General features: G+C 24.7%; 3 protein-coding genes across 21 annotated transcripts; 2 read left to right on the top strand and 1 right to left on the bottom strand.

The window, feature by feature from the left end:
- Positions 1 to 9,106: 9,106 nt before the first annotated feature.
- Positions 9,107 to 76,961, bottom strand: LOC127277566 (patronin). 15 transcript variants are annotated; one of them, XM_051298792.1, is made up of 27 exons: positions 76,495 to 76,961; positions 75,310 to 75,688; positions 52,735 to 52,830; positions 50,963 to 51,178; positions 49,462 to 49,940; positions 48,883 to 48,998; positions 46,974 to 47,084; positions 44,996 to 45,077; positions 44,430 to 44,649; positions 43,028 to 43,664; positions 42,282 to 42,448; positions 40,948 to 41,121; positions 39,433 to 39,566; positions 35,107 to 35,260; positions 34,520 to 34,751; positions 33,325 to 33,569; positions 31,370 to 31,535; positions 27,086 to 27,720; positions 20,600 to 20,836; positions 19,889 to 20,066; positions 19,269 to 19,388; positions 18,448 to 18,543; positions 17,348 to 17,446; positions 13,523 to 13,714; positions 12,811 to 13,093; positions 11,763 to 11,914; positions 9,107 to 10,527 (listed from the first exon to the last, which is right to left on the bottom strand). In XM_051298792.1, exons 2-26 carry the CDS (start codon positions 75,496 to 75,498, stop codon positions 11,770 to 11,772), a joined length of 5,403 nt encoding a protein of 1,800 aa, XP_051154749.1. In that variant the 5' UTR covers positions 75,499 to 75,688; positions 76,495 to 76,961; the 3' UTR covers positions 9,107 to 10,527; positions 11,763 to 11,769. The 15 variants fall into 15 exon arrangements, with proteins under 15 accessions (XP_051154749.1, XP_051154751.1, XP_051154746.1 ...); XM_051298794.1 differs by having other exon boundaries at positions 9,107 to 9,830; XM_051298789.1 differs by having other exon boundaries at positions 9,107 to 11,914.
- An 842-nt stretch (positions 76,962 to 77,803) lies between these two features.
- Positions 77,804 to 86,045, top strand: LOC127277569 (uncharacterized). Of its 3 annotated transcripts, XM_051298810.1 has the most exons (5): positions 77,804 to 77,971; positions 79,724 to 81,211; positions 82,792 to 82,872; positions 84,751 to 85,236; positions 85,347 to 85,409. In XM_051298810.1, exons 1-4 carry the CDS (start codon positions 77,870 to 77,872, stop codon positions 85,213 to 85,215), a joined length of 2,136 nt encoding a protein of 711 aa, XP_051154767.1. In that variant the 5' UTR covers positions 77,804 to 77,869; the 3' UTR covers positions 85,216 to 85,236; positions 85,347 to 85,409. The 3 variants fall into 3 exon arrangements, with proteins under 3 accessions (XP_051154767.1, XP_051154769.1, XP_051154768.1); XM_051298812.1 differs by lacking the exon at positions 84,751 to 85,236 and having other exon boundaries at positions 85,347 to 86,045; XM_051298811.1 differs by lacking the exon at positions 82,792 to 82,872.
- Positions 86,046 to 87,471: 1,426 nt separating this feature from the next.
- Positions 87,472 to 104,310, top strand: LOC127277570 (uncharacterized). 3 transcript variants are annotated; one of them, XM_051298814.1, is made up of 5 exons: positions 87,472 to 87,594; positions 98,397 to 98,551; positions 98,739 to 98,902; positions 100,539 to 100,707; positions 102,383 to 104,310. In XM_051298814.1, the coding sequence occupies exons 1-5, from the start codon at positions 87,496 to 87,498 to the stop codon at positions 102,570 to 102,572; spliced, it is 777 nt and encodes a 258-aa protein (XP_051154771.1). In that variant the 5' UTR covers positions 87,472 to 87,495; the 3' UTR covers positions 102,573 to 104,310. The 3 variants fall into 3 exon arrangements, with proteins under 3 accessions (XP_051154771.1, XP_051154770.1, XP_051154772.1); XM_051298813.1 differs by having other exon boundaries at positions 87,478 to 87,606; XM_051298815.1 differs by having other exon boundaries at positions 87,501 to 88,065.
- Positions 104,311 to 104,553: the final 243 nt, after the last annotated feature.

Below are 104,553 nucleotides of genomic sequence, written 5' to 3'. Positions count from 1 at the left end.
TACCTATTACCACCAAAAAGTCATCCGACCCAAAAATCTAAAATCACAAAAAAGTTCCCAAAAAAATTCAATTTTTCTTAGGCACAAGATTTTATTGCAATTTCTTGCACAAAATACACCTAAAGGTGTAGAAAAAAATTGACAGCCAAATACGAGTAGAGGAAGACACCTATTACCACCAAAAAGTCATCCGACCCAAAAATCCAAAATCACAAAAAAGTTCCCAAAAAAATTCAATTTTTCTTAGGCACAAGATTTTATTGCAATTTCTTGCACAAAATACACCTAAAAGAGTAGAAAAAAATTGACAGCCAAATCCAAGTAGAGGAAGACACCTATTACCACCAAAAAGTCATCCGACCCAAAAATCCAAAATCACAAAAAAGTTCCCAAAAAAATTCAATTTTTCTTAGGCACAAGATTTTATTGCAATTTCTTGCACAAAATACACCTAAAAGTGTAGAAAAAAATTGACAGCCAAATCCGAGTAGAGGAAGACACCTATTACCACCAAAAAGTCATCCGACCCAAAAATCCAAAATCACAAAAAAGTTCCCAAAAAAATTCAATTTTTCTTAGGCAGACGATTTTAATGCATATTCTTGCACAAAATACTCCTAAAAGTGTAGAAAAAAATTGACAGCCAAATCCGAGTAGAGGAAGACACCTATTACCACCAAAAAGTCATCCGACCCAAAAATCCAAAATCACAAAAAAGTTCCCAAAAAAATTCAATTTTTCTTAGGCAGACGATTATAATGTATATTCTTGCACAAAATACTCCTAAAAGTGTAGAAAAAAATTGACAGCCAAATCCAAGTAGAGGAAGACACCTATTACCACCAAAAAGTCATCCGACCCAAAAATCCAAAATCACAAAAAAGTTCCCAAAAAAATTCAATTTTTCTTAGGCAGACGATTTTAATGCATATTCTTGCACAAAATACTCCTAAAAGTGTAGAAAAAAATTGACATCCAAATCCGAGTAGAGGAAGACACCTATTACCACCAAAAAGTCATCCGACCCAAAAATCCAAAATCACAAAAAAGTTCCCAAAAAAATTCAATTTTTCTTAGGCACAAGATTTTATTGCAATTTCTTGCACAAAATACACCTAAAAGTGTAGAAAAAAATTGACAGCCAAATCCAAGTAGAGGAAGACACCTATTACCACCAAAAAGTCATCCGACCCAAAAATCCAAAATCACAAAAAAGTTCCCAAAAAAATTCAATTTTTCTTAGGCAGACGATTTTAATGCATATTCTTGCACAAAATACTCCTAAAAGTGTAGAAAAAAATTGACAGCCAAATCCGAGTAGAGGAAGACACCTATTACCACCAAAAAGTCATCCGACCCAAAAATCCAAAATCACAAAAAAGTTCCCAAAAAAATTCAATTTTTCTTAGGCACAAGATTTTATTGCAATTTCTTGCACAAAATACACCTAAAAGTGTAGAAAAAAATTGACAGCCAAATCCGAGTAGAGGAAGACACCTATTACCACCAAAAAGTCATCCGACCCAAAAATCCAAAATCACAAAAAAGTTCCCAAAAAAATTCAATTTTTCTTAGGCACAAGATTTTATTGCAATTTCTTGCACAAAATACACCTAAAAGTGTAGAAAAAAATTGACAGCCAAATCCGAGTAGAGGAAGACACCTATTACCACCAAAAAGTCATCCGACCCAAAAATCCAAAATCACAAAAAAGTTCCCAAAAAAATTCAATTTTTCTTAGGCACAAGATTTTATTGCAATTTCTTGCACAAAATACACCTAAAAGTGTAGAAAAAAATTGACAGCCAAATCCGAGTAGAGGAAGACACCTATTACCACCAAAAAGTCATCCGACCCAAAAATCCAAAATCACAAAAAAGTTCCCAAAAAAATTCAATTTTTCTTAGGCACAAGATTTTATTGCAATTTCTTGCACAAAATACACCTAAAAAAGTAGAAAAAAATTGACAGCCAAATACGAGTAGAGGAAGACACCTATTACCACCAAAAAGTCATCCGACCCAAAAATCCAAAAACACAAAAAAGTTCCCAAAAAAATTCAATTTTTCATAGGCACAAGATTTTATTGCAATTTCTTGCACAAAATACACCTAAAAGTGTAGAAGAAAATTGACAGCCAAATCCGAGTAGAGGAAGACACCTATTACCACCAAAAAGTCATCCGACCCAAAAATCCAAAATCACAAAAAAGTTCCCAAAAAAATTCAATTTTTCTTAGGCAGACGATTTTATTGCAATTTCTTGCACAAAATACACCTAAAAGTGTAGAAAAAAATTGACAGCCAAATACGAGTAGAGGAAGACACCTATTACCACCAAAAAGTCATCCGACCCAAAAATCCAAAATCACAAAAAAGTTCCCAAAAAAATTCAATTTTTCTTAGGCACAAGATTTTATTGCAATTTCTTGCACAAAATACACCTAAAAGTGTAGAAAAAAATTGACAGCCAAATACGAGTAGAGGAAGATACCTATTACCACCAAAAAGTCATCCGATCCAAAATCACAAAAAAGTTCCCAAAAAAATTCAATTTTTCTTAGGCAGACGATTTTATTGCAATTTCTTGCACAAAATACACCTAAAAGTGCAGAAAAAAATTGACAGCCAAATCCGAGTAGAGGAAGACACCTATTACCACCAAAAAGTCATCCGACCCAAAAATCCAAAATCACAAAAAAGTTCCCAAAAAAATTCAATTTTTCTTAGGCAGACGATTTTAATGCATATTCTTGCACAAAATACTCCTAAAAGTGTAGAAAAAAATTGACAGCCAAATCCGAGTAGAGGAAGACACCTATTACCACCAAAAAGTCATCCGACCCAAAAATCCAAAATCACAAAAAAGTTCCCAAAAAAATTCAATTTTTCTTAGGCAGACGATTTTATTGCAATTTCTTGCACAAAATACACCTAAAAGTGTAGAAAAAAATTGACAGCCAAATACGAGTAGAGGAAGACACCTATTACCACCAAAAAGTCATCCGACCCAAAAATCCAAAATCACAAAAAAGTTCCCAAAAAAATTCAATTTTTCTTAGGCACAAGATTTTATTGCAATTTCTTGCACAAAATACACCTAAAAGTGTAGAAAAAAATTGACAGCCAAATACGAGTAGAGGAAGATACCTATTACCACCAAAAAGTCATCCGATCCAAAATCACAAAAAAGTTCCCAAAAAAATTCAATTTTTCTTAGGCAGACGATTTTATTGCAATTTCTTGCACAAAATACACCTAAAAGTGCAGAAAAAAATTGACAGCCAAATCCGAGTAGAGGAAGACACCTATTACCACCAAAAAGTCATCCGACCCAAAAATCCAAAATCACAAAAAAGTTCCCAAAAAAATTCAATTTTTCTTAGGCACAAGATTTTATTGCAATTTCTTGCACAAAATACACCTAAAAGTGTAGAAAAAAATTGACAGCCAAATCCAAGTAGAGGAAGACACCTATTACCACCAAAAAGTCATCCGACCCAAAAATCCAAAATCACAAAAAAGTTCCCAAAAAAATTCAATTTTTCTTAGGCACAAGATTTTATTGCAATTTCTTGCACAAAATACACCTAAAAGTGTAGAAAAAAATTGACAGCCAAATCCAAGTAGAGGAAGACACCTATTACCACCAAAAAGTCATCCGACCCAAAAATCCAAAATCACAAAAAAGTTCCCAAAAAAATTCAATTTTTCTTAGGCACAAGATTTTATTGCAATTTCTTGCACAAAATACACCTAAAAGTGTAGAAAAAAATTGACAGCCAAATCCAAGTAGAGGAAGACACCTATTACCACCAAAAAGTCATCCGACCCAAAAATCCAAAATCATAAAAAAGTTCCCAAAAAAATTCAATTTTTCTTAGGCACAAGATTTTATTGCAATTTCTTGCACAAAATACACCTAAAAGTGTAGAAAAAAATTGACAGCCAAATCCAAGTAGAGGAAGACACCTATTACCACCAAAAAGTCATCCGACCCAAAAATCCAAAATCACAAAAAAGTTCCCAAAAAAATTCAATTTTTCTTAGGCACAAGATTTTATTGCAATTTCTTGCACAAAATACACCTAAAAGTGTAGAAAAAAATTGACAGCCAAATCCGAGTAGAGGAAGACACCTATTACCACCAAAAAGTCATCCGACCCAAAAATCCAAAATCACAAAAAAGTTCCCAAAAAAATTCAATTTTTCTTAGGCAGACGATTTTAATGCATATTCTTGCACAAAATACTCTTAAAAGTGTAGAAAAAAATTGACAGCCAAATCCGAGTAGAGGAAAACACCTATTACCACCAAAAAGTCATCCGACCCAAAAATCCAAAATCACAAAAAAGTTCCCAAAAAAATTCAATTTTTCTTAGGCACAAGATTTTATTGCAATTTCTTGCACAAAATACACCTAAAAGTGTAGAAAAAAATTGACAGCCAAATCCGAGTAGAGGAAGACACCTATTACCACCAAAAAGTCATCCGACCCAAAAATCCAAAATCACAAAAAAGTTCCCAAAAAAATTCAATTTTTCTTAGGCAGACGATTTTAATGCATATTCTTGCACAAAATACTCCTAAAAGTGTAGAAAAAAATTGACAGCCAAATCCGAGTAGAGGAAAATACCTATTACCACCAAAAAGTCATCCGACCCAAAAATCTAAAATCACAAAAAAGTTCCCAAAAAAATTCAATTTTTCTTAGGCACAAGATTTTATTGCAATTTCTTGCACAAAATACACCTAAAGGTGTAGAAAAAAATTGACAGCCAAATACGAGTAGAGGAAGACACCTATTACCACCAAAAAGTCATCCGACCCAAAAATCCAAAATCACAAAAAAGTTCCCAAAAAAATTCAATTTTTCTTAGGCACAAGATTTTATTGCAATTTCTTGCACAAAATACACCTAAAAGAGTAGAAAAAAATTGACAGCCAAATCCAAGTAGAGGAAGACACCTATTACCACCAAAAAGTCATCCGACCCAAAAATCCAAAATCACAAAAAAGTTCCCAAAAAAATTCAATTTTTCTTAGGCACAAGATTTTATTGCAATTTCTTGCACAAAATACACCTAAAAGTGTAGAAAAAAATTGACAGCCAAATCCGAGTAGAGGAAGACACCTATTACCACCAAAAAGTCATCCGACCCAAAAATCCAAAATCACAAAAAAGTTCCCAAAAAAATTCAATTTTTCTTAGGCAGACGATTTTAATGCATATTCTTGCACAAAATACTCCTAAAAGTGTAGAAAAAAATTGACAGCCAAATCCGAGTAGAGGAAGACACCTATTACCACCAAAAAGTCATCCGACCCAAAAATCCAAAATCACAAAAAAGTTCCCAAAAAAATTCAATTTTTCTTAGGCAGACGATTATAATGTATATTCTTGCACAAAATACTCCTAAAAGTGTAGAAAAAAATTGACAGCCAAATCCAAGTAGAGGAAGACACCTATTACCACCAAAAAGTCATCCGACCCAAAAATCCAAAATCACAAAAAAGTTCCCAAAAAAATTCAATTTTTCTTAGGCAGACGATTTTAATGCATATTCTTGCACAAAATACTCCTAAAAGTGTAGAAAAAAATTGACATCCAAATCCGAGTAGAGGAAGACACCTATTACCACCAAAAAGTCATCCGACCCAAAAATCCAAAATCACAAAAAAGTTCCCAAAAAAATTCAATTTTTCTTAGGCACAAGATTTTATTGCAATTTCTTGCACAAAATACACCTAAAAGTGTAGAAAAAAATTGACAGCCAAATCCAAGTAGAGGAAGACACCTATTACCACCAAAAAGTCATCCGACCCAAAAATCCAAAATCACAAAAAAGTTCCCAAAAAAATTCAATTTTTCTTAGGCAGACGATTTTAATGCATATTCTTGCACAAAATACTCCTAAAAGTGTAGAAAAAAATTGACAGCCAAATCCGAGTAGAGGAAGACACCTATTACCACCAAAAAGTCATCCGACCCAAAAATCCAAAATCACAAAAAAGTTCCCAAAAAAATTCAATTTTTCTTAGGCACAAGATTTTATTGCAATTTCTTGCACAAAATACACCTAAAAGTGTAGAAAAAAATTGACAGCCAAATCCGAGTAGAGGAAGACACCTATTACCACCAAAAAGTCATCCGACCCAAAAATCCAAAATCACAAAAAAGTTCCCAAAAAAATTCAATTTTTCTTAGGCACAAGATTTTATTGCAATTTCTTGCACAAAATACACCTAAAAGTGTAGAAAAAAATTGACAGCCAAATCCGAGTAGAGGAAGACACCTATTACCACCAAAAAGTCATCCGACCCAAAAATCCAAAATCACAAAAAAGTTCCCAAAAAAATTCAATTTTTCTTAGGCACAAGATTTTATTGCAATTTCTTGCACAAAATACACCTAAAAGTGTAGAAAAAAATTGACAGCCAAATCCGAGTAGAGGAAGACACCTATTACCACCAAAAAGTCATCCGACCCAAAAATCCAAAATCACAAAAAAGTTCCCAAAAAAATTCAATTTTTCTTAGGCACAAGATTTTATTGCAATTTCTTGCACAAAATACACCTAAAAAAGTAGAAAAAAATTGACAGCCAAATACGAGTAGAGGAAGACACCTATTACCACCAAAAAGTCATCCGACCCAAAAATCCAAAAACACAAAAAAGTTCCCAAAAAAATTCAATTTTTCATAGGCACAAGATTTTATTGCAATTTCTTGCACAAAATACACCTAAAAGTGTAGAAGAAAATTGACAGCCAAATCCGAGTAGAGGAAGACACCTATTACCACCAAAAAGTCATCCGACCCAAAAATCCAAAATCACAAAAAAGTTCCCAAAAAAATTCAATTTTTCTTAGGCAGACGATTTTATTGCAATTTCTTGCACAAAATACACCTAAAAGTGTAGAAAAAAATTGACAGCCAAATACGAGTAGAGGAAGATACCTATTACCACCAAAAAGTCATCCGATCCAAAATCACAAAAAAGTTCCCAAAAAAATTCAATTTTTCTTAGGCAGACGATTTTATTGCAATTTCTTGCACAAAATACACCTAAAAGTGCAGAAAAAAATTGACAGCCAAATCCGAGTAGAGGAAGACACCTATTACCACCAAAAAGTCATCCGACCCAAAAATCCAAAATCACAAAAAAGTTCCCAAAAAAATTCAATTTTTCTTAGGCAGACGATTTTAATGCATATTCTTGCACAAAATACTCCTAAAAGTGTAGAAAAAAATTGACAGCCAAATCCGAGTAGAGGAAGACACCTATTACCACCAAAAAGTCATCCGACCCAAAAATCCAAAATCACAAAAAAGTTCCCAAAAAAATTCAATTTTTCTTAGGCAGACGATTTTATTGCAATTTCTTGCACAAAATACACCTAAAAGTGTAGAAAAAAATTGACAGCCAAATACGAGTAGAGGAAGACACCTATTACCACCAAAAAGTCATCCGACCCAAAAATCCAAAATCACAAAAAAGTTCCCAAAAAAATTCAATTTTTCTTAGGCACAAGATTTTATTGCAATTTCTTGCACAAAATACACCTAAAAGTGTAGAAAAAAATTGACAGCCAAATACGAGTAGAGGAAGATACCTATTACCACCAAAAAGTCATCCGATCCAAAATCACAAAAAAGTTCCCAAAAAAATTCAATTTTTCTTAGGCAGACGATTTTATTGCAATTTCTTGCACAAAATACACCTAAAAGTGCAGAAAAAAATTGACAGCCAAATCCGAGTAGAGGAAGACACCTATTACCACCAAAAAGTCATCCGACCCAAAAATCCAAAATCACAAAAAAGTTCCCAAAAAAATTCAATTTTTCTTAGGCACAAGATTTTATTGCAATTTCTTGCACAAAATGCACCTAAAAGTGTAGAAAAAAATTGACAGCCAAATCCGAGTAGAGGAAGACACCTATTACCACCAAAAAGTCATCCGACCCAAAAATCCAAAATCACAAAAAAGTTCCCAAAAAAATTCAATTTTTCTTAGGCACAAGATTTTATTGCAATTTCTTGCACAAAATACACCTAAAAGTGTAGAAGAAAATTGACAGCCAAATCCGAGTAGAGGAAGACACCTATTACCAGCAAAAAGTCATCCGACCCAAAAATCAGTGTAGATTTTGTGGACGGACATGAGTGAAACCATAAGAGTTCCTTTTTGGTTTCCTGGTGAACTGAACCTTTATAACAAAAAAAAATAATTACAACGTTATTTATAAAATATGAAAATATTATTAAAATTTGAAAAAAACTGCGTTATCATAGTAATGACGTAACTTATCATCAATCGGTTAAGTAGATTCCTCTGATTACACAGTGAATTACCAACTGATATTAAATCACTTACCGTTCAAGTAACGAACTACAAATAATAATTATAAATAGTAAATAACAAACAAAAAATAATTATATTATAAAATATAATTATATTGTTTATAAAATATTATTAAAAAATTTTTTTCTTTGAAAGTAGATATTATACAAAATATGTTTGTACCATTATTTGTTTTTGAAGTGCAAATTTGAAGAAAAAAATTTCAAAAATTGAAAAAGAAAATTTTTTTTAGTATTTTTTATGTTTTTTTTATAGGTTGAAACTAAAAAAAAGAATTGCCAAAAAAATTAAGGGGTAAAATATAACAAGGAAAACGGAAAATAAATTTTTTTTTTTGTCATTTTCATAATATAATTTATAATTTTTTATTATTAAAATTTATATATATATATAATTAATTGGCTTCAAAATGATCTTTGTCTATTAGAATTATTGAGAAAAATGCAAAAGAAAAAAAAATAATTATATTTCCAAAAATTTTTCTATATATCAGGTTTTTTTTTAGTAAAATTTATATAGAAATAAATTGTCACCCAAACAAAAAAAACGAACAAAAAAATATATCACCAGAATTTAATAAATACATTGCCAAATTGATTGTTTATCATTCTTTGTATATATGTAATATGTATATATTTATATTTATATATATATAATATAAAAACATAATATTTACAGACATGAAATTGAAATTGGAAATCTCTTTTTTCTTTTAACGTCAAAAACGAAATACGTAAAGAGTATAATATTTTTTTTTGTTTTATTATTATTATTATTATCGAAAAGCGCAATTTACTGCAACATACAACGAACTGCGCACTAGACTCGTGCTTTATTTATTTATTTATTAATTTATTATTATTTGAATTTTTTTTTAATTTGCAAATTTTATTTGCCATTTTATCATTCTCTCGACGCCTTGCGTTTTTTTCTCACTCACTCTCACTCTAATTTTATTATATTTTCACAAATTCGAGCGCTAATGTTTTTTTTTTTTTTTTCTTTAAAAATATAAATATCAAGCACAAGCTACAATTTTTTTTTTATTTAAATTCCATTCCATGTAAATTTCGTTATTTTTTTTTACTAATTTTTAAATTCCATTCAACAAGAAAAAAATATTGATTAAAAAAAAATTACTTAACATTAGTGACTAAATTATTATTATTATTAATATTTTATTAAATCAGCGTTAAATCATTTGCACTGATTTTGTATTTTTTTTTTTTAAATTTAATCTCAAAAAAATAATCCACTTTCACATTTTTATTAATTACTTTCATAAAAAATAAAAGAACAAAATTTTGTTTCTCTTTCTTTTTTATGGCGGAAAAAATTTTTTATATCGTTTTTCGTTTCGATATAATTGTCATGCCTTAACTCTCTTTTTTATAAATTGGAAAATCTCATTCATTCGAGAAAAAAAGGAATAATTTTTTTAATAATTGATCCAAATACACGTTGGCTAAAAATTAAAAATTTTTTTTATCTATTGATTTGAAAGTCGATATGTCGTTTAATATTTTTTTTTAACGTTTTTCAAGAGATTCGATTTTTTTTTTTTTTTGAGAAAAAAAATAACGCTACAATTATTTTTTTTAATGCAATCTTTTTAAAAAACTTTTGACAATTTTCTCTTTCAAAAATATGTTTTTTTTTAGTATTATTATTAAATATTTACAGGTTTAATATAGGAAAATTGTAATTTTCTTTTAAAGATTTTTTTTTTCTCCACCTCACAACTTTGAATATGAATAATTTTTATCGATATAAATAAAATTGAAAAATTCAAATTGTTTTCTAAATTTGACAAGTGAACAATTACAAAACATGTTGATAAATTTTGTTTTCGAAAAAAAATTTTTTTTCCAATTTATGTTGTGTCGGTAAAGTAGAATTCTGTAGAAAAATTTTAATTAAAATTAAAACGAAATTTAAAACTTAATAAACCAAACTAATAATAAATAATAATTATAATAATGATAATAATAATAATAATATTAATAGTAATAATAGTAATAATATTAATAATAGTAATAATAATAGTAATAATAATCGAGTCTCTCGAAAACGCTCTTCTTTGTCGATAATTGCCAAAGTCGAGGTTAAAATTTGACTTATGGCACAGTTTTTTTTCGTACTTTCAAAATTGAAAAAAATACCTAAAAAAATAAATTAGTCAAAAAATTTCGAATAATTTGTTTCTAAAAAATAAATTATTTTCAAATATTTGCCTAAAAATAACATTAAAAAAAAAGACACGCACACATCTTTCATGCATCTTAAATAATTTTTCTATCATTCTAAAGAGAAACAAAGTTTCGAGAAATTTTTTCCTTCTTTTTTGTTACTTCGATAAAAATTACAACGACGATAAAATTGAATAATAATCTCCGTATTATAATTTTTGTTTTTTTTGCCATTGAAAAAAAAAATTGTAAACTATCGGTAAATCGTCGATAAAGTAGACACACACACACAGATGGCGCCACTAAAGATTTTTTTTTTTATCGCCATCTACTTTACCGACGCAACATAGATTGGAAACACATGTTTGAAAAAATTTCGCCAAATATTAACTGAATTTTTATCATAAAATTAAAACAAAACAATATTTGACAATTACAGAAAAAATGCTCTAAAAATAAAAAAAAATTAATTTAAATTGAAAATTATGCCAATTACAATTTAGAATCAAAAAAAAAAAATTTCTCTTTTCAAGGCAAAAAAAATGTTTTTCATTTTTAAAAAAAATTAAATTTTTCTCGAAAAAAAAAACAAAATTCGTTCCTTTGGACCGAGCGAGAGAAATTAAATGCGAACGTTACTTGGAATTTTTTTTTTTCGTTCACAAATCGAAAAAATTTAGAGGCGTGGGGGGTTAAAAAAAATATTAAATATGATACATTTTTGTCAGTCGTACGGTTGTTCGCTGAGCGTCTTTAGTCCGATTTTTTTTTTTTTTTTTGCTGTGAAAACACCGATTGTTAAACGGTGCTGACGTCAGTAATTAATAATTATAATAATAGTAATAATGATAATAATAAAAATAATAATGATAGTAATGATAATAATTATTATTAAGACAATAAAAATGAAAAGATTAAAAAAAAAAGTAGTTAAAGAGAATTGAAAACGTAACAAAATTGAGGTAACGATAGCTTAAAATTAAAGCGCCTTTTTTTTGTTCTGAAAAGTGAAAGTCAACACCGTTCGGTTTTTCTTTTTTTTTATATATAAAAAACTGACTAATAAACGGCGCTAATATAGATTTTTTTTTAATTTTAATATGGGCCTGTATTAAAATAGTAACTATGAACAACAGAGGGCACAGTAGCGTATTTTTTTTCTCTTTTGTTTTTGTTTTTTTTTTTTCGTTAATAATAATGACAATTACCTAAAAACTATATGACGAGGGCCATGTCTTTTTTATTTGGCAGATTCACTTTCTTCCCTTGCCAAAGGCTGTTGTGTATCGTGAAGGCGTCTATGGTTACAGTCAAATGTTTCGTGTGAACTTGCGAGAAACATTTTCCCCCAGAATTGTATCTAAAATTTATTATTTTTATTTAAAAAATTACAATTAAAATGATATTAATATTAAGATTTCAATTATAGTACGATATTAATTCATAAAATAGACAATGCTGATTTAAAAAATTGTCACTGCGCAGAAATTGAAGCAACAGAAAACTAATGCGCAGTTGAAAATAAGTTTCCTCACATCACGACTTTGACTGTCGATAATATTCATCTAAATTAATAAAATCGAAAAATTCAAATTGTTTCACAAATTTGAGAAGTGAACAATTGTAAAACAAATGTGAAAAAATAAATAAAGTGTATTTATTTGAATTTAGCAAAAAAAAAAAATTTTAAGGTTAGAAAGAAATTTACACAATTAACAAAGTGTGACATTATTCTTTTTAGTCGTGAGTTGCCTTAGAAAACTGCGCAATGATTAATTGCTCAAAAAATTACTGCGCAACTACTTTAATATTCCTCACTTCAGAATTTTGGTTGTAAATAATTTTTATTGAAATTAATAAAATCGAAAAATTCAAATTGTTCCACCATTCCTAGGTGTGAACAATTCTAAAATAGATTAGAAAAAAAATTTTTATTTAAATTTACAAAATAATTTTAAGGTTAGGTAAGAATTTAAATACAATTAATTACGATATAATTAAATTTTCTAGTCGTAAATTGCTTTAGAAATAAACTGCGCAATGATTAACTGCCAAAAAAAAACTTCTGCGCAGCTACTTTAATATTCATTCACTTCACGACTTTAACCTCAAATAACTTCCTCAAAACACCATTAAATTCAAAAACAAAATTATTTTCGCTAATTTAGCAAGTGAACAATTATAAAAATAATATTCAAAAATAAAAACCATTTTTCTTTTTTGAAATACATAATTTTTTTTTTTTGGAGGACTTACTTGAAAAATTTGTCGAACATTTTATCGATGACCTGTTTTGGTCCAGTGCCATAAAGTTTCGTGATATCATCACGATCAGGGCAGTACGAATAGAGTGCACGAAATTGACATCCCGCATCACGAAACAAAATGAGAAAATGTTTACTCTCTGAACGTGCAATTTCATCAAGGACACGTCTTTTGGCGTCACGATTCACTATGCCAGGAAAAACACAATACTCGACTGCATTCAACATTATATTGCGATTCGACTTTGTCGCCGGTTGTTTATAAAGACGCGGTCCTGTTAAGTGAAGAAACAAAAAAAAAATTTTTTATTTCATATTTTATATCGATTATGTACCAATTTATATCGATTATTTTTCGATACTTTACAATCGTTTTATATCGATTTTATTTTGATACTTTATTATCGATTAGTATCGATTTATATCGATCATGTATCGATTTATATCGATCATGTATCGATTTATATCGATTATGTATCAATTTATATCGATTATAAATCGATTTATATCGATTATAAATCGATACTTAACAAAAGTTTTATATCGATTATGTATCGATACTCTACAATCGATTATGTATCGATTATAAATCGATACTTATAATCGATTATAAATCGTTACTTTACAATCAAATTATATCGAAAATATCGATAAATTTAGATCGATTTATCGATGATTATTTATCGAAAAAAAAAGTTATTTACCATTGTAATCCATCATGGAACTGGGAGTACTACTAATATCACTACTGCCATCGTCGAAGACTCTTCGTTTAGTCATGAGACCAGGCGGAAGTGAACCAGGACCGGAAGGCGATGGCAAATGCCTCATGCTACCCATCCCTGGACTTGGTGCTCTTCTAGGTGGCGTTGCTCTACCCAAACCACTGTCCGTATCTGCAGATTGACAAATCGCTTCTTTTAAAATCGCAACTACTTTATAATTGTAAATTATTTTCTTTTTATTTTTTATTTTTTTTTAATTTAATTAAATATTTAAGCTTGTTATATACATAATCCGTAATCCATTAACCAATTACCACATATTTTTTCTCAAGTACATTACATTGTAATTATTATTCAATATTACATATAATTTTTAAAAATAAATATCGATATTTTTCGATTAAACAATTTTTTGTCCAGTAATATCGATTAATTTTTTTTATCGATAAAATCTTTATTATTTCTTGATAAAATCGATAAATCGATTTTGAAAATCGATTCATTATTAATTTTCTCATAATTCGATTAAATATCGATACTTTTTTTTTTTTTATTTTTAAGTCAATATACAGTTTTCCTCCAAAAGCACCATTTATAATATATAGAATATAAAAGTAAATTAATTTCAGGTTAAAATTTGGCGGAATAAAAATAAAAAAAAAAAAAATTAAGAAAAACTTATAAATCTGGCAAATAATTTTTAGGACTAAATTATTTAAAGCGGGTAATAATAATTTATTTTAGAATAAATAAGGAAAATAAAGGGGTTTAAAAATTTTTCTTTTAAATAAATACACAGAATAGTAAATTATAAAAATTAAGTGAAAAAAAAAAATTATTTGTTAATTTAATAATAATGATTGTGTGTTAATTTTAATTCGAGTTATGAAAAAGAGAGATAATCTATAATATGTATTTAGTAAAATTTTTTGCTAAAATGTTCTTTTCTATAAACTAGATAATTTTTTTTAATTAAAAAAATAATAAAATTATTTCTAAAATTAATTTCGACAAAAAAAATAAAAACTAATTAAACATAATGAAAAATTGTATTAAAAAAAATGAAAAATTAGAAAAAAATAGTAGAAAAAAATAATTAATTCAGCAAAAAAAAAACTGTTTTTTTTAAATTGTTCTTTAAATAAAACACAAACACGAATTACATACAAAAAAGCCGTATATACAAAAATTTTCATTCTCAATTTTTAAATTGTTTCGAATAAAAAAAAATTTTATTTTTAACTTTTGGATTGAGGTCAAAAATAATTTATAAAAAATATTTATCAAAAAAAAAAAAAAAAAAAATGCAACCATTATTGGATATTGTAATAATAATAAAAATATTATTATTATTACTATAAAAAAATTATAATTATTATAATTAATTATTAATTTTAATTAATATAATAATTATAATTTTTTATAGTAATAATAATATTTTATTATTAATATTATTAATAATTAACAATTAAAATGCTGAATAATCGACAAATATTCTGTAAGATAACCAGGACCCATAGCTATAGTGCTGTACAATGATAAGCTAAACAAGCATTAAAAAAAAATTTATAATTGTTTATTTTATATGCGAATGTATATATGAATGTTTTTTTTTTTTATTATTATTACTTCAAAGTCTCAAAGTAGTTTACTTTTTCTATATAAAATTTTGAGAATTAAAATTATTGGAAAAAAAAGTAAAATTATAAAATTGACAATATTTGGATTTATAGGTTATGTAAAATATAATATATAATAATAATTATTATTTTTACAATTATAAGTATTGGAATTAATAAAATAAATAATTATTATATAAGAAATGTTATATTTTTTGTAATTTTATTGTTAAAACGTGTTAAAATATAACATAACCTTAAAATAGACGATTTTAACTTTTTATTCAATTACTAAACAAATTAATTCGTTACAGTAAGAAAAAAAGAAAAAAAAATCAAAATATTCGAAATTAATTATTTAAATATTGCATTTATTAATTTTTATATTAATTATATTTGTAAAAAAAAAAATAAATTCTTCAGTAGTATAGTGATGAGTATCCATAGAGATAATATAAATAGAGTGGAGATGGTCTGTATAGAGGCGTCCGTTTGATAGAAAGAGAACGCGATTTTAGCACCAGTAGGTGTCTCTCTTGCGCTGGTGCTTATTGAAGGACAGATACTGGTGTTAAATCTTTCTTCTCTTTCCAACCCATTCTGTTTATGTCAGGACACTTCCCTCTTACGCAGCCGCCTATACCTTGTCTACTCTATTTATATTATCTCTATGTGAGTATCTCCGTATCTCATTTCTCACAATCAGCTGTTAGTCAGCAGTGCTATTGCGCATGCTTCACAAAAATTGCCTGATTGGCTGAAAAAATGCGCGCGCGTTTATTTAAAGACAAAAATAAATTTTTTTCAATAAATCTAATTTATTTTCTACATTAAATAATACTATAAAAATAATAATAATATTTATATATATATGTATAATATTATAAATAATAAATATTCATAATTATACATATTTTATAATTATTTATTATTTATAATTATAATTTATATTATTATTAGTATTGTATTTCATTATTTTTATAATTAATATAAAAAATTAATATTAATATATTGTAATTTATAATAATAAAAATAATTATTATTATTATAATTGAAATTGTCAGTTAAAAATCATAAAATGAGACTTTGAATAAAAATAATTTTGTTATATTTTTGTTTTTTAATGTTGTAAAAGATTAAAGGTGTTCTTGTTGTTATATATATTAGGACTGCCACCTGTTCTGCGACCTGCACCATGCGACTACGTGTATACGCTAATTTTAATGTCTAGAAGACAAAATAAAAATAAATTTACTCGACATTTTGGCTTTTTGTTATATATAAAAAAAGGCAAATTTCCAAATTTCTTTTGCAAACTTCGATATAATAGAAATTTTTTTTTTTTTTTTTATAATAGAAACATGTAAAATAATGCATTTTTCTAAAACTATTTTTAAAAATTCAAAAAAGAAGACAACTAAAAAATTTTCTCACTTCACGACTTTGACTTTGAATAATTTTCACATAAATCAATGAAATTCAATAATTCAAATTGTTCCGTAATTCTGAGAAGTGAACCATTGTGAAATCGTTCAGAAAAAAATAAATTGACTAAATAATGTTTGAATTTACAAAGTAATTTTAAGGTTAGGAGACAATTTTAAATAATTTATTACAGTAGAATTAAATTTTTCAATCGTAAGTTGCTTTAGTGATAAACTGCGCAAATATTAACTGCCAAAAAAAACTACTGCGCAGCTACTTTAATATTCATCACTTCACGACTTTGACTGTCAATAATTTTCACATAAATCAATGAAATTAAAAAATTCAAATTGTTCCCTAATTCCGAGAAGTGAACTATTGTGAAATCGTTCAGAAAAAAATAAATCGACTAAATAATATTTGAATTTGCAAAGTAATTTTAAGGTTAGAATTCCAATTTCACTTTATTGGCAATTGAAAATCATTTTTTTTTAGACGAAGTTGCAAAAGAGGAAATTTACTTTTTTTTAAAACCGAAAAAAATGGAATGTTGCAAATATTGGAGACATCAAAAATCCAGAACCACGAGAAATATATATAAATATATAAATTATACATAATGTGTAGAATCAAATATTTATGTATATTGTATATATATGTATATAATACTAATAATAATGATGATAATAATAATAATAATAGAAAAAGAAGAAGAAATAGTAGGGGATAAACGTATTCCAAGCCACAGGGTGCTTCTTACCGCACAAATTCATCAAGGAATTCGACTTTCTCCCCTTAAAGTTTTGGTAAGTCGGGTATTTAGGCCTGCCTCTAACCTGTTGCTGAGGCTCCTGCGTATCTGCAATAATGCAACGTTTGCGTTGTTACACTCGCACGCCATTAATTATCGAATTTTATTTTTTTTCTCTCCCTCTCTCTCTCTTTTTCTCTGTATTTTTTTTTTTTTTTTTTTTTAATAACAATTTTTCCCTTTTTCTAATTAAATTATTAATATAGAAGAAAATATATAGAAAATTCATTAGTTTGACCGAAATTGCAAAATGTCCGAACATAACCTAAAAAAAGAAATTTTGGCGCAATTTTCAAAAAGGAAAAATTCTAATTGGTCGAATTTTTATATGAAAATTGCCTTCTAAATTTCTTTTTTGTAGGTTATGTTTTGTTCGGACATTTTGATAATGAAAAATTTGACGCGTTTTTTTGTAATTTTTGAAAATAATGGAAAAAATTCCATTGGGTACGAGTCTAACTACGAGGCAAATTCGCCGGTAACAAGAAAGCTTAACTTGTGTGCGAAAAATAAATTAGAAAAATAAATATTGGATGCTTAAATGTTTCGTTCCAAGGGAAATGTGTTTTTTCTATTTTACTATAAAAAAAAAAAAAAAAAAAAATTGTATTGGAATAAAGTTTTATTTGAAAAGAAAGCTAAAAAATCAAAAAGAAAAAACAAATAAAAAAAAAGAAAAAACTAATATGGAAAATGACAAAAAAAGAAAAATAGAAAAAATTAAATAAATTTCAAAAACGGTGATATTTTCGAAAATTGAAACACAAACAACAAACACTGGAAGAGGGACAAAAAAAAAAATTTTCAAAAATATGGAATTTTTTTTTTTCATTTAGCCAGGTGAGTCACATAAAGTGACAAATCATCTCATTGAAAAATTCTGCAACGTGTTTCTACGTGCGTTGATATATTAAATATAAATAGTCCAGCTAAAAAATAACGTCGAATAGCAAAATGCGGCATTCGATTTGCAGAAGTAAAACAAAAAACTAAGATTTTTTGGATTAATAAAAGAATGGAAATTTTTTGAATTTGAAAAAAAAACTCACCTCGTGACGTTTTATAGGAACCGCGACGTCCCAATTGATTGGTACTTCGACTTGGCGATGATCCTCGACCGTCGTCAGGCGAATCTACGGAAGATACTAAAAATAGGATAATTATTTAATAATATATTCTGTTAGTAGCTTTTTTCATATTTTCAAAATTTTTTTTATATTAATAATTAATTTTTATTGTCTTTTTAATATTTATAATTTTTTATTGTATTTAAATACTTTTTTTTAAATTTTTTAAATATTTTTCTTTAATTTTTTGTATACTTTTTTTTATTTATTTTTTTATTTCTTCAGATTTTTTATAACTTTCATAAAAACGATTACTATTTATTCAAAATATTAATATGTAATTATTAATTTTATTAAACTATTTTCTAGTATTTATTTATTTATTAATTTTTTTTTGTTATTTTTGTAAAACAAAAACAAATATTAGTCATGCATAAAAAATATATAATCACAACTACTTTCTAGAGCCAGTGCTTTTTGTGTGAAAATAATAAAAAAAAAAAATTTATTTTCTTAATTTAATAATTATTTAATAGGATGAGAAAAATTAATTAAATTTTTTTTTTTTTTTTAATTCAAACTGATAAGAGATGTTTTTTTAAAGTTTGAGAAAAAAAAATTAATATAAATAAAAAAGAAAGAAAATAATACAACATAATTTTTAGATTCTTATTATAAATGATAAAAGTATTTTTTAAGAAAAAAAAAATGAAAAAACAGGAAAAAAAGAAAGAAAAATATAATAAATTGTAATTAAAACTAAAGTAGAAAAAGAAAATAAAAAAAGTGTGTGTAGTGCATACCCCTGAGACTGCCTCCACGATAAAGTGGACCAGATCGTCGATCGTCGAGATGAGCGGCTGTGAGACTGTCCTGCGAGCCTCGATAATAATCCCGTCTCATTGTTGGGGATATCAGCGACGCTAAATTTAGTGTTTTAGTGCAAAATAAAAAAATAAATCAAAAACAGCTTTTAATTTTCGTCAAAATATCTTTTTTTTTGGTACTCATTGCTTTTTTTCTTTTATCTATTTTTCTTTCAAGAAATAAATATTTTAAAAAATATTATTATTATTTATTTATTTATTTATTCATAATAGTAGATTTTAATATAAATTAAATAAATAATTCAATCGTTATTTTTAATTAAATTTTCCAATAAATCTGCGCAAATTTTTATCAAAAAAAAAGAAACGACGAAAATTAAGAACTTTCGAAAGTGTCGTGTAATAAAGCGACGATTATTCTACTTTTTTTTTAAATAAAAAAATCTACACATAAATATATAATAAAAAAAAATCTTTTTAACATGCGAATAAAGGAAAGAATAAGATTTACAACAAAAAGAATTATTAAAAAAAAAAGAAAAAAATAATATATATATATAATAATTCTCAAAATGGTAAAAAGAGGAAAAATTTACCGGTACTGAGATTCGAGGAAGATCCCTTTTTCCCTCGACTTGGTGTAAGTGCACCAGAATCCAATTCAGCGCCAGCGTCAACGTGAATTGTTTTTGGACGTGGACGACTTGTTGTCACTTTATTCCTTAATTTTGTTGGTTTTATTGCATTCAATATTTCTTTATCAATGACTTTACCCTGAGACAGAAAAAAAGAGAGAAAAAAAATAGAAAAAAGATTAATACAATTAACAATATTCAATTTTTTTTTTTATTTTTTAATACAGAAAAACAAAAATAGAAAAAAGGAAAATAAAAAAATAGAAACCAAATAAAATAAAAAATAGAAAACAAAAAAAAATAAAATAAAAAGAAAGAAAATAGAAAAGGAAAAAATGAAAAAAAAAAAAAAAAAAAAAAAAAAAAAAAAAAAAAAATAAATAAAATAAGAAAAAGAAAAGAATTAAAAAAAATTAAATTAAAATAAAAAAAACCAAAAAAATAAAAAGAAAGAGAATAAAAAAATGAAAAAAAGAAAATATAAAATAAGAAATAAAAAGAAAGAAAACAAAAAAAATATAGAAAATAAGATAAATCGAAGAAAATAAAAATAAAATAAAAAAAGGAAATTAAAAAAAAATAAAATAACAAAATAAAAATGAAGAAAAAAAATTTTCCCATTTTTTTGATAGAAAATTACAACAAAAAATTATGAATAAAAAAAATACTTACTTCTCTCTCTGCCTCATCAATAGCTTTTTTCAATTTATATTGTTCCAAAATTGCCGCTCTTCTTTGTCTTTCTTCTTCTTTTTTCCTTGCTCTCTCTTCTTCTTTGAAATTTTCCTGTTCACGTCGCGCCTGTGCTTCAGCTTCTTTTCGCTCCTTCAATTCCTCTTGCTGTTGTCTTCGTTGCAACGAGAGAAGCATTATTTTCTCCTTTTTCCTCTCCATTTCGTCGAGGGAATTCTATAAAAGGAAAAAAAAAACAAAAAAAAATTTTTTTCGAGTTAAGCAACCCCAAGGCACATTACTATGGTATGGTGGCCCAAGTGGCGTTCATAATTTTTTTTTCTCAATTTTTTCTACCTTTCTAGCCTTAAATATACTCAAGCAATGTATAATTTTTTTTTTAAAAACAAATTTGTATTTTTTTTTTTTTGGACGCATAACTATTAATTAATAATTAATTCATTATTAAAAATAATTATTGAGAATTTTCATTTTTAGGAATTTTATTTGTCAATTATTATTTTTGAGCCAAATTTTTATTTGTTCGAATTACTATTTTTGCAGAATTTTCCCCAAAAACAATTTTCCATATTAGAGAATTTTTTACATACATATAACCGAAAATTAACTTCATAAAATTTTCAAATTTGTTCGAATTTTTATTTGTCCAAATTTTTATTTACTCGAATTTTCATTTATTATAATAGGCGCATTTTAATGAATTTTTATTGGCTAGAATTTCATTGCAATAGAATTTTGTTGAGATTAAGGTGGATCGAGTAAAATAACACAGTTGATTTGAGAACAAGATTTAATATTTATTATAAGTTAAAAATGAATATAAGACAAGAGCGAACTAATGGCGTCGAAACGAAAATTACTTGTATTGTGTTGTTGTGTGAAAGTGTACACTATATAGGTGGCGTTCAAAAAATAGTCACGTGTCCTTTTAATCGTACAAGGCGCGAAATATAAAATATTCGTTCTTCAACACTCCCCCTCGATTAAGGGACACTTTTAATCATTACACTGTAAATTTCACTAGACCGAGGCGGTCGATACACTTCATATGTTTCTGCTTCTGTAGACCTTTCGTCAAAACGTCGGCAGCCATGTCCTCCGTTGGTAGATACTCGATTGTAATTTCTCCTCTTCTTAGAATCTCGCGTATATAATGGTGGCGAACGTCAATGTGCTTACTCCTATTATGGAATATCGGGTTTTCAGCTAATTTACGGGCACCATTGTTGTCACAGAAAATTATTATTTTTTTCGTCTTTGCGAATCCTAGTTCATCAAGGAAACGTTTCAAATGTGTTGCTTCTTTTCCGGCTTCGGCTAAGGCCATATACTCGGCCTCAGTCGATGAGAGGGCCACAGTCCTCTGCTTCCTGGATTCCCATGAGACACTGGATCCTCCGAGAATGAACGAAAAACCGGTATAGGACTTTCTGTCATTTGGGCAATTTGCCCAATCGGCGTCTACAAATCCTTTCAGTGATTCTCCGGATCGATGAAAATGTAGACCCACATTTTTTGTTCCTTGCAGATAACGGAGTACGCGTTTTGCGGCCACCCAATGGCTCACATCGTGGCAATTATTGAATTGGCTAAGGTAACTGGTCGCATGTGCGATGTCGGGACGAGTACACATAGCCAGATACATCAATGCTCCCATAAGTTCACGATACGGGTGTGAGCTTTCTTCATGATCAGGATCCTTCGATTTTTCCAGTTTTACTCCAGGGTCCAGTGGTGTTGATACCGGTTTGGAGTCCGACATCCCAAAACGAGTGAGGACATCATTGATGTATCCAGTTTGGCTGATCTGAATTCCATCTTCTTTCATAATGAACTCCATTCCCAGGCAGTGTTTAACCGTTCCAAGGTCCTTAACATCAAAGATCTTCGATAGATAATTTCCGAATCTTGTGATATTGTTTTTGTTCCGAGAGGCGACGAGGAAATCGTCGACATAAATTGAAATTATCAGCAAATCTTTTCCTTTTCCTTCGTAGTACACACACGGATCGTGAGAAGATCTTTTTGCACCGAATTTTATTAATTCTTTGTCGATTCTAACGTTCCAACAACGTCCAGCTTGTCGTAGACCGTAGAGTGCCCTTTTCAGCAAGCACACTTTGTCCCCTGATTGAAGATCGATCAGCATTTTCTTTGCTTTCCTTCCGATATCAGAGTCGAGACTTTCGGTGGCGGTGATTTCTTCCAGAGCTTGAATGGTGTACTTTGGTACTTCCATGAGTACCTCCTCGTCAAGGGTACCATTTAAATAAGCAGTTGTGATGTCGAATTGTTTAATCGTCATGCCATGTTCCGCTGCTATTGCCGTTATGCATCTGATGGAGCTGAGTCGTGCCACGGGGGAAAATGTTTCGTCGAAGTCTATTCCGGGTCTTTGAGCAAATCCTCTTGCTACAACCCTTGCCTTCCTTCGATCCAAACTTCCATCTTCTTTATATTTATTCCTTAATATCATTCGACTACCTATTACAGCTTTATCACTCGGTCTGTCGATGATAATCCAGGTGTCGTTCTTGACAATAGATTTGATTTCCGATGTTATTGCGTTGCTCCAATCTTCAGCGTCTGGTCCTCGAATAGCCTGTTCCAGCGGTATTTCGGCGAGAGACACAATCTCCTCAATTGAATTTGAACAATTTAGCATGTTGTACTTCTTTCTGGGTCTCCCCCTCTGACCAGTTTTGACCTTCTGAGGTCTACCAGGGCCTCTGCGCTGATTGTCATTGTGAGCACCCTCGCCTTCGTTCTGTTCACTCTCTTCTTGATCGTTTGACTCGTCGCTCAACTCTTCTTCCACGTCATACCGATCGTCGTCCGATTCGACCATAGCTTCGTTTTCCTCTCGACGTTCGTGATCATTCTTATTTCTAGGTGATAAAATCAGTTCGAGTTTTGCACTATTGTCGTTGTTAAATTCGTTTCGATCTTCTGGTTCCGGCGATTTCTTTGGTAGTCCGATGAACTTCACATCCCTGGTGATATCAATTCGATGTTCACTGGGTATCCATACCCGATAGCCTTTGGATTCATCGGAATAACCGACAAATATTCCGTTTTTTGAGCGTGAGTCCAGTTTACCTTTTGTCGGCAATCTATTCAAGGTGAAAACTTCCGATCCAAATACTTGAAATTCGCTTACGTCCGGAGCTTTTCCCATCCATTTTTCGAAAGCGGTCATACCACCGAGACTTCTGGAGGGACAACGGTTTCGAATATAATTCGAAGTATTAACAGCTTCGCCCCAAAACGCTGGGGGAAGAGATGATTGCTTGAGGAGACATCTCGTCATATCCATCAGAATCCGGTTTCGCCTCTCCGCAACTCCATTCTGTTGAGGTGTATAGGTGACGGTTAACCTTCTACCGATGCCATTTTCTTTCAGGTACTCGTCGAATGCAGAGTTTATGTACTCTGTTCCATTGTCTGACTGAACAAATTGTATCCTGCATCCGTGTTTATTTTCAGCTGCGGCCTTGAAGTCCTTGAAAGCGGAAAGTACTTCGTCCTTTCTTTTCAAGAGACGTATCACGCACCAACGAGAGTAATCGTCGATAAACGTCGCGATATACCTGGCTTTGCCAACTGATTCCACGCGTATCGGGCCACATACGTCGGTGTGGATGATTTCCAGTAATTTCGAACTTCTCTCTGATGACTTTGGAAAAGGCGCTCGTGTCATTTTTTCACTGAGACATATTCTGCAGTTGAAACTATTTCGTGTATTTCCGAGATTCATACCACGCACATTTCCTTTCCGGTCACTGTCGATGAGATCGCGAACGTTCAAGTGTCCCATTTTCACATGCCACTCTTCCATTGCATTGTCCTTAACGTTTTCGTCGATCACAACATTTGAATTAAGTTCATTGTTCACTTCACGTATGTAGTATAAGCCTTCCTTTCGATCAGCAGCGAGTATTGTGTCGCCTTTTTCATTGATTATTTTAGCCTCTTGTTTGTCGAAAATCACTACACAATTTCTATCTGTGAGCTTTCCTACGGATAACAAGTTTGTGCGCAATTGAGGAACACGTAGCACGTTACTGACACTTATGTTTTTCACATGACCGTTGACGTCTGTACTAATAGCCACAGATCCTTTTCCTTCAATTGGAGTAGTGGATTTTTCACTGGCTAATTTGACACTGCCGGCACAAGGTTGAAGTTCGGTTATAAAATTCGCATCACTGTTTCCCATGTGCGTCGTGCAGCCACTATCAAGACACCATAATTCACTGCTTCGCGATTTGTCCGTCTCGTACGTTTCCGAACAATTCATGTTTTCTGCACTAACTAATAAACATTCGTCATACACTGTGTTTGCGTTGCTTTTATTTCCTTTCGATTCATTACAGTCAATCGCTTTATGACCGAGCTTACGACACCGGTGACATCTAAATTTAAAGGGTTCACTTTTTTGTTCACTGTCACGTTTTTTATTATCGTCTTTTCGAATTGTATTACGAGATTTAAAGAACTTCCTTTTCGCGAACATCGCGTCAGAGACATTGTATTGAACTCCGTTCTTTCTCGCTTCATATTCCTCTACTATTTTCACGCGTAATGTTTCGGGGCTCGGCAACTCGTCACGCGACTCGATCGCGCAGCGAAAATTTTCAAATTTAACGGGCAAACTATAAAGTAACATTACGGTCAGGAGATCTTTGTTTATATCTATATCCATTTCGCTTAGCTTGTCAATGATATCGAAGAATTTTTGCAAATGATCGTGCACGTCACCGTCGTCTGTCATTTTCAATAATGTAAGCATCTTAAGCAACGTCGCTTTTCGTGCTGGCCCGGTCGACTGGTAAATTGACTTTAACTTTTGCCACACTTCCTGCGAGGTGTTGCAACCTTTTATTTGCTTCAATTCCGACGGTTTGATTGCTAAGATGATGTCCGATCTTGCTTTTCTATCTTCATTATCCCAAGCTCCTGCTGCTGCCACGGATTCCGCGTTCCCGTCAACGATTGTGGGTCTGACTTTTTCCCCACTCACGTAACCCCAGGAATCGTTTTTTATTAAGATCGCTTCCATTTGAATTTTCCACGTGTCATAATTATTTTTACACAAAACTTCGATTCGAACACTTTGTGATGCCATTTTCAATCGCGAGATTCCACGTTTCGAGAAATGACGCCGACTTCAACACAACAGACGCGTCACACGAACTCCGCGTATAAGTTTTACTTTTCCTGCGATTTTACTATTTCCCGTCCTGGGCCCATAACCTGTTGAGATTAAGGTGGATCGAGTAAAATAACACAGTTGATTTGAGAACAAGATTTAATATTTATTATAAGTTAAAAATGAATATAAGACAAGAGCGAACTAATGGCGTCGAAACGAAAATTACTTGTATTGTGTTGTTGTGTGAAAGTGTACACTATATAGGTGGCGTTCAAAAAATAGTCACGTGTCCTTTTAATCGTACAAGGCGCGAAATATAAAATATTCGTTCTTCAACAAATTTTCATTTTTATTCATTTAAATGAATTTTTCATTTCTTCGAATTATTATTTTGATATAATTTTCCATTAAATTTCCGATTTTTCTGCTGAATTTTTTAATCGCAAAATTCATTTAACAGAAATTTTTAATTAATTTAGAATTTTTCATTTGTCCGAAATTTTTGCAAATGATCGAAATAAATCGATTTTGCCGCGATTTTTTAAATTATCAACCAATCAAAAATTATCCAATAAAATTGTGATTTGTTGATAATTTAAAAAATCGCGGCAAAATCGATTTGTTTCGGTCATTTGCAAAAATTTCGGACAAATGAAAAATTCTAAATTAATTAGAAATTTCTGTTAAATTATTTTTGCGATTAAAAAATTCGAACAAATTTGAAAATTCTGTGAATTGAATTTTCGGTTATATGAAAAATTCTCTAATATAGAAAAAATCGTTTTAGGTGAAAATTTTGCAAAAAAATACTAATTCAAACAAATTAAAATTCTGTCAAGTAAATTTTCGATTATATGAAAAATTCTGTAATATGGAAAAAAAATCGTTTTGAGGAAAATTTTACAAAAAAAATACTAATTCGAACAAATAAAAATTTGTCTCAAAAATAATTATGACCAATTGTAATTTCAAAAAATTAAAATTCCAACTAATGAATTTTTAGAACATTGGTCCCATTTCTTTTTTTTCCTAAAAAATAAGTTTTTTTTCAACAAAATAAATTTTTTTCAATAAAATAAATATTTTTTTAAATAAAATATCTAAATCTTTTTTTTCAATAAAATAAATCTTTTTTTTTGAATAAAATAAATTCTTTTCAATAAACAAACCTTTTTCTTGAATAAAATATACTTTTTTTTTGTTGAAAAAAAGCCTTTTTTTGGAATAAAAAAATAAAAAATCGCATTTATTTTATTTCATGAAAAAAAAAGAAAAAAAGGGTGAAAAATTAAAAAACTAGAATCACTTACAGGATCGGGATTCGCCAATTGATTTCCAATAACCAAACCAACACCACTTGTCGTTGTTGTTTGTGATTGTTGTCTTGGATCAGATTGTAATTCACGATTTCTCATTTCCCTCTGCCTTTGCTCCTTATCAATTTCCCTTTGTAATTCACGATCTCTCATTTCTTGTCTCACATATTCACGTTCAGCGGCCAATCGTTGTTTTTCTTTTTCAGTTTCACGTAAATTATCCTGCTGTTGTCGTTGACGTTCAATTGCTGGCGATTCAGAACGCATAATTGTTGTTGTGGAAAAATCATGATTATCAGTTGATTCAATATAAGCAGATATGCTACGTTCTTTTTTTGGTGATGCCTTTTTTTGACGTAATGTTGGTTTTGGCTTTTTTGGCGCATCATTGTCAAATGAAATATAAAAACCTTTCTCAGCACTATTATCAACAATATTAATTCCACTTGTATTTAATTCATTAATATCAGGCGACAATGTCGATGGCGATGGTGTTGTTTCACGTAACGATGAATGTGGCTGAAATGAATTTCTCGATATTGACGGCCTTGTTGGCGATGGTATCCTGTATGTTCGACTACCGGATGTTATGTGTTTTCTTATATCCTGCGAGAGGTCCTCATCATTTCCTAAAATTTGTTTTCATTTCACAATTATTTTTATTTTTTATTTACAATCTTCTTTTTTTTATTTACATTTTTAAATTTTATTTCTAATTTATTTATTTTTATTATTTATCTAATTTGTTCTATTTTTTATATTTTATAAATTAATTTACAATATAAAAATAGAATCACCAAAAAAGTAAGTTTCATGGTAAGCGTTACAATTTTAACAATCGTTCAGGTTAAGCAACCCAAAGGCACGTTACTAAATTGGATGGTGGCCCAAGTGGCGTCTCTAATTTTTTTTTTATTTTTTCCCCTTATTTTCTCATCTACAATTATTATTCCACAAAAATCGAATTTTTTCCCCCAAATTCACTATTTTTCGAATTTTATTTATTTTTTTTTGTTTTGTTTTATTCTACTTTTATTTTCCTTTATTATTTTATTACTTTTATTAATTAATATAAAAAAAAAGTTCTTCTTTTTAAAATTTCACATTCGCGACACTTTCAAAAATGTTCATCTTTATGAAAACCATAGAGCGTGTGTCCTTTTAGTCTCAATGCATAAACCACATCCATTGCAGTGACTGTCGATCTTTTAGCGTGCTCCGTATATGTAATAGCGTCACGTATTACATTTTCGAGAAATAATTTAAGACAACCGCGTGATAATTCATAAATTGGTTGTGAAATTCGTTTAACACCACCTCGTCGTGCTAAACGACGAATATCATTTTTTGTAATACCACGAATATTTTCTCGTAAAACACGTCGTATACGTTTTTGACCATGTCTACCGGTGCCTTTTTTATCTCCATTTGTGCGCGCAGACATTTTTCACAAAAATTTATTTCCTACTATTTTCACTGATAAAAAATTATTTTCCGTTGTAAATTTTAGTTTTTTTTTTTTACTATTTTTACTAATAAAATTATTTTCCGTTGTAAATTTTAGTTTTTTTTTTTTTTTTACTATTTTCACTGATAAAATTATTCTCTGTGAAAAATTTTATTTTTTTCTACTGTATTTTCACTAATAAAATTATTCTCCGCGTTGTAAATTTCGGTCTTGGTTTTTACTAATTTTACTCCCTGTACGTCGTAAATTTTGTTATTTTTACTTTTATTTTCAAAAATTGGAAAAAAAATTAAAAAGTAACGAAGACTTTTTTTTTTAGCAATTTTCTTTTTTATGAATTCACAATTTTTTTTCTGTGTAAAAAATAAAGTAAAAATTTTTTATTTATTTAATTTATTCTTTATTCAGAGAAGAAATTTTTTTTTTCTTTTATTTCTTTTCTTTTTTTTTTCTTATTCTTTAATTTCTGTTTTGTATTCGAAATAACTGTTTACGTGGTTGAAAGTTGAAACTGAACTGACGACTGATTCATTGTAAAAAATCTCGAAAGTAGTCATAATACACACACACAGAGAGAGAGAGATATGAATATATACTAAACGTAATCTGCGCGCGCAAAGTCTGCGCTTTTTTCTATTGGTGTTTAAGTACTTTAGTCAAAAAAGAAAGAGACGTTCAACGAATTAATTAAGACAAATCTAACTTTTTTCTTAGTCTTTAATATATCGAAAAGTTCAACATTTTCAAATTTTTCTCTCCATAAATAAAAATCTAAAAAGAACATTGTAAATTTTTATCATAATATTTTAGATAAAACAAAGAAACGACACACTTTTTGAAAAAAATTTGCAATAAAAAAAAAAATTTTACCGTCAAAAGCCTTGAAAGTTTTTTCCATGAATATTAAGAAAAAAAAAAAAAGAAAGGCGTTTCTAAAAACTCTAACAAAATTAAACAAAGACCATGAAGAGGTTGCATTTTAAATAGTTTTTATGACACGTTCTCCATAATATTTGTATTTTATGGCACGCACAATATTCATGGTTTGACATTTATGGGATTCCATGAGATTTATTTAAAATAATTTTATTGTAATACAAATGTATTTGAGGAGATTATTTTTTCGTTTAATAATTCTATTTTCATTTTTTTATCTTCTAAAAATTAGTTAGAATTTTAATTTAATTTATTTATTATTTTATGAAATTTAATTTGTTAAATAATTATTTTTGAGATGAATTTTAATTTGTTCAAATTAGTATTTTTTTGCAAAATTTTCACCTAAAACGATTTTTTCTATATTAGAGAATTTTTTTATATAAACGAAAATTCAATTCACAGAATTTTCAAATTTGTTCGAATTTTTATTTTGCAGAATTTTTATTTACTCGAATTTTATATTTTAAATAAATTAATTAATTTAATTTTAAAGAATTTTTATTGGCTAAAATTTCATTGAAATAGAATTTTCATTTTTATTCTTTTAAATGAATTTTTTCATTTATTCGAATTATTATTTTCATATAATTTTTCATAAAAAACCGATTTTTCTGCTGAATTTTTTAATCAATCGCAAAAATAATTTAACAGAAATTTCTAATTAATTTAAAATTTTTCATTTGTCCGAAATTTGCAAATGACCGAAACAATCGATTTTGGCGCGATTTGTTTCGGTGATTTGCAAAAATTTCGGACAAATGAAAAATTTTAAATTAATTAGAAATTTCTGTTAAATTATTTTTGCGATTAAAAAATTCAGCAGAAAAATCGGTTTTTTTGTGGAAAATTATATGAAAATAATAATTCGATTAAATGAAAAAATTCATTTGAAAGAATAAAAATAAAAATGAAAATTCGATTGCAATGAAATTCTAGCCAATAAAAATTCATTAAAATGCGCCTATTATAATAAATGAAAATTCGAGTAAATAAAAATTTGGACAAATAAAAATTCGAACAAATTTGAACATTTTGTAAAGGTAATTTTCGGTGATATGTAAAAAAAAAAAAATTCTGTAATATGGAAAATTGTTTTGGGGAAAATTCTGCAAAAATATTAATTCGAATAAATAAAAATTCAGCTCAAAAATAATTATTGACAAATGAAATACTATAAAATAATAAATATTATTATTCTCTATTTTTATAAATAAATAAAATGAAAATTCTAACTGATTTTTAGAATATGTACAATAATGCGTACCGATAATATTAATTTACAATGCGGTTTTCATTTATCAACAGAAAATAATGAGAATATTGCAGTTTTGTTTCAAAATTAAGAAATCTTTTTTTTTTTATGTATCGTTTCCGTTTCTCTTTTTTGTCAATGTATGTTTAGCTGATAATTTTGAAACTACGATATATTATCTATTTTTTCAGAAATCACAAATTATAGCTAATAATACAGTACAACCTCGCAAACTGCCCTTTTTTTCCGAGAATCTCCCTCGTTAACTCTCAATTCTCCCTTCACTCTCTAACCCTTCGCACTTCAGCAACGTACATTTTTCAATTAGAAAATTAAAAATTGATTTTTTGTTTCTTTCTTTTTAGGATTCCGTTCACGCAGTAAACCGAAAAAAAAAATTATTATTATTATTTATTACTATTATCTATTGTTATTATTTTTTGTGGTTTTTTTTTTTTTTTGAAATTATTTTTAATTTAATTTTTTTTTTTTAATTTAATTTAAAACACTTATTACAGGGAAATTTTAAATTCTTTTTTTGAATTTAAATAAAAACGAAAGTGTAAATTTTCAACAAAAAAAATATTTTTTTAAAATTAATATTATTTTCTTCACTTACCGATGAAGGAAATATTTTGTGGTTCCATATCGTCAACTGGCGGTGCAGGAACGGAACTATGAACCGTGGGACTTTCGCATGTAATTGGTACATGATGATGATGATGATGAACTGTGGGCCTTTTTATTTCAGGACTATCGCTCATCAATTGACTTATTCGATGAACCTAAAAGAAAAACAAAAAAATATATAACAAATAGAAATTTGTTTATTTTATTTTTTGCAATAGAAACAATAATTCGATTTCATTATTTTGAAAATTGTTCATTTTGCAAATTTTTTTTTTTTGCATTTTGATTACTTTTTTAATTCAATTATTTTAAATTAAATTTTTTTCCTTCCTATTTAATTATTTCATTAATTTATTAAATAAATTAGAAATTAGCAAATTAATGAAAAATAATAATTTTTTTTTATCAATTTCGAGAATTTATCTTTTATATTATTTTATTAAAAAATTTTATTGTATTTTTTTTTATTTCATTTTAGTAATTGAGAATTAGATTTTGTTGACTTAATTTATTATTATATTATTTTGCTTCTAACACCTTTTTTTTTATTTAATTTATCTGTGATTCATTGTGTCATTTTTTTCATTTTATTATTTGATTAATTTGTATTTCTTAATTTTTATTTTTAAATTCCGTTCAATATTAATATTTGTTTCAAACGAAATAGCACATTGTAAAATTGTAAAATTAAAAAAAGTGTATATATATATATATACAATAAGGAAATAAATTTTTATCTTATATTTTATCTAATAAAAGAATTAAAATAGAAAAATAGAATAATAAAAAGAAAAAAACAAACCTGTAAAGTGTGATAACGAAGAACACTACTCGAATTTGTATTAGAATAAAATAAATACATATTTTAGCCCTTAAACTTCTTAAATAAATAAATAAATAAATATTTTTTAAATCAAAAAAAAAAATATCAAAAAATGACAAATAGATAATAAATTTTAATAATGATTATATCGAGAGACAAGACAATTCGTCACTGATCCAATACAGTATGTACACATGTATATTATTTGATCTCAGGTGTTAAGAAACTAGTGTGGGAAGTCAACAGCCATCTTGGGAGACTTTAAAAAAAAAAAAAAAGAAAAAAGATTGTCTATAACCATGAGTTACATCATCCAACTGGTTTTTCATTCTCACACAACCACAAAAAAAAAAAAACAAAAAAAAAAAATTTACCACTCTCATTGTCAATAAAATATTTCAAATAAAATAATACACAATTTCATTCAAAATATTTTTTTTTTCAATTGAAATTTGGAAAAAAGTTTAAATTATTTATTTTATTATAACTTATATTTTTCTTTCATTATTACTATTAATTATTATTATTATTATTTTATTTTTTTTTTTTATTTTCTTCCGCCCATTTTATTATTATATTAAAATATTATAACAATTATTATTATTTATTTATTTTTGTTACCCTAACATTATTATTATTATTATTATTATTATTATTATTATTATTATTATTATTATTTTTAATTTTTATTGTTATTATTGCTATTATTATTATTTTATTATTGTATTTTATTTTTTTCCGCCCATTTTAATATTATATTAAAATATTGTAACAATTATTATTATTACTTATTTATTTTTGTTACCCTAAAATTTTTATTATTATTATTATTATTCTCGAACGCGTATAGAATAAATTTATGCGATTTGTTTTTTTTTTCTTTTTTTTTCTAATATTTAAATAATATTTTTACTGTTTTATTATAATTTCTAAAATTTAATTACCATTTAAAATAGAAACATTTCTTTGATTAAATTTTTTTTTTTTCAATTTTATATTTAAAATATTTCGTTTAAATTTCAGACAATAATTAAATTTTACAGATTTTTAAATTAATTTTTAAAAAAAGTGAAATGAAATTTTTGAAAAGTAAATATAATCAAAAAATATAGAATACTCACAGCGTTTCGATGCTGGGGACTAGCAGAAGGTGGTGGCGTTTGATTAAAAACCGACGACGATGACGACGACGTTGGATAAACGGAAGTTGGATGACTTATTTGATTATTACAAAGACTATGATCACCGCCATTTAAATAACGTTGCTCCTGGCTAGTGTCGTGAAGGACAAATCCTTTTTGTTGAGGTAGATGGTGCACACCCCACGATCTTGTATCTTGATAAAGGCGTGGATCTTGTTGATAAACTGACCAAAAAAAAAAAAAAAAGGAAAAAAACAAATACTAATTAGAAACAATTTGTCCGAAAGCTTACCATTTTTTTTTCCTTTACCTCACTTTAATAATTATTATTTTATTTATTACTAAATAAATTTATAATTTATTCTAAAATAATTAGGAATAAATTATTTTATCTTCTAAAAATAATTAGTTAGAATTTTCATTTTATGAAATTTCATTTGACAATAATTATTTTTTAGTTGAATTTTTATTTTTTCGAATTAGAATTTTTGCAAAATTTTCACCTAAAACGAATTTTTGTATTTTACAGAATTTTTCATATAACCGAAAATTCCCTTCACAGAATTTTTATTTACTCGCATTTTCATTTATTTAACATAATAGGCGCATTTTAATGAATTTTTATTGGCTAAAATTTCATTGCATATAGAATTTTCATTTTTATTCTTTTAAATTTAATTATTTAATTATTTAATTATTTAATTATTTTCATATAATTTTCCACTAAAAACCAATTTTTCTGCTGAATTTTTAATCCCAAAATTCATTTATTAAGAGAAATTTCTAATTAATTTAAAATTTTTCATTTGTCCGAAATTTTTGCAAATGACCGAAACAATCGATTTTGGCGCGATTTTTTAAATTATCAACAAATCACAATTTTATTAGATAATTTTTGATTGGTTGATAATTTAAAAAATCGCGCCAATATCGATTTGTTTCAGTCATTTGCAAAAATTTCGGACAAATGAAAAATTCTAAATTAATTAGAAATTTCTGTTAAATGAATTTTGCGATTAAAAATTCAGCAGAAAAATCGATTTTTATGGAAAATTATATTAAATAATAATTCGGATAAATTGAAAAAATTCATTTGAAGGAATAAAATAAAAATTCGTCATTAAGAAAGAAAAGAAAGAAAAAAATGGAAAATAAATAAATTTTTTTTTCATACCGATTGACTGTGGATTAAAACGAGGATCAACTGGCGATTGAAAACTAACGGCGGCCATTTCATTGGCGAGACTTTGAGCCGGCAATGGCGAACCCCATGTTCTTCTTGGCAGTTGTTGTTGTTGTTGTTGTTGTTGTGGCAGCGGCGGAGGCTGATCGTGAAGATAAAATTGCGATTGTTGAGGATCTTGAATTCTCGCTGTCATTGAATTTGGTGACGGGACATTGAAACTCTGTTGGACAAAAATAAAATAAATAAATGTCACCATTTTTTTTTTTTTCACCAATTGTTTACTTTTTCGAAAAATTTTATTTTATTCAATAGAAAAAAAAAATTATTAAAGAGAAATAATAAAAGAAAGAAATTAAATAGAGAAAATTTAGAAAAGAAAATAAACGGAAGAAAATGCAAAAATAAAAAAGAGAAAAATCCGAAAATACAAAAATAAAATAGAGAAAAATCCGAAAATAAAAAAAAAGAAGAAAAAAATTAGGAAAATGAAAAAGAAACGAAAAAAGGGAAATTGAAAAAAAGAAGAAACAAAAATAAAATAAATGTAAAAAGACGAAAAGGAAAAATAGAAGAACCTGTAAATGCTGTTGACTGAAACTTTGCAATTGTTGAAGTTGTTGTTGCATTTGTTGCTGATGTTGCGTCATTAAATGCTGCTGTTGAATTTGATTCTGTTGATTCGCAAGACGTTGAATATCCGAATGAATTTCACTTAGACTAGTGTTCATTCTAAAAGGGAATAAAAAATAATTATTTTTATTTTTTTTTTTAAATACAAAATAAAAATCAATGTTCAAAAAAAATATTTTTAGTTTTTTTTTTCATTAGCCAAAAAGAAATAAAATACTTAACATTAGAAAAAAAAATACATTCAGTATTGAAATTAAATATAAAATTCAAAAGAAAATAGACAATTTTTTTTTTCATTGTAGAGAAGAGAAAAATATTTAAATTAAATTAAAAAATTTAAACTATAAATATAGAAAATAAATTATTTTTTTTAGAGAAGAAAAAAATATATTTACAATTAAATTAAAATTATCGAAATTAAAAATTTAAACTAAATAAATTATTTTGTTAGTTAATTAAGGGGAGGGACCGCTGAAATTTTAACACATCAAAATTAAAGCTGTTTAAGGGTGGTCAATTTTTTTTCTGACAATATTAATTATTTAAATGTATAATATATCATGAAAAATTGAAAAACTATAAATTTGTTAATAATTTTTAAAATCAAATTCAAAATTCTCGAAAATTTAAAATTTAAACTTCTCTCACAATTTTAATTATTTTTGACTGCCTATTTTTTTATACGCTTGTTTCATGATTCTAAACAATCAAGCGTATGGATTTTGAAAAATTTCAATTTTTTCAAAAAATGAAAATTTTGAAAAATAAAAATATTTGTAAAATTGTTAAAAATTACCTTTTGTAATTACCTCTCAGTAGAATAAGATTTTTGGTTGAAAAAAATTATTACCCCTAAACAAGATCAATTTTGATTGCTTTCAATTTTAGTGGTAATTTTGAAAAAAATTCAACTACTTCCACAATTTTCATTATTTTTTATTGTCGAATTTTTTTTACGCTGTTTTCACGATTTTAAACAATCAATCGTATGGAATTTAAAAAAATTTAATTTTTCCAAAAAATAAATTTTCTAAAATGGCTAAAAAATTTTTTTTTTAAATTTTAATAATTAACTATAATAATCTTGGTATTCATTCATTCATTCCTTCATTCATTCATTCCGTCCGGACCCCTGCTGGGTTTTCGGTGATAGAGAAAAGAACAAGTTATGGAGAGATTTTGCTAATGAGGGTTCACTTGACCTGCAATCTTTTAAAGAGGATTAATTAATAACTCTGAGGACCCAGGTAATAATTTCTTTCTGTCTTTATCACGTAAAAAAACTATAAAGAAAGTCTAAAACTAAATAGGTAACGCATACCTTTCTTTCTTACACCAAGGAATATAACATAAGTACTTCTTCGTTTAACATTGCGTTTCTCTATCTAGACAATTCAAAATGGCATAAGAATATCTTCGTCTAAAATCTTAATCTTCTTCCTTTTTGTTTTGAAAATAAAAATAAATATATATATCTATATATATATATGTGCATACCTGTATTAGAGTCCCTGAAAATTTTAATAAAAAAATTTAAAAATTATTACCTAAGTTCTCAGAGTTAATCCTTATCAACAAAGGTTCTATTATCTAAGGGTATTGTTCCATGTAATAAATGGGAGAAAAGAAATTATTACTTGGGTCCTCAGAGTTAATTCTCATTGATTATTTAACAAAGGTTCTATTGTCCAAGGGTTGCTTTTTTGTGGTAATTAATCCGGGGTTTTAATACAAGTGTATATATATGTATATATGGTATCTGTAATGAACTACTGATTAATCATATAAGAGTGTCCTTTTGCACTTATTGGCTGATCAGTAGTTACTCATTCATAGTTCTCTAATTCTATTGGATATTGGTAGTTGTATTGGATAAAAGGCAAAATTTGTTATATTGAATTAAAGGCAAAATTGGTTATATTTAATAAATGGCAAAATTTGTTATATTGGAGAGAGTGAGCGAGAGGATTAAAGATATTTAGATTTTCATGAATCAAAAATAAAATTAAACGAAGTATACTATGGCCAACATAAAAGAGTATGTTATTTTGAGTGATGAAGATTTAAAAATTGTTAAAAATAGAAATAAATTGTTAAATGACATGCATATGTACAAATTTGAAGATTTATTAAGAAAAGATTCCAATTCTTTTTTCAATATGCAAAGTACTTATACTTTTATAGCCTTAATGAGGGGTGTTTAAATGTGCATCAAATGAAATATTTAATTAGATTGTTCCCTTTTAAACCAACAGTAGTTTTTGTAGTTGTTGATCAACAACCTTTTGGTAGTGTTGAGTGTGGAGTATATGCAATAGCATTTGCAACATCTATATTTTTTAACGTAATGTCAAACAGCGTAAATTATGAAACTGATAATAACAGAATGAGAAACCATTTAAAGTCAATGTTTGAAAATAATCGCTTAAATCATTTTCCGTCAATAAGAACGTCTCACAATAGGAATTCGATAATAGAGAATGATTGGAACCGTCTTTTCATAAATCGAGCTCAGGAACTTAAAAATAATATTTTGAACCCTTGTTCTGTTTTAATACTTTTCCCAGCAATAATATTAACAGAGTTCTATTAACACAATATTTAGAAATTAAACATTCTCTAAATGACACTAGTGAAGAGAAAATAATTCGTACAACTAATAATAATATGAACAAAATTTCACCACTTGAATATTCAGAAATGAAGTATTTTCTGAGTGAAGAAATTGATAAAAAAATAATTCTAGGAATTAAAGAAAAGGGAAGGCAACGCGCGAAGTTACATATGAACAGAAAATAATTAGACAAGAGAATGGTAGATTGAGAAAACGTAATCGTAATGAAACAGAAACAGAAATACAAAAGAAAGAACGCAAAAAAAATTTGACTTGCAAAAAAAGAAATTATCTATAGAAACTAAAGATGAAAGGAAAATACACAAGGATAAAAATTTGGCATGTAGGGAAAGAAAAATATCAATGGAAACTCAAGATGAAAAGAAAGTGCGTCAAGAAAATAATTTGTCATGTAAGAAGAACAAATTTTCTACGGAAACGGAAGATGAAAAGAAAGTGCGTCAAGAAAAGAATTTGGCATGTGAAAACGATAACCGAAATAAAAAAGTGTAAGAGATGCAATAATGTCTTAAACTTTTCAATAAAAGTAAGGTTCCACAGAATTATTTAGGTTTGATGAATGTAGAATGTAAGTTTTGTTATGTGTTACATTTTCTGTGTGAGAGACCGTCACATAGATTATTTAGTAGTTGCTGTCATAAGGGAAAAGTAAAGTTAAGCGCCCAAGTAGCACGGAATATTGGTTGATTGTAACATTGATATCAAGTGGGAATATTCCCGTGACATTCAGGCGATATCATAATGTCTTTACGGGGACATTCCTCGGTGATATTCACGTGTGATTCGTATGATATTGAGGGAATATTCCCGTGAAATTTGTGTGATATTGAGTGAATTATTCCTCTGATATTGAGGGAATATTCCAGTGATATTAATAAGATAATTTATAAAATTCTAACAAAATTTCAAATTTTTTTTATTGATTTATTTGTTTAATTAAATATTCAAAATAAACAACATTTTAGAATTTTCTAAATTACAGGAATATTGTCTCAATATCACAGGGATATTCCCTTAATATCCCAGGAATATTTTCTTAATATTGCGTGAATTTCACGGGAATATTCCCTCAGTACCATACAAATATCACGCGAATTTCACAAGAATATCACCGTAGAATGTCCCCATGAAGCGGACATTATGATATCGCCTGAATGTCACAACAATATTCCCGCTTGATATCACCTTGACATTCAAGCAATATTCCGTGCTCCTTGGGTGGTAGATTTAATATGAAGAAATTTTTTGTAAATTTCTAATATTAAATTTTTTGAAAAAAAAGAAGTGAATAAAGATATGGTTAATGCACACGAGCAACGTAGTCGGCCGCTTGCGGACGACAAAGTTGCTAGTTTATAATAATTTTGGATCCTAAATTATGCCAGAAAAAAAATTGACACTCTTTAACAATAATAACTTCAGTAGGCTGAAATTTCACCGGTCCCTCCCCTTAAAATTATGTAAATTAAAAATTTTTAATTTAAACTAAATAGAAAATCAATTATTTTGTTTTAAGGAAGGAATTTTTTTTTTTAAATTAAATTAAAATTAGACAGAAAATTAATTTTAATTTTTTTTTCTTTGAGAGAAAAATTTGTAGATTTTTCTTTTTGTTATTAAAAAATTCATTACTTACTGTGTAATGGATTGATGATATTGTTCGAGATCCATATTTTCAATATCGGGCGTACGTCGCGTTTCCACAAAAGGTGCACTTCCATCTTGTTCAAGCCATTTGTGTTCCACATCTCTGACATCTTCGCTAATTTCCTGTGGTTAAAAAATATAATGATTATTTTCATTTCAGAGATTCCTTAAAAAAAAAATAATAAAAAACAGTTTTTTTACTATTCCATTTTTTTATTTTATCTTTCATTGGAAATATTTCAATTAAAAAAAAAAATAATTACAAATTAAAAATATCAAAATTACAAACCGAATTATATCGAGAATTGTCTACATAAGAAAGAAGACGAGGGAGAACGATAGAAAAAAAGTAAAAAAAAAAGATCCGATGGAAATAATATTTATCCGTCTGTTTGATCAATAAGAACATTATTATACAACCGTTTTATACATATATATATATATATATATAAAATTATGTTAAGAAGTGAAAAGAATTTTTCACTCACAATTAGAAAAATCGGGAAAAAAATAAAAATTAAAAAACACGCACCGAAATTTGGAAAAAAAATTTTTTTACCATAAAATGTAAAAGAAAAAAGAAATAATAAATCGGAAACGAAAAGTTACAAAAAAAAATAAATTAATTAATAAAAAAACACGAAATTTGAAAATTGGGGTAAAAATTTAGAAATAAATTTTATTTTTACCAAAAATTTTTTTTACAAACGAATCTGAAAATGAAGTAACGAATTAATTTAAAAAAAATAAATAAATAAAAACGAAAGTGAAAAAAAATGTTCGTAATTAAAAAATACAAATTTTGATAAACAAAAAAAAAAATAAAAACAAAATAAAGCAAATACCAAATTTAAAATCTGCAATTATAAAACTATTTTCAAATTCTCTGAATTAGGTATTAATGAAAAAAAAGAAAAAGAAAGAAACCATAAAAATTTGAAAAATTTGAAAAAAAAATTATACATATTTACAAAAATTGCAAAGAGCAAAAAACCAATAAACATTGAAAATATAAAAAAAAAAGTTAATAAACATCAAGAAAAAAATTTATTTACTAACCTTAAAAGAAATACAAAAAAAGTACAAAAATACAAAAAAAAAAATACAAAAAAGTACAAAAATACAAAAAAAGTACAAAAAATACAAAAATCCAAAAAACCATTCTAGAACCAATCACCGACAGGTGAAAATTTTCATGAAAAAAAAAACCATTGTAGAACCAATCACCAAAAAAGGAGAGGGAAAAAAAAATTTTCCAAAAAAAAAAAATAAAAACAAAGAAGGGAAAAAATACTAATAAAAAAAAATTAAAATTAAAACAAGCCATTCAAAAAGCCACATTTATTTTTTTCTATTATCTAAGTGTCAAATTTGGGGATAGGAAGAAGAGAAAAAAAAGAAAACAAAAAAATTTTCCACAAAACAAAATTTTTTTTTCTCCTGTTTTTTTTTTGGTTCATTTTAGGATTTATTTATTTACTTTTTTTTTTTTTTTCTATTTTACCTTAAGTGAGAAGGGACGTTGTGGTTTATCTTGTGAAATTTGTTGGGAAATCGAACAACTCTCAGCGTTAATTGGCGAATCACCGATGGATCCGGAATTAATGGGATTGGGAGGACCCACATCCACAGGACTATCACCTCCAGATGTTGATGAAGCGGGTGATTTTACTTTTCCCTGCAACCACATACCCAAAAAAAAAAAAAGAAAAAAAAAACCGACGTGCCAAATTTTTGTTATGCGTGTTTCATTCAACAATCCGTCACCAAAAATTAATTTTTTTCCAAAAGAACAAAATTTATTTTTCCTTTATTAAAAAAAAAAAATATAGAAAAGGGTTAATTTTTTTTTCTGAAGCAAATATTGAAAATTATAAATTTCATTTATAAATAAATAAATTGATAAATACAAATAAAATTAATTAATAAATATATAAATAAATTTATAAATAAACTAATTAACATAGAAATAAATTAATTAATAAATACATAAATTAATTAATTAATAAAGCAAATGAAAAAAAGAGTGAAATTAAAAAATGGCAAATTAGAGAAGTGCAAACAAAAATTTTTTAACAAAAACATTTTCCCAAAATATTAATAATAAGTGAATTTTTGTTAATTTTTTTCTATTTACACATTTTTTCCAAGAATTAGTGAAAATTATTTCACAAATTTTTTTTTGTGCAAAAAAAAGTTTTTTTTTTTTTTTAAAGATAATTGATAATAGAAGTAAAAGAAATAAAGAAACAAACAAATAGAAGAATAAAAGGAAAAAAAAAGAATAAAAAAGCGTTTTCCAAAAAAAGGAGTTTTTTTTTTGCAAATTTGGTAAACATGCAAGTAAATACTTGAAATTTGCAGCTTCTAATTAAAAAAAAAAAAAAAAGAAAAACATGCAACTTTCTATTTAAAATTCTAGTAAAAATAATTATTTCTTTTTTTAACGCATCTATACACTGAGAGACCTTTTGCACCGTAACAGACTTTCGATAGATGGCTGCGGAGCATTCTAGCGGTCAGCTATGAAACTACGTTTTTGGTCTGCAGCCGTACAATTTTTGGAGCGTAGCTGTCCAAAAAATTGACGACCGCAAGGTTCATTTTTATTTTTGGGCAGTCACGATACAAAATTTAGAATGCAGCGCACCAAAACCTATAGTGGCGCTGCAGTCACACACGTAGTTCTGATGCGGTGCAAAAGGTCTCTCAGTGTAGGAAATAAAAAACTGATTGGTGAACAGTAAAAAAAAAATTACATTTTAAAAAAGAGAAGAAAAAAAACAAAAAGAGCCAAAAAAAAACGAAAAAAGCAAAAAATGTTCAAAAAGGAAATACCTTTGTAACGGCTTGAAGAAAAGCGGCTTTTCCAACTTTTTGCCTCTGTTTCGACATGACAATTTCCATTCGTCGTTTTTCATTTTCAATGTGTCGCCTTTTCTCTTCTAATTTCAGTCTAATGTTATTTAATTGTGACGCCATCACTGTATTATTACTCGAATCATCTAAAAGCAAATTTTTATCAATTTCTTATTTTTTATTATGAAAATAAAATAAAAAAAACATAATAATACCGAAATAAAATAAAAAAATACTAAAATAAAAAAATAAAACAAAATACATTGGTGAATAAATAAATAAAATAGGAAATTGAAATTACAGAAAGAAAATAAAAATAAAAATAAAATAAAAGAACTTCGTTACATAAATTAATAATTAAAAATAGAAAATAGAAATTATGGAAATAAAATTTGAAAAATACAGAAATAAAATTAAAAAAAAAATACCAAAATAAATATAAAAACAAAATACTTTTTTGAAAAAATAAAGAAATAACTAAAATAGAAAATAGAAATTACAGAAATAATTTTTAAAAAAAATACCAAAATAAATAAAAACAAAATACTTTTTTGAATAAATAAAGAAATAACTAAAATATAAAATAGAAATTAAAGAAATAATTTTTAAAAAATACTAAATTAAAATAAATGTAAAAATACTTTGATAAATAAATTAAACAAAAATCAATGTTAATAAAGCAAAAAAAAAAAATCAAAACAGCAAAAAAAAAAAAAACCACTCACCGACAGAATGACTTTCGCTCTGTTGATTTTGTTGATTACTTTGCTGCTGCCACGTCGTTGTATTTGGCAATGTTGCAAATGTTGTTTTCTTTTCACCAAAACCATTTCCATTTGTTTGTCCATGTTTTTTATTCGCCAAATTTGATTTAACAATTGCCTCATCGCGCTCTTGTTCCGTGTATGTAAAATTAATACCCTTCTCTGAAGTTTGTCGATTTAAATTAGCAAAACTCGCAAGTTTTGTCATTGAATCCAATGTTGTTGCTCCTGATGTTGTTGTTGTTGTTATTGTTGTTGCTGCTCCCGTTACCGGTGACGTTGACATTTTATTAATCAATTCAGAATCATTTTTTTCACTACTACTACTATTTGAATGTAATAGTTGATTATTTTTTAATGCAAAATTATCGAGACTTGAATTCGATGGATGTCGTCGTAGACGCGATGATGATATTTGTTGTTGTTGTTGTTCATCATTACTGTAACCATTGTCGGATAAAATTAATTGCACGCCACTCGCGTAAACATCTTGAACGCTTGAACGCGCCGGTAATGTTGGTTCGGCGACAATTCTTTTTCCCATTGTTACAACGCCCATTTCTTTATCTGGATTTCTGCCAAAATTGTGAATATTGTCCTGCAATTAAAAAAGAAGAAATAGAAAAAAAAATTGACAGAAAAATTTAGAAAAGCAGAAAAATAAACAAAAAAAAAAACAAAGTAAAGAAAACGAAATTGCAAAAAAAAACAAATATTCTTAATAGAAATATTTCTTGTTTGGTAATTGAATTTTAAATCATTAAATTTTTAAATCTCAGAAATATTTATTATTCTATTTTTAATTAAATTGATATTTAATTAACAGGACTTTGATCGACTTTACGGCACAAAAAAAAGTCGTTTTAGTAAATTTATATTCCCCAAAAAAAAGGTGAAAGATTCTAAAAATAATTAGTTAGAAATTATTTTATGGAATTTCATTTGTCAATAATTATTTTTGAGCTGAATTTTTATTTCTTCGAATTAGTATTTTTGTAGAATTTTTCCTAAAACGATTTTTTATATTAAAGAATTTTTCATATAATCGAAAATTCCCTTCAAAGAATTTTTAATTTTGTTCGAATAAAAATTCTTTAAAATCACCTAAATTATATTAAATGAAAATTCGAGTAAATAAAAATTCTATGATGATTATAGAAAAAATTTTGTAATATAAAAAAATTCGTTTTTATGAAAATTCGGCTCTAAAATAATTATTGACAAAAATAAAATTCAAAAAATTCGAAAATTCTAATTTGTGCTAAATAAATAATTAATTTTAATTTCTGTTTAATTAAATTTAAATAATTAAATTATTGGATTTTTAATTAAATTAGAAATTGTTTTTTTTTTGCTTTAATACCTGTGATCCGCCAAAATTTTCTATGGTAAGCTGAGAATCATCGGAAACACTATTTCTTCGTGAGCGTCTACCACCGTAGGAAGTTCGTCGTTGATCTTCCCAATTACTAGGCCGTCCGGCGGCTTCTGCTCTTGCATTTATACTTTTTTCATCAGCAACAACTGAACTCAATGTTGGCACGCCCTTCATTCGATGAACAACAAAATTCTCCTCAGTTCTTCTACGCAAAAAAAAAAAAGGAAAGAAAATTAATATCGCCTTTTTAAATTGAAAAAAAAAATTTTTTTTAAATAAATAATATTTTTAAATACAAAACAATTTTTCAAAAAAAAAAAAAAAAAAACAGTAAAAAGAAAAAAATGTTAATACTAAAAATTAAATTAACTAAAAATTATACAGTAATTAAATAATAATAATTAAATTAATAATTGTAAATAGTTAAAATGACTACAAAATATTTAGTAATTAAATAATAATGAAATTAATAATTAATAATTATAAATAGTTAAATTAGATAAAAAATTATCACATAAATTTATTATTGGTAAATTAATAAATAAACGAACCTGTCTTGGAAAGAATGACTCTCAGCGGTTTGTTGCAATGATTGTGATTTTTTCACTGTCATTGCTGTCATTGGTTTTGGAACTAAAATTAACAAGATCAAAAAATTAATTAAACAAAAATTTTCATAAAAACTATATTAAACTACACACTACAAAAAAAATTCTATTAGTACTTCACAAAAAGGAAAAAAAAACAGTGCTGGTCTCAAAACTACAAAATAAAATTACTATTATTGTTAATAATAATAATAATAATAATATTCGCAATTAATTTGTCAATAATTACTTAATTAACTTCAAAAATTAATTATTGGTATTTTATAATTAATTAATTAATATAGTACCTAAATAATATTTATAAGTATAATTGTTAATAATTAATAAATTAGTTTTGTAATAAAAAAAAATTAAATATTAATTTATAATTACTTAACAATAATAATAATAATTAATTAATCAATCAGTGGTAATTAATAATTTACATTCTAATTTCTAATTAATTAAAATAAATTTCCACAATAATATAAAAAGGGGGTTTTTGTGCTGGGGGCGAAGGAAGGAGATATTTTCGAGAAAAAAAGGGAGTAAATAAATTATTAACAATGGATTAAATAATAATAATAATAATAACAAAACAATTACAACAAATTATTGAATTTGTCATAAAAATATAGAATAAAAAATTTGCAAATAAAAAAGAAATCAACAAAAAATGGAGTGTACCTTTTCTACCTATTATATATATTTATATACAATATGGAATGCAAAAAAAAAAGAGAGAGAGAGAGAGAGTCCATTTTTGAATTTTTTTCTGCTTTTTTGGACTCGGGTCAAGCACTTTTTTTTTAACTAAAAAAAAATCAATAAATAAAAACGGAAAAAATAAATAAATAAGGACAAAAAAAAGACAAAAATAAAACAAAATTGGGACAAAAAAAAGACAAAAATAAAACAAAATTGGGACAAAAAAAAGACAAAAATAAAACACAATTGGGACAAAAAAAGACAAAAAAAAACAAAAATACAAAAAAAGTAGGGACAAAAAAACAAAAAAAAAAAAAAATTATAAAAAAAATACAGAAACGTGCAAAACAAAGAACCAAAAAAGTGCAAAACGTGACAAAAAGAAAATACAAAAAACCTAAGAAAAACCAAAAAAAAAATAAAATAAATAAAAGAGCTCAAAGCTAGTAACAAAAGCGAGGCTTTTTTTCTTACTTTTAACGTGGTAGCAAAGAAAAAAAATTTGTTTTGTTTTTTTTTCTTTCAAATATATTTAACATGCAATCCGTTCCACAAAAATCACTTCCAATTCCACAAATTCTAATTTTCGAAAATTCTATTTTTTGATTTTGTACCTAATTTCCATTCAATTTTTTTTTCATCTTGTTTTTGCTTAAAATTCGCTTTAATTTATGAAATTTAATTTTGTTCCATTCTTCGATTTCGGTGTGAAGAAAAAAAATTCCTTTATTAAAAAAAGAAAAAAAAACAACAAAAATTTTCCCTTCGTTAATGAAAAGAAAAAAAAATATTCCATTTATTATTTTGTGAAACAAAATTTCTAATTTTAAATATTTACTAAATAAAAATTCAATATAAAAAATTTGACTATTTTTTATTTTTATTGAAAATAAATAAAAAATTCGACAAAATTAAAATTCTGTTATGCAAAAAAAATTAGTAAAAATTAAAAAAAAAAAAATGTCTTTTAATTCGAATATTCGTGTAAACAATAATTATTTCGAATAAAATTCTTTGGAAAAATTCCAATTAATATGTTCCGAGAAAAAAAAATATAGAAATTTCGAAAACTGGAAAAGTGAAAAATGGAACAATTTTAATTTCGATATTTTTGTTTATTTCGAGAGAGAAAAAAAAAATTTTTTCTATCTCTCTCGTTGAGTTCGACGAAGAGAAAAAGAATCACTTTTTGTTTTTTTTTTGTTTTTTTTTTTCATTCGAAAGGTGTGGATACCTGTGAAACCTGGCGCGGATACGGAGAGGTTGCTTCTCAGATCCGGAATTGGAGTGACAGACTGCGGTAGACTTCGTTTATGAGCTACGCCGTGAATATTGCGCGGACAAGCTGCACACAACCCGAGAGAAGAGAGAAAAATAGAAATAGAAAGAGAGAGAGAGAGATAGACAGAGAGAGATAGAGAGAGATAGAAAGAGGCCAAAGGAACAAAAATCAGAAATTATTTTTTTTGGTTTATTATAAAAAAAAAATAAATAAATAAACAGCTCGAAATTGAACTGTGTTTAGAATATCAGGAAAAATTGACGAAAAAAGATTTCTTTTTTTGCAAAGAGGGTTATTTTTTTTTAAATATCAACCTAACGATATAATAATGAATTATATATTTTTTTTTTTAAAAAAAAAGTGCAACGCTAAATATAAATCCTCGAATTTTCTATTTATTTCCATATCATTATTATTTTTTTTTCTAAACTATTTTTTTTATCATTTCAAGGAAGAAAAAAAAATTGTACCAAAAACTATATTTAATTCAACGAAATAAATTTTCGTTAATTTCGTTAATTACTAAATTTGATAATTTCAAAATTCACTGTAATTTTTGTATTCGAAATGAAATTCGTGAAATCTATTATTTTCTCTAATAGTGACAAAAAAAAATTTATTTTCAATTTTTCCCTCTATGAAAATTTCAATTTTTTTTCCTTTTTATCTTAAAATAAGTTTATAATTTTTTTTTTTTTTTTATTTTCTAACGAAATTCCCTTTTTATTTTACAAATCAAAAATCGGTTTATGTAAAAACTTGTTTTTTTTTTTTGTTTTTGTTTCGAATTTCGTTTTGATTTCTAATTTAATTTTTTCACGATTGATTTTTAATCGAGGATCGATATTCGTTTGTGAATATAAATATATATATATATAAAATAAACGATTGACAATTTTGTGCGTTATTTGCAAAAAAAAGCATGATGCCATTTTAAAAGCAGAGACAATCATAATTATACGAGAGAAAAAAAAGGGAGACAAAAAATTGGGTAAAATAGGAGGAAAAAGACGAGAAATAAGGGGAAAAAAGAAGAGAAATACGAAAAAATAAGGGGAAAAAAGAAAAGAAATACGTAAAAAAATAAGGAGAGAAATAGAAAAAAATTGATTGTTCTGCTATTAAAACGGAATTTCATGAATGAAATTATATAAAGAAAAAAGAAATAAATTACAAAAGAACGGGTGAATTTGATTTTTTTTTTTTTTAAAGAGAAATTTTGAAGAAAAAAAAAATACAAGAAACATGCGGCAACCTTCACCAAATTAGATTCTGCCACCATATTTGCTGTTATTTTTCCTTCTACTCTCTAATTATTATTTTTTTTTTTTAAACCTTTTTTTCTTCTTCTTTGAATGAAAAAGAAAAAAGGATTAAAAATCTTAAAAAGTAATTTCCAAAAATTTACAGTAAGTTATATAATATATATGTTTTAAAATGTAAATTAATTACATTTTAGTAAAATTCCACGACTATTAAAAACTTGAAAAAAAATTATTAAATTAGGTCCAAAATTATTTAGAAAATTAATTTTTATTTAATATTAAATTTATAATTACCTTCAAATAATAAAAAAAAATTAGAAAAATTTATTTATGAACGTGAAAAAAAGTATTAAAAAATTCAAATTTTTAAATTAAAACCAAAAAAAAAATGTTTGAAATTTTTATTTTTGTTTAATAATATTTCAACAAAAATTTTATTGGAAAATTTTCAAAAATAGTTTTTTGTTTTACTTACAAATAGTCGTGAAATTTTTGATAATTACACATTTTTCTTATCTTTTTTTGTGACTTTTTTTTACTTAATTTTTATTTATTTAAATTTATTTATTTTTTTTTTGAAAAAAAACTGTACTTACCATCTAAAAATTGATGAGCTCTTTCTTTTCCAGGATATCGTACACATTCGGCTGAATTAAGTTCCAATGCGTTATACATATCCGCGAGAAAAACGACAAGATTTTGTTTCATTGACCTAAGGAAAATAAATATAATTAAAAAAAAATAAATGAAACGGTAAAAGTAGAAAAGTAAACATTTTAAAGTAGAAAATAAAATAATAATAAATGTAGAAAATGAAAAAATAATAAATGTAGAAAATAAAAAAATAATAAATGTAGAAAATAAAATATTAGTAAAAGTAGAAAATAAAAATTTAGCAAAAGTAGAAAACAAAAGTAGAAATAGTAGAGAATAAAAAAATTTGAAGTAGAAAAAAAGGAAATGTAGAAAAAAGAAATTACTTAATGTAGAAAACAAAAAAGTAGAAATAGTAGAAAATAAAATAATAATAAATGTAGAAAATGAAGAAAATAATAAATGTAGAAAATAAAAAAATAATAAATGTAGAAAACAAAAAAAGTAGAAAATTAACAAAAAAAAAATCAAATAGAAAAAATTTAAAAGAAAATAAAAAAAATTTTGTTTTCTACACTCACCCACGCATATAGGTGACGTCCTCTGGTTGCATGTGAAAAATAGGATACGGCAAACATCGCGAACAAAAATTATGCACCAATGATAAATTATGTAGTGCATCAGCGACTGATGGCCTTTTTGAAACACGTATTTGCATCCAATTTAATTCATTGGGACAATAAAGTGCAACAACAGCGGCAAGACCAACCCCATCGCAAAGCGATTGAAAATCTTTAGCCGTTGGCAATTCGGGTAATCTTGTTTTATCACCTGCACCTGCACCTGTACCACCACTGCCACCATCTTCAAATTGTATTTTACTTATTAATGCTTGCGATGCATGACTTATCCAAAGTAATAGTCCTTTTTCATGATCAATTGGTAAATCAACATTTGCCATTGGATCAAATCGTCTTATCGCTGATACAACTTGATCGGCCATCACCACTTCCTTAGCGTAAAGGATCATTAATCCTTCTATCACAGCCATGTGCGCCGACTGGAAAAAAAAATTAATGCAAATAATTAAAATCGCCAAAAAAATTTTTTTTTTTAAATTTTTCAATTAATTTTTTAATACAAAAAAATTAAATTTTAATGAACAATAGAAATTATAATTTTATATATATTATAATTTTAAATCGATTGTATAATCGATGTAAATCGATTGTAAAGAATCTCTATATAAAAGATATCGATATATATCGATTATGAAAAAATCGATAAACATTCGATTTATATCGAATTTGTACCGATATTATAATCGATTTATATCGATATATCGATTATATTTCGATACTTTATTATCGATTAGTATCGATTTACAATCGATAGTTAAAAATCGTTTTATATCGATTATATTTCGATAATTTATTATCGATTAATAACGATTATAAATCGATACTTAACAATCGTTTTATATTAATTATGTATCGATTATGTATCGATTTATATCGATTATAAATTGATACTTTACAATCGATTTATTTCCAGTGTGTATCGATACTTTATAATTAATTTATAAACGATATAAATCGATTGTAAAGTATCGATACATAATCGATTGTAAAGCATCGATTTATAATCGATGTAAATCGATACATAATCGATTTATAATCCATATAAATCGATACATAATCGATATAAAACGATTTTTAAGTATCGATTATAAGTCGATACTAATCGATAATAAAGTATCAATATATATCGATATAAATCGATTAGAATATCGATACAAATTCGACAAAAATTCGATATAAATCGATTATATATATAGTATCGATACAAATGCGATATAAATCGATTATGCATAGTATCGATACAAATTCGATATAAATCGATTATATAGTTTAAAAATTGAAATTTATTTTTTTTTAATAATAAAATAAAAATGCAGCATATTAAAAAAAAATTATTTTTAAATAATAAGTTTGCTAAATAAATTTTTTTTTAAATAATTTTTTTTTTTTTTTGTTTTTAATAAAAATAAAAGAAGAGAATTTTTTGTTTTGCTTTTCTTACCATTTTCAGCGGCGAATTTTGTATGAGGATCGTCTCAGTGATTTGGGAATTGTTCGGCTCTGACACGAAAACACCTTTTCGAGCCAGAGCCTGAAGAATGCCCGAATGATTTTGATTATTGTAATTTGGATCCGAATAAATGCTGGCCAATGCCATGCAATAAAGTTCAGCATTGGAAAGTGCTTGAACAATTTGCGGTTTTAGGTGTTCCTGATCCTGAGGGGGAAAAAAAGAATGAATAAAGCGAAAATTAATTAACGTTATTAAAAAAAAATTTTTTTGTTTTAATAACAATTTTTAATTTTTTTTTTTTCAAGTTACAGTAATTATTTTTTAATGTAATAATAATAAAATAGAATATTTAATAATTAAATTAAATTCAACATAATAATAACAATAGTAATAATAAAAATAATAATCATAATAATAATATTAATAATATTAATAATAATAATAATAATAATAAAAATACCAATAACAATAATAATAAAAAATTAATTAATTATTAAAAAATAAAATATTTTTTTTCATTAAAAAAAATTTATATAAAGTTTATTTATTTATTTATTATTAAATAAATGAAATAAAAAATTGAAAATATTATAATAAATACAAAAAAAAAATAATGCAGTAAAAAAAAATTTTGAATGAAAATAAAAAAAAATTGTCAGCATTTTCGGTTGATAGAAATTTTTTTCTAAAATGTAAAAAATTTAAGTTAAGCCAAAAATAAAGAAGAAAAAAAAAAAAAATTGAAAGTCCAAAAGTTGAGTGAAAGACACACGTGAGTTAAATTCCCAATGTATTTAATAGGTAGTTTATAGCCATCTTCGTGACTTTCACGATCCCAGTTTCTTGTCGAATGGGAAACAAGGACGCGACCCACTGTGTACATATATATATATATATAAATACATACAAGAGATTTAATATATTTTATATATAAAATATCCAACTTGGGAAGTTTAAGAACCTTTTATCTCGATGCAACGAGCTATTAATTTCCTAACTGCTTTTTTTTATATACACACATATATAATATTAAATAGATATATGTATAGATATAGATATATATTTTACTTTTCGTCATCCAAAATCAATAAACAAAAATATTACATATACAAAAAAAATTCAACTTAATAATTTTTGTTACTTTAATTTAAAAAAAATGTATTTAAAAAAATTAATAAATAATTTAATAAAAAAACAAATTTAAAAAAAATTAAATGCAATACAATTTTTTTAAAAAATATTTTGAATTATAAAACTTTTTTAATTAATTATTTTATGATAATTATTATTCTAAATTATTATTTTATAATAATTATTATTCTACATTATTATTTTATAATAATTATTATTCTATAATTTATTATTTTATAATAATTAACAAATTATCTAATAAAATTATTAATTTATAATAAAAATTAAAAAATCTAATAATAAATAAAATAATATATTTAAATTTTTTAAAAAAATTAACTAATTAATTATTTAGTTAACTAAATAATATAAACAATTTTTTTTAAAAATTATAATTGTGACTAATTCGAAAATATTATAATTAATTTTATAATAATAATAATAATAATAATAATAATAATAATAATAATAAAAATAATAATAAAATAATACTAATAATAATAATAATGACCATTTTATTAAAAAAGGCAAAACGTCACAGTAGAATTTTTCGTGCCTTTTTTACAAACAAATAATTTTTCATATACAAAAATTGTAAAAAAAAAAAAAAAAAAAATTCGCATATTTACCTCATGATCCCGATAATATGGCTCTCTGAGTTTAATTGGGACATTATTGCTGTACGCTTTCGATAAGAGCCATTTTACGGAGGCACGTTGTTTGGCCTGTAACAAAAAAAATTCATTGAAAAATATTAATTTTCCATTATTTCCATAATCTATTTATTAAATAGTTAATTAATTTAATTAATTAATAAATTTATTTATTTAAAAATTTTTTAATTTAACTTTTTCATTTTTTTTACGTTTTTATAAATAATTTTCAAATTTTTTTTTTAAATTCTCGCCATAATCAAATTTTTATATTTTTTGGCGGGAAATTTAAAACAGATTTAAATAAAAGACAAATTAAATTATTTTTTCAATATTATTGCTTTTCTGGAAAAAAAATTGTTTCGAATTTTAATTAAACAATTTTGATTAAATGAAACAAGGATATTAATTCAGAAAACAAAATTATTTAATTTCAAAAAAAAAATTTTTTTGTTTAAATAAACAAAATTTAGAAAAAAAAATTTTATTTTTAGTTAATCATAGTATAAACGAGAAAATATTCCATGAACTACGAGAGGAATGCAATTTTTTTTTTCAAGTTCATGAACTTGATTTGCAAGTAACGAGTTGTTTTTTCGTGGTGTTTTTTTTTATCTTTTCTCTCTCTCTCTCTCTCTCTCTCTCTCTCTCTCTTCGTTCTTGGAAAACAAGAGATAAACACCGGTTATTATTTTTTAATTTTTTCTTTTTGCAAATCTAGGTAGGCGTTTTCTTTTACAGACAAGTTTTGTGTATCGTACAAGATTTATAACTTATAAATTCCTTAAGTATTTTCCTTTGTAATTAAACGCGTAAATATTTTAATTTTTGAATTTCCCGCCATTAAAAATTGAAATTACAGCGCGGGAAATTAAAAAAAAATGTTTAAAAACTTAAATTTCCCGCTACAATTTTTTTTATTATAGCGGGTAAATTGAAAATAAAAAAAATTTAAATTTCCCGCCAAACTTTTTTTTTTTTGAGGTTATAGCGGGAAATTTGAATCAAAAAATTATAAAATTCCCAATTCTGAATAATTTAATAATAAAAAAAAATAATTCTAATAATTTTTTTGTTATTTTAATTTTTTTTTTTTTGTAATACACGCAGGTAATGAATCTCATATACAATTTAACTAATTGCAAGAGAAACAATTTTGTATATGACACTGAGTCTTTTTATAGACAGAAGAACTCGATTACGTTACACGCAGCATTTCTTATATATATATACATTGTCGTTTCAATGTACAGTCAGTGAAAAAAATTTGTTCTCTTTCAATTAATTAGGCAATTAATTAATAAACAAAAAATTAATTTTTTTTATTTATCAATAAATAACTTTTATTATTAATATTTCCTAAGGAAAATTCAAAAAAATATAAATAAAAAATTAATTAAAAATTAATAATTTAAACAAATTATAAAAAAAAATTTAATTATTAATAAAAAAAAATATATTAACACTACAAAAAATTAATGTAAATAAAAAATAAATATAATTCAAAAATATAAAATAAAAAAATTTCTCAACAACAAAATTTCCGTTATTTATATATAAAAGGAAATTTTAAAATTAATGAAAATTCAAATAGCGCAACTGTAATTAAAAAAAAAAAAGAAAAACAGTTATTTTTTAAGAAAATTTGGAATTAGAAATTATGAGATTAAAAAATTTTTTTTTTTTTTTAATCTTTTACCTTAATTTTGTAAGGATACTAGATCTTTTAATTCGAAGCCATAAATATTAATTTTTAGAAGGTCGTAAATCTACTCCTCCTTCTCTATATAAAACAAATCACGATTATCGAGTATTTTGATCCATAAAATCATTGCCACTATAATTTTCTTCTATTATAAAACAAATAAATACCTAAATATTTTTAAAATTAAAAATTTTTTTCAAAATTTTTGTTTATGAGATTTTTTTTCTAAAATAAAATTTATTGTTATTAAAAAAAAAAAATTTTTTTGCCAAATAAAAAAATAAGACAAAATTAATTATAATACATAATAATAATAATAATAATAATAATAATAATAATAATAATAATAATAATAATAAGAAAATAAATAAAAAATTATTTATGTATATAAATAAATAATAATAATAATAAAATAGTAACAATAAAATAATAATAATAATAAAAATACAAAGTTAAAAAATAAAGTAAAAATTAAAAAGAAAATTAAATACAAAAATTTGCAAACTTTTGTTGAAAGAAAAAGTTGTCATTACGAAAAAAAAAAAAAAATATATATATATATATATAATATGTATACAATATTAAAAGAAAATTTTGTATTGTATGTTAATTATCGAGCATAAATAGAGCGAATCAATTGTTCTATACTTTTCACGGCTCATGAGACAAAATCATCCAACTTGAAAAATTTAATTAATAATTTTTTAAAGGACAATTGTTTATAGTTAAAAAAAATAATTTCAAAAGTTTATTTTTCAACAAAGTCCAACTAAAAAAAAAGAGGAATTTTTTTCATTTTCATAATTTTTTTTATTTTTATTATATTTAATAATTTTAATTATTACTATTTTTATTGTTATTTATATAATAATTTATAGAATAATAATAATAATAATATTTTTTTATTTTTTCCCCATTGTGTATTTATTATTATTAATATTATATTTTTTGGTAATAATTATTATTGTTTGTTATTATTTATTTATTTTAGAATTATTTATTATTATTGTAATTAAATGTAGAAAAAAAAATTAATAACAAAAAAAGTGAATTTAAAAATTTACAAAACGAAAATTTACAATTTAGAAAAAACTGATGATAATAATAATAGTAATATCTAATAATTTGTCTCAGCAATTGTATAAAAATAGTAATAAAACTGTGTTTTAAGTGACGTAAACTTTTCGCAATTACGAATTTTTTTTTTTTTTTTTTTTTTTTGACTTTAAAGGAGTCCCTTAATTGAAAAAGCAAGTGCAATAAAATGGAATGCAGAAAATTGTTATACGAGTCCAAAACAAGAAATTATCTCTTCAAAAAGAGAGAAAAAAAAGATATTTTTTAAAAAATAAAATTTTACTGGAAAAATTCAAACAAAAAAAAATATATATATATTCAAAATGCAATGAAAAAATTAATAACAAATTAAAAAAAAATAATTTGAATTTCAAAAAAAAATAATAATAATAATAAAAATTAATTAATAAGTAAAAATTATTTATTTTTAATTTATTAATAATTAATTATCGTTACAAATTAATTATTTTGTAACTAATTAATTACTAAAAATAATTATTAATAAATAAAAAATAAGAAAAATAATAAAAAATAAATAAAAATAATTAAAATAACAATAAATAAATAAAAAAAAAATTAGTAAAAAAAAAAATAAGAATAAGTGAATAATAAGAAAATGAATAAAAGAACAAAAAAAAAATAAAATTCATATATAAAATAAATAATTACCAAATTTAAATTTAGTAAAAAAAAAAAATTGCAAAAAAATTTTTTTTTTTGAAATTTGCAAAATAATTTTTATCAAACAATAAAAAACAAATATTTTAAATTCTCTATTATATTATTTCGAGTCACATTGAGGAATTATATTTATCATCAGACAGTGAAAATGAAGTCATTCATTAAACTTTATAAGACTTAATTACTATAAAGAAATAACGATAATCCAATATTGTTAATGAAGAGATTGAGGTTCATTTCTCTTGTATTTGTGTGTGTCTGTGTTTTTTTTTTTTTTTTTTTTCTTCTTCTTTCTCTCCCTTTCTCTTTGTGTGTTTAATAATCGACCAACCAACCTAGCGACCTACACTCACATGTATTGCATTCTGGATTGAACTGAAATGCAAGGTTTCACCTAGAAAACTGCATTTCACGACTGTTTAGGCGTTCTCGACTCCTCCCCTATTCTGCTCCATTTTGTTTTGCAAAAAAAAAAAAAAATGGAGAAAAAAAACTTTTTTTCCTCTGTTTACTCTAAATTGCAAATAATTAGAAAATAATTTTTTTTTTATAATTCGAAAAACAGCAATTGGGGTAATATGACACTCCCTCACAAAAACGGGGTAAAATGACACAAAAGGTAAAATCAAAGAAATAAACTGGCTAATAAAATTATTATTTACATTTTTTACAAAAAAAACCATTTAATATTACACTTAAGGGGAGCGATAATAAATAGTTGGGGTAAAATGGCACACATTATTTTTGTATCAATTGGAAATAGAAAAATAATTTTTTAATTTCCATTTTTTGAAAATTTTATTCAATTTAAATAACAAAGTGGGGGTAATATGACACACAAAATATGGGGTAATATGACACACAAAAATTGGGGTAATATGATATACAAAATATGGGGTAAAATGACCCGAAAATCGAATTTTAATGGATAATAAATTTTAATTTTATCCATAAATTTTAATTACATTTTTTTTTATAAACGGGGAAATAGTGCAAAAACAAGGGGCAAAATGACATTTTTAATAATGGGGTAAAATGGTCATTTTTTAACATTCGCTATTGGAAAATATTTTTTTAGTTTATTTTATTGTACACTTTGATATGAATAACAGCGAGTGGGGTAATATGACACCCCCCCCACAAAAAACGGGGTAAAATGACACAAATGTAAAATTAAATTTGAAATATACGGGATAATAAATATGCAATTTCAATTATATATTTTTTTTTACAAAAACCGTGTAAACCCTAAAGGGGTGAAAAAACATCAATAGTTGGGGTAAAATGGCACTCATTTTTATTAACAAAATAATAAAAAATAGTGAAAAAAATTGAAAGATAACTTTTTTAAATTTCCACTTTTTTTAACACTTTGATTCGATTTAAATAACAGCAAGTGGGGTAATATGTCCACTCCACCAAAAACAAAACGGGGTAAAATGACACAAAAATTGAATTTTAATAAAGAAAAAATTCTAATTTTTAACATAAAATTTTAATTTACATTTTTTTTCAAAGACAGGGAAATAGTAAAAAAGAACGGGATAAAAATGACATTAATACTGGAGTGAAATGGGACAAATATGGGGTAATATGACACCAAAAACGGGGTAAAATGTAACAAAACTTTGGTGTAAAATAGAAGGAAAATTTCTTAAAAATAAACAGAAAAAATTGTATTAACATTTTCATTAGTTTAAATAAATTGTGAAATACGGGGTAATACGACATCAAACGGGGTAAAAGTGTCCTTTTAAAAAAATGGTAAAAAAATAATTACACAAGCACTCTAAACGTGTTTATATATTTTATTTTCTAATTGACAGAATCAGCATAGAAGAAATTGAATTTTTAATTTCTGACTTTGTGTAATATTTTATAAAAAAAAAAATTTTTTGCATTAATTTTTTATTTTTCATTTATTCATTTTATTATTGCCTGGGGGCCATAACAAATTTTTGCGTTGGCGTAACTCACGGCTGACTAGAACTGCCTACATTAATTCGAATGCAGTTTGCCCACGCTTTAAAAAAGTTTTGCAAAATATATAAATATATTCGTAATATTATATTTTTCCAATTTCACTTTATCAAAGTCAATATATATATATTCATAATATTTAAATTTTTCTATAAATAACAATCAACCAGGAAATTTGGAATATTATCCAAATTTTTATTAAGCCTAATTTTCATTTAACTGAATTCTAACAAAAAAAATTATTCAGCTAAATTTTTATTAAGCCCAATTATTGTGTCTAATATTAAATTATATTTTCTATTAGAAATCATTATTATTTAGCCGAATGTATATTAAGCCAAATATTTATTAAGCCAAATTATTAAGCATAACTTTCAGTTATAATTTCTGTTAGCAATAATTATTTAACTAAATATTTATTAGACCAAATTATTAAGCCAATAATATTTAATTATATTTTCTATTCAAAATAATTATTTAGCCAAATCTTTATTAAGCCAATTTATTAAGCCTAATATTAATTTTCTATTTTCTCAAGTCGAAGTAATTTATGATTATGACAATTTTTTTTATTGAGCCTAATTGTTATTTATCAAACTTTTCATTAGGCAGAATTCGTATTAAGCCAAATATTGTATTTAGCCGAAAATTTGGCTTAATATAAAAAATTAATATAAATTTTTTTTAAAATGAAATTTTTGCTAAATATTTTTAAAAAATCAATTTTTTCGAGAAAAAAATTTCAATAATTGGCTAAATGAAATTTAATTTTTCTAAGTAAAGAATATTGATTTTTTTCAGTAATGAAATTATATCATAATACATTTTTATGATGCAATAAGAATTTCTCTAATAAAAGTCTCTCTCTCTCTCTTTCTCTCTCCCGTTTTTTCCTCTTTCTATCTCTCTCTATACGGTAACAGTTGCTAAGATTCTTGGCATAATCCAAGAATCACATTCAAGAATTTATTTCTCGAGTGCGTTGACCGTATTTCTTAGATACTTTCATAATTTCAAGTTCTTCATCACCTGATGTCTTATACACAAATATGGTGTTATTATTCATTTTCTTTTTCTTTGAACATTAATTTTTATTCACTTTTTTGAAAAAACAAAAAAATTTTTTTCATAATAAATTTTTAAAAAAACCATCGAATTTTTTGTATTTAGCCAAATTTTCATTAGACAAAATTTTTATTTAACAAAAACTTTCCATTAAGCCAAATTATTAGGCTAAATAATAATTAAGTTTAAAAAAAAGAATGATAAATAAAAAATAGGCTTTATAAATAATTCGGCTAAATAATTATTAGGTTCAATAGAAAGATACTGATATATAAAAATTTTGGCTTAATAAATAATTTGGCTAAATAATACTTATTTTACATAAAAAAAAATTTTTCTCATGAATAGAGATTTTGGCTTAATAAAAATTCAGCTAAATGACAATTATCATTAAATAAAAAAATATTGATAATTAAAAAATTTAGCTAAATAAATTTGGCTCAGTAAGAAAAATTATTTTAACGAAAAAAAATTTTTTGTTTAATAAAATAAAGAATATGCTGAATAAATAAGAATTGGACTGTATAAAAAAAATTTGGCTAAATAATAATTATTTCTAATAATTTAAAGAATTCTAATAAGAAAAATTAGGCTTAATATTTTGGCTTAATAAAAATTAGTTTAAATAATTTTTTGTTTAATGAAAATGTTAAATAAATATTAGGCTTACTAATAATTCGGCTTAATATTTTAAAATATTAATTAATAGGTATTATTATTATTTTTTATTATTACTCATTTTCATTATTATCATTATTATTATGGTTATTAAAAAAATTGATTTTGATAAAATTTGACCAAATAAAAATTGGCTAAATAAATTTTTTTTTTTAATAATTAAATTAAAAATAAAAATATAGAGAAAAAAATGGAAAAAATAAAATTCCAAAACGATTACAAACTAAAAATAAAAGTTTTATTAAGCAAAAAAAAAATGAGTATAAAGTTAAGGAACACGAATTTCTTCAACACGCACATAACGCTCCTTTTATGCTCATTTAGTGCTCTTATATTAAAATTAACAAGTAAAGAGTCTACAGGTTGTGGGAGCGAAAATAAGTGGGCGAAATACAGTACAATATATATATATATATACTGATGAGAATATAGATATATGTTAATTAGGCAAATGAATTTGTTATCTTTTTTTTTCTTTTCTATTAGACACGACATTTTTTCTCTCTCTTTTTCCAAACAACGCGTGTATAAAAAAAAAGAAATATTTTTTTTACTATCACAAAATAACGCCTAATTTCTTATTAAATCAACTGTCTCCTCACTGACATTCCAAAGAAAGTGAAACTTTCAAATTTTTTTTAAACATAATTTACATACACATAACATTTGTTTCATAATAAATAAATAACCAAATAAAAAAAAAAAATTTGTAAAATTTAATCTCCAAAAATTATTATTTCTACAAAAATCAACGGAAAAAAAAATATTTTCATAAAAATAAAATAATATTTTTTATAAAAAAAATTAAATAAATAAAAATAATATCAAAAACAAATATTTCAATTTATTATTTACAATTAAATTTATTTATTTATTCTTATTATGTTAATAATAATAATAATAATAGTAATTTTTAATAATATCTACTATTACAAATAAAAAAAAATAATAGTAACAATAGTAAAAATCATAATAAAAAAATTAATTTATTAACATTAATTATATTATTAATAAAAAAATATCATTTTCACAATGAAATAAATGAATAAATTATAAAAAAAAAATTATTTAAAATAATAATAAAAATAAAACAAAATCTATTGATTACAAAAAATTCCATAAATTAAAATTTAATTATTTGTCAATTATTATTATCGTCACTAATTAAGAAAAAAAAATCGTTTCTCACCAAAACTAATTTAAGTATCCAAATCATCCAGAAGAGAAATTTTTTTTTTTTATTTTTTTAACTTTTTCCCAAAAATGCACTGCACTATATAATTAAACTTAACTCATTTTATTTATTATTTTTTTTTTACATCACACGAAAATCAAAATTATCATATAATACAAAAATAATAATAATAATAATTAACTCAAGTTCATTTAGAGGAAAAAAAAAGTTTTCCTTTCTTTTTCTCAAAATTATAATTATAATAATTTATAAGTCAAAAATGTGTTCGCGTCATTAAATTATTACACTATATAATAAACGTAAGAAAAAATTATATTTAAAAGGGGTAAAAAAATGAAAAAAATTTAAAATGGACATTTTTTTTTCTTTTTTTTTTGGAATTTTATATAGAGATGTTGAAAGAAGAAGAGTCTGTAGTCTACTATTTCTCATCATGTACATATAATAAGGAAGAAGATCAGAAGCGCGTAGCTCGTGTTCAAGAAACTCGCACTGTTTCGTATCTGGATCGCGGAGCGCGCGCGAGAGAGATACACGCACCGATGATCCCATTAACTGTTAACGACGGATTCTTATATATTTATTCTATAGTCCGCGAGATATTCAACTTCCCATTGCCTTCTATATATATAATATCAATAATAAATCCTAATTTTTTGCCCAAAAAAAAAAAAAAAGAAAATTTAATAATTATTTAATTTATCCTCAAAATTAAAATCTGTTAACAAAATTTTCGTTTTTTTATTTGTGCCAAAGAATAATAATAATAATAATAATAATAATTTTTTGTAATAATAATACACGGAAAAAAAGAAAAAGTAATTTTTACTAAACTGAAAAAAAAATTTATTTAGTTCAAATACTCAATTACTTGACTATTATATCAACTAAATATTTATTTGTATCAAATAATTATTATTTGATAATAATAATTTTAATAAAAAAAAAATTTTTTAATGAAATACATCACAAATTCAATTATATCAAAATTATTTTTCAATTAAAATTTTTATAAAATTTAACAATTATTTATAATTAAAAAAAAAAATATCACAATAAAATTGAATTATTTTTTGAAAAATTTCAATTCAAAATAAACTAAAATTCAATTATTACCCGAAATTTTAATTCAAAATCAATTAAAAATTCAATAATTATCAAAAATTTTCAATTTAAAATTTAATTATTTACCAAGTTTTCAATTTAAAATTAAATAAAATTCAATTATTTTCTAAAATTTCTATTCAAAATTTTATTATCAAAATTTTCAATCAAAAATGAACTTAAATTAAATTATTATTCAAAATTTCAATTAAAATTCAATTATTTCCCAAAATTTTCCATTCAAAATGAACTGAAATTCAATTATTTTCCAAATTTAAAATCAAATAAAATTTCATTATTCTCAAAAATTTGAATTCAAAATTAATTGAATTTTCAATCATTTGAATTTAAAAGCATCTAAAATTTAATTATTTCTAAAATTTTCCATCGAAAATTTGTTTTTTGAAATTTAATAATTTCAATTATAACTCTAAGGAAATTCAATTATTTTTAACTATTTTAATAATATTCTTTGAAAATTCAACTATCTGAAACCATTTTTCAATTAAAAATGATTTTCAAATTATTGTATTTTGTCCTCATTTTCTAATAAATTTTTAGTGAAATCATCGAAAATTTTAATTACAAAACACTTAATGTTTCAATTAATTTCAAAAATCTCAATTTTAAATCTTTGAAAATTCAATTTAATTTAAAAAATGTTTTCCAAAAATTGTTTGATAATCTATTTTTAGTTCTGTAAAATTTAATAATTGTTTGGAAATTATCAATATCTTTTGAAATTTAATTATTTCTAAAAATTTCAACTTCAACCCTTCGAAAAGGATTATTTATTATTAAAAAAAAAAAAATTTTTATTTAAAAATCTGTAAAATATTTTTGTTAAAATAAAAAACAAATCCACTTTTTTTTGGAATATAAATCGACTAAAACGACTTTTTTGTGTCGCTCTGGCAACTTTTATTTCAAAAATAGTAAAATTTACTCTAGAAATAGTCAAAATTACTGAGAAAACAGTAAAATTTACTACAGAAATAGTCAATTTTACTATTTTTGGAGTAAAAGTTGTTAGAGTTGCGCACAAACTTTGGACAATTCTCGTTTTACTCTGAAAGTAGTAAAAATTACTTTTTCTTTTTTTCCGTATAAAAATAATTTTATTATTATTAATGACGCATGAATATATATATGTTCTAAAAGTTATTAGTTAAAATTTTCATGTTATAGAAATTCATTTGTCAATAATTATTTTTGAGCCGAATTTTTATTTGTTCGAATTAGTATTTTTGAAGAATTTTGAATTTTTCATTAAAACGATTATTTCAATATTAGAAGAATTTTTCATATAACCAAAAATTCACTTCACAAATTTTTTTTATCATTTATTCGAATTTTTATTTTACAGAATTTTTATTTACTCGAATTTTCAATTTAACATAATAAGCGCATTTTAAAGAATATTTATTGGTTAGAATTTTCATTTTATTCTTTCAGATGAATTTTTTCATTTTGTTCGAATTAGTATTTGATATAATTTCCATAAAAAACTGATTTTTCTGCAGAATTTTCAACCGCAAAATCATTTAACAGAATTTCTAATTGATTTGAATTTTTTTTTGTCCGAAATTGCAAATGACCGAAACAATCGATTTTGGCGCGATTTTTAAATTATCAACCAATCAAAAAAATTATCCAATAAAATTGTGATTGGTTGTAAAATTTAAAAATCGCGCCAAAATCGAATTGTTTCGGTCATTTGTAATTTTGGATAAATGAAAATTCAAATCGATTAGAAATTCTGTTAAATGATTTTTCGGTTAAAAATTCAACAGAAAAATCGTTTTTTGTGAAAATTATATCAAATACTAATTCGAACAAATAAAAAAATTCATCTGAAAAAATAAAATAAAAATTCGATGCAATAAAATTCTAGCTAATCAAAATTCTTAAAAATGCGCCTATTATACCTATGTTAAATTGAAAATTCAAGTAAATAAAAATTCTGTAATGAAGAAAAAATTGTTTTTGTGAAAATTCTGCAAAATACTAATTCGAATAAATAAACATTCGGCTCAAAAATAATTATAATATAATAATAATAATAATAATAATAATAATAAAAAATGTGAAAAAATTTTTAGAATACTTTTTTCAAATGACCTAGACTGATTGACACCTACTCAAAAAATGTCTCGGTTATAATAAAATCAATTCAATGCTTATATATCAAGAAAACTTTAAACTATTACACAAGTAACAATTTTAAAATTATAATAATAATAACAGTAATAATAATAAAAAAAAAATATATATATATATATGAAAAATTTACATAATACTTAAAGAGAAAAATCACTTCAAAACACATTCCGGATACGTTACAGCTTTTTTTTTGAATGTGTGTATATACATGTATATAGAGAACAGTATATGTGTGTATTTACACCAGTATTACTGGTGTATCCGATTCGCATAATGAGGTTGCAAGATCATGAATGAAATTCTACGCAGACTCTACTGTTTTACTTTTATAACCTGTTAAATGGAAATTTTATAACTACACACCTTGAAACGATATACAAAAAAAAGACTATTTTTTTCTATTGTAAATTAAGAGTTTTAGAGCAAAAAAAAGAAAAAAATATATTTTCAATTGTTTTTTAATTATACAATAACATAATAAATAAACTGTAAACAATTTTATTTTTTCAAAATTTTCATTATTTTTTTAATATATCGATACAATATATCGATTTACATCGATACTATTCGATATATTATTCGATACTATCGGATACCAATTGATATATTTCGATATTTATCGATGCTATTAATCGATTTACTTCGATACATATCGATACCATTAAGCCATACTCTTAATCGTTATGTTTCAATATTTATCGATACGATTAATCAATTTAATTCTATATAATTATATCGATATATGTATTGAAATAAATCGATTAATCTTATCGATATTTATCGAAGTAAATCGATAAATTGTATCGAAATAAATCGATTGAAGATATCGTTATGAATCGAAATAAATCGATTAATCGTATCGATATAAACATGTATATATCGATAATTAAAATTCGATTTATCGATTTTTCTCTTTTTTTTAAAAAAAAAATCTATTGAATTGAGAAATTTTTTTTCTTTTTTTGCAAGTAGAATAAAAATTAAGGGGAAAATAATTTGTGCATATAAGCATAATATATGTTTGTGCTTCATGTGAACGCACTAACTTGTGTGATTAACCTACTAATTAGTTGTGCAACGGCTTTTATATATAGTTGGCAAGCCGCCTCCACGCTTTTTTTTAACGTCTTGGGATTATTATTATTATTATTATTATTATTATTATTATTATTATTTGCAACGACGAGTCCAGACGAGACGAAGTGCAATATATATATATATATATATACAAGACAAGTTGCTATCGACATCAGACAAGCGAAACGGTAGCTGAGAGAATATATAATATATATATTGTAAAGCCATTCAAGAAAAAATCTTTCGAGTGGAAATTTTAACTCTCAGTCACATATATATATAAAAATATACATTTAAATGACCTCGAATTATTTAGATTTAAAAAAAAAAAATTTTATTTTATTATTTAATAATAATAAAAATAAATAATTTTTTTATAAAAGAATTTTTCTAAATTATAATTAATAATAATTGAGATAATAAAATTTTTTTGTATGTAAAATATAAAAATTAAAAAAATAATAGTTTTTAAAATATTTTTTTTACTTTTGGTAAAATTTCACTTTTATCCAATATAAAGAGATAAAAAAAAAAATCTGTATTCAAAATTAGGTGATTATATGTTTAAAAAAAGTTTTTATGGTTTTTTTTTTTTTTTTTTTGAAAAAAAAAATATATATTAAAGTACCTACTTAATTTTATAACGTTTAACTTTCACTGATTAATAATTTTCGAAAGAAGACGAAAAAGAATAATAAAAAAAAAAAGAAGAATCTTTTACTTTTTTTATGAGCCTTCAATATAAAAAAAAAACCAATAATTACCTATATTTCCCTCAAGTAATTTAAGATGTGAAAAATACTGTTATTTTCATATATATATATAATCTGAGAGAAATATTTTTTTTTACTGTATATTAAAATACATTTTACTAGAACCTAGATATTGTAACAAATTTTTTCTCCTTTATAAATGAGATTATATATAAAATAATTTAAAAAACAAAATAAAAGATTTAAAAATTATTTACCCTTATTATATTAATAATTTTTTAAAATAAAAAATAAAAAAAGAATAATATTAACAATAATAATAAAAAGAAAAAAAATAAGAACAATAATAATAATAATAATAATAATAATAATAATAAATATTAACAATAAAAATAAAAATCCCGTCTATAAATAAATAAATGATTATTTATTATTTAATAATTTATTTTTTTTTAATTAATTAATTATAATTCATAAATTCATTTAGTATTTCTTTATTATTATTATTAGTGGGTCTTTGCATTGATTTTCAAAACCATACATAAGTTCATTATTAGTAAATTAATATTAAAATTTTAATTAAAATTGTAAATTTGATATTAAAAATTAAAATATAAATTTCAAAAATCATTAAAATTTAATTAAAAAATTTAGTAATTTAATTATTTGTAATTTAAAAATATTTAAAAATTTATATATTTCAAAAATAAAAAAAACTTTAATGCACGATAATTTTTTTTTTTAATATCACATTAAAAAAAATAACCGGAAGCCACCTGTTGATCGACATACAAAGTGACCTAAAAATACTTAATCGAAGGTGAAATGACTCTAAATGACTAAAATACTATTTTTATCACACAAGAAAATCGATATTTATGGAGAACACTCCTGTATATTTACTATTTAAAATTAATGCCTTTCATTTTGCATAGAAAATTCTATATTATTTATTTATTAAGTAAAATTTTTATTCTTTTTCTATTATTCAAACAACAATTTAAATGTAATTACTTTTAACAACAACAACAAAAAAACACGTTTTCCAATTTAAATTCATTTTTTTATTTACATAAATTATTTTTTATTTAAAATTTTTGTTTTTTGTAATATTATTTTTTTAATTTATATTTTTTTGTTTATAAAAAAATTATTAACAATTTTTTTTTAGTTAAATAATTATCGCGATATTATTCAATATATAATATTCGAGCAAAATTGTTTATTATTATTTTTTTTTTTTTGTGTGTGGGTTTGAAAAACGATCTCCACCTACCGATCAGAATTTTCACACAACAAGAAAAGTCATTTTATTTAGATTAAAAATTACATTCTTTATGATATTTATCACATACAATGAATATACTTTATTCTATTTTTAACTTATTCTATTAAAAAAAAAACGTTAAAAATGAATTTAGTTATAATGAAAATTTTTTATTAATAAATAAAATTATTAAATTATTATTATTATTATTAAATTATTTATTTATCGTTTATTTTTTACTTACTATATATTTATTTATTATTTATAAATTCAATAATTAATTATTTATTTAAATTAATATAATTACATTATATTTTTTATTATTTTATTTATTTATTATTTTATTATTTCTATTATTATTATCATTATTTATTTATAATTTATTATTATTATTATACTACTGTTCTTCTTCTTGAATACTGTGAGACTCTGACGCAAACGCCCATTATTATTATTATTATTAAAAAAATTATAAACAAATAGAGAAATAAAAAAAATTCCTAAATAATTCTTCAATTTTCGGGAGAAGGGGGGGGAGGCAAAAAAAGTTATTTCAGTGAAGAAACCGAAAAAAAAAAAAAAGAAAAAAAATTGAAAACTCACATAAATAGTGGTGACACGGGCATTTCTGACCATGTCCCTGATGTCGTCTGTCTCATATCTGATTGGCTGATGTGTTGTCGTTAATGCCAACATGACTTCTCCAGTCATTTGAAAAATCCTTCGGAAAATTCAAATAAATAACAAAATGTATAATCACTAAAGCATTTAACTAGAACAACGTCACTTCTTTTTTTTTTTACACATTTATAAATAATCGTTTCTTCACTTTTTCACTATTTTTAATATTATTATTATTATTATACACTGTCGCCATTTTGCACTTAATCACTTAAAACTTGCTATTTTTTTACTATTTTAAAAAAGACCATGAGAACTTGCAAAACAAAACATTTAACAAATGACACATATTCACTGATGATAATATTCCTTAAGTCACTGAAAGAATTTTAAACCCAGTGGAGAGGGGGATTTTTTTTTTAGTTATAAAAAACCAAATTTAATATTTTTAATTTTATATTTTTATTATATAATAATAATTCTGCAATTATTATATAATAAATATATAATTTCTATGATGTAATTAATAACAGTTTTTAAAAAAAATTTTAATTTAATTTATGGAAAATAATTTATATTTTAATTGATTCAAAAAAAAAAAAAATTTTAATTAAAATAAAAAATTACAAAAAAAACACACACACACACACACAGAGAGACGTAAAAATCAAATAATTTTCTCACTACCGTTTTTGTATTGACTTTTGTTCGAGATAAGTCGACGAGGAACGATGCGGAAGGTGAGAAGGAACGGAACCGACTGCAAGAGAGAAAACTAGACGTGAGCTGCCTTCGTTTAACTCTCTTGGAAATTATTCTTGGTAAGTAAAGAGAGCTCTCTTGCTTGGGATGGTATAGAGTTTGTCGGGGGATAATCGTCATCACGATCAAATATCCGCTCAGAGAATCACAAAAAAAACAGCAAAAATAGCAAAAAATTAATTCTTTCTTATCAAACAAAAAATGTAAAAAAAAAAAATTTTTTTCAACTATTTCATTCGAAAATTATGTTTTAATATTATATTTATTATTTATATATTTTTTTTATATATTCTATAACCAAAATTTTAATTATATATTTCGATTTACAAGTTATTTTTATCGATATATCAATTATAACATCGAAAAAAGTTTGATATATCGATATAAGTATCGATATACTTCAATATAACGATACTTGTATCGATATATCGATAATAACATTGATATATTTCGATATATCGATACATTTGTCGATTTAATTCGATTTATCGATATATATATATATATATATATATATATATATATCGATACATGCATCGATTCAGTTCGATTTATCGATACTTTTTTCGATATATCGATAATTACATCGATTCAGTTCGATTTATCGATACTTTTTTCGATATATCGATAATTACATCGATTCAATTCAATTTATCGATACATACAGATTGATTTAGTTCGATTTATCGATACTTTTTTCGATATATCGATAATTACATCGATTCAGTTCAATTTATCGATACATAGAGATTGATTTAGTTCGATTTATCGATATATTTTTCGATATATCGATTCAGTTCGATTTATCGATATATCAATACTGAATTCGACATATTTCGATTTAACGATACTTTTGTCAATATATTTTTTAATTTAACGATATTTTTATCGATATTTTTCGATGATAGTATAAGAATAATAATAATAATAATAATAAAATGAGGAATATTTAGGTGGCTGATTGGCCGAGTATTGGATATGGAAACCTGGGCGAGAAAGTGACCTTCCGTCCTACGCGATGAACGGCATTGCAGCAGGACACGTGCGTAAAAGGCAAAACCTACACGCATCACTTTTGATCTTGCACGGTTAAAATCTTTCAACTTAATATTTTTGTGTTGCAAACTAAAACCTTCGCGCATATATATATATATATATAAAACAAATATTTGTTTGCAAGATTCGAAAAATTAAAGAATGATGACACAATACGACACACTTTTTTTAAATTTCAATCTTTCTCTCCTTATTATAAATATAATAATTTGTTTTTTAAAAGAAAATATTATATATATTATATAAAAAGTCAATAGGTAGTAAAATAAATGTAATATTTAATTAATTTTAAAAATTTTAATATAATTATTATTTTATCATTATTATAATAACGAAACGAAAAATTTAATAAAGAAATTTTATATTTACGAGAGAGAAAGAGAGAGAAGGAAGTCAAAATTTTTTGAAAAATTCATAAAACAATGGATTTTGCCTTCAAACCCAATTATTATTATTATTATTATGTATTTGAAAATGAATTATTACCAGACATAATATTATTATATTATACTCTGATAGTAAGGGAAAATTTCGAAATCGAGTTTCTCTCTCTTTCTCTCTCGGAAGCCCCCAGGGGGCATGTATTATACGCACACTTTGAATCTCTCGTCACTGAACTTCGCAGTTTCTCAAGAAAGAGGGAGAGAGAAGAGAGAGAGAAAGAGAAAAAGAGATGGAAATAAGCTATTTTATACTCTTTTTCTCTCTCTTTCTCTCTACTACTAAGTTGTATTTTACAAATAGCGATCCTATCGAATATTCAATTGGACTCGCTCGGACGATTATTCGCTCACTTCCATTATTTTCCCATCTCCTTTGCATATGTGCAAAAAAAAAAAAAAGAAAACAAAAGCTACTCAGAATTGGCTCCCACAATAATTTGCAATATATATATATATATATATATATATTGCACATTCTTTAAAAAAAAGAGAAAGAGAGATGAACGCCTTTGGAAACTGTTTTCTTCTCGTTAAACTGTACGCTGCACACCCTTTGGTGAAAATACCGCTGGTGAAAGTCACGTGATACGCCACGAGCTTTCACGTATTAATAAAAGAATTTTATTTTATTTTTGAAAAAAAATTTTAATCTTTTTTCTATTTCCTTTTTTAACCACTAATAATAATAATAATAATAATAATAATAATAATAATAATATTATTTGACAAAGACAAAAAATTTAATAGGTAAATGATGTTAATACCCTTGTTTGGCCTAATAATAATAATAATAATAATAATAATAATAATAATAATTAATTAAACGAATTTTTACAAAAAAGAATTTTTAGACATCAAAATTTTCATTCGTCATAATTCTTAAAAAAACGCCGAATTTTTATTTATTCAAAACTGCAAATGTCCGAATAAGCAATCGACAGAAAGATTTTGAAGCGCTTTTTCAAAATCAAAATAAGAAATTATTATTAAGAAAATCGTGATTTTTTTGGTGAATTTTAAAAGACAAAATCTTTCTCTCGATTGTTTATTCGGCCATTTGAAATTTCGGACAAATAAAAATTCCGCCGTTTATTAAGAATAGAATAAAAATTTTGCCATCAAAAAAATTATGTTAAGATAAAAAACAAAAATATACTCAATACACGATATTATTAATTTAAATTATAAGAAGAAAAAGAGCAGAATGATTATTGAAAAATCAGATTCTCTAAACATTTAAGTCACGCACATACGAATAAAATTAATAATTATTATATATATATATATATATATACATTTCTTTTTTCAAAGGAAACATCTTGTTAGTATATATAATAATTATCAAGTTTCAAGTTAGTTGAATTTATAATTTTCTAATTAAATACAAAATAAATTCATATTTCATGTTAATTAACTCTCAAGAATATATAGAGAAAGAAAGAGATGGATATAAAATTTTTAACAGCGGAAGTTAAGTAAATTTTCTTCGATAAATATATATATATATATATATATATAACTAGAAAAGAAAAAAGAAGCAAAAGAGAGTGGAGAATAAACCGAACCATAAGGGAACACGTGCAACATTTTGTCGAGACACATATTTTGCTATACTTATCATTCTGCGTATATACTTTCTTCTCTAATTTAATCGCGCGTAAGTTTAAATATTTTATGTCTTTCTACGCGAGTTTAAATAGAAAATATATATTTCCGTTTCTTTCATGTTTTTTTTTTTTATAAATCGATATTTATTGTCACAGAAAAAAATTTTTTTTTTAAATTTATATTTTATATTTCCTTTAATTTTTTTTATATAACTAATTTTTATTTATTCAAATTATTATTTGTTAAAGAAAAAAAATCCCTATTTCTATATTATATAATTTATGTTTGCCGAAAAAATACTAAGATCAATTTAGTTCGATACTTGTATCGATATATCGATACTTACAACGATATATTGAAATATATCGATATTTCGATACTTTCTTCTATAATTTTAAATTATATTATTATTCGAAAATACAAATATTAAATAAAATGATAAATAGAATAAATGAATATTATAATAAACTACTTTTTAGGCAAATATAAATTATATAATATATAAATACTGATAAATATAGTTTTCATGGCAAAAAAAAAAATAATTCAGATAAACATAAAGTTTAATTTATAATTATTAATTATCTAATTATAATTAGAGGCCAAATTTCTATTTCAACGAATTTTTCTACTATAAAATGAAAATGCTTCAAAGCAAATAAATACTATTTAATCAATAGCACGTGTATTCATGTACTGTCGAATAAATATATTATTAATATATATGTATTTGGTAGTATTTGAATACACGTGCTATTGGTTTCAATAGTATTTTTTTCTCTCTCTCTCTCTCTCTCTCTCTCAGATAGTGAATAAATAGGAAAAATACTAATAATAATATATTTTATGTCAGTGTACAGACAAATTTTGGAATACTCTCATTCCAAAACATTTGTAGAAAAAAATTTACGATTTAGTTTTCTAACGATAATTTTTTTTAATCTTCATTGTTGATTTCTGCACTACAAATATATTTCACAATGAAATAAGGCAACCTGAAACAGCTCAACTCAAAAGAATTAAATGTTTTCTTAAGTAAATAAAATTTTTTTTTTAAAACAATATAAATATTTACTTAGCTCAAAAAATTTTTTTTTTATCGAATTCAATTAAATTACAAATATCTGTAATTAAAATTCAAAACGGAGGACGAATTTAATAAAAGAAATATTTTTTGTGTAAAAATATTTAAATTGTTTCCAAATTTTTTTTTAATTTCAACAATTCAGTTAATTTAATTTAATACAAATATATTTTCATCTTGTTTATGAAGGTTTTTTTTTTTTTGAGACCAAGACCCACCCACCCAAGTTGATTTCTATTTGAAGGACAAAATCGACTGCAGTTGACTTATGTCAGAGCGTAGGTGGAAATAAATACACAACGTAAAGAGGCAAGTTAGATTACATAATGTATAATAAATATGTGAAGAAGAAGAAGAAGAAGAAGAAGTGGAAAAATAGAGGGAGGCAAAAAGGTTCACTGTTCGCGGCCAAGTTATGTGAGAGAGTTTCATTCTTCGCGCTTTATAACGCTTTTAATAACGTGTGAATGGATTTATATCGTGTACATACATCTAAAATTTTATCTATATATCGATATTACAACTTTTAGATATATATATATATATAGTTAACTCAATAAAAAAAATCTTTTGCTAAAAAATTAAATAATTTTTTTTTTTATTTTAATTTATTAGATTCAATTTTAAAAAATTGAAATTAGAATAAATTCAAAATAAATAATATAATAATAATCATAATTAAATAATAATACTCTATAAATCTGAATTAGTAAAAATGTTTACTAATTTGAATTAGTGACTCACTTTTTGCTTCTCAATTAGTAAAATTCTACTAATTATTAGTAACTTTTACTAACAATTAGTAAAATTTTACTAATTCAGAAGCAAAAAGTGAGTCACTAATTCAAATTAGTAAACATTTTTACTAATTCAGATTTAGAGAGTAATAATAATAATAATAATAAAACAATAATAATAAAATAAATAACTTGAAATTTTATTAAATATCTGAATAATTTTTTGGTTCCTTTTAGAAACTGAAAATTTGAATAAATTCAAAAAAATTTGATTTTTTTGTGGCTTTTCTCGTATTTTTTTTTTTTAATATTAAAATTCCCTAAAAATTATTTTTAATATAATATATTCAAAATGATTCAAAAATATTTTTTGTTTCAAAAGGTATAAAAGAAATTGTCTCTCTTTTGTTTGCATAGATTTCTCACAGTGATTAAGAAGGAAAAAAAAAAAATTTTTCTTCTTTTTTTGTCAAATGACAAACATTTGTGAAATGATAAAAAAATTTTTAGCATCCGTTTGATTTTAAGGGCAGATAATAATAACAATAATAATAAAAATGATAAAAGGAAGTGGTGCAAAAAAAAAAAAAAATTTCTGTATCAATTTTCTTCATTATTTAAAGTTTTTTTAAATTTATTTTCATATAATAAATTTTTTAAAAATACTTTGTATTTTCTTTATTTATTATTATTTTTTTGTAAACAGAAAAAAAAATTCAAACATTTTTTTTTATTTATAAATAAAAATAAATTCAAATTATTTTGTAAAAAGAATTCAATTTTTTCATTTTATAAACAAAAAAAAAATATTTCCAATTTTATTTCCTTTACAAAAATGGAAAATTTTTAAATTCTCAAAAATTTCCATTAATTTTATAATTTTATAAATAAAAATAAATTCAAATTATTTTGTAAAAAGAATTCAATTTTTTCATTTTATAAACAAAAAAAAAATATTTCCAATTTTATTTCCTTTACAAAAATGGAAAATTTTTAAATTCTCAAAAATTTCCATTAATTTTAAATTATATAATTAATTAATTAATTTTAATTTAAACAGTTAATTATAAAATTATAAATAATTAAAATAATAATTTATAATAAAAAATAATTAATTATAATAATTAATAATTATTATTATTAATTATTATTAATTAATTAATTTATAATAATAATATTTTTTTAAAATAATTTATATAATTAAATTTTTTTAAATAAAATTTATTTATTTTTCCCAAATTTTTGCTTATTCATACGTGGAAAAAAAAATTTTTACCTGCAACAGCGATAAGTTTCACTGAAAAAGAGATATATTTCACTAAAGCAGCTAAATTTTCCCGCTATTACAGAAAAATATTTCCCTATTTCAAATAAAGATTTTTTTTCCATGTAATATTTAAATATTTTTTTTTTTTACATAAATTAAATTTTTCTCCAATAAATAAAAAAAAATAGAATTTCCATTAAAAAATGTATAATAAAAAAAAATATAGAAAATTCCAAGAATAAATTTTTTAAAATAAATATTTCCATACCTGACGTGATTCATAGGATTCTGAAAGATGTCCAGAATCACCTCCTCCAGCTGGCGATTCACCAAATCCTTTATTTCGTTCCATTTTATCGAAAACATCGACAGCTTCGTTTAAATTTTGTTCTTCAGTATTAATATTTGTATTTTCGTTTTTTCCTTTGCCCAAAAGGCGCGAAATCGCACTCCACATTCAATATTTATCAAAACATTTACATGGAAATTTAATTCACTTCACTTTTTTTTCCTTTTATATTAAAATTTTTTTTTAAACTCCACTTAAATATTCAAAAAAAAAAAAAAAAAAACACACAATTTCACATCTGTTCGAATAAACATTACTGTCAATTTTCATCTTTTCTTTTTCATAATTTCCCTATTTTCTATTTTTTTCAATAAAAAAAAAAAAGTTTTTTAAGGTTATAAAACTTTTTTTTCTCCTATTTTCGAAAACGTGAAAAAAAGAAATAAATTTCATCAACAATTTTCTACGAAAATTTGTTAGGTTATGTTCGCTTTAATATTAAAAAAAAAATTTTTTTGACAAGTTTTAATTTTATTTATAGAGAACGTTTTTAGGTTATGTTCATTTTTACTTTAAAATATAAATAAAGAAATTAATTTCTTAATTTTCATTTTAATTAACATATATAGAATTCTCCCTCCCCCACTAGAAAAAAAAATTAACACTTTTTTTTGTAGCCGAATTTCTTTCTTTTATCATTGGAGGATGAAAAAAAAGGGGACCAATTTTGGATATAAATCTATTATCAAATTCACTGACCGTTTTTATATCCATGATACCTACTGAGCGACGAATTCGTGCAAAACCTTTACTCCCCCCCCTTGCCTCTAACCCCTCATCTAAGTATCGATTTTAACCTCAATGAACAAATTTTCACTTGAACGAATTTTTCCTCGCGAGAAAAGCAAGAAAAAAAAAAATAATCCACCAAACAAAAGAAAAAGATTAAATATACTGTCATAATAAAGTATTTTCTCAAATCATCCCAAAGGGAGGAGAGGAAGAACTTTACAGGAAATGAGGGAGGAACGAAAAGGCAAAGGGGAGGAAGGGGAGGTAGCAAAATGGAAAGAAATAGCAAAAACAAATTGAACGGAAAGGGCGTACCTCCTCTTTTTTTTTAATAAAAAAATATTAACCTAAAACAGGGGGTAAAAAAATCACCTTTTTCTTTTGAGAACGAAAATTTTATGTCACGAAATTTATTTATTTTTTCCTCTCGTTTTCTTCCTTTTTTAAACTATTTCACACATATACACACACACAATATTTACGATACAAATTGGTTTAAAATTTTAACACTTCTTTTTCATTCACTGCGACAGAATATAGAATAAGAAAAATATATATATATATACAATATATATGTATACATACATACACACTTTTCGGCACCCCGCGAATCAATTCATTGAGCACACGAAAAATTTTCACCTCGTCATTCGTATATATTATTGAATTGAGATTAGAATTCACGTGAATTTAATAAACTTTAATCTATAATGATTAATTTTAAATTAACGTATAATCATTGGCGTTTGTTGGAAAATTGTTAAATGTCGCGAAAATACTGTCACAATTCCAAGATGAACCGATCATCATGAAAAACGAGAAAAACCTCCAACGTACTGTGTGAAATCAGCTGCTTATTAATCGATTGCCAAACTCTCGTCGTCGTTCGAGAGTCGAGAAAGTCGAACGCGTTGCGCGGCGGGAAATATTCAAAATTCAAAACTTTTCTGCCAAATAATTGTTTTTAATAACTTCTATTTTATAATTTATTACTAGTTAATGTAATGATAATAATAATAATAATAATAATAAAAATAATAATAATAAAAATAATAATAGTAATAATAATAATATAATAATAATAGTAATAATATTAATATAATAATTCTAATTATTTATTTCTAATAATTACTATAATTGATAATAAATCCAATTTCCAGAAGAAAGTTTTATCAGTTAAAAACAAATAAAATAAAAAAATTAAAATTTTGTTTTAGTTTTTAAATTAAATATTTTATTGAAAGGAAATTAAAAAATAAAATCTAATTAAAATTAAATTAAATCTAATTCTATTTTTAGAATTAGTTTAAATTAATAAATATTTTGTTCTATTAATTAGTTAATTTAATTTATAATTAATTTTTCTAAACTTCAAATCATTGCTATTAAAAGCGGGAAAAGGGTCGAGAGCGCTGATTGGCCGATAAACGTTTAAAATCAATAGCGATTGGTGGACAATCCAGTAAACCGGATATTCAAAATTAATGTTCAAATTATTTTTCTCTCCATTTTTTTTTTTTTTTTTAATAAATATTTACATTTAAAAATCATAAATAAATGTTTCTTTTTTCTTTGGGAGAACATTTTTTTCAATTATTATTTTTAAAAAGACAAATTTTCCATTCATTAAATATCAATTTATGAAAATTATACATAGAAAAAGCAATATGGCGACATTTTGTCCATCCGGTTTCACTCCCTTTCTTGCAGTTCACCACTAGATTTTGCTCTTAACGCGTCTCCCGTCATGGCATCTACAGTGGAAGTCGGCGTTTCTGCCCTCGTTTACGATTATTTATTAAAAAAAGATTCATCACTCGCAAATATATTTCAACAAAAAACAAAAGCAGTAAGTAATTTTTTTTTTCTTAATATTGTTGAATTTTAAAAGGAAAATCGTTTCATTTCTTAAGCCAGGAAAAACATTTTTTTTTTCGTCAATTTGCCGACACACCACGTGGGGCGATCAATAAAATATTTTTCGTCTTTTTTTTTGTTTTAATAATTTTAATTGTAATTGAAATTACGTAAATTTTTAATAGAAAAAAAAATTATCTTTTATTTTACACGGGAAAATTTGATTTACTATTTTTTTTTCATTGTTTCTATTTTTTTCTCTGCACCACGAGGTAATATGTTTGACTCGTGTTTTTTTTCGCATAAATTCTATTTTACAATTTGTTTGTTGTTTTTTTTGCTTGTATTTCAAAATATTATCTAGAATTTTGCAATTATTTTTCGTAACAATATATTTTTTTTTTCATTAAAAAAGAAAAGAAAGGAGAAATTAGTGTGAAATGTGGCAAATACGTAAAACATAACCTCACTTTTAGGTTGGAAATTTTTCCTTTGTTTTCTATACATATGTATTAAAGGGGGGGGAAGTACTTTTTTATTTAGTATTTAGCAGAAAAATTTCCTTTTTTTTTTAATTGTCAACTATTTTTTAATCAAAATGTAGAATTTTTTTTTTTTTAAATTTATATTTTCTCGATTTTTGTTTGTACTTTTTTTTTGTAACACGCGGCGTAATAAAATAAAGGATTTCTATTTCGTTAAAATTTAAATATTTATATTTTTTACGACATTTAAATTATTTAAACGATTATTTTTAATAAATATTTTAAGAATAATTTTTGTCATTCGTTTTTTTTTGGAAATTTACGAATTTTTTTCGCGTGAAAAAGAAAAGAACATAACCTCACTTTTTTTCCCCGTAAGGAAAAAATCGGAAAAATTTCTATTCTGTCGATGTTAATTATTATAATTTTAATTAATTTTTTATGACTTTTAAATTATTTCTTAATAATTTTTTAATTTTTTAAAAATATTTTTTTAATTATTATTATTATTAATTCCTATTTTATTTTTATTCTTTTTTTTTATAAATTTCTTTATTTCCTGAATTTCTTGAATTTTTGGAAAAATAAATTTTTTATACATTTTTATTATTATTATTATTGTTATTATTATTATTTATTATCTATCGATAGGTATTATTTACTATTATTATTATTATTATTTTCCTTCCTATTTTATTTTTATAATTTTTATTATAAATTTCTTTTTTTTCTGAATTTTTGGAAAGTTAATTTTTTTTACGTTTTTATTATTATTATTATTATTTTTTTTTCTTATTTTACTTTTATAATTTTTTATTATAAATTTCTTTATTTCCTGAATTTTTTGAAAATTAATTTTTTTTTACGTTTTTATTATTATTATTATTTTTTTTTTCTTATTTTATTTTTATAATTTTTTATTATAAATTTCTTTATTTCCTGAATTTTTTAAAAATTAATTTTTTTTTACGTTTTTCTTATTATTATTATTTTTGTTATTATTTATTAATATTCCTTTTTATTATTATTATTATTATTATTACTATTATTTCTTTTTATTTTAATTAATTAATATTAAAAATTATTTTTATTATTATAAATTTATTTATTTATGAGTAAAATGGGATAACAGGATTTTTTCCCTCTTCTATTATAATTAATATGAATTTTTAATTTAATTTTAATAATATTTAATAATTAAAAAAAAAAAAACACCATTTTTTCCCAAAAATAATTCACTCTTTTTTGTTTTTCAATAGCCATCGTTACCGAAAGGATCGCCAACAATTGTCGATGTTGTAACGCATTATCAAAAGAATGCGACAAAAAAATTGATAATCAAACCACAAAAAAAAGAAAGTAGTCCGGACACAAGTTCCGAAAGCGAGGACGAAACACCACCTCCACCTCCTTCTTCGACAAAGGTAAAAACAGCAGCAGCAGCACCACAATTAAATGGCAAAACACCAACAAAAACTGCTGCCAAAAAAGAAGAATCAAGCTCAGACGATTCATCATCATCGAGCGATGAGGAAAAATTACCAGCGAAAAAATCACCACAAAAAATTGTAACACCTGCCAAGGCAAAAACACCGGCAAAATTAACAAAAACCCCCGCTAAAAAAGAGGAATCAAGTTCATCTTCATCTGACGATGAAGAAGAAGAAGAGAAAAAACCAAAATCCACTCCCGTAACATCGAAAAATGTTCCACAATTAGCGAAAGGTAAAAAAGAAGTCGCCAAAACACCAGCGAAAAAAGAATCAAGTTCCTCGGATGATAGTTCATCAGAGGAGGAAAAAGCGCCGAAAAAAGTGGAAAATGTAAAACCAACTCCCAAGGCTAAGGTTCAAGCTGCCAAAAAGCAGGAAAGTTCCGATGATAGTTCATCAGAAGATGAGAAAGAGAAACCAAAACCAATGCAAAATTTGAAAAAACCCGCTGCTAAAGCTGTTCCAACAAAGAAAGAATCTTCATCAAGTTCCGAAGAGGAGGAAGAAAAACCAGTACAGCCAGTACAAAAGGTAACAAAAGCAACACCGAAAAAGAAGGAATCATCCTCTGATTCCGATTCATCCGAAGATGAAGCACCACCTGCAAAAATGCAAAAACAGGTGAAAAAACCCGTAGCAAAGAAAGAATCATCATCATCATCGGATGATAGCGATGAAGAAGAAGAAGAAAAAAAATCATCACCTAAAAAAGTCACATCACCAAAAAAAACATTAGCACCTGTGAAAATCCCCTTAAAAGCATCGAAGGAATCATCAAGCGACGACGACGACGATGATTCTGACGAGGAGAAAACAAAAAAAACTCCCGTAAAAGTAGTAACGAAAAAGAAGGCAGAATCCTCAGATTCGGAATCGAGTTCCGAGGATGAGAAAAAAGTGGTTAAATCACCAGTGAAGGTGGAAAAAAAGAAGGAGTCATCATCCAGTGACGATAGTAGTGAGGAGGACGAAAAAGTAACACCAAAAAAGAAGGTGGAAGTAGTTAAAAAGAAGGAATCATCAAGCGATGAAGAATCTGAGGAGGAAGAGAAGCCGAAGAAAAAGCAGAAAAAAACAAAGGAAGTAGTGGAAAAAGAAAATTCAAATGAGGAAGAGGAGGAAGAAAAGCCGAAAAAATCATTGAAGCGAAAACATAACGATGAAAATGAGGATGAGGAAGAAGCTTCGTCTATTGCTAAAACGCCGAAGAATAATTATAGTAATTTCGTCAAAGCCGGACATAATAGTGACAAGGTAGAAGAGAGAAGATTATTTATTATTTACTATTTACTAAAATCCAAACGAAACGTTTTCACTACAAGTTTCGATATACAAATCAAATTTTGATACCAATTCCAAGGCATTTCCAAAAAAAAATGTAACGCATGATTATGTTCTAAAACTCAGAATTTTTTCAATTTTGTGCACTGAAAAAAAAAAAAAATGATTCAAATATTCGATTACTTGATTATTATCAAATAAATATTTACTTGAATCAAATAACTTTTTAATTGAGCCAATTAAATAGTATTTTGTTTCAAATACAAAAATTATTAGTCCAAATACAATTTATTTAATTCAAATAAAAATTATTTTGTTCAAATAAATATTTATTTGATAATATTCAAGTAAACGATTATTTGAATCAAAGAAATTTTTTTTTTCTCAGTGTGGAATTTTATTTGTCAATAATTATTTTTGAGACATATTTTTCATTTTTTCGAATTATTATTGTTGCAGAATTTTATTTCAAAACAATTTTCTATATTACAAGAATTTTTATATAATCGAAAATTCACTAAGAATTTTTATTTACTCAAATTTTCATTTAACATAAATTGGGCATTTTAAAGAATTTTTATTGGCTAAAATTTTATTGCATAGAATTTTTATTTTATTCTTTTACATGAATTTTTTCATTTTGTTTGAATTATCGAATCGAAACAATCGATTTTGGCGCGATTTTAAAATTATCAACCAATCACAATTTTATTAGATAATTTTTGATTGGTTGATAATTTAAAAATCGCGCCAAAATCGATTGTTTCGGTCATTTGCAAATTTCGGACAAATGAAAATTCAAATCAATTAGAAATTCTGTTAAATGATTTTTCGGTTAAAAATTCAGCCCAAATATGTTAAATGAAATTTCGAGTAAATAAAAATTCTGACAAATAAAAATTCGAATAAATGATAAAAAAAAAATTGTGAAGTGAATTTTCGGTTATATGAAAAATTCTTGTAATATAGAAAATCGTTTTAATGAAAATTCTGCAAAAAATACTAATTCGAACAAATAAAAATTCGGCTCAAAAATAATTATGGGAAATGAAATTACATAAAATGAAAATTCTAACTGATTTTTAGAATATAATTATGCGTTCCGAAATTTTGCTCTACAAATAGCAAATAAATAATATTTATTTATTTTTCTAAATAATATTTAGAATAAAAATTCTATTAACTCAAAATTTAGTTAAATAGAAGTTTTTGCAAATGAAAATTTAATTATATTAAATTAAAAGGGCTTTTCCCGTTAATAAATAATTAAATAATAATAATAACTAATAACAGTTATAATTAATAATTATTAATTAATTATTATTGTTATTAATTAGTTAATAATAATTAATTAATACTAATATAGGGAAACAAAACTATTTTTCATTTTTTTTTTTTTTTCAATAATTTAAATTATTAATTTTATTAAAACATTTTTGTTTATTTTATTTTCTTTCTTTTCAATATTATATTTTTGTTTCACTATACATATATATAAATATAATTGCTCGTTAATTGATCATTAAAAATTAAAAAATTGAATGTTACCACAGAAAAATACACCATTCCGCCGTGTTAAGGACGAAGAGGTGGATGTGTCTCCAAATTTGGCAAACAATTCATTCGAGGCAAAGGTAAATGCTTGGAAACTATGTATCATGAAATTCAGGTCACTTGCCAGTCCAGAATGACTTTTTTAAAATAATTTTTAAACTTTTTTTTTAAATTTAATTCAAAAAGAAAAATGAGAAAAACAAAATTACAAAATACAATATTTTATTTATTTTGTTCAAAGAGAGTCTAAACTCTATTTATAAAGTCTATTTATTCTATATAATTTTTATTTATTTTTTTTTATTTGTTTTTTAATCTAAAAAAAGTATCTAAAATTTATACAATATATTTATAAAGTAAATGTAAAACAAAAAGAAGAAAAAAAAACCTGAATGACAAAGAAAAAAAAATTTCTGCTTCACTAGTTTCCCTGCATTAACCATGTTTCAAAAAAAAAGAAAATTACAAAATATTTTTTATTCTATTTTTATATTTCACTATTTTTAATTTCAAGACTAGAAAATACTGCGGATAATGCAGTAAAAAAAAAGTTACTAAAAAAAGTAGTAAATGCAGAAAATAAAAAAAAACAGTAATAGTAGGATAAAAAAATAGTAAAAGTAGAAAAGAAGTTGTAGAAGTAGAAAACAAAAAAGTAATAATAGAAAAAATTAAATAGAAAATAAAAAAATAGTAAAAGTAGAAAATATGTAGAAATAGTAGAAAATAAAACATAGTAAAAGTAGAAAAGATGTTGTAGAAGTGGAAAAGAATAAAATAAAAAAAAATAATAGAAAATAAAAAATAGTAAAAGTAGAAAAATATAGTCAAAGTAGAAAACAAGTAGAAAACGTAACAAAATAAAGGTAGAAAAGAAATAGAAAAAGTAGAAAAATATGATCCAAGTAGAAACGAAATAGAAAAAGTAAAAAATAAAAAAACAGTATAGGCTAAAAAGATGTAGAAAAAAGAAGTAGAAATAGAAAATAAATGTAGATCATAAATAGGGTAAAGTAGAAAAAAATAGCAAAAGTAGAAAAATGAAAAAGCAAAAAAGTGAAAATTAAAAAATAATAAAAGTAGAAAAGAAGTAGAAATAGTAGAAAATAAAACATAGTAAAAGTAGAAAAGAAGTTGTAGAAGTAGAAAGCAAAAAATAAAAATTAAATAGAAAATAAAAAAAATAGTAAAAGTGGAAAAATAAAGTCGAAGTAGAAAATAAGTAGAAAACGTAACAAAATAAATGTAGAAAAGAATAAAAATAGAAAAATTAGAAAAATATGATCAAAGAAACGAAATAGAAAACAAGTAGAAAAAGTAAAAAATAAAAAACAGTATAGGCTAAAAAGATGTAGAAAAAGTAAAAAATAACAAAAACAATAAAAGAAAAAAAGATGTGGAAATAGAAAATAAATGTAGAACATAAAAAGGGTAAAGTAGAAAAAAATAGCAAAAGTAGAAAAATGAAAAAGCAAAAATGTGAAAATTAAAAAATAATAAAAGTAGAAAAGAAGTAGAAATAGTAGAAAATAAAACATAGTAAAAGTAGAAAAGAGGTTGTAGAAGTAGAAAGCAAAAATTAAATAGAAAATAAAAAAATAGTAAAAGTAGAAAAATGAGAAAGTAGAAAAAGTGAAAAATAAAAAACAGTAAAAGTAGAAAAGAAGTAGAAATAGTAGAAAATTAAAAAATAGAAAAACAGCCGAAGTAGAATTTATAGTGAAAATAGAAAATAAATAAAATAAAAAAATAGTGAAAATAAAAATAAAATAAAGTAGAAAAAATGAAAATAAAATAAAAAAAAAAGTAGAAAAAATGAAAACTACTTAAAAAATAGTACAACAAAAATATAATATTGATAGTAAAAAAAAAAATAAAAAATGTATTTTCTGTCTTTGCAAAAAAAAAAAGCAACATGGACATGGCAACTGACCAGAATTTCTTTTCTTATGTTTTAGGATGAGAGTCCCGCGACAAATGGTTTTAATAAACACGAGGGAGGAAGGGGCGGTGGTTTCAGGGGTGGTCGTGGTGGCGGTGGATTCCGCGGTGGTCGTGACGGTGATCGTGGCGGTTTTCGCGGTGGTTTCCGCGGTGGAAGGGGCGGTGATCGCGGTGGTGGTGGTTTCCGCGGTGGACGTGGCGGTGATCGCGGTGGTGGTTTCCGCGGTGGCCGTGGAGGCGGCGGCGGCGGTGGTTTTGAGGGACGTAGATCGTGGGGCGGTAAAGAAGACGGTAACAGAGATGGCGGTAATGGTCCCCGTAAATCGTGGGGTGGCGATGGTGAACGTGGCAGAGGAGGAAGGGGCGGAAGAGGCGGTGGCAACTTCCGTGGTGGCGATCGTGGAGGTGGAAATTTCCAGAGAAAATCATTTAACGCCGATTCGCCAGCGCAAAATAAAAAAATTACATTCGACGAATAACAATCGGGAAAAATACTTGAGGTAAGGTGGGGGGAGAAAAAAAAATTATTTATAAAAAAATAGAAAAAAAAAATTTTTAATTTGAAAAAAACCAAAAATTAATTTTTTTCCCCTTCTGTTTTCTTTTTTAGAGAGGTTCAAGGGGATCGTGGGGCGAAAGAGCAAACCACGACCTAAAACACACAAGGGGAAAATCATTTCGTCATGAGAAGACGAAGAAGAAACGAGGAAGCTATCGTGGTGGACAAATAGATACAAGTATCAATTCCATTAAATTTGACGATTAAATTAATTTTTCCGACTTTCCGCATTTTGAAGAAAATATGGAAAAAATTTTCTTTTTTTTTAAGTATTGTTTTCTATTAATTTTTTTTTGTTTTAAATCTCTTGTAAACATTCTACGATGATTATTATATTTAATGGAATGAAAAAAAAAGACGATTGATCGTTATCTCGAGATTTTAAATAAATTTTTTTTTACTTAGTAATACGAAAAACAAAATATATTATATATATTATAAATGACCGGTTTATATTTTGAAAGGAGTATATATTTTTTTTGTGTATCCGAAATATTGTGAATTCGGAAGATTTTTTTTTTTTTTTTTTATAAATAGATCTCGTAAGACGACTGGAATTATTAAATAATTATGGAAAATAATTATTTATTAATATTGCATTTTTTTTTCGAAAAAAAAAGAATTCATTATTAATAGAAAATTATTAGTAATAATTTTTGAATATTTGTTTCGTGTATATTGTGATTTCCTTTCAAATATTTTTGTAATTTTTTTTTTTCTATTTCTAGAAAATATAATTCTTAGATCGAATTTTTTCTGGTTTTATTTTTTTGTCCATAGTTTTTCTCCAAAAAGTTTGGAGAAAAAAAATTTTTCAACAAAAGTTTGTTTGTAACTATTACAACAAAAAAAAAAAGTATTTTTCAATTTAGTGAACGTTTTTGACTATAGTTAATTTTATATTATAAATTATAATATGCACATGTTTTTTCATTCCTTTTGAATAATTCGCGGGATCTTTTTTTTTTTATAAAAAGAAGAAAAAAAAAAGTGTAGACTAGAATTTTTTTTTATGTAACCGCAGTTAAGAAGGGATTTGCACTTCTTTTTCTTATATAATGTATTTTAATGAAAGGAATATTGCATAATTTTAAATTAATTTTCCCGCAAAAAAATGTCAACTTTATTTTCTGTATTGAAAAAAAAAAATATATATATATACTTATAGTGAGAAAAATTTGTCTTTATTTACTCGACAATTTTTATACCTTTAAGTTTCCAGTAAATTTTTTTTTTGTAGAAATTGTTTGAAAATAGAAGTTTTGTTTTTAAAATTCCCGGGTTTTTCAAATATCAGTAACTCGCCAATGAAAAGTTCGCAAATGAATCGATTGATGCGCAGTAGATCATTGGAATTTGTGGAGATGCGCAGTAGTAATATAAGCAATGTAGAGCCACGAATCAGTAATATAAAAGGATTTTTATACATGCGCAGTAGATCTTTAAGTGGCGTATGGCTTCGCAATAGCAATATATAGCTGCGCAGTAGATCTTTAAGGGCTTTATGGCTGCGCAATAGCAATAATAAGCTGCGCAGTAGCACTGTAAGGCAGATACATCTGCGCCGTAGCAATATATACCTGCGCAGCAGTACTCTGAGGCATGTATGACTGCGCAATAGCAATATACGGCTGCGCAGTAGCACTGTAAGGTAGGTATAGCTGCGCAATTGTAATATACATCTGCGCAGTAGTACTCAGAGGCATGTACGGCTGCGCAGTAGTAATATACGCAACATGCATCTGCGCAGTAGTACTCAGAGGCATTTACGGCTGCGCAGTAGCAATAGGAGCAACATACACCTGCGCAGTAGTACTCTGAAGCATATACGGCTGCGCAGTAGCAATATAAGCAACATATACCTGCGCAAAACACTCATACGCACTCTCCAGCCCCCCGTACATCTCTATTATTAAAAATTTTCCATTTTTTAAAGCTGAAAACCACTTATTTTCATCATTCATCAAACTAATTTAATCAAAATATTTTTTAAATTAAATTTTCATTATTTTTTCAACAATAAATGGCTGTAAAAATAATTTTCATCGCGTTTTTCTAAGGAAAATTAGAGACCAAATTAAAATTACAAAAAGGATTCTTCTCCCCCCCCCCATAATTTCTATATATGATTGTTGGGGAGTTATTTGCAACACCGCGCCTTCGTTTGTACCCATTCCCTTTTGATTTGGTCCTCGTTCGGATGGTTTCGAGTGTGGCTCGCGCGGGAGAACAACCACCTTGGGGGCACTCTAGTAGTTGCGATTCGAGCACAGTCAACCTTTGGACATCCACCTGTGAGGTACTGACGGAGGTATACGACCCCGTATATAAGATTTATATGTATATGTATATGGATCATTTTAAACCAACCGGTATTATATATAGTGAGTGTGACATGATATGAACGACGACGACAACGACAACTTGAGAAAACTCTAGTGACCCAGTTCAAGAAGTTTTTTTTCTATTTATTTATTTACTTTTTTTTTTTTTGCTTTTCTATAAAATAAAACCGATTTCCCTACTAACGATTTTCTTTTTATTTTCTCTTTAAATTTCACCCTCGATTCACGCAACATATATATATTAATGCGACCTTCTCTACAACCACTGGCACTGTGGAAAACGATATTTGCCACCTGGACTTGAGGATTATTTATTTATTTATAGTGTGGTGAATAAAAAATAATTGGTTTTTTTTTTTTAATTTTTTGGAGGTTTACAATTTTTTTTTCCTAAAATTATGGAGACTCGACAATTTCTAACTGTGGTGAGTGTTAAATATTATTTACAATTTAATAAAAAAAAATTGAAAACTATTTTTTTAATTTTGACAAAAAATTCAATTTTGATGTTTTCTGTTATATTTTCAGAAAAACATTTATCTCTGGTTTTGAAATTAGATTAATAATTTTTTTTTTAAGTTTGTGGATATTTATTTATTTTAAATACCTTTACTTTTTACTTAAATTTTGATTCTTTTTTAAATTCTCACCGGATTTTCGAAATATAATTTTTTACTATTTTTTAAAAACATTTTTTATTATTTACTCGATAATTTTTAAAAAATGTTAAATTTAATTAATAAAAAATTCTAATTCAAATATAAAGATAAATTTTTTAATTTTTGTTTTAAATTTGTTTTTTAATTTTATTTTTTGTCATTTCATTTTTTTCAATTTTCCTTTCATTCATATTTGTGAATTTTTTCATTTTTTAATTTTTCACAATTTTTGCTATTAAAAATTTATTTTAAATTACTTTTATTTAAAAAAAATTTTTTTTTTGTTTCTGTAAATTTTTGCCACTTTTAATTATTAATTAATTTACAAATTTATTTCAATTTAATGATTTTTTGACATTTTAATTAATTTGTATTTGATTAATTAATTAATTAATTAATTTTTAGTTAAAAATTCTTTTCATCACACAAAAATGTTTTCTACATTTTTTCTTCTCACAAATATTGTTAATTTTGTCCTAGCAATTTTTTACTTTAGTTAAGTGGGAATTTTTTCTTTTTTTTTCATTTCTCGCACTTAAAATCGATGACTTTTTATCTTCCCCACTTCCGCAATAGGGGAAACATAGAAAATTTATTATTTTTATCTAAATTGCATTTTACTGAAAGAACGGATTTCCTCATTAAAAATTTTTTTGTTGTTTAATTTTTGTTTATTAGAAAAAAGAAAATTTTGCAAATCATTTAAATACAATAGAATTTAAAAAAATCGGAATATTCAAAATTTTGAAAATTTGTCGTTGTAGCAATTTTTTTTCTAAATTTAATTCATTTTAAAATAATTTTTTTTTTTTTAATTTTTTTTACAATTTTTCAAAAGAAAACAAAACCAGAGGAAAATGTAGAATAAAAAAAAATTAATAATTTTAATTTCAAACAAATTATAAACTAAAATCGAAAATCAAAATTGAAAAAAATAGTTTCAATATTTTTTTTTTTAGTTTTGTTAAAAAAAATATTTGGTTTTTCCAAATTTTTTTCCGTTTTTTGTTTTCTTATTTTATAAATAAACATTTTACGAGTCTGTTAAAAAAATTAAAAAAAAAAAGTTGCTCTTGGCATTGAAGCAGGAAATGAGCTCGAAGGTAATGATTCGTCCAAGAAAGGCATTCATAAGATCTGAGGTATGCGAACGCACATTCAACGGTTTTAAAGTAATCCGTAAAATTACAAAGCTCTAAAGAGAGAGAGAGAGAAACTCAAGTTGGGTTCGCCTAAGAAAATTTTCTATTCAGAATAAAATTTCTGCGTTTCGTTCAGGATACAAACAAAAAAGAAAAAAAATTGGCCCTTTTGTCCTCAGGTACAAATTAGAACCCAAAAGTCATTTTTTTTTACATCATCATCATCATCATCATCATTTTTTTTTTAATTAACCATTCATTTTCAGATAAGTTTCAAAAAAGGTCAAAAAATAATTTACTAATTCATCATATTTTTCTTTTCCATAACAAGAAAGAAAATTTTCTTTTAAAAAACAAATTAATTTTCTTTCCATGACGAGAGAAAAAAACCTTTTTTCCTCCCAATAAAAATTTTAAATAATTTTTTTTTTGTAATAAAGATAAAAATCTTCCCGAAATATCAAAATTCTGGTAAAACTTTTGGTATCAGAAATATTAAAATTCTTGTACATTTTTTTGTACCAGAAATATTAAAATTCTGGTACAACTGCTTCTACCAGAAATATCAAATTTCTGGTAAAACTTCTTATACCAGAAATATAAAAATTGCGGTACATTTTTTTGTACCAGAATAAATAACAGAATATGCGAGAGAATATGTTAGAATTTGTACCAGAAAAGTACCAAAATGAAAATAAAATTATACCAGAAATATCAAAATTCTGGTACAAGTTTTTCTACGAGAAATATCAAAAAATTCTGGTACAAATTTTGTACCAGAAATATAGAAATTCTGGTACAACTTTTTGTACCAGAAATATCAAAATTCTGGTAAAACTTATACCAGAAATATCAAAAAATGCTGGTACAAATTTTGCACCAGAAATTTGATATTTCTGGTAAAACTTCTTATACCAGGAATATTAAAAAATTCTGGTACAAATTTTGTACCAGAAATATCAAAAGAAAAAAATTTGGTACAAAAATTGTTGTACCAGAAATATCAAAATTCTGGTACTTTTTCTACCAGAAAATTTTTAATTCTGGTACATATTTAATACCAGAAATATCAAAAAATTTTGGTACAAATTTTGTACCAAAAATATCACAATTCTAATACATTTTTTTCTGTTATAAAATAAAAATTTTCGTAAAATAACTTCAGCAAATGAAAAAAAGTGACGAATTAAAATTTTTTTTATTGTTCTTTTGAAGTAAAAAAATTTTTTTTTCTTAGAAAAAATGCAAAAATAAATAAATAATAATTGCATTATTAGTGAAAATTATTTTTATAAATGTAAATTTTCAGCTCCCTAAATAAAATTCTTCTGATCGATAATATATCAATATAAAAATATATTTATCATAATATGTCAATACACATACATAAATATAAATATATATAATAAATAGATACCTATATTATTATATAGATGAGTGATAAATTAATAGAATTTTAAAAGGTTCTCAATATATATAATTTAGATTCTTAAGGCGTAAAAAAATGACTTCGTCACAGTTTTGATAATTTATTCTTGAAACGAACCGCCGAAATGCCTGTGTACCGTTATTGCACAAGGATGAGTTTGATACTTGATATAGTACAAGAGTATACATATATATATGTATATGATATACGTTTACTTTACAATACACTACTGTCTTCACACAGTAAACATTTTTCGAGTGGCTCTGTAAATGTGCGTGAATCATTCCTTACCGTTAGGATGTAATACCTAAGAGAGAACGACTATATACATCCTCTGGACCATTTCAGAAACTTCCTTTGAGGAAGTGAGAAAAAATTTGCTCAAGCAATAATATTAGAAAAGCAAAAATTTTTTACCGAAAATTTACTAGAATTTATGTAGAAGATGTACTAGAATTTGTACCAGAAAAGTAAAAAAAATTATACAAAAATATACCAGAATTTATGCCTATAAAATGTACCAGAATTTACACTAAAAGTATACCACAATTTATGCCAAAGATGTACCAGAATTTGGTTACAAGATGTATGTACTAAATCTACGAGTTGTACCAGAAAAAGGCATGAATTTGTAAAAAAATATACTAGAATTTACACTAAATAAGTACCAGATTTTATTCCAAAATTGTTCCAGAATTTATACCAAAAATGTCCCAGAAATTATACCAAAAATGTACCAGATTTTAAACCAAAAATATATACAAGAAATTATGCCAACGATGTACCGCAGAATTTAAAAAGAAAATATACCAGAATTTATGCCAAACATGTACCAAATTTCATACCAAAACTGTACCAGAATTTAGAAAGAAACTGTACAAGAATTTATGCCAAACATGTACCAGAATTTGGTAAGAAGATGTACTAGATAGAAGTTATACCAGAAATGAATAAGAATTTTTACAAAAATATACCCATTTTCATTCCAAAAATATACCAGAATTTACATAAAAAATGTATCAGAATTCAAATAAAAATGTACCACAAAAAAATTATCACAAAAGTACAAATAAAAAACAGTTTTAGAATTTATGCCTAACATGTGGCAAAATATAGTATTGTTTCTGGTACATTAATTGTACCAAAAATTAAGGGATATTTCTAGTACAAATTTTTGAAATTTTTATATTTTACTGGTACAAAAAGTTATACCAGAATTTTCATATCTCCGGTACAAAAAGTTGAACCAGAATTTTAATATTTTTGGTATAAAAGGTTGTACCAGAAATTTTGTTATATCTGGTATGAAAAATTCTGGTACAATTTTTTATTAATTCTAGTACGTTTTTAAAATATAAATTCGAACATATTTTTAGTATATGCTTTCTGGTACAATTTTTTTATAAATTCTGGTACAATTCTATTAAATTTTAAATGTAAATTCTCATACATTTTTGATACAGATTCTAATAAATTTTTGGTGTAAATTCTGATAAATTTTTGGGTACAATTCTTGTACGGTGTTGATCAATAATTCTGGTACATTTGGTATGTGAAATCTGGCACATTTTTTTTATATCAATTCGTACCAGAATTTTGATATTTATGATTAAAAAAAAAATTGTACCAGAGTTTTAATATTTTTGGTATATAAAAAGTTGTACTAAAATTTTTCTATTTCTGGTACAAAAAGTTGGACCAAAATTTGGACATTTTTGATACAAAAAGTTGTAGCAGAATTTTGCAGTTTCTGATACAAAAATTGTACCATAATTTTGAAAATTTTTGTTTAAAAAAATGTATCAGAATTATGATATTTTAGGTAGAAAAATTGTACCAGAACCATAGTCATTCATACATTAGAACCTAAATCACGTGACAAAAGTTATTTGGATCGCGACCTAATAACCTTGAACCACTAAATATGCATTTTGATTACGAAATGTCTCATTAGCAATAAGTCAATATACATATATGTCTTTCACAACACTTTCTCCAAAAGGAAAAAAAAGATACCTTTTGCTCTAGTTTATATTATTATTATTATTTATGAAAAAAAATTTCATTATTGAAATTTTTACTTATCATTATCGAATTGTAATTAGATTTTTACAATTTTCATCATTATTTTTATTTTTCCATCAAAAAACAAACAAAAAAAAAATAATAAGAAAAGAATAGTGGATTTTACCGGTTCGACAACCGTAAATTCAAGCTTTAAATCTAGTCTACAATCTAGAATCTGGATTAAGAGAAAATAAAAAAGAAAAAAAAAAAAAAAAAAAAAGAAGGGGAAAAAAATAGGAGTCGAGCGCACGACCTTCGAAGTCATCTTTTTTAACGATAGATAAACCAACGTGAGAACTAACTTCGAGTCACGTAATTGTTATTCTTTTAAATTACAACCAGCGGAAGTTTAAAAGACTCATGTTTCTCAAGTTCAGGTCATTCTCACCACAACCAATGAGTTGACTTGTAATCAAAATAAACGAAGTTCCTTTTGCCAATCTTAATTCCGTTTTTTTTTATTTTAAATTTTTAATTACAAAACATTTTTTTTAATTATATATTTCCTATTTTCATTATTTTTTTTTAGTATTATAATATTTTTATTATTATAATTATAATAATAATAATAAAAATTATTATTATTATTATTATTAACATTTTTTTTTGTTAAATTTATATAAATTAACGGAAAAGTTACAATTAATTTTAATTAATTAAAAAAAAAAATTAAAAATTAACGAAAATTGCAAATATTGTGATTATTATTAAAAAGTTAATTATAGAAATTCCTGTACGATAGGAAGGTGGATTGGTTATAAAACTGGTCCAGAAAACGCATGAAAAGAGTTTAGCGTGAAAGCGCAAAAGACGAAGAAGAAGAAGAAGAAAATGAAGAATAATAACGAGAGAGGGGATTTGGCAAGGCGACTAACCCATGACACCTGTTACGGTCAACGACCAACCTTGCTAGGCTATAGAATTCAAACGTAAATTATTCCTATTCATGAAACCATCTAACCTTCATCAATTATAATTATTATTAATTATAAAAAACAAAAACAAATAAATAAAAAATACCACATACATATTTATACCAAAAGAATGTACATAAAATTCCATGAGAAAACTATAACAGAAATTGCACTAAAAACGTACTAAAATACATATTAAAAATGTACCAGAATTTCTATTAAAAACAAAAGAATTTGTACCAAAAATACCAAAAAATACCAAAAAATTACCAAAAAATAAAACAGAATTGATACCACAAAACTTTATCAAAATTAACATCAAAATTAACAAAAAAAATTATGAAGAAATATACCAGAATTTTGCATAACAGAAATATAAAAATTCTGGTACATTTTTTTGTACCAGAATAAATAACATAATATATGTTGGAATTTGTACCAGAAAAGTACCAAAATACAAATAAAATTATACCAGAAATATCAAAATTCTGGTACAACATTTTCTACCAGAAATATCAAAAAATTCTGGTACAAATTTTGTACCATATATATCAAAATTCTGGTACAATTTTTTGTGCCAGAAATATAAAAATTCCGGTACACTTTTTTTGTACCAGAATAAATAACAGAATGTGTTAGAATTTGTATCAAAAAAGTACCAAAATGAAAATAAAATTGTACCAGAATAAATAACAGAATATGTTAGAATTTGTATTAGAAAAGTACCAAAATGAAAATAAAATTGTACCAGAATTTTGTACCATATATATCAAAATTCTGGTACAATTTTATCGTACCATAAATATCAAAAAATTCTAGTAAAACTTATACCAACAATATCAAAAAATTTTGTACCAGAAATATAAAAATTCTGGTACAAATCTTGTACCATATATATTAAAATTCTGATACAAATTATGTACCATATATATCAAAATTCTGGTACAATTTTTTGTACCAGAAGTATCAATAAATTCTGGTACAAATTTTGTACCATATATATGAAAATTCTGGTAGAACTTTTTGTACCAGAAATATTATAATTCTGGTACAACTTTTTGTGCCAGAAATATCAAAATTCTGGTATAAATTATACCAGAAATGTCAAAAAATTCTGGTACAATTTTTTAGTACCAGAAATATCAAATTTCTGGTAAAACTTCTTATACTGGAAATATTACACAATTCTGGCACAAATTTTGTACCAGAAATATCAAAAAATGTTGGTACAAAAATTGTTGTACCAGAAATATAAAAATTCTGGTACAACTTTCTTTGTACCAGAAATATCAAAAATTCTGGTACAATTTTTTGTATCAAAATAAATGCATAATTCTGCTATGTATCAATTTTGGTACATTTTTGGCATAAGTTTTTCTACTTTTCTGTTACATTTTTAGTATAAATTTTTTTACTTTTCTGGTACAATTTTGGTCAAATTTTTAGAGTAAATTTTGGTACATTTTTTGCATGTTTTCTAATTTTCTAGTTCGTTTTTATATATAAATTCTGTTACATCTTTGGCATAAATTTTTCCACTTTTCTGGTACAAATTTCTGATAAATTTTTGTCATTAATTTTGGGTATATTTTTTACAATTATTTTTTTTTCTATATCATTAGAGACTATTTGGAAAGATGGAAAAAAATGAAGATAAAAAAGCAAAAAAAAAAGTGATGCACAAAGAAAATTGGACAATTTTCCACAGTGAACTAAAATTCCGTTTCTGATATATATATAAACCATCAGTGGGATTCTTATACAAGCGCACTTCCGGTAGACTCGTTTGTCTCACGATTGTTGAAAAATTGCTTACTATTAGATGATCCGTTATATATACAAATCACAAGTGTATATTTCAGTTACTGTAATTTTAAAACACATTTTTTTTCTCTTTTTTCTCCTAAAACTAAATCTTTTAAGAAATAGGATATCTATATTGTTTAAAAAAAAATAATAAAAAATAAAATGAGTCTCGCGCAAAGTTGCAATTATACGGTACATCGCACGAGATTAGCGCAGCGTGACTTGCGTGCGAACTTGTGAAAAATTTTCTTTTATAAATAACAACAATCACGACTATTTTTTCTTATTGTATAGCAGATTATTATCATTATATACATATATATATGTATAGTCGACCATAAAAAAGGCATTTAATTAATTTTTTTTTTTTATTAAAATCTACTTTAAACGCGCTCATTATGTGTTTATGAGAATTTTTTTTTCCAACTCATTGTGTAACTCAATGGGAAAATTTCCTCTCCATTTGAGAGGATATTATTAAATTTGTAACAAATATAATATAAAATCTGCAAAGTGTCACATTGGTTGAAAAAAAGGGGTCCATAGAGTATAAAAATATTATTCTCTCGTTTTTGCAAATTTCAAATCCTCTTAATACTAAACGAAAACTCTTAATCGAAGAGGAAAAATTTCAACTACTTTACCTTTTGCAAATGTAGTTTCTTTAAAAAACAAAATTATTCCAAAAGAATTAAATTAATTAATTAATTAATTACATTCCTTAAAATGTAAAAGAAAAATTATTTCCTCTCCTATTGAGAGGAAAAATTATTTAGAGAGAAAATTAACCAGCTTCGAAAATTGTCGCATTGAATAAGGGAATAATAAAACTATTTTCTCTTTTCGAATTTTTTTAATGCGAAACAAAAACTCTTAATCGAAGAGGAAACTGCTAAACTACTCTCCATTTACAACGTACTTCATCTAATCTAATCTAAAAGCGAACCAAGTACTTTATCTATAAAAAAAATAATTCTCCTACAAAGAGTTTTTTTAGGATAAAAAATAACATAGATTTCCTCTCAATTTAAGAGGAATACTATACTCAAAATAAAAATAACCCCTAAATATTCTTGTTTTGAGAGGAAAGATCAGAAAAGTTTAATTTTAATGAAAATATGTTAAAAATAGAATCTTTTTTTTAATATTCTTATTTTAAGAGAACGAAGAGTTAAAGGCTATCAGGGAAATTTTCCTCTCAATATGAGATTACTTTTTTCGAGTCTAAAACGTTGTGTTTATCATTGTTCTCACTTTTTTTTTCTTTTTCTAATGAGATTTATCGACTATACCGAAAAAAAATATTCTTGAAAATAGAGGAAAATTCCTCTTTCTAAAATCCTCTTGAATCAAGAATATTACTCTTAATTGAAGATTATTTTCTTCTTATTTTAAGAGGAATATTCTTAAATAGAAAATAATCCTCTTAATTAGAGAGAGTATTTTTCTCTTATTTTAAGAGAAATATTCTTACATAGAGAATAATCCTCTTAATCGGAGAGTATTTTCATTTTATTTTAAGAGAAATATTCTTAAATTGAGAATAATCTTCTTAATCGAAGAGTATTCTTAAATAGAAAATAATCCTCTTAATCGAAGAGAGTATTTTCCTCTTATTTTAAGAGGAATATTTTTAAAAAGATAATAATCCTCTTAAAATAAAAGGAATCCTTTTAAGCGATATTGTTGAGAAAAATATGCGCATTAATATTAATTAGGAATCCTCTTAAATCAAGAATATTTTTTTCGTTGTATATAGGATTAAAATAAATAAACAAATAATTAAAAAAAAATAAGTAGTAAATAAATAAGTAAAAAATAAATTAAAAAAAAAATAAAACAATAAACTTGACCTGGTGTATTTGTTCATTGAGTACTTTTTAGAGGTCATCAGCTGAATGCGCGCGTGTATATATATATAGTATATGATGCAGAAGCGAATGTAACTTAGGAATCTCAATGGTCATTCTTAGATGGCCATTAGATAATGCGACGAGAAACTGGTTTTCTCTCTCATTGGAAATAAATAAAAAACCAAAAAAAAAAAAACAAAAACATTGATAAACACAACACAATTTTTTTTTTATGTATTTCCTTTACGCCTCTTTCTCATCTTCACTTATCTCCCCATGCATTTGCAAATGTATACAATATTATACTCTGCGAATTAAAAATCGAAAATTGAAGGCACGCCTTCGCAAATAAATTTCTCAATTTATATTCTCTATCTGCGAAGAGAGGAATGGTGTTTTTTTTTTTTTTTTAATAAATGCAAAAAATAAAACCGAAAAATGACAATCAATCAGATAACAACGTATGGACTTTTAAATTTAATATAAGTGTTGTCAATATATAAAAATTAAAAAAATAATAATAATAATATATTATAAATAATATAATGTATAATAATAATAATAATAATAATAATAATAATAAATATAACAATATATTATGATTATATTATTATAATAAAACTATTTATTTAATTATTTAAATAATTGTTATAATGACACTAATATAAGGATCTATAAATAATATTTTTTAAGGTTATGTTCAGTTATTGATCATATTCAGTTTTGAGGTTATGTTGAGCTAACATAAACATAACCTAAGTTTTAAGGTTATGTTTGCCTCTTAATTTGGCGCCGAAATATTTTTTTATACATTATATTTTATTTTTATTATTATTATTATTATTAAATTGTAAAAAAATAATTAAAAAAACAATTTTTTTTGCAGATGTTCAATTATTGTGGAATAATTTTGCTAATAATCGGAGCCAATCATGTATTAGCGGCGAAAAAATGCGAGGGCAATGGACTAAAATACGTTTGGGGTGATGCACTCACCGATTCAATTGACTGTATAGGACCAAACAATATGCAATATCCTTCGTGAGTAACAAAAAAATAAAAATTTATATAATAATTAATTAATTACAATTAAATTATTAATTATTTTAAATCAATTTTAATTAATTATTCCTCTAAGTGTGTAAGTTGTCTGTCTTTCATTAATAAGTACCTATAGTTTTCTTATAAACCAAAATTCTTGTTTTTTTAAATTTTGCAATTATTTTAGGGCGGCAATAACTCGTAATTTTAAAAGTCTTTGGACAGGAAATAGCCGAGTGGGAAGATCCCATCAGCCACGAACAATCGACCCTCAATTAACAAGACAAGCGCTTCTCAGAAATTATAAAGTCGCTCAGGGAGATTACAGCATTGCTACCAACACCAGATCCGGTGAGTGATAAATTTTACTTCAAAAAAATTTCATTAAAAAAAAAACAATTTATTACTTAATTAATTAAGTTCAGTATTTTAAATAATTCAATTAATTAATAATTGAGAAATTAATTAATTCATAACTTATTATTAGTAATTAATTTGTAATTAATTAATTAAAAAAGATACTAAATAATTACAAATTAATTACTAATTACTAACTAGTTATTAATTAATTAATTACAAATTAATTACTAATAAATTACTAATTAATTAATTACAAATTAAATACAAATTAATTACTAATTAATTAATTACAAATTAATTACAAATTAATTACTAATTAATTAATTACAAATTAATTACTAATTAATCACAAATTAATTACTAATTAATTAATTACAAATTAAATACTAATTAATTACAAAATAATTACTAATTAATTACCAAATAGTCACAAATTAGTACTAAATAATTAATTACTAATTAGATACTAAAATAATTAATTAGTAAATAGTTACTGAATAATTAATTAGAAACTAAATGATTAATTAGTAATAAGTTACTAATTAATTACTAATTAGAAACTAAATTGTAATTAGTAATTAGTTACTAATTAATTAACTACAAAGTAATTACAGATTAATTAATATTAATTATATATTTTATATATAACTAATTATATTAGTTAATTACGAATCGTTTACTAATTAATTATCAGTAATAGTTAATAAATTAACAAATAATTATTATTAATTAATTGTTATTTAATTTATTTTAAATATTAATTAATTATGAATAAATTAAAGAAAATTTTTTTTTTGCAAAGCAGGTGCCTTATAGTATTTATTAGCGACATTCCTTTACCTCATATAGAGTCCTCCTCACATATGCACAGTTGACCTTATGGCACGAAAACCTGGTTTGTCGATTTTACCATCCTCCTATATCCTATGTGTCTTCCTCTTATTCTGTTCCACTGCAAAATCAAGGAAGTGACATATTTTATTATTATTATTTTTTTTTTTAATTATTAAAATTATTATTTTTTAAAAATTATTATTAAAATTATTATTATTATTATTATAATTATTTTTTTTACTATTATTTATTATTATTTATTATTTCTTTTTTTTGGCTTTCTTTAATTTTTAAATAAAAATTTATAGCAATAACAAAAAATTCAAAATTTTGAAAAGTTTTTCAATTCCTTGAAAATTAAATTTCAAAATATTTAATGGCAAAAAAAATGTATAATTTACAAATATAATGGTAAATTAAATATTATTTTTGTTGAAAAAAAAAAAATGTCAATTTATTGTTTTCATGAAATAACGAGAAAATCGAAATCCGATCCTGCTAGTTACATTACTAAACGACACCGTTTTACTTCAGACACAGACAATACAGTTATGTATCGTCTCCTGTAAACTTGTAACGGAACGAAATACCCACGTTATTCACCATATTTGAGTGAAGAAATCTCTCATTCCTCAAAAAAAAAAGTTTTGTTTAAAAAAAACAAAAAATTTGAAAAAACTTTTTTTTTTATTTCCTTTTGTGAAATTATTAAATTTCTATTTAAAAATTTCTATTTAAAAATTGAATTTAAAAATTAAAAAAATTTTAATTTTTGAAAATTTTGATTTTTTAGCTCGCGCCTATTCGACAAAGGAAACATGTGGTTCACCGGCACGATTATGTAAGACGCGATATAATACAACAGCGCCAATGTATGGCGTGAGTTTAACGAGTGGACAACCAGTCACGATTGTTCAAAAATTTCCCGATTTGCTGCAACAAGTTGTATTTGAGGTTTGCGAGTAAGTGTTTGTGGTTTTTTTTTTACTTTTTAATTTTTATATATTTTTTTTTTTTGCTCCCAAAAAAAAACGTAATAAAAATTCCTTTTATTTAGAAATTAAAAAAAAAATTTCCCTACTAAATAATTTTTTTTAAATTAAAAAAATTGTTTTTATTTTTTAATTATTTATTTTATTTTTTAATAATTTTTTAGTGTTATTTTTGAATAATAAATTTTTTTTTTCATTTCCAATTTGCATTTATTTTATTTATTTAGAAAAGAGAAATAGAAAATTGAAAGAAAGAGAAGAAAAAAAATATTATTTACAATGAGAATTTAAAAAGAAGAGAAATATTGTTGATAGATATAAACTTAAATATTTTTTCAATCGTATACCCGATATACTTGGGTGGTTGAACGCCTTGGCTAGCGATAATCAAAGTTAAGTGCGCCGTAGTACGGTTACTACTTGGATGGGTGACAGCCTTGGTTATTTTTCACTGCGATCGAGAATAAAAAAAAGGAAAAAAGAGAAATAAAAAAATGGAAAAAGAAAAAAATGGAAAAAGAAAAAAAAAGGAAAATAAAAAAATATGAGAGGGGAAAAAAGAGAGTAGAAAAGAAGGTAGAAAAATTGAGAAAAGAAACAAGAAAATTAAATAAGGGAAAAATAAATGGAGGAAAGAGAGGAGAAAATATTGAGGAAAAAAAATGAAAAGTGAAAATAATACAGAAAAAAGGGTAGAAAAGAAGGTAGAAAAATAGGGAAAGGAAAAAGAAGGGAAATAAAAAAAAGAAATAATAAAAAGGAGGTAGGAGGGAAAAGAAAGAAAATAAATGGAAGAAGGGAAAGAAAATATGGAGAAAAAAAGGAAAAATATAATATAGAAAAAAGAGAGTAGAAAAAAAGGTAGAAAAATGGAGAAAGAAAAACAAAAAAAGAAAAAATAAAAGGAGGAAGAAGGAAAAAAGTAGAAAATAAATGGAGGAAGGAGGAAAAAAGAGAAAAACGAAAGAATGGGAAAGGAAAGAAGGAAAATAAAAAGAGAAAATAAATAAAATAAGAAAATAAATATAAAGAATTAAGGAACAAAAAAGAAATTGAGGATGGAGGAAAAAATATACAAGTAGAAAAAAGAAATAGTACAGTGTAATAAAGTAAAAGAGGAAAATAAAAATAGGATAAGAAAAGAAAAAAAGCAAAAGGTTTCCGAAAGAAGATGAAAAACTATCGACCCTATTTCTCAAAACACAGAATATTGTCAAAATAAAATAAAAAAAATTCTACAATAATTTTATTATTATCTGCACGTCATGAAAATTCTTTGATGCATTCAAAGATCAAAGAGTCAAGACCTCAAACGGTACATTATTAGTAGATAAAATAAAACTTGACTTTCTGAAGTGTTTGCAAGAGTCGTGAGCAAAATTAAGTAGTTCAGTGGAACGAATGAAGAATTGATAATAATATAATATAAGGGTCCCAATTCCCTGGTGGCCTAAATTTTCAATAATCATTCCCAATAACTACCAATCATTTCTTTTTTTGTCTTTTTTTTTCTAACGAAACTTTTCTAACTGTTCATAAAAATAATTTTTTCTTTCTAATCAGATTTTTTTTGGTAGCAATTAAAATAAAAATAAATTAAAAATTACAAATAGCAATAAATAAGAAATGATTTCTTTTTTTTTAGATCAAAGGAATGCGAACTAATCCGCGGAGAGTGCACGCAAACTTATGTGCCCTATCTTTTTTTGGTGATACCCCTTGGTCCTGTTACACTCACCGGGCAAGATTATGTTCTCGTTGAAAGTGGCTGTGTTTGTAAACCGAAAAATTCAGTTAACGCTGTTACTAATCCGCCAGTTGTGCCGAACTTTTAATTTTAATTTATCGTCAATTTTTTTTTATTCATTAATTACTTTTCGAAACCAAAAAAGAAAAAGAAATTTCATCAAGAGAAACAATTATTATTTTTAATTTTATCAAAAATTTTATAATTTTTACTTTATTTTTTTCTAAATTAAGTATAATGTTGAAAAATATTTTTTCTATGAGGAAGCAAAAAATTTTTAAAAAATTCTTTTTTTTTAATTAAAAATTTGGAAGCGTTCACTTTTGAATTTTTCCAAATTTTACTTTGGAAGCGTTAATTTTTTAATTTATTCAATTTTTTCTAATTTTCAAATTTGGTAGCGCTGAGAATTAAAGAAATATACATAATTTCGAAGCGTTCATTTTATAATTTTTTAAATTTGAAAGCGTTCGTATTGGAAAAATCCAAATTTTAAAAGCGATTTAATTTACAAAAAAAAAATTTGCAATTCAGATTTTTGGAATCAAAAATTTTTGAAAATATCCAAATTTAAAAACGCTCAAACTAAATTTTTGAAATTTGATTATTTCTGAAGCGTTAAATTTTCAAAAAAAATTTGAAATTACTTTTTTGAAAATTCAAAAAAAAAATGTAAATCTCTTGATGAAAATTTTTTTTCTATTTTTTTTTCTTGGAATTATAAAAATTATTTTATTTAAAAAAAAAATGAAAAATACTTCCAAAATATTGTTTTGGACGCGTCTAAATAGTGAATAAAAAGAAAAAGATGAAAAATTGTCGCGACATTCTCAGAATTTAGTCTTGGAATTCGATCGAGTTCACCAGCTATACAAAGACTCGTTTTCTTGAACGAGAATCGACGATCAAACGACAGAATCAACAGCATCAGAGGGAGCAACTCATGGAGCCGGTTTCGCGAGCAAAATTTATAAGCGCACACACTCCACAAGAGAATATTAATGTTTTATCTCGTAGGTGAGATGTTCCTCGTTAATCCGTTTGATTGCTCTCTACCTTTTATATATATATATATACAATATACATATATATATTATGTCAGTGTCAGATTTAAAAAAAAGAACAAAAAAAAATGACTCATGTGTATGTGTGCAGATGTTGGGAGTTTCTTGACTCTTTGACTGCGAGCTATTTTGCTCATCTCCTCTCTTTATTATTGTACAAGATCTCGAGAGTAAGTCATCTCGAGTAGATTCTTTCAAAAAAAAAAAATTTCTTTTTTATTTTGCCATTCAATTTTTGTCAGAATTTTATTTTTTTTTCAATTTTGTCAACGAAGCTTATTTTAAAATTGCAAATTTGGAAGTGTTCATTTATTTTTAATTTATTCAAATTTGAAAGCGCTGATAATTTTACAAGAAGAAAAAATAATTTTTTTTCGAATTAGAAGGCGTTCGATTTTTTTCAAAATCCAAATTTGGAAGAGTTCATTATTGAATTTTTCTAAATTTTACAAAATTTTACTATGGAAGCGTTCATTTTTGAATTTATTCAAATTTTAAAGCGCTAATACTTTTACAAAAAAATAAATTTTTTTTGAATTAGGAAGCGTTTGTTTTGTTTTTTTAAATCCAAATTTGGAAGCGCTCATTTTTGAATTTATTCAAATTTGGAAACTGATAATTTTACCCAAAAAAAAAAAAAAAATTGGATTTGGAAACGTTTGTTTTTTTCGAATTTTGGAAATTCACGAAAATGTATTTACAAAATTTTTTGGAAAAATTTGAAATTCGGTAGCGCTCTTTTTTTGAAAAAAAAAATCGAAATCTAGAATCTTGAAAAATGAAAAATAGAAAAAAATTCGTAAATAGAAATTTTTTGTTTAATAATTTTAAAAAAAAATTTTTTTGACACTACAAAAATATAAAATTCTGGCAAAAAAGTTGAAAAATTATTGGACAAAATAAAAAATTGAAAATATTTTCGTAATCTTGTACATGTGTAGATAAAATGTGTATAGGGGAATGGGGGGACAGAATAAAAAAAAAAGAATTTATCCTGATTTAGAA

Source organism: Leptopilina boulardi, unplaced genomic scaffold (assembly GCF_019393585.1).
Source record: "Leptopilina boulardi isolate dan_hultmark-lab unplaced genomic scaffold, ZJU_Lbou_2.1 LbouV2_169, whole genome shotgun sequence".
Taxonomy (NCBI): Eukaryota; Metazoa; Arthropoda; class Insecta; order Hymenoptera; family Figitidae; genus Leptopilina; species Leptopilina boulardi.
This window is presented reverse-complemented; position numbering and strand designations above follow the sequence as displayed.

Bases quoted from the DNA above. Each gene is read 5' to 3' on its own strand.
- LOC127277566 (XM_051298789.1), bottom strand. From the start codon at position 75,498: ATGTGGAGTGCGATTTCGCGCCTTTTGGGCAAAGGAAAAAACGAAAAT. The intron at 34,752-35,106 runs GTTCTTCTATTT...TTTGTCCAACAG, and splicing joins TCAGTCAACAGCATTTACAG to AGTTTCAATGTCCCGTCACC. The intron at 20,067-20,599 runs GTAAGTATTTTT...TTTCTGTCTCAG, and splicing joins TTGATGAGGCAGAGAGAGAA to GGTAAAGTCATTGATAAAGA.
- LOC127277569 (XM_051298810.1), top strand. From the start codon at position 77,870: ATGGCATCTACAGTGGAAGTCGGCGTTTCTGCCCTCGTTTACGATTAT. The intron at 77,972-79,723 runs GTAAGTAATTTT...GTTTTTCAATAG, and splicing joins TTCAACAAAAAACAAAAGCA to CCATCGTTACCGAAAGGATC. The intron at 81,212-82,791 runs GTAGAAGAGAGA...ATGTTACCACAG, and splicing joins CCGGACATAATAGTGACAAG to AAAAATACACCATTCCGCCG.
- LOC127277570 (XM_051298813.1), top strand. From the start codon at position 87,496: ATGGTTTCGAGTGTGGCTCGCGCGGGAGAACAACCACCTTGGGGGCAC. The intron at 87,607-98,396 runs GTATACGACCCC...TTTTTTTTGCAG, and splicing joins CCTGTGAGGTACTGACGGAG to ATGTTCAATTATTGTGGAAT. The intron at 98,552-98,738 runs GTGAGTAACAAA...CAATTATTTTAG, and splicing joins AACAATATGCAATATCCTTC to GGCGGCAATAACTCGTAATT.